At 39.9% G+C, this 144179-nt stretch overlaps 1 protein-coding gene and 1 pseudogene across 1 annotated transcript; one reads left to right on the forward strand and one right to left on the reverse strand.

Moving 5' to 3' along the window:
* Positions 1-9733: 9733 nt before the first annotated feature.
* RRP15 (ribosomal RNA processing 15 homolog) lies at positions 9734-64819 on the reverse strand. The gene is made up of 5 exons (XM_005898566.3): positions 64598-64819; positions 51931-52205; positions 49380-49477; positions 46841-47042; positions 9734-11958 (listed from the first exon to the last, which is right to left on the reverse strand). Exons 1-5 carry the CDS (start codon positions 64800-64802, stop codon positions 11815-11817), a joined length of 924 nt encoding a protein of 307 aa, XP_005898628.2. The 5' UTR covers positions 64803-64819; the 3' UTR covers positions 9734-11814.
* A 26633-nt stretch (positions 64820-91452) lies between these two features.
* On the forward strand, positions 91453-99312 carry LOC102282744 (heat shock cognate 71 kDa protein pseudogene; annotated as a pseudogene).
* The last annotated feature ends 44867 nt before the right edge of the window (positions 99313-144179 follow it).

The following is a 144179-nucleotide window of genomic DNA, read 5'->3' on the forward strand; positions in this document are numbered from 1 at the left end:
ACTTGGTGACGGATATCAATGAATAGCATTGAGTGACAGATACAAATATATGGACGTTATGGGGACAGTGCTCATATAGTAAAATATGGATATGTGCTTGATGAAACACTAATGCTGATCAAATGAAGCCAGCAGCAGAGTTTTCCTTCATTTTTAGGGCAGGGTTCGACACTTGCCTTTACTGAATCTCCGCTCCTACTTCACTAACTGCACTAGGTCAGCAGTCCCCAGACTCTTCACAAAGCAAGAGACTGGAATTAGGCTGCTGTGGGAAAAGTGTGACAGAGTCGTATGAACAAAGTAAAAATGTAAGAATGAGGAAGGAAGAGAAAAGGCAAAGGGTAAGAGAAAAACAGAATGATATTCTCATAATTAAAATGAGTAGGACAACATAAAGTAGAATTTTTATCATTTAACATATACAGTCTTTAAATGAATGTGTCATCCTTTCAGGGGGCTTCATAGATTGTGGAAAAGTTTGAACGGGCAAATTTCCATGAGCAAAGGTACCAACCATGTTTCCAAAGCCTTCCCTTTCTGCTGCTTCAATTATCCTGCAATTAAAAAAATGAAAATAAAACAAGAACCAACAGGCAGTAGCAACTGCACATCAACAGAAAACCTGGATGTGGTTTTTTTTAAACATTAGAAGGAAGAACTAGCAAAGGACTATCAAACCAGTCCTTTAAAAAGCAGTGTAAATATATTTTAATAAATATTGTAAAAAGCAAAGCCACATGGTAGTAATGGTTTGTAAAAATGGAGACTAAGAGCCACAAACTTTTCCTGATGTTTGTTTCAAGTCTCAGAAAAGGTTAGTCCTTACATCGAAGGCAACAGTATAATTCATCACACAAACCCAAAAACCTTCAAGAGTGAAGAGGATGCTTTTCATCAACACATTGGGCAACAGGAGGAAACCAGGACTGTCCCAGGCTGTCACCCTAAAATGAAGCTACCTTCAAATCTGAACCTGTAACAATGCATCAGTTAAATTTTCACCTTTTCTCAAGAGTGATATATCAGTATTATGCATATTTTCAAGCCTTTTTTTTCTTTGCTTATGCTACTGATGCTAATAATCACTATGAGAGCTATAATTTGAAAATGCTGAATTGTATGATTGTAGCGTTTATATAAACGTGCATCACCCCCAAGATGAAGCCCCTGAAAGGTACCTGGTCAAGATTCTTCTGAGCTCAATGAAAGCCCATTTGCCACATGGACAGGAAGAAGAGGATGAGGATGAAAATGACTGGGGATTAGCAAGTGTTTCTTGTATTCTGGGTACAGCCAAACTAATTTTTAAACTTTGGAAAGTGAACAACAGAGAAACAATCTGCAAGGTAAAAATAAAGTGTCCTCTCCCCATTTTAGTGTACAGAAAAAAAGAACAGAATGTTTGTGTCATTTGCCGCTTCCAGGTCATGTCATACTGACTTTTTACATGTTGATCTTTCCAGTTTAGTAAACAGTAAAGGCTGCAACAAAACCAGGGACACCTGGGAGCTGCACCTACATTTCTGGTTTCTTTTTGGATTGTTTCAGCTATATCTATGTGTCTTTCCAAGAACAAAGGCAGATCTTTACAGTTCCTATCAAATGGCAAACTGTTTATCAAAGACCAAAGAAATAAATCCAGAAAAGAGTGCATGCTAGGAGGCAGAGAGACTTCAGCAATACATAAAAATGATTTAGTTACTAGTTATTAGAGATAACAAGTTTTTGTTTTTTAAGAAGTCTTTGTTAATTAAGTTTCTTACAGTCACTAAACTACATATTGTTATAAGATCAATCTAGTTATGTGACCAGTTATAACAATTAAATGGAATCAACACTCCTGTTATTGGGGGGAAAAAAAAAAAAAAAAAATCAGTTAATTCAATGAGAGCCTAACTCATGCCACCTAGAGGAGAAAAGCGGTATGTCTCACAACTTTCTATTTGTGGAGAAAACTGACATGCTCGATTTCCCTGGATATTTTCATCACGGCCTATTAAACAATCATACAGTGTCATTGGGCTATAATTTAAAAAGAAAACTGCAATTAAGCTTCACCTCAATAATATTTTCCATTGACTTCTTTTCTAGAGGAAAAATTATAAAGTTTTAGTTACCTGTTATCTCCTAGCCAATAATATCCTAAAATCTACTCTGAAAGCAGTTTGAATATCTAAATTCTTAATAGCAAAAATGTCAGCCCTTACACTTTCATAAGCCATCTAATATTATGAAGTATAACAACCAGAGTTATGGGCAACATATCATATTTTAATATAAAAGGAGCTACAGACCAGGGAACTAATCCACTCCAATAGTTAAGGTGGTTCCATTTCTGCAGCATCCAGATAATCAGATAGTAAAGTTTCAGTTGTCAGACATACTCAAACAAGATATATAATAAATTCTCCAATCAGATCAGATCAGATCAGTCGCTCAGTCATATCCAACTCTTTGCGACCCCATGAATCGAAGCACGCCAGGCCTCCCTGTCCATCACCAACTCCCGGAGTTCACTCAGACTCACGTCCATCGAGTCAGTGATGCCATCCAGCCATCTCATCCTCTGTCGTCCCCTTCTCCTCTTGCCCCCAATCCCTCCCAGCATCAGAGTCTTTTCCAATGAGTCAACTCTTCAAATGAGGTGGCCAAAGGACTGGAGTTTCAGCTTTAGCATCATTCCTTCCAAAGAAATCCCAGGGCTGATCTCCTTCAGAATGGACTGGTTGGATCTCCTTGCAGTCCAAGGGACTCTCAAGAGTCTTCTCCAACACCACAGTTCAAAAGCATCAATTCTTCGGCACTCAGCCTTCTTCACAGTCCAACTCTTGCATCCATACATGACCACAGGAAAAACCATAGCCTTGACTAGACGGACCTTTGTTGGCAAAGTAATGTCTCTGCTTTTGAATATGCTATCTAGGTCGGTCATAACTTTCCTCCCAAGGAGTAAGCGTCTTTTAATTTCATGGCTGCAGTCACCATCTGTAGTGATTTTGGAGCCCAGAAAAATAAAGTCTGACACTGTTTCCACTCTTTCCCCATCTATTTCCCATGAAGTGATGGGACCGGATGCCATGATCTTCGTTTTCTGAATGTTGAGCTTTAAGCCAATCTTGATTCCAGCTTGTGTTTCTTCCAGTCCAGCGTTTCATGTTGCGTAAATAAACTGACTGTAGCAACCAAAATAAAGCCTATCTTTAAACTGCTTAACGCCCAGGAAAATGCCTTTTGAAATGTGCTGTCCACCCCTATTTTCCACTAGCCATAGGTTCATGTCATGAGTATATGAGACTAAAAAATGTACTACGCTTTTTTCCCCAGGAACAAAGTACAAATTTCTAGAATCTCATTTTCTCTAAGACATTAATATCATCTAAAATGTGAGTAAACCATTGTTGTGTTTAACGGCGTCTATGACTGGAACTTGGACCGGATTGTATTAGTTGGCTCTGTATCCTGGGGCAAGTTATTTAAGCTACTGCCTGTTTCCTTAACTGTATGTTGGGGATAACAACAGCACCTCCTTCACAAGGTTATAGGAAGACAGACCGGATGAGTTAAGGGTATTAGAAAATGTTACATAGTATCTGGAACATGGTAATTACTGTATAAAGATTTGCTATTATCACTTTTTCTGATCCAACTCATATTTGAAAGGTTGCATCTCTCCAGTGGTAAAGAATCTGCCTGCCAAGCAGGAGACGCAGGTTTGATCCCTGGATCGGGAAGATCCCCCAGAGGAAGAAATGGCAACCCGCTCAGTATTCTTGCCTGGGAAATCCCATGGACAGAGGAGCCTGGAGCAGGTTAGTCCATGGGGAGGCAAAGAGTCAGACATGACTTAGCAACAAAAACAACTGTCAACCCTTAGAATGTTGTATTAAGACAGTATTTAGTTTGGGTTCTGGAACAGCTGAAGTGGGTGGGCAGTAAATATGTCTTAAGCTCTCATTTAAACATCAGAATCTTGGTACTCAGTATGAGACGTCTTTTCAGACAGTCAAAAGTTATTTTCTTAAAAAGAGAATGCATTATGTTCTTATATTCATCTAATGAATTTCTGGCATTTGAAAAATGTACTTAAGCTAGCCATAATGCTTGTAATCTTACATTTTTGGTCTACATGCATTCTTGACATGTGATTTCACCAGTCTTCACAGCCTTCATGTTAAATGGTAGCACACACGTGGAAGTTACCATAGTTGATAGACATTTTTATGTGTCCTCCTTTCACTGAACTTGTCTATAATCTGTTGCTGTTAAAAATAATGCTATTATATTGTTCACACAGCATTTTCTGTAATTGAGATCTTTTCCTGTGGAGGGTTTTTAGAAGTAGAATTACTGGGTGTTCACAAGTATCTACTTCATAAGTATCTACTATCTGCAAGGCTTTAAGCTTTTATGGGGGAAACTCGTTATCGAGAAGAACACTTACGATTACATAGATTAAAAATGAATACCATATCTACATGTACTGCACCTAGTTCTCCAACCACGTAATACTGTTTTTTCAGACTCTCCCTACTAGAGCAGGCACTGTGCTAGGCAGCCGCTGTGCGTGCATTATTCCAATCCCTCCAATGTAAACAAACGGATCCCTGTGCCTGAGCCACATGTGTGCTGTGCTTATTCGCTCAGTTGTGTCTGACTCTTTGTGACCCCGTGGACTGTAGCCCACCCGGATCCTCTGTCCATGGGGATTCTCCAGGAAAGACTACTAGAGTGGGTTGCCATCCCCTCCTCCAGGGGATCTTCTCAATCCAGGGACTGAACCCAGGTCTCCAGCATTGTAGGTGGATTCTTTACCGTCTGAGCCACCAGGGAAGCCTGAGCTACAAAATAGCCTCAAAAAGTTTTGACATCTTTGCAAGGTCACATAGCTTAATAAGAGTCCAAACTGAACTCTGAACTTAGTTTTGATTTCTTTTGTCATTTTTAACAATGAATACTGGCATTTCTAAAAATATTCCAGGTAAATATAGCTTCATTCATCATTAAAAAGTATACTTGGAGTCCTCATGAAGGCCAAAATACGGCAGTTCTGTCATGCAACAGATATTCCTACCACTTCTACCATTTGTAAAGAAGGATAATGTCACCTTGAACCTTCTGGACTCTTGAGCTTATTTACAATACACTTAAGAGAGCCCGGTGTTATAATACAAAGACAAATATTATGCACAAACAGCCCTGATGTTATGCTTGGTACTACTCAGTATTTCAGGGTAACTGCTGTGTCTGGCTGCCTGGCTGATGTTTTGAGAGCTGATGTCAACCCATTGTTTATGTCCATCCCAGGGGAGGGGATCCATTTTTACCTAAGACTGAAGCTGGTTCTGTGAGTGCGCAGAGGCAACTGTCTAGTAGCTCCGGGGTGAATCAACAGCTGCGAGGCCACCCACGCAAAGGACACACTCTCAGCTGTCTCTCCATTCAGAGCCCCAGTTGGTCCTGACCCCATACAAATTTGGTGTTCCTGCTTTGTTGTTTATGAACCGATTGCATTAAAGATGCAGGATAATGATTCAGGGGTTAGAGAAACTGTTATTTATACAAATGTGGTTAACACCTCATCATTTTAAACTGGCTGTGCTAATAATGCTCATGGTGTACTTTGTTTTCTGTTGGGTTTTTTTGGTTTTTTTTGCCCCAATCTGCAAGCTACATTTGCTCGGGCAGGATGTCAAGTGTGTGCTGGCGCAGATCAGAGCTGCCGGACACCGCGGGAGCCCTGCCACGGAAGGCACTTCCTCCGGAGACCCCCAAACTAAGAAGGCTCCTGACCAAAGTCCCCAGCACTGGAACACTGGCTTAGATGGTACCCGCTACCCACTGCTCCTGCAGTTCTCAGTATGTCCTTTTTTGCGTATCACACACCTAACACCTCTTCTTTCAGCACACAGCCACGAGACTTCAAGTTCAGTGTGTTCATTCTGAAAGCCACAGGTGATAATACTAAAAGCTCAAATACTGTTTGTTACGCACAGTGGCCTAACATGTAAGGATAATAGTTACACCTCAGGAAGTAATTACAAAGCAACTTAACACATCTCTTTAAAAAATACAAGTAGTGAAAAAGACATCAACCATAATTTAGTCAATAAAATCACACCAGTATTTGTATGTACATAGATTGTATCTATCAAAGTTTATGGGAGAATTCAAAGTAGACTGATGATTCCAAAATTGGCTGATGTTTTATTAGACTAAATATATGCTCTGGAACTTTAATCTGTTCACAGATAGACATATTACCACTAGCCACATGCAGCTTTTAAATAAAGAGATGCTCAACAGCCACTTGGACTCCCACATTGGGCAATGGAGATACACTCCCATCACCACACAAAGTGCTACTGGGCAGTACTGATGGAGGGACTACGACTGTAAGAAATTAAACCTACTTCTCTAGCATATACTCTTGTTCAACGACTCAATGAAAACCAAACAGCATTAACAGAAATACATACTCCTGCTATAGTGGGGTGGGGGTAGTGAGTGAGGTGAGCAATGTTGGGCCAGATATTGTTAACAAAACATACTTTGTAACTCTGTCTCTGAGTACAACTCATCTGAGTACAGAAGGTTCTTCACACAACTCCATAAAAAGCCTGAAGTCAAAACTCCCTCGAAGGATGCTCACTAGACCAGATGGAAGAATAGTGTGTGGCTCTAAGCTAGAAAACATCCTTTAGAGGACCTAAAATTGTTTAAGAATTGCTGGAAGATATCTTTTCAATCTACAGAGTTCGGATTAGTTCATTACAACTCTTAGGACTTGCCACCAGTCATTATTCTAAACATCTTGTCACCTATCTCAGACACAGTTTTACTTCCCAATGTGTTCAAGGATTCTTATGACTTATTTTTGAAGCATCAGTTTTTATAGATGATGGGTGTGTGCGCTGTCATGTCTAACTCTTTGTGACCCCCACAGACTGTAGCCCACCAGGCTCCTCTCATCCATGGAATTCTTCAGCTAAGAATACTGGAGTTGCCATTTCCTCCACCAGGGGACCCTACCAACCCAGGGAATCAAACCCACATTTCTTGCGTCTCCTGCATCGGCAGGTGGATTCTTCACCACTAGCACCACCTGGGAAGCCCCTCATGATTGACATTTTTAGTCAAGTTTCAGAAAAGCACACCCAAAGGAAAAATTCACTAGGGGCCTAACGTCACTGAAGTAGTTAAGATTCATCTATCCAGCTGGCCCAAAATCACAGATTCCTTTCTGTAGGCAAGGATGCGTCCTCTCTATTTCCAAAATTTGTTCTAACTGCCAATTCACCTCAAACAGTCTTCATACTGTTTCTGCAGAGCTTAACAGACTCTCTACCTATCACTGATGCACGGAGTGGAGATAAACACTAGTCCCATTGATCTTAACAGATGAATTTAAGGAAAGAGCAGTTATGAACTCTGCTTCCCTCAACTGAAAATTGTTTCCAAGTAAAAATGAACTTAACATCAATAGTGTACTGACAAATTAATCTATTTACAGACCTAATCTATTTAGTACAGACATGCTTCGTTATTCCAGGACTCTCTGTTTCTGTACAGTTATTGTACAATTCTACTGTAATAGACTTTTAATGTGCAATTTAATCTGAATCTTTAATCTGTGAAACATCCACTATAATCTTTAAAAGGTTATTTTTTTAACAAGTATTTTTTAAGTCATGGTAGGTAACTGATTTATTTCAAGTTATCACTGGTAATCCAAACTGCGGCAAGATTCAAATCACACAGTGGGCGCTTACTACAGGAAGTCAACTTTAGAAAGGAAGAGGAGGTTTGTTTTTTTTTACAGGAGTAAAATTATTCCTTATTTTGCATAAACAATATCATCACTCAAATAATTCTAGCACAGTTCTTGGAACAGGTACTCAATTAATGCCAGATAAACAACTTTCTAATTCTATTGAAATTTAAATATTAGGAAATTTAAGTTAAGAAGAACAAGGGCAGCTAAAGTTCTTTCATGTCTATGTACAAATGTACCGTTTGCTATTTTATACATTGCTATGGACTGGAATTTTGTATCTTCCCCCACAATGCATTTTCCAATTCCTATGTTGAAGCTCTCTATTCCTGATATGATAATATTGGAGGTGGAGTCCTTTAGAAGGTAACTAACTGGGTCATGAGGGAGGTGCCCTTGTAAGAGACACTGAGAAAGACAATCTCTCTCCCTCAAGTAAAGACACAGCAAGAGGTCAGCTGTTGACAAACCAGGAGGAGGGTGCTCATCAGACATCAGATCTGCCAGCACCTTGATCCTGGACTTTCCAACCTCCAGAACCACGAAATAACTGTTTGTTGTTTTTGCCACCCAGTCTACGGTATCTGATGTAGCAGCCTGGATTAAGACACACACTCCATCCCCCCCAACACACACACACACTTCCTTAAGAAATTACAAATGTCAAAAAATACTTACTGATTTCTTCAAATGTTTGTTTTAAAAGTGAGATTCATGTGGCATGAATGTATTAATAATAATATACTAAGCATACTAATGGTCCTCTGTGGGCATTTAAAAAGACTGAAAAAATAAAACTCCCATCCCATTTCACTTATGACTCCTTCAACACATATATTCATAAAAATCTGTAACAAAAATAAGTATATAGAGAGATAGAGGAAAATATAGAAAGAGGAAAAAAATTATGCAGAAGACGCCAAAGTGTCAACTTATTTGAGCTCCTCTTATCTCTTTTAAAGAGATATTTAAGTCCTATGAAGTCTCCTGCAGGCCTTTCCTTATTACTCCTTTCACCCCTCGGCAACACCGTTTGTCTTCAGTTTGTCCATGCTCCCGCTCACACGTCAACCTCAGGACTTCTCTGCTGTTGTATGTTTGACAGGGGCATCTTTGGGTGTCTATAAACTGTAATTAGATGGCCTCATGGTTCAGTTCTTCATGGCCCTCAAGACCAGCATGGGCGGCTACAGACTAGGTTAGTTGGTAGCCGCTGAATAGTAAGTACGTTCACATGTGCAAAAACACAGTGACTGAAAAGTCCTAAGCGGTTTTCCACAATTTAAACATTCCCTCCACCCACTTATTATAGAAGGACTGGACTTTCCCGTCAACCAATATACTGCAACTTCCTGCAGAGCCATTTCAGGTTATAAGTACTGACAGTGAGCCTTCAGACTAGTCCATCCAACGTATTTCCCAGATATATTTTTGTAATGAGTAGAATAATACCTGATCTAGTCGAAGTCTAAGTAACTTAAAAAATTCAGTATTTTAAAGTACTAAACTACTGTAATGATTCTAAGTTACTGTCAGTCTATAACTTCATGAGATTGCAAAGCCTAAAAACAAAAAAACAAGTAATTCTAAACTATGCTAATACTGAGAATATTCTCCCTAGCTATCTGAACATCCAGATAAGGGAATATGATAATACCTAGTAATTGGTTTCTTGCTTACTATTTTCCATTGTGCTTTCTAAACAAAAATAAAATCTATTTATTACTATTACCCTAAACAGTTAACCAAAACATATACCCAAATATTGTTATATTTTAGGTGTCAGAAGAATTTAAATGTGGTAGGGTAAAATATTTAGGGTAGAGATGAGAGATTACTTAAAACATTCACCTAAAGATACACACTTAGTTTCTAAAATAATATGCTAATCCTTAGATTCATGTATGGTGGTATTTTGCTCAATTATTCGATAGTCAATATGCAGAAATACTAATACACAAAAAACATTCCATCTTTTATGATAAAAATTATTTCACATAATTTAAATATGCTTTATAGCCTTTTAGCATTAAGTGATACATTTTTTTCCTTATAACAGCACTTCAATTTTATTTTGGAGTAAAATAGCTTCTGAGAGAAGAAAATCTACAAATATTCTCTTACTATCAGTTTGAAGTTAAACCAAGGACTATACAAAAACAACTTTTTTTTTTTTTAACTAAATGAGAAGTTATTTACCCATTTCTATCACCTGATGTTAGTACAGGAGAATTTTTGCAAAGCTTTAATGATTCAGAAACAAATAGCAAAAAAAAAAAATTAAAATCTTTGATTCTGAAAAGGTAAATTTTTAGGTGCTGCAAATTTCTCAAAATTATCTACGTATATTTATGTGTGTTAAGTTATACTGAGATATTTAGATGCTCGTGTTACTACTGAGGAATATCTGTTCACATTTATTTATATTACATTGACAAAATAGCAGTCCTATAATTCAAGAAAACACTAAATTTCAAAAGTTTGAATAAATATAAAAATGCATTTTGAGCTCTGCTAGTTTAAGCATTTGATATCTGAGATGTATACCTTCCTTTTAGGATAACAAATACCAGGCCATGGACTAATTTGACTCTGGTTACATAATACTTGTAACACTCAAATGGGTTTGCAAATATAAACATCTCTGCTCTAGCATAGTTCTGAGGGGAGGATTATCCTTCCATATATAACACACGCAAACAAGTGCAACTGGGTAGTGGGAGGCAACTATTTTTATTATGGAAAGATGGCGAAAGAGATGAACTCTTTTATAAAAAAGAACAGATCACTTTTATTAAATAATTCCCCTACAAACTTTGCAGCTTAGGCCCAGTGTCACAGAAATTTTAGAATGGTATTTAAATAGTCCTGCTTTCTTATCTCTTTCTGTTTAACATCTAGACTTTAAAAGTCACCCAATTTAGTAATCTTTAAGGCAACTATAAGGAATCAAGCGTCAACTCAGATGCAGCTTTCTGATGCAGACTATCTGTTGTCTGGGCTTCCCTGCTAGCTCAGTGGTAAAGAACCTGCCTGCAAGTCAGGAGCCGCAGAAGATGCTGGTTCGATCCCTGGGCGGGAAAGATCCCCTGGAGGAGGGCATGGCAACCCACTCCAGTATTCTTGCCTGGAGAATGCCATGCACAGAGGAACATGGTGGGCTACAGTCCATAGGGCCGCAAAGAGTCAGACACGGCTGAAGTGACTAAGCACACACCTACGCATCTATTGTCTACCATTTCACTGGTCAGTCCGTCCATAAAAGAGTATTTAAGCTAACTCAAATATAGGGGGGAAAACTCAAAAATAGGGAAAATAAGAGAAACTAGAACATGTCAAATATGCTTCCTAAGAAATTATGCCTCACTGTGTAAGTTAAATATGAGAATTTCCACCTCAGTAAATCTCTCATACAAAAATAAACATTTAAAATAAATCTAAGTCATTATTTATATACATTACTTAGCATATAAAAGGCAACATATAAGTAGAAATTTTATACTTCTTAAATCATTATTTGCCAGAGTATCTATAAATAAAATCATTACCCCAAATCAGAAATGCTATGATTTAAAAATTTTGTTATTAATACATAGGTTTTCTCAATACCTCACCAAAACCACCACCCACCCTTTCCCACAAAAAATATACATATTCAGGTCTGTAAGTTAGAGGCTTAAAAACACTAACATCAAGGAGTTCATTTTAATTATAAATTGATGTTGCATTTCCACAAACACCGGTGATAGCTGAAATACCAATATCCAAGAGCAATATGTAAACCTATAGTGAACCTAGCAAAATGCACCTCTCAAGTAGAAATATTTCTTTTTACAAATGTTCTAAGGAACAATGCTTAAAATCATATAAGGTTTGAAATGTAATTTTAACAAAGTTTACATGAAAAAAGGAAACACCAAAGTTGGTAATAATGAAAGTCTTTTGGCTTTCTTACAAATGCAACCTTTATAATTTCCCAACCTTCAGAGTATGAACTATTTTTCCAGGAAAAACAAAATGTAAACTGTGTTTCTTATACAGCATTATGTGTCAGAGTCACTTCCACACCCCAGTCTGCTGCCGTCTGGTCCATCGCTTTCTTTGTCCCAGTCTTTCATGGACGCTCCCATCATGAAATCATCACGCAAGATCGTCCATCCTGGGCCCTCTTCTGATTTCGCTTCAGTCTAAGGGAAAGTACATGATCAAAATATTCAAAAGTCAATTTCACCATAAGGAAATTTTAAAATTCTAGGCTACAAAACAAACCTGTCAACACTTTGTTTTATAATAGGAGTAAAACCAAGACAAACGATAGATTAACTGTATGCATTACGATCATATACACACAAATATGTAGTACTGTGTTAAAAAATGTGAGCCTCATACAAGATGTTCAAGCTGGTTTTAGAAAAAGCAGAGGAACCAGAGATCAAATTGCCAACAGCCGCTGGATCATCGAAAAAGCAAGAGAGCTCCAGAAAAACATCTTTCTTGACTATGCCAAAGCCTTTGACTGTGTGGATCACAAGAAACTGTGGAAAATTCTGAAAGAGATGGGAATACCAGACCACCTGATCTGCCTCTTGAGAAATTTGTATGCAGGTCAGGAAGCAACAGTTAGAACTGGACATGGAACAACACACTGGTTCCAAATAGGAAAAGGAGTACGTCAAGGCTGTATATTGTCACCCTGCTTATTTAACTTATATGCAGAGTACATCATGAGAAAAGCTGGACTGGAAGATACACAAGCTGGAATCAAGACTGCCGGGAGAAATATCGATAACCTCAGATATGCAGATGACACCACCCTTATGGCAGAAAGTGAAGAGGAACTCAAAAGCCTCTTGATGAAGGTGAAAGTGGAGAGTGAAAAAGTTGGCTTAAAGCTCAACATTCAGAAAACGAAGATCATGGCATCCGGTCCTATCACTTCATGGGAAATAGATGGGGAAAGAGTGGAAACAGTGTCAGACTTTTTTCTGGGCTCCAAAATCACTACAGATGGTGACTGCAGCCATGAAATTAAAAGACGCTTACTCCTTGGAAGGAAAGTTATGACCAACCTAGACAGCATATTCAAAAGCAGAGACATTACTTTGCCAACAAAGGTCCGTCTAGTCAAGGCTATGGTTTTTCCTGTGGTCATGTATGGATGCAAGAGTTGGACTGTGAAGAAAGCTGAGCACCGAAGAATTGATGCTTTTGAACTGTGGTGTTGGAGAAGACTCTTGAGAGTCCCTTGGACTGCAAGGAGATCCAACCAGTCCATTCTAAGGGAGATCAGCCCTGGGATTTCTTTGGAAGGAACGATGCTAAAGCTGAAACTCCAGTACTTTGGCCACCTCATGCGAAGAGTTGACTCATTGGAAAAGACTCTGATGCTGGGAGGGACTGGGGGCAAAAGGAGAAGGGGACGACAGAGGATGAGATGGCTGGATGGCATTACTGACTCGATGGACGTGAGTTTGAATGAACTCCGGGAGTTGGTGATGGACAGGGAGGCCTGGCGTGCTGCGATTCATGGGGTCGCAAAGAGTTGGACACGACTGAGCGACTGATCTGATCTGATCATGCAAGAACCATGGAGGCAGAATTATATATTTTATCTGCAGTGTAGGGGGGGTGGGTGGGGGGGGTGCATTGTTTGTGGTGATATAGTAAAATCTAGGTTTGGGATCACTTTTTTAAATCTTCTGACAATCAAAACAGACTTACAAAATATTTCACATTCAGTGATAACCTATTAGAAAACATTTGGCAAATTATTTTAACACACAGAGAAATTTTTAACATGGTATTTTAATCCAAAATTAATTGAAAGAGTGAAAAATGAAACTAACCTGATACTGTGCTAGGTGTTTATAGATGCTCTCACATTTAAAATTTGATAAAAATCTGGACCAAATGTTATATAAGTTATGATCTCACTGCCTCCCCAAATCATGGACTCAAAAGACTAGTCACACGCTAAAACCGTAAATAACCGAACCAGGCAATAAACATAATGGTAGTCAATTCATTTTGTTTATTCATAGGATTTATATAAAACCATGCAAGAGAGTCTGAGAATTACAGCCTTTTATTTCATGGTACAACAGTACCACCTTGTGGCATTAATTAAGTAGTGCAGGAGGCTGAACTAGTTTCTTCATTCCACAAATATTCACTGAGAACTGCCTATCAAACACTGTCCCGAGTGTGAGAAAGAGAGATGAACAAAACAAAGTCCCTGTCTTCATGGAGCTAACAGTCTGTGCTTTTCTACTTACTCCATGCACAGAAATACACAATGTGGGGGAAATATCTAAATATATAAGAACCCATTTGGTTAGAGAAAACAGTTACTTTATGGGAGCCTATTAACCTATAAAAAGCAATTATTAGGAGAAAAGATGTTAAAAACACTTACAGGGTTAAGAGATTACTTATCTAATTCTGAAGCCATTTTTTTTTTAATTTAAAAAAATATAGCCCTGAAACAATAATACCATTTTTTTTTTTTAAAAAAGGATGCTATCACAAACAGGAAAAAATGTCCTTTTGGCTTATTCGTCAAAGCTTTTTCCTAAATAGACCCCGAAGACTGGAGAGCATATAAATGTGAAAAAGTTTTCAGAACTGACTTAGTGAATCAAACAGTACACTTTGTACTATAATTTAACCAGCATGAAGAAACAAGAGACATCTGTGTTGGTTAAAAACCCAACAGTTCCAATGCTTTCTGTGCCGCCACTGACAGAGGGCGACAAAGCAGAAAGGCAGTTTATAACGCTGCTCCTGGAGGACGCCAACAGGCCTCCATTCCTCATCTCTACAGGACCACACCCACATTCCTAAACTTCTGCTTCTGTGAGATTCAGTTACCTAACTGAATAAAAGGCCATTTTCCCTGAGTCAGCTAAAGTTTTCTCTGCCAATCTCACCTTACTTAAATAAGCCAGAGCTGTTCGCAATGAACAGAGATCCACTTTGAACCATTAACTGTAACACCTCTGCCAAGTTAATTACTCAAGTTTAGTCACTAGCAAAGTGAAAGTCACGCAGTCATATCTGACCCTTTGTGACTCCATGGACTATATATAGTCCATGGAATTCTCCGGCCCGTTGGACACTCTGCGATCCCATGGAGCGTAACCCGCCAGGCTCCTCTGTCCATGGGATTTCCCAGAGGCAAGAGTACTGGAGTGGGTTGCCATTTCCTTCTCCAGGGGATCTTCCTGACCCAGGGATCAAACCTGCGTCTCCTGCATTAGCAGGTGGATTTTGTACCACTGTGCCACCTGGGAAGCTCAATCCATGAGGACAAGATCCAAAGAGAAAACAGCAACACGATTTTAGAAGGTAGAAGCAGATGGATCATGTCTTGGCAAAGCCAAGGAAGGTGAATCCTGCAACTCCAACTGTCAGTCTGACAACTAATCCAACTCACCCTGCAGACTTTTCAGGGGAAAAAAAACAAAACCTAGGAATGGGCAGTTCTGGTACTTTTGCAAGTAAGGATAGAACGGAGGAATCAAGATAAAGAGAACTGGGTGAAAGTTAGATTGAGAAACAAGGAATCAAGATAAAGAGAACTGGGTGAAAGTTAGATTGAGAAACAATCAGATTGTTTCCCCTGGATTCCCCTCCCCACTCCCCTGGCGGAAGACTAGAGGTTTAACCTCTGGAGGGGTAATGGGCTAGCCCAGATGAAAGCATGGGGCGGTACCAAAACCAGGGGATTCAGTTCCACACAAGCACATACACGTCACCTCCAATAAGGAGTCCCGCCAGTCCCATGGTGGACTCCCAAAATGCTGGCAGCCAGAGCTTTTTACTCCAGGGAGGAGATCAGGAACACTCCATAGAAAATCTAACCAGTGACTACTAAATAACACACTAAGAGAAGGCTACATTAAAGCTCACATGTCATGTGAACAAACTCCACATATTCAGAGCATCCAATCAACTTTTCTAGGAGTATTTGTTCTAATCATGAACAAATAAGATTTATCAAAAAGAAGAGGAAGAATAATATAAACAAACATTTAAAAAGCAACTTCTAAGAAAAAGAAAGTATTCAAATAAAAAAAACAACTTAAGGGAAAATACCATTAATATCCCTGAAGAGTTAGGAGATTATATTGTAACTACAAAATAAGAACAGTTGCTATTTTAAAAAAGAAACATTAAGACACTAACAAAAAGCTTAGAAATAGAAGCATGATGGCTGAAAAAAAAAAGTGTAAAGGTGAGAAGACAAAGCTAAGGAAATCATGCAGAAAATAGAGCAGAAAGAAAAAAGTCATGGAAAATATTAGAAAAAGATAACTGGACAAACAGTCTGGGAGACTCCAGCACAGTGCCTACAGTCAGGCAGCGAGGAAAGCCTGGAACAGTGACCTCAAGGAAGCCAAAACCCCCGGGGGTGCTGCTGTTGTTCAGTCACTAAGTCGTGTCCAACTCTTTGTGACCCCATGGCCTGAAGCCCACCCCATCCCCTGATCATGGAGTTTCGTATGCTTTACCAAAATAGTGGGAGTATCAATTTACATTCCCACCAGCTATGCAAGAAGGTTCCCTTTTCTCCACACCCTCTCCAGCATTTGACTTTTACCAGCAACACAAGAGGGTTCCCTTTTCCCCCGCACCCTCTCCAGAATTTATTGTTTGTAGACTTTTTGATGGTGGTCATTCTGACTGATGTGTGGTGCTATCTCATTGTAGTTTTAATTTGCATTTCTCTCATAAGTGATGTTGAGCATCTTTTCATGTGTTTGTTAGCCACTTGTATGTCTTCTTTGGAGAAATGTCTGTTCAGGTCTTTTTTCCCACTTTTTGATGGGGCAGTTTGTTTTTCCAGTATTGAGTTGTATGAGCTGCTTGTATATTTTGTAAATTACTTCTCTGTCAGTTGGTTCCCTTGCTATTACTTCCTCCCATTCTGAGGGTTTCCTTTTCACCTTGTTTGTAATTTCTTTGGCTGTGCAAAAGCCTTCAAGTTTAATTACATCCCACTTGTTTATTTTTGTTTTTATTTCCATTATTCTAGGAGAAGGGTCACAGAAGATCTTGCTTTGATTTATGTCATCGAGGATGCTGCCTATGTTTTCCTCTGTTTTATAGTTTCCGGTCTTACACTTAGGTCTTTAATCCATTTTGAGTTTATCTTTGTGTATGGCATTAGGAAGTGTTTTAATTTCATTCTTTTCAACCGAGCTGTCCAGTTTTCCCAGCACCACTTACACGGGGCACTATGGAAGATGATGAAAGTTGCTCAGTCATGTCCAACTCTTTGTGACCCCATGTACTATACAGTCCATGGAATTCTCCAGGCCAGAATACTGGAGTGGGTAGCTGTTTCCTTCACCAGAGGATCTTCGCAATGCAGGGATCAAACCCAGGTCTCCAGCATTGCAGGTGGATTCTCAACCAGCTGAGCAGCACATGGGTGCCATCTCAAAAACAACAGAATGATTTCTGTTCATTTCCAAGGCAAACCATTCAGTATCACAGTAATCCAAGTCTATGCCCCAACCACTAATGCTGAAGAAGCTGAAGTTGAACATATACCCCAACCACTAATGCCAAAGAAGCTGAAGTTGAACAGTTCTATGATGACTTACAAGACCTTCTAGAACTAACATCAAAAAAAGATGTCCTTTTCATCATAGGGGACTGGAATGCAAAAGTAGGACATCAAGAGATACCTGGAGTAACAGGCAAATTTGGCTTTGGAATACAGAATGAAGCAGGGCAAAGGTTAATAGAATTTTGCCAAGAGAGCACACCGGTCATAGCAAACACCCTCTTCCAAAAACACAGTGTCTACACATGGACATTACCAGGTGGTCAATACCAAAATCAGACTGATTACATTCCTTGCAACTGAAGATGGAGAAGCTCTATACAGTCAGCAAATATAAGACGAAGAGCTGATTGTGGCTCAGATCATGAATTCCTTATTGCAAAATTCAGACTTCAATTGAAAAGTAGGGAAAACCACTCGACCATTCAGGTATGACCTAAATCAAATCCCTTACGATTATACAGTGGAAGTGACAAAAAGATTCAAGGGATTAGATCTGACAGAGTGCCTGAAGAACTATGGGAGGTTCGTGACACTGTACAGGAGGCAGTGATCAACACCACAGCCAAGAAAAAGAAATGCAAAAAGGCAAAACGGTTGTCTGAGGAGGTCTTACAAATAGCTGTGAAAAGAAGAGAAGCGAAAGACAAAGGAGAAAAGGAACCAACCATCTCATCCTCTGTCATCCCCTTCTCCTCCTGCCTTCAGTCTTTCCCAGCATCAGGGTCTTTTGAAATGAGTCAGCTCTTCGCATCAGGTGGCCAAAGTACTGGAGTTTCAGCTTCAACATCAGTCCTTCCAATGAACATTCAGGACTGATTTCCTTTAGGATGGACTGGTTGGATCTCTTTGCATAAGGGACTCTCAAGAGTCTTCTCCAACACCACACATGAACACAATATACTACTAAATCATCTGTTATAACCTAAAAATTACACAGTAGAATGAGTACTAAAATACACTGAGAACTGAAGCACACTTTAAGTTAATTTCTATCAAAGTCAGAAGTTGGGCAAATTATCTCACACAACAGATATACATAATTGCAACTTACTGAATCTTTTCCATAAAGATGGCTTTCCATTAAGTATAAAACTTCCTTTAAAAAATGGAGCACCCACAAAGAAAAGATGGATCAGAGATTAAGAGAAAGAGAAAAAGTGTGAGGCAAATTCCAAATGTGTCATTCATTGGTAAAATTTGCCTAAGGTGATCGCTAGATACTGTTGTTGTTCAATCACTGAGTCGTGTCTGACTCTGTGTGACCCCCATGGACTATAGCTCATCAGGCTCCTCTGTCCATGGGATTTCCCAGAGACAAGAGTACTGGAGTGGGTTGCCATTTCCTTCTCCAAAGGATCTTCCTGATCCAGGGATCGAACTTTCATCTCCTGCATCAGCAGGCAGATTCTTTACCACTGAGCCACCAGGGAAGTCCAATCCCTAGAGAGATTTCATTAACTTTTGAGACATCATGAGAATTAAAAGTTTTTGTTTTGTTTCTAAAACAGAAGCAATGGCAAACTGATGTATTACAATTACAATAGGAATAAAAAACCCAGAGAGTTCTGGATTTGAATTACTAGTTTACTGCTGACTACAACAACACTACAAATGAGAAAGTTTAGATAGAGGTCTAAGATTGGAAAGAAACTAAATATACTTCCCATTCTTCACCTTGATATAAATATAATGTTAAGAGACAAGGCTCCAAACTGTATACAGAAGTTGTGTTGACTGATCAAAATTTACCAGCTTATGAAGTCTGTCAGATTTACTGCAAGGCAACAATGACTCAATGACCTAAAGCAACCTACAGGACAACTCTCTGTGCCTACATCAACTGAAAAATAAAACTGACTTAAATGCAAAAACTTAATGAAAACCATATGACACATGGAAACAAAATAGGCCCCACCCTCACTGGCCTGGCTCTGTGCAAACATTTAATCAAGATCACACAGAAACAGTCAGTGTTGATTTTGAAGATGAAGACAACCCTTCAAAATGTTAATCAGCTTCCATTTCAAGGATCAAACACAGACACTGGCAGCTACTGAAAAGGAAAACGGAAAACAGAACTTTGGAATGATTCTTTAGTCTAATACCAAATAATTAAGAACCTGAACTCATTTCAGTTTTGAAGGGGGAAAAATTAAGTCAAATCCTAAAAAAATAAACATGATAATCATATCTATATTTAAAAGCAACAGCTGATTTCATTGCTTCCCCTAAGAAGACCGTTATGTTTTCATTTTAATTTATTTTCACCTAAACTAAAACAGGTTCACACCACTGGCTAAATTCATCTTAATACCTTTGCTGCTGCAATTTTTTTTATGCGATTTACAACTGTAGTTAGTAAATCTCCCCTACATGTGTGAAAGACAATCAAAATGGAATCAGTAGTGTGCTAAGAGAGCCCTCTAAAACGGAGCCAAGAAGCCATTAGAGAAGTATGACTCATGTATACCTCTGCCTGGATGGAATCTGACCTTCTGATCGGAAGAAGCCATTCAGGACACTTGCCAGAAACTCATGACAGCAGTCTTATCTACTTGTTGGACCTCCTACCCTGAAACAACTCATGATTCCTGAAGGACAAATCCCTGACTTGAGTCAGTCGATCACAATTCTCGGCGGGTGACTTTTGTTAAGTCCCTGTCTCTTTCTCTTCCAGGATTATCCAAATCTGCCTCCCTCAAATTGTAGTTCTTAAAATCCAACAAATAAACTCTTATTTGCAGCCTCCTGCATTGAGATGTGGTAGTGGTGATGACAGATCCTATCTTAAAGTTCTGCCTGTGAAATTAAGAGCATACGAAAAACCCCTTCATATTAAAAAAATGTATTCTGGTAGAAATCAACAGAAGTAAAATATAGCCCCAAATCTTTAGAATTTGAGTAAGAACATCAATGATTTTCTAACTGTGTAAGACACTGTGACATCCCACCAAAGAACTGAAAGTTGAATCATAAGAATTGAATATTTTCAATCTTGAATATAAGAGAATTTCAATGAAGAACCTACTGATTCAAGATTATATGGAAGATCCCATGTCTAAGCAAACTTTTCTTTAATTCTCAAAGAATTCTTAATAAGCAATTCCCAAGTGAAGAGCAACTAAAGAGCCTCCTGATGAAAGTGAAAGAGAGAGTGAAAAAGCTGGCTTAAAACTAACATTCAAAAACCAAGAAAATGGCATCTGGTCCCATCACTTCATGGCAAATAGATAGGGAAAAAGTATAAACAGTGGCAGATTTTATTTTCTTGGGCTCCAAAATCACTGCAGATGGTGACTGCAGCCATGAAATTAAAAGAAGCTTGCTCCCTGGAAGAAAAGCTATGACAAACCTAGACAGTGCATTAAAAAGCAGAGACATCACTTTGCCAACAAAATAACATCTAGTGAAAGCTATGTTTTTCCAGTAGTCATGTACGGATGTGAGAGCTGGACCATAAACAAGGCTGAGCACCATAGAATTGATGTTTTCAAACTGTGGCGCTGGAAGACTCTTCAGAGTCCCTTGGACAGCAAGAACAAACCAGTGAATCCTAAAGGAAATCAATCCTGAATATTCACTGGAAGCACTGATGCTGAAGCTGAAGCTCCAAGCCTTTGGCCACCTGATGTGAAGAACCAACTCACTGGAAAAGACCCTGATGCTGGGAAAGATTGAGGGCAGGAGAAGGGGACAACAGAGGATGAGATGGTTGTATGGCATCACCGACTCAATAGACATGAGTTTGAGCAAATTCCGAGAGATAGGGAAGGACAGGGAAGCCTGGTGTGCTGCAGTCCACAGGTTCACAGTTGGACACAACTAATCAACTGAACAACTGTCTTGATCAATTTCTGCCTTCTCCTTCCTTCACAGGTCTTTTTTTTTTTTTTTTTTAGTTCTTTTAACTGTCTTACTATGATGGTATTCTGGGAACAAGTCCACTTGAGCTTCATTTTTGTTAACTTTTTGTTTAATTTCCAGATTGTCTGCTGCTGCTACTGCTAAGTCACTTCAGTCGTGTCCGACTCTGTGTGACCCCATAGACGGCAGCCCACCAGGCTCTGCCATCCCTGGGATTCTCCAGGCAAGAACACTAGAGTGGGTTGCCATTTCCTTCTCCAATGCATGAAAGTGAAAAGTGAAAGTGAAGTCGCTCAGTCGTGCCCGACTCTTAGCGACCCCACAGACTGCAGCCTACCAGGCTCCTCTGTCCATGGGATTTTCCAGGCTAGAGTACTGGAGTGGGGTGCCATTGCCTTCTCCATCCAGATTCTCTTATAGATTACAAATTCAGATGGATAATTTCTAAGATCCTAGTAAACTAGAAAAAAGCATTTAGTAGTATATCCTAGGTGAAAAAAGATCAAGATGCTGAAACCACATCACCTTTAATTATAGCCTAAGCATATATTAAATGTACAGAGCTCTCTAAGAAAAACAAATTCTGCCTGGCTTTCCAAGAATTCAGGCCTCATACTCCTGGAAAACACGCTTCTTCGATGCATTTTTTCATCCACATACTGTCTTTTGTTTATTTTTTAATTCCATTTTCTGCCCTTGACTTAACTATGGACTTAATTAACACTTGCTGCTAAGTCACTTCAGTCGTGTCCGACTCTGTCTGACCCCATAGACGGCAGCCCACCAGGCTCCCCCATCCCTGGGATTCTTCAGGCAAGAACACTGGAGTGGGTTGCCATTTCCTTCTCCAGTGCATGAAAGTGAAAAGTGTAAGTGAAGTCGTTCAGTCGTGTCCGACTCTTAGCGACCTCATGGACTGCAGCCTACCAGGCTCCTCCGTCCATGGGATTTTCCAGGCAAGAGTACTGGAGTGGGGTGCCATTGCCTTATGTCCTTGCTCAATGAAGACTCTGGTTTCTTCTATTCTAACTTGCATCCATTCAGCTCCACAGAATTAAATTTTAGGAAACATTCCTGAAACTCCAATTTTCTTCATTGTTTATAATCTCTGAAGGACTGCTAATAAGTAGACAAAACTGCCTAAAAGGACAAAAGTAACATCTCAAGGAGTCTTTGACACAAGTCCTCTATTCATTTTCATACTTAATTAGGAATGTGAGATATTCAGAATACACTCCACCAGTCTCTTAAAGTACATCATTATTTTTTTATCTGCTACATTACACAGTACACATCAATGAGAATTCAGATTTATAACAAATGAGCAGACCTGTGAATTTATCTAGAAAATAGATACCAATGTTTTAGTATCACAAACTGTTAAAATCTTCAATGACACAAACATACATAAGCCTCTCACACGCAAGCCTCTCTTCCGTGTGAGAACAGAGCAAGAAGGCACCTCTAATGATAAAGGAACCATGTCCTCTCCAGACACCAAATCTCCCGGTGCCGATCTTGGACTCCCAGCCCCCAGCACAGTGAGAAATGAATGTCTGTTGTTTTTAAGCCACCCAGTCTGTGATAACCTGGTGTAGCAGTCTGAATGGGCTAAAACAGTACGTGACCTGACAGTTCTCTCTTCTGAAATGTGAAGGATGATAATAAATACCCCCTCTCTCACATATTACATGCACAGCCAGCCATATGGGTCACTGATTATAAAAACATGGCTGCTTTTACCACCAAATAGACTCCTTGTCAGTCTTTTAAATGTAATACATGATGATTCTCCCTCCATTCTTCTCTTTAACTTGTTGAAGAAGAGCAACCATCAAGGCCCTTGCAGCAACTGAATGCAGAGAATTCTTGCTAGTCCAGCACTGCAGTTAATGAGACAAGGTATCAACAAACAAAAAATTTAAAAAAAAAATTTTTTAAGTTCTTTGTAAGACCATGAAAAGCTATACAAATGAAATGAAGTTTTATCTGGTAGATAATATGCGTAATATCAATCTACTGAAGTCAAGAAAAGATTTAAAAATAAATGTATTGTCTCACTAGAGTTCCCTGTACAAATAGGTGATTCCAAATCTGGGATACAGGAAGTTCAAGGTTCAGTCTGGGACATCTTGCTGTCCCAGAAAGCAAGAAAGCACTCAAAGAAAAATGAGGTCATGTCATAAGGCCATGAGGGTTAGTATGCACTGGTTCCCATTACCTCATTTGTGAATTTAAGTGTCAAAAAGCACAATGATTGTAAAGGACTGAACAATAATAACTCCTGTGTCCATGATATTAAAAAAAAAAAAAAAAAACGCAAAAGGGGAGGGAAAGAAGGTTCACTCGCCACAACTGGAGATGACTGTTAAACCAACTTCTCACTCCAAAAAGCAATAATTAAAGGGAAAGGAATCTTAGCCCCCACCTTCAGGAACTTAAATTCAGTCCTAGAAAAACAAACAAAAACTAAAGGAGAAAGTCATCATTCTATAAATGACACTAACTGTTTTAGGCAAGAATAATCAACTGACGCTAAAAGGCAAAGATATACAGGCAAAGGTAAACTAGATACTAGCTCCTTTCAAAGTACACACCCCAGAAATGACTTTATAACTGTAGGAGGGACATGCACCCTTAATAAGGGACTATTCATTACCACTGTAACCAAATGAAAAACCACCATCACTAATATGAGATGTGATGCAACATGAAGTACAGAGCATTTAAGTCTCACACCTATGAAACAGGCTGAGCTGCTGCTGCTACTGCTAAGTCACTTCAGTCGTGTCTGACTCTGTGCGACCCCATAGACTGCAACCCACCAGGCTCCCCCATCCCTGGGATTCTCCAGGCAAGAACAGCGGAGTGGGTTGCCACTTCCTTCTCCCAATGCATGAAAGTGAAAAGTGAAAGTGAAGTCACTCAGTCGTGTCTGACTCTAAGCAACCCCACAGACTGCAGCCTACCAGGCTCCTCCACCCATGGGATTTTCCAGGCAAGAGTACTGGCGTTGGGTGCCATTGCCTTCTCCAGAAATAGGCCAAGAGTCCACCCTAAACCCTAACCTTTAGCCCTAACTTCAGGGTTACATAAAAAGGACACAGAGGAACAAGTTAGTAGAAGACATTATGACAAAATCACCAGACGAATTCAGAATCTGGATTCACCTTCAAGACAACTGGTTTCTCTCTGTATAGGGTCTCCTTAAAGGGGGAGGGGGCACGCGTGGGATGAGGAGGACTGGTCAGGAAGAAGAGGGAGGAAACAAGATTAACACAACCAAATGTAAGGCATGAACCCTGACTAGATTTTGGGTCTCAAAGTTTCAAAAGCATTCTTTGAATTTTGCAGTATGTGAATCATATCTCAATAAAGCTCTTTCTTAAAAAAAGAGTCTCTGAGACAGTATAGACAGTACCTTCAAGTAGTCACCCCAAACAAACAAAAACCAGATGGAGAGAGAATAGGCAGACAGCTATATAAAATAAACACATGGACAACTGCTAACAATTTTAGCAACTAGGTGAGAGAAATAGTGGTCCTTCATACTTTTTTCCATTTAAAAATCTTCTATAAAATAACTGAGGAAAAAAAAGGATTCTAAAATTTCTATTAGGCAAACAATTAAATGATATCCAATAACTTTACAAAATTCCCTGATAAATGAATGGAAGTCAATTCCAACAGTAAACTCAAAGAATTTTCTCTTCTTTGGCCACAGTGCATGGCTAGCTAGATCTCAGTTTCCTCAGTGAACCCAGGCCCACTGCAGTAAAAGCGCAGCGTCTTAAGCCCTGGATGATGAGGGAATTCCCTAAAGAATTTGCCAAATGAGTTTAATGGATTTCATTATTCTGAAGTGTTTCACTATGATAATATTTTATCTTGCTTCCTTCTTAGCAGTTTTGAGGAATAAGATTTTAAAATGAGTTATTTCCAAGTGCTACCATGCAACCAGCGAAGGGGAGCTGAGACTCGGGAGAACTGAGCAGGCTGCTTGGCTCACCGCCTGGCCCAGTCTGGGCAGGTGACACTGTGGCTCGCCAGTCTGGGCAGGTGACACTGTGGCTCGCCAGGCAGCCCCCTTCTTTCCAGCTTATCTAGGTGAGAGGACGGAGACAGTCTTCTGCTCTGCTTCTAAAAAAGTACCTCACTACTCTAAGCACACAGGCACTGACGGCTAAAAGATGGTTCTGAAGCAACATAGCCTGGGTTTTGATCCAGAGTCTGTCCATTATTATCAGTGGGACCTGGGGCAGGTCATTTAACCTCATTTTGGGTTTCTCTAAAATGGAAGTTCTGGTATTTCTTAAAGTGATAATTACAGAGAAACACCTTCCATAGTACCTGGCACAAACAATAAGACGACCCCTCCCAGCCCCGCTACCACAATTCCTACCTAGAAATGCCTTGAGTCGTCATGTACACACACAACTCCCAAATCAGGACATCTGTGATATTCTAATGATGCTCTGTGCTTTGCTCACAATGATGAGAATGCTCAAATAGTAGGAAAGCACACACTTAGAAATCAAAGTCTCCCTGGTAAAAAAAATCTTTTAAGTAACACATTTCAACCACAGCTTGAAGTGAGGAGTAAGAAAAAGTGGACACATTTCTAGGTCCTCAAATCTAGCTTTATTATTTTGTTAAGAATTACGCGTTAGTAAACCAGATACACCTAAAACGAGAGGTGTCGTTGCTTTGTTGTTTAAGTCGTGTCTGACTCTTTGCAACCCCGAGGACTGCAGCCCACCAGGCTCCTCTGTCCATGGGATCTCTCAGTCAGTACTGGAGTGGGTTGCCATTGCCTTCTCCAGGTGATCTTCCAGACCCAGGGAACGAACCCGTGTCCCCTGCACTGCCAGGTGGGTTCTTTACCACTGAGCCTCCAGGGAAGTGCAAAATGAGAGACAATTTTGCAAACACAATTTTTATTCAATTATTGGATAATTTTTGGACTACCTTGTAATTCAGCAGAAGTAACAACAGTTTCCCTTCAAAATAGCTTTCAACTTTAGATTCATCTTTGACTATTCGTTAGGAAAAAAATAAGAACTGAATATAAGAAACTCATTCTAATAATGACATGCAGTTGCAAACGTTTATATAGCGCTAACCAGATACTAAGCATTGTTCTAATTCTAAGCACTTTACAAATACTAATTCACTTGACCCTCACAGTTATCTCTGTGAGGTGATGATAACCCCTAGAATGACTGTCTCAAACAGAGGAAAAAACCCGAGGTTTGGTGAGGCTAAGCAACCTCTCTTCACTAAGTGGAAGACCAAGTATTTGGAAGCCGTTGGTCTGGCTCTGGAGTCTGGCGTCTCTGCCACTATGTATAATACACCATCCGTCTCCATACACATACTCAACTGCCGACAACACAGAAACGATGAGTTTTAGCGAGATACAATAAAATATTCTTTTGATTTTTAAAAATGCACCATAAGTGCAAACACATGCTACAAGACATACCTTATGCAGGACATTTAAATAAAAAAAAAAGCCTCAATCTCCTTGATGAAAATTTTATGTAGGCAGCCACTTCAGCAACTTCAAATAAAACATTTTTTCAAAGAGGGCCAGAATATGTATGGCACCATTATTAATTTTTATTTTAACAGTAACTAAAGATTTCCACAGCAGCTCCATAATTATATTCTTCACTTATACCCGTATTTTCCCCACGTCAATGCTCCACGTTACCACACTGCCAAACCTAAGTTCACTGTGATTACAACTGCTGTTCACATTAGAAACCGGCCTACATCAAATTTTCTTTTTCCTACATCAAAATTAAACAGCATATTTTAAAAGAAGTGAGTACAAAGAGAAACTGGCTTTCAAGTGTTCCCATCAACAGCAGTGTGCACAATCACGTGCATTCTCATTTCAAACTCCAAGTCCCTCTTTTGTCTAAGCTCCAATCTATTTAGGCATTTTCAGTAAACAAACATTAAGCTGAATTATTTACAAAGTTAGCATTCCACACATTCCTGTTAGAGCAGCTTTTATGTGAGAGTAAAATACTGTTGCCTTGCAATGTAGGGGCAACTTAAGGACAGCATCTTTCTCTACTTCCCCACCCCCAACTCCTTTTCAAACCTGAGGCCTGAAAACTGCTGGGGGACCACTGGGGGACGTGTGTGAGGAGTCCTTCCGTTCCACTCCCAAGGCGTTCTCCTTTGGGAGTAGGCATTCAAGAGGTCTAGGAACCAGCATGAATGCACGATTAAAAGTACACAGCAATTAAGAGTCTAGGTCTAAGTTACCAAGACACCAAAGAAGCAGGTATTGCAAAAGTACTCCCACCACTAAATATCTAGCTGTGAAGAAGTTACATGGCTGCCATTTACGAGAAACAGAGTTCCCTAACTTATCTCTGTGTTTGACACATATCTGTGTTTGTGCTCCTATCACAAAATCAGAAAAAAAGTAAATACCTTATCTCTTCTAGTAACTTCTGCCCTTGATTTTGATGGAAATTTGCCGCCCTGCAATCACTAGGGAAGCTACTTTCTAACAGAAACTAGCTGGCACTTACTACAAGATTATCATTGTAGTTTCATTATCACAAAAGCCAAAATGGACATACTGGCAATTTCAAATAGATGAAAACCTTGCAGAAAGTCTGTAACTCAAGAGTGCTAAGTAACAGTTAGTCAATGATCTCCTAACAGCAGCCAATATATTCTCCTCAAGAGACTTACAGATTTAAATTGCATCACGCTTGCTTCAATGCCACCTTTAAGGAAACAGGCACTTAAATGCCAAGAAATCTGACTGAATTTCAGTCAACTTTTCAAGAAAGGAGCAAAAGGAAAAATCACAACTTTAAAGGTATGGAAAAACATGAGCAACTCTAATTACCAAAATCTTGGGTTACTCAACATACTGGGAAAACAGATCACTCTAGACGGGTACGTGTTCTGAAATGAGGATAAGAAGGTACTATTTCCTTAAGGCGTAAAACAAATCTTTCTTACACAAAATGTAAGTTTTTGTTGCTTCCTTAAACAGACTGTCCTAAATACAATTTAATCTTTGTTTAAAAAAAAATTCACTCAAAGTTAACATCAAGGAAGCAGCCAGTGTGCCCTGCCGTATGTTGGTATGTGGCTGGTACAGGGCTTCATTTATTTGGTCCAATAGAGGGATTTATAGATTCTAGATTAAAGAATTCCCTCCAAATAGGTGACAACTACTTATTTGAACCTAAAAGTGTTAACATTTCTAAAATATACTACTGACATTCCCCGACTGTGTAAACTGGCTAATTGTTCTCCGGGTGCCTGGGACCCTACAGAGACAGAAAAATTGGCCCACACACACACATGCACACATACCACCCACACACACACACACACACACACACACACACACTTGGCTATCAGGTCCGGGTGCCTGGGACCCTACAGAGACAGAAAAATTGGCCCACACACACACATGCACACATATACACACACACACACACACACACACACACACACACACACACTTGGCTATCAGGTCCGGGTGCCTGGGACCCTACAGAGACAGAAAAATTGGCCCCACACACACATGCACACATACCACACACACACACACACACACACACACACACTTGGCTATCCAGGTCCGGGTGCCTGGGACCCTACAGAGACAGAAAAATTGGCCCACACACACACATGCACACATACCACACACACACACACACACACACACACACACACACACACACGGCTATCCAGGCTGCCTGCTTCTTTGTGTCATGTTTCCTGCACTAACCCAGGGCCTCTCCCCACAGTTGATGTTTTTAACCTGATCATTGCTTCTTGTCATCCATGTCATTTCTAATTACAACCTGGAGCAGGCACTGCCTCCATAAGTCTTGACCTCTCAGACACATTCCACTTTTTACAGTCTCCATTTGGTGAAAGCTCTCACCATCTGAATCTCCCAAGCTGTCACCCTCACAGTCCCTCCCCCTCCTTCATCCTTCTAAATCCTGTCAGTCCCAGACTCACTCAACCTCCGAACTGCCTTTCAAGCCTGCTTCCTCTTTTCTATTCACCCCCGACCCACCCCATCTTATACAACCTTAGTTCTCCCCTCTTCTCTGATTACTGCAAGAGCCTCCCACTTATTGGTCTTCTAATACAGGTTTTACATCCTACAGCCTTCCTTTCCTTAAAAATAATCAACAATGATCACATCACTTACTTGATGAAAAATTACAACTGGCACCCAAATGCCAAAAGGATAAAGTCCAGATTCCTTAACTAAAGGCACAAGACTAAAAAATCTGGTCCCAACTTCCCCAGAATCCCCTTTTCCAGCTCCCCATTGCAAAGAATCGGACACAACTGAGCGACTTTCACTTTCAACTATCAGTAAACACCCTATATCCCAACCTCTATGGAGGAAGAAAAGAGGAAAAAAAAATTATAAAGAATGTGAAAAACTGGAAAACTGTTAGGCTTTTCCGCCTTCGAGTAGTACAGTGATTGGCGATTCATTTTTCCCTAACCAATGAAGTAAAAACTAGATGCACTAGCTCCTTTTCCTTGAATTAATAGTAGGGAAAACGTCTACTGATTATGGCATCATTCTCTGATGCTTACTTCTAAGTGTTTTCAAAGACTGTCTCAATATAGGCTGGTTTCAGCAACACTGAAAACTTGGTCTTTGTGACCGTAACTTTTCCAACATTTAAGACTCTAATCTCATAAGCAAGTATCTGTACTACCTAGAACACATACTACATCAATTTTCCAAATGGTTTCTCTTCTTGTTTCTATATGAACTATTTGGTGGACTGATTCATTCAAAGAAGCAAACCTCCATCTACTGAATTTGATATTCAATACTTTATCCAAAATTTCTATTTTTTCAGGTAAGAATCACTCCTTTCTTAGGCTTTCTCACTTTCACTAATGATGCTCCTTTTCATAGCCCCATCTCACAAAAAATTAATAAAGAATAAAAATAAAGTAAGTCTGCCGTATTTAATAAGATTTGCTGTATCACAATGTGATAGGGAATAGAGAAAACAAGGGGCATTACTGAGAAGTGAATACTGTGTAGCAAACTCACCAGTAAGTGATATATTTCTGCACATAAGCTTTACAATATTAGGAACTTTTAATACATCCTCTGTACAAAGGACCTGGCTTAACATGATGAAAGAGATACAAAATTATTAAGAAAACAAAAATAAGCCATACATATTTAACTGAAGAAACAGCTCATTTTTAAGAGATGAAAAATACTCAGAATAATAACTGCCCCAAGCACAAATGAAGGCTTTTTTGATTTATAAACATTAACTGTTATCTCTTCTGAAATGAGCCCATCAAGTACCTTTTTGCTTTACTTCGCAGTACCCCAGCTTACCTCCAAGGAGTATAGTAATTAATTACTCACATGTAATTTAATATATCTGTGTGACATGTTTTAAAATACTTAAAAACCATTTCAAAATCTCTTTCCCTAAAAATGATCTTGGAAGAGCAGTTATACCTCTTCTGCCCTAAGGAAGGCTTTCTAACACGAGTTCCCAAGTACTCTTCTGCAGAATAATGACTACACGTGAAATAATTGGGGCGGGGGCAGGGGTGACTCTAAGAGCAATAATATTATCCAACTCAGCAGGATCAGAGGATGAAAAATGTCCTGATGAACAGCTAATGATATCAATGGCAGTCTTTAGAATGTATCAAAAAGTACTCCAATCTATGTACCAAAAGCCTTAAAGAAGATCATGGTTTTAAATGAAATAAGCAGAGTTTAAATAGCTAGGCTGTAGCTCACAAAAACAGTAAATATGAAAACATGAGATAAGTCAACTGTAGATGTATATAGTGCATAAACAGACTTATAAATCAGTATGTGACTTATAAAGAAATGAATTAGTAATTCTATTTTTCAGACTAGATAACAAAAATGATCGGACTAGTCAAAATTTTTAAAACACATACACTCTTTCCTTCTTTATTTTCTAAGAAATAATGCTAAACACACATGTGCCAGAGCATGAATCTAAATATCTAAAGATTTTCAAAACAACAGAGATAATCACAAAGATTGTTTCCAAAGAAGAAAAAAACCCAGAGAAAGGAGGTATATACACCTGCTTTCTGTGGGCATCCCTTCTTTATATGGCTAAAATTTTAGGAAGTATTTTTTTTAATTAATTCACTTCACTTAAAATGTCCATTATCAAAATTTCAAGGTTTACTATTTGTGAAATACCTTATAATCAACTTAAGACTACCAACAATTCTATTAATATGGTAAGATCAACCTTTTTGCTGTCAAGATAAAAAGGAAGTCTTCCAATTAAACATCAGCCATGCATTTTATCTCCAATTTTTATGGAGAACTTTAATTAAAATAAAGGTATAAAGTTATAAACATACAAGGAAACAACACAGAAGAGAAAATAAGAGTAAACACAATAAGCCAATTAATTTGGAGGGGGAATGAAAACTAGATAGAGTAGCAGCAACCAATTAACAGAAAAATAAATTGACATTTAAGTGAAAACCAGTGGATCCATGCTCAGAAACTGGAAGAAACGGGCAGAGGTGGGGAGCAAAGCATGTGATAAAAACAGAAGACTGGCTGACAGTCCGTGTAAGAAGCAGCTATTAAACCTCTAGGTCCCCTCTCCAGCCTATGGAGGCAGTGACTGACTCTAACATAGACAGTAGGTTACTCCCTGAAGATAGTTAAATCAGAGAGGTCTTGGACTCCAGAACATTGGTTAACACAAACAGCTTATACTGAATAAAGTCTTCATACTGAATGCTGGAGCCCCAAAGACTATTCCTATATCCTGTTCCAAGAATACTGGCAGTAGTAAGTTCTTAACCCATACATAGGCAGCAGATTGCTAAGAGTCTTCTCTAGAAAAGATAAGTTCCCAGAAGAAAGTCTTACAGAAAACTGATATTTGGACATTCCCCAATGAAAGAACCAACGCTCTTAACTCTTCCACAGCTGAGCTCACCAACCAGTAAACTCTGGGCTCATCCGGGAATGTGCAATCCATCCTCTTTACTCTTAAATACGAATGGACAGTGAGGATCACCATGTACTAAGGAAGGCCTCCAACTGCTGAATGAGGCCAAGACAAACAGCATGAATGAACTCAAAAGAGATTAAAACAAGGCAGAGAAAAAGAAAAATTTAAGATGGCTATAATTAATTCCTCACAGAGAACAGACAGTGCATTTGTGAAATAACAGGGTCCCAAGAACAAAAACAAAACAACAAAAAAAGAGTTCTTCAAAAATAAAAAATATGAAGTCATATATTTTTAAAATTCAACGTAAGGGCTAGAAATCAAAGAACTTCCCCAGAAGGTGTCAGAGAGAGAATTAGAGGGGAAAACGTGAGAATAAGAGGATCAATCCAGAAGACCTAACAACCAATTAGCAGAAGCTCCAGAAAGGGAACACAGAAAAAAAGGGACAAAAATAATCAAAGATATTAATTCAAACAAACCAAACAATGTGTAGAGAAGGGAGGAACGTGAATTTCTCACTGGGTAGACAAAGTCGCCACGGTGCAGCACAAGGAGTGAGCAAGCTGCACAGGGCACTTCACTGCCAAGCTGTGGACCAGCAGAGATAAAGAGACGACTCGAAAGGTTTCAAGGAGTACAGAACCAGAAACCAGAGCAGCACCAGACCGCTAACCAGCAAAAAAAAAAAAAAAAACAAGAAAATGAAACAGTAACTTCAAAGTTCTGAGGGAAAATTTTTTCTAACACACACATCTATATGGTATTAGTTTCCCATGGCTGCTATATGATTACCACCAACTGGGTGGCTTCAAACAACAGCAATATATCCTCCCACAGTTCAGAATCTGGCCAGGCCTCCCTTCCTGGGGACTGTGGGCACCCTTTGGCTCACGGCTATCATTCCAGCCTCTGCCTTGGCTGTCACCTTACCAGCCTCCTGAGAAACCTGTATGCAAGTCAAGAAGCAACAGTTAGAACCAAACATGGAAAAACGGACTGGTTCAAAACTGGGAAAGGAGTACGGCAAGGCTGTATATAGGCGCCCTGTTTATTTAACTTATATGCAGAGTACATCACGTGAAATGCTGGGCTGAATGAATCACAAGCTGGAATCAAGATTGCTGGGAGAAATATCAACAACCTCAGATATGCAGATGATACCACTCTAATGACAGAAAATAAAGAGGAACTAAACAGCCTCTGGATGAAGGTGAAAGAAGAGAGTGAAAAAGATGGCTTAAAACTCAACATTCAAAAAACAAAGATCGGAGGAGAACAAGATGGTGGAGGAATAGGTGGTCGTGGAGTACACCTCTCTCCACAGAACATCAGAAATACACCTTCAAACACAGAAGTACATGCAGAACACCAGCTGAGAGTAGACAGGAGTACCTGACCAGCGGAAAAGAGTGTATAGAACCACCCAAAACTCGGTAGGATGAAGGAACTAGGGGGCAAAACAGGAGTGTTAGGAGGACTGGACCTGCCCTCAGTTGGGGGAAGAACTGAAGCAGGGGTCCAATCCCCACATCAGGGCAACTGTCTGAGTCAGAGGAGGAACATTTAAGGCTGAGAGTGAAACAGCTGACCTGTGGCAGCCTAAATGGAATGAGAATCAGACAGTCCTTGCCGCAGCCATACGTTACCCAGACAGGGACGCAGGTCCGCTGGAAGGTGCAGCGGCTGGGAGCTGGAGTTTAGGGATTGTGGAGCAACCCCAGGCGAGGGCTGCTGTTGACTGTGGAGAGACTGGATCTGGGGGATGTGAGGGAGGAGATTGTGGTGGGAAAGGCCTGTGGAGAAAGCCAGACAGGCAGCCATGGAAGCCAGGCAATACTGCTGAGTCACGCAAGGGGGTGGAGCCATCACCATAGCCTCTCACCCCACACATGACAGCATCAGCAGCTGAACAACAGAGGCCGGCCCATCAAATGCCTGAGGCACCGAACTACAAAGCAGGACCGCACCCAGGGCGCTCCTTTATGTGACTGACATGCAGATCTACAGAGCAGGACCCTGACCTGCCGAACAACAGGGAAGGACCACTAAGTGCCTGAACGGGTGGAGCTACGGAGAAAGACTGGCCAAAGGGGCCTTCTGATCATTAGCCACAAGAAGCTTGAAAAAAGACCCTGACAGGGCCATAACTCCTGCACCGGAAGCAGTCCATGTGCCTGCACACTTGGCGCCGCCAGGGTCCTCACAAGCCAAGAAACCATGCCACCTTCACACTCAACTCTCACTGGGAGAGAGCTGCTACAGGTGCAAAGTCTTCGTCTATGCGTGCAGTGTCATTTTGGTCATGAACAACTCTTTGCGACCCTGTAGACCCTGGGCTGCCAGGCTTCTCCGTCAGGGAGGGGGTTCTCCAGGCAAGAATACTGGAACTTACTGGCCAATACTGGTCGCCATACCCTTCTAAAGCACTATACTTCCTGCTGCCCTAGTTGCCAACTCCCCTGAGCACCTGGTGCTGCCAGAACTCCTGGGACCCAAGCAGCTGCACCACCTCCACACCTGGCCCTCACAGGGGCAAACCCAAGTCTTCCAGGGCAGCCTCAGGAGCAAACCCCAGTGAACGACCCACATGCAGAGGTGGAAATAAAACCACAGTTGAAACCCAGGGGCAGTGTGACTAAGGAAGAAGACCCAAAACCTTCCCACCAGCTCTACAAGCTGCAGATTAAATCCACACTATCAATTAGGCAGACTCTGTGTCTATGGAATATTCAAAATGACACTGAGAGCTCCCACAAAAGAAAACGCACTGGTTCTGATAGTTGTGGACACTGGAGGAAAGAACACACAGTAGGACCAGATGAGGATCTGAGATGCCCCCACAGCAGGTCCAGAGACCAGCACAGTGTTGGAGGGCATCCCAGGGAGGTAAGGTGGACTGTGACGCCCAGCAAGGGAAAGGACTCTGACAGCAGTGACTCAAGATAAACATTTGTTTTTCTTATGTTTTGACTTATTCTGTATACTCTTTTGGATTTTATCTTTTTTTCCCTCCCTTTCCCCACCCTGCTCTGTTGTAGTTATTGATTTTATTGGCACTATGAAATCTAATTAAGATTTTGAGCTTTTTTTTTTCTCAGTCACATTTTTTGTTGTTGTTATATACCTCTGCCTCTACATTGGGCTCTGGCAGTTCTGTGGAGTTTTTCTTCCTTTTTTTCATTTTTTAATTTTAACTTAAACCTATTATTATTTCTTCTACATCTGTTTCTTTGTTTGCTTTTCCTACTGCTCTTTTCCCCTTGCAATTAATCTTTAATGTATACAAATCTTTTTTATCTACCTCTATTTAACTTTGCATATCTTTCTTTTCTTTCTTTCCTTTCCTCTCAACAGATTTGTTAGTTTTATTTTCCTTGCTTTATTTCCCAGTTGGCACCATGCTTTAGTTTTGTTTTCCAGTCTGTGCGTTAGTTTTGCTCTTAACTAGTAGATATAATTTTTGGTTTCCTTTGTTCATCAGATCAATCTTTTACAGTTTATTTTTTGTTCTTTTTTTTTTTCTTCTTTCTCTTAAACCTATTACTTTTTTCTGCATTTATTCCTTTGTTTGCTTTTCCTACTGTTCTTTTCCCCCAGCAGTTAATCTTTAATGGATATAAAACTTCTTCATCTACCTCTATTTAACTTTGAATATCTATTCTTTCTTTTCTTTCCTTTCCTCTCAACATATTTGTTAGTTTTGTTTTCATTGCTTTATTCCCTACTTGGCACCTTGCTTTAGGTTTTCCAGTTGTGCTTTAATTAGTTTTATTCTTAACTGGTAAATATAATTTTTTATTTACTTTGTTTGCCAGGTCAATCTGTACTTTATTTTTGTTGGACTACTTTGACTTTATGGGTGTGTGTATATTTATATACATGTGTGTATGTGTGTATACTCCATTATTTTAATTATTATTTTCCTGATTTTGTAACTGCCATTTGTCTGGGGTTCATCATGGTTTCTCGTTTCTGGGTATTTGTTTTAATCTCACTTAATGTCATAACAAACCACTTGTGGAATCTTTGTTCCTGATCAGAGATCAAGCGCTGAGCCTTTGGAATGGGAGCACTGATTCCTACACCCTAGTCCCTAGACTACCAGAGAACTAAACGTAGGGAGTATTAAATAGTGAGAACTCACAAAGGAAACCATCTGAATACAAGACTCAGCATCACCCAACCACCAGTAGCACCTTGTGCAGGACGCCTCATCTAAACAACAAACAAAGCAAAAACACAAACCCAATAGTCAGCAGACAGGATTACCACCTCACTCAGCCTTGCCCTCAGAGGAAAAACAAAGAAACAAACAAAAAAGTCAGTGGAAATTTCACCCTATATGAACCTTACACAAACCACTGGTCCAACCTCAGGAGGGCAGAAACCAAAAGGAACAAAGAATTCAACTCTGAAGCCTGTGAAAAGACCTCAAACATAGTAAGCTAAAAAAAAAAATAATAATGAAAAGGCAGAGAAATACTACACAAATGAAGGAACAAACTAGAAACACAGAAGTCCAAATATATGAAGAGGAAATAGGCAAACTACCTAAAAATAATTCAGAATAATGACGGTAAAGATGATCAAAAACCTTGAAAACAAAATGGAGAAAATGCAAGAATCAATTAACAAAGACCTAGAAGAATTAAAGAATAAACAGACAAACAACACAATTACTGGAATTAAAAATACTCTAGAAGGAATCAGTAGCAGAATATCTGAAGCAGAACAAAAAATCAGTGAGATGGAAGATTAAATGGTAGAAATAACTTCTGAAGAGCAGAATAAAGCAAAAAGAATGAAAAGGACTGAAGACAGTCTCAGAGACCTCTGGGATAATATCAAACACACCAACATTCGAATTACAGGGGTCCCAGAAGAAGAGATAAAGAGTATGAGAAAATTTTTGAAAAAATTATAGTTGAAAATTTCCCCAACATGGTAAAGGAAATAGTCAATCAAGTTCAAGAGGTGCAAAGAGTCCCATAGAGGATAAACCCAAGGAGAAACACGCCAAGACACATACTAACCAAACTAACAAAGACTAAACACAAAGAATATTAAAAGCAGCGAGGAAGAAGCAACAAGTAATATACAAGGGAAACCCATATGCTTAACAGCTGATCTTTCAGCAGAAACTCTGCAGGCCAGAAGGGAATGGCAGGATATATTTAAAGTATTGAAAGGGAAAAATTTACAACCAAGATTACGGTATCCAGCAAGGATCTCATTCAAAATGGATCAAAAATAAAAAGCTTTTCAGATGGGCAAAAGTTAAGAGAATTCAGTACCACCAAACCAGCTTTACAACAAATATTAAAGGAACTTACATAGACAAGAAATACAAGAGAAGGAAAAAGATCTGCAAAATCAACCCCAAACAATTAAGAAAATGGCAATAGAAACATATATATCAGTAATTACTTTAAATGTAAATGGATTAAATGCTCCAACCAAAAGACAGACTGGCTAAATGGATACAAAAACAAAACCCATATATATGCTGTCTACAAGAAACCCACTTCAGACCTAAAGACACATACAGACTGAAAGTGAGCGGATGGAAAAATATATTCCATGCAAATGGGAAGCAAAAGAAAGCTGGAGTAGCAATCCTCATATCGGACAAAACAGACCTTAAAGTAAAGAAGATTACAAGAGATAAAGATGGACTCTACTAATGATCAACAGATCAATCCAAGAGGAAGACACAACAATTGTAAATATCTACACACCCAACATAGCACCTCAATACGTAAGACAAACACTAACAGGCATAAAAAGAGAAACGGACAGTAACACAATCATAGTAGGAGACTTTAACACCCCACTTACACCAATGGACAGATCAAAACAGAAAATTAATAAGGAAACACAAGTCTTAAATGATACACTAGATGAAATGGATCTCACTGATATCTTCAGAACATTCCATCCAAATGCAGAAGAATATATGTTTTTCTCAAGTGCACATGGAACATTCTCCAGAATAGACCACATCTTGGGTCACAAATCAAACCTCAGTAATTTTAAGAAAACTGAAATCATATCAAGCATCTTCTCCAACCACAACGCTATGAGACTGGATATCAATTACAAGAAAAAAAACCATAAGAAATATAAACACATAGAGATTAAATAATAAATTTCTAAATAACCAATCGGTTATTGGAGAAATCAAAAAGGAAATCAAAATATTTCTAGAAACAAATGACAATGAAAACACGACAACTCAAAACCTATGGGATGCAACAAAAGCAGCTCTAAGAGGGAATTAAATAGCAATACAAACCAACCTCAAGAAACAAGAAAAACATCAAACAAAGTAACTTTACACATAAAACTGGAAAAAAGAACAACAATGACAAAAAAAAAATTAGAAGGAAAGAAATCATAAAGATTCAAGCAGAAATAAATGAAAAAGAAATGAAAGAAACAATAGTAAAGATTAATAAAACTAAAAGCTGGTTCTTTGAGATAAAAACTGACAAATCTTTAGCCAGACTCATCAAGAAAAAAAGAAGAATCAAATCAACAAAATCAGAAATGAAAAAGGAGGTTACAACAAACAATGCAGGAATACAAAGGATTCTAAGAGACCATTATGTACAACTATACGGCAATAAAATGGATAACCTGGAAGAAATGAATAGATTCTTAGAAAAGTTCATTTTTCCAAGACTGAACCAGGAAGAAATAGAAATTATGAACAACCCAATTACAAGCACTGAAATTAAAGTTGTGATCAAAAACCTGCCAAAAAACAAAAGCCCAGGATTAGACGGCTTCACATGAGATATTCTATCAAACATTTAGAAATGAGCTAATGCCTATCCTCCTAAAACTCTTTCAAAAAGTTGCAGAAGAAGGAACATAGCCAAACTCATTCTATGAGGCCACGGTCACACTGATCCCAAAACCAGACAAAGACAATACAAAAAAACTACGGGCCAATATCACTGATGAACACAGATGCAAAAATCCTCAACAAAATTTTAGCAAACAGAAATCAACGACACATGAAAAAGCTCATACACCATGATCAAGTTGGGTTTATTCCAGGGATGCAAGGATTCTTCAATATATACTAATCAATCAATGCGATATACCATATTAACAAATTAAAGATAAAAATCATATGACAATCAAAGGAGATACAGAAAAAGCCTTTGATGAAATTCAGCATCCATTTATGATTACAACTCTTCAAAAGTGGGCACAGAATGAACCTACCTCAACATAGTAAAGGCCATATATGATAAGCCTACAGCAAACATTACTGTCAACAGTGAAAAACTGAAAACATTCCCCCTAAGATCAGGAACAAGAAAGGGTTCACTACCTTCACCACTATTATTCAACATAGTTCTGGAAGTCCTAGCTACAGCAATCAGAGAAGAAAAAGAAATAAAAGGAATCTAGATTGGAAAAGAAGTAAAGCTTTCACTGTGCACAGTGATGTGCAGTGAGTATGACATGATACTGTACATAGAAAACCCTAAAGATAGTATTAGAAAATTACTAGAGCTAATCAGTGAATTTAGCAAAGTTGCAGGATACAAAATTCACAGAAATCACTTGCATTTGTGTATACTAACTATGAAAAATCAGAAAGAGAAAATAAGGAATCAATCTCATTCACCACTGCAACAAAAAGAATTAATTATCTAGGAATAAACTTATCTAAGGAGACAAAAGAACTGTACACTGAAAATTATAAGACACTGATAAAAGAAATCAAAGATGACATAAACAGATGGAGAGATTATCCATGTTCCTGGGTAGGAAGAATAAATACTGTGAAAATGACTATACTACCAAATGCAATCTACAGATTCAACGTGATCCCTAGCAAATTACCAATGACATTTTTCACAGAACTAGAATAAAAAATTTCACAATTCATATGGAAACACAAAAGACCCTGAATAGCCAAAGCAGTCCTGAGAAAGAAGAATGGAGCTGGAGGAACCAACCTTCCTGACTTCAGATTACACTACAAAGTTACAGTCATCAAGACAGTATGGTACTGGCACAAAAACAGAAATAGAGACCAATGGAACAAGATAGAAAGCCCAGAAATAAACCCATGCACCTATGGGTGCCTTATTTTTGACAAAGGAGACAAGAATGTACAATGGGGCAAAGACAGCCTCTTCAATAAATGGTGCTGGGAAGACTGGACGGCTACATGTAAAAAAATGAAATTAGAACACTTCCTAACACCATACACAAAGATAAACTCAAAATGGATTAAAGACCTAAATGTAAGATCAGAAACTATAAAACTCTTAGAGGAAAACATAGGCAGAACACTCGATGACATAAATCAAAGCAAGATCCTCTATGACCCACCTCCTAGAGTAATGGAAATAAAAACACAAGTAAACAAACAGGACCCGATTAAATTTAAAAGCTTTTGTACAGCAAAGGAAACTATAAGCAAGGTGAAAAGACAACCCTTAGAATGGGAGAAAATAATAGAAAATGAAACAACTGACAAAGGATTAATTTCTAAAATATACAAGCAGCTCATACAACTCAATAGCAGAAAAACAAACACCCAATCAAAAAGTGGGAAAAAGGCTTGAACAGACATTTCTCCAAAGAAGACATACAGATGGCTAACAAACACTTGAAAAGATGCTCAATACCGCTCATTATTAGAGAAATGCAAATCAAAACCACAACAAGATATCACCTCACCCCAGTCAGAATGGCCATCATCAAAAAGCCTACAAACAATAAATGCTGAAGAGGGTGTGGAGAAAAGGGACAGCTCTTGCACTGTTGGTGGGAATGTAAATTGATACAGCCACTATGGAAGACAGTATGGAGATTCCTTTAAAAACTAGGACTAAAATCACCATATGACCCAGCAATCCCATACACCCTGAGGAACCATGGTTGAAAAAGACACATGTATCCCATTGTTCATCGCAGCACTATTTACAATAGCTAGAACATGGAAGCAACCTAGATGCCCAATGACAGATGAATAGATAAAGAAGTTTTGATACATATACACAATGGAATATTACTCAGCCATAAAAAGGAACACATTTGCGTCCATTCTGATGAGGTGGATGAACCCAGAACCTATTATATAGAGTGAAGTGAGTCAGAAAGAGAAAGATAAACATCGTATTCTAACATACATATACAGAATCTAGAAAAATGGTACTGAAGGATTTATTTACAGGGCAGCAATGGAGAAACAGATATAGAGGATAGAGTTACAGACATGGGGAGAGGGGAGGAGAGGATGAGATGTATGGGAAGAGTAATAAGGAAACTTACATTACTATGTGTAAAATAGATAGCCAAAGGGAATTTGCTGTATGGCTCAAGAAACTCAAACAGGGGCTCTGTATCAACCTAGAGGGGTAGGATGAGGAGGGAGACAGGAGGGAGGTTCAAAAGGGAGGGGATATATGTATACTTATGGCTGATTCATGTCAAGGTTTGACAGAAAACAACAAAACTCTGTAAAGCAATTATCCTTCAATAAAAAAATAAATTAATTTTAAAAAATAGGAATAAAAAGAAAAAAGAGACAGATGTCTCCTGGCAGAACAGACTGTACATGGAGTGAGGGCCCTCTAGAATTGCCAGAGGGCTGGAGAAGGGGACTCTGGAGTGGTCAATTAAGGGCAAGTCGGGGCACTGGTCCTCTAGGGGAGCCACTACCTGGGCCTGGAGGGGACTAGGAGGCCACCAGTGGAGCTGCTAAATTAAAACATGCACTGTCAGTGCATCAGAAAAATAAGGAATAGTTGCATCTATGTATGGTGGACATGTGATAAACCAAAAATAACACGTCAGCAGTGGGAGGATCTGGGTGGTGTCTTTATGGATATTCACTCTACAATACTTTCAACTCTTACGTATCCTTGAAAAGGCTCATAATTAACCAAACAAAATAACATACTTGTAGCATCTGTCTATAGCTGCTATTACTCTAACTGGCCCTTTAGATGGCTGCAGGGTGACTGGACACTGGAAGGGTGAGTCTGGCCCCTGCACGGGCACATCTGCTGTGGCCATGAAGCTGGAGCTGTGGGAGATCAACTTTCTTACCTATCATCACCACATCTGCCGTCAGCAATGTCCCAAGTAGCAGGAAGATGGCCCCCACCTTGCCCCTCCTTGCTATCTTTCCTGCAATTCTTGCAAGAGTGCTTTAATTTGAAGAAAATTAGTCTGACTCCTTAATTCAAGGAAATCTGAGAATCACGGTTCTTAGCTTCGTAGTGTCTGCAGTTTAGGGATATACAGAAGGAAATTATATGGAGTGAAGTTAAGTGGGACAGAGAAAGACAGTTGTATGATTTCACTTACATGTATAATGTAAAAAAAAAGTCACAAATGAACTTATATACAAAACAGAAATAGAGTCACAGATGTAGAAAACAAAGGTTTTACCTGAGGGGAAAGGGGAAGGAAGGATACACTGGGAGATTAGCACTGACATATACACACTGCTATATATAAAATGGATAACTGATAAGGACCTGCTGTATAGCACAGAAACGTCTACTTGATACTCTGTAATGACCTATAGGGGAAAAGAATCTGACTATACTTCAATAAAAATTTTAAAATATATATACTTTAAAAAAAAAGATTGTGGCATCTGGTCTTATCACTTCATGGCAAACAGATGGGGAAAATATGGAAACAATGTCAGATTTCATTTTCGTGGGCTCCAAAACTACTGTGGACAATGACTGCAGCCATGAAATTAAAAAATGCTTGCTCTTTGCAAGAAATGCAACGACAAACCTAGACAGCATATTAAAAAGCAGAAACATCACTTTGCCAACAAAGGTCCATCCAGTCAAAAGCTATGGTTTTTCCAGTAGTCATGCACGGATGTGAGAGTTGGACCATAAAAGAAGGCTGAGCACTGAAGAACTGATGCTTTCGAACCGTGGTGCTGAAGACTCTTGAGAGCCCCCTGGACAGCAAGGTGGTCAAACCAGTCAATCCTAAAGGAAATCAACCCTGAATAGTCATGAGAAGGACTGATGCTCAAGTATACTCCAATACTTTGGCCACCTGATGTGAAGAGCCAACTCATTGGGAAAGACCCTGATGCTGGGAAAGACTGAAAGCAGGAGGAGAAGGAGGTGACAGAGGATGAGATGGTTGGATAGCATCACCAACTCAATGGACATGAGTTTGAGCAAACTCCGGGAGATAGTGAAGGACAGGGAAGCCTGGTGTGCTGCAGTCCATGGCGATGCAGAGTCGGACACAACTGAATGAGTGAACAACCACCATTCAACCCACTGCATGTACCCAATCAATACATCAATTTAAAAAATGAGGATACCTAAACCCTTTCCCAGAAAGCTGCTGGTAAATGTAACTGTCAAAATGAGAGAGAAAGCCAAGAGAAAAGAAGACATTTAGTCCCAGAAACAGAGGTTACTGCACAGGAAAGAGACAAAGGGAATTCCCAGGACAGTGATAAAGCAGAGCTGAAAACAGACAGTGCATACCAGGTAAAAAACAACCAGTCTGGATTGTAGCAGGATGACCATGAAGAAAGTAGTACTGAGAAGGGTTTAAGAATTTTTTTTGCAGAGTGTAGGAAGGCTTTGGTGCATAAACTAAGCAAATGAGAAGAGGCGGCCATTAATTCCAGGAAAACAAAAACTATAAGGAAATAAGTTAAAGAAAGAAAATAATATTACTGAGCATTACTTTGCACAGCAAAGAACAATGTTTACATTGAATATTGATTTAGCCAAAATATGAATATATCATACTAGAAAGACCAAGTATTAGATATATGGGGGTGAAGGAATGTTAAGAGTGCCAATTCTTTATCTTCCATTAAATATAATAATATTGAGAGTGAGATAGTATAAATATTATTTAATATACAGAGGTAAATACTAGTAGAAAGATCTATTACTTTGGGGTGAGGGAATGAAACAAGGAGTAGAGGCAGATGTGGAAGGATACTGGCTATTTTATTTTGTAACTGTGTTCCTATTGCTTTGAAAACAAAATTAAACAAAACTACATGATGCAGGAAAAAAGAAAAGGCTCTGAGAAAAGGATTTGTTCAGGGCCATGACACAGTTAAGAAATATGTCACAATGTCTCAAAGTTTCTAATAGCTTGCAGGAGTATGGAAATTCTTGAAACAGGGTTCTTCAAAAAAAATAATAAGTTTCCAAAGGCATAAGTCTGCCTAAGGAGTCAAAAACAATCAAACCACACACACCACCACCAGCACTCCTGAAGTATGCTGACTAACAGATCCACCCTCTGTTACATTATTATAACTCTACCCAGCTTTGCTTAATGTAACACTGCTGGCTCCTTTTCATTTTTGAACTTTATAACTCACAACCATAAATAACTGGTGTAACCAGGTAAAGGAGTTGAAGATATAATCCAGACTGGGATTATCTGGGAAGATACCTGCCAGTGAATCCAGTCTGTATGTGAATGGACTCTAAAGACTGCACAGTATTAGAAGGATGAGATTAAAAGCCTGTGTTCTGAATACACCCAGAGAGGGACAATGAGCAGCTTCCATAAAAGCTCTTCTGTCAAGCTTGTATGAGGAGAGGAGGAGAGGCTATTAGGGAAATGTGTGGCAGCAAGGGTGCTAGGACAAGGTGAAACAGGAAAGGGAAATCTTACTCTCTACTTAATCAATGTCCTCCTTTATCCAGTTCATTAATGTCTGACTCACTGGCACACCAAATCTATTTCCACTTTGGCCTTCCCTCCTCTTCAGTTGCCTTGAAAGTCCACCTACTTCCACTAGACACAGACTAAACTGCTCTTATGTCCTAAATGAATATTGGCTACTCTGAAATTCTCCCCACAAATACGGACAGCCACTTAATTACAGCTGTTATACTCAGTGTAACTGACAATAACAAACAGTCTAAATGGACCAGTTTAGAATCTCTATGTTGTCATGCTAATCTTATTTACTTATTTTCTTGAGGTCATGTGTCTACCTGAATTGTAAACCTTTAAAAGATACAAGGATAGCACCAGGTACAAATAGGTATTTAATGTTTTCCTATAAATGTATGAGAACAAATATTTTTAAAAGAAAATGTGTCAGGGTAATTAATCACTGGTGTGAGGTAGGTAGCTCTAGAAATAAGTTTTTAAAGCCAAGCCATTTTGGTTAACATCTCAAGCAGTTTTTTGACCTTGTCACAGATTACTACCACACCTGTGATCACTGTAGTAGGAAAAGTCGAAGGTCAAGAGCAAAAAAGCAAATGGTAACAAAGAAAATACAATGATGCCACTGAAAAGAACCCTTCATATATTTTCATAACTCATGAAAAAATTAATCCCAAAGCAAAAACAAATGCTTCTATTAAAAGTTATTTTGAAACCAACAAGGAAAAGGGGAAAAAAAAAACCTTTTTTGATGGAAAACATCAGCTCTTTCTCACCCAATGCTGCTTGATCTTTCTCCAATTCTTACAATAAAACTCTTATCATAAGTGAGGACAGTCTGTTAAGACTTTTTAACTTACAAGTGTAAATGCCCAATCATAGCATTCATGTCTTCATAATTACTTCTGACAAACTTTAAAACGCAGCACTAGTGAGCACACTTACATAAATATGCAAAATGTGAGTCCTTTTGATATTCAGAAGGAATATATATCAAAATACTGATATTTTGATATTCAGATCAAATTCAAACAGCTTAGAAAACTTTTGTCAAAATTAGATAAAATGACAACTTAATCAAGAAACTTGAAGAATACTTCAACTCTAGAAGAGCATGAAACTCCTAAATGCTCTTCTTGCCAGAGTTTCTTTTGTTTTCCCAAAATACAAACAAAAACTTATGACAGAAACTCTAGTTTCCTGATTGAAGTTCTCTTTGTTGGCAACAGAAAGCAAGCCTTAAAATACAACTATGTACTCTGCTTTAATTTAAAAAGTAAATAAGCCCTTTTGAGAGTAAAGCACATTTCAGAACCTTTCACCTGGTATAGTAAAAAGAAAGCTATTGGGATTCATAGGTCAGAGGGCTGGAGAAGAGGAGTTGCATGCCAAAGATCATGAAAAGCATTTACGTTCTTTATCTCCCAACCAGTCGAGTATCATCAAAGCTGCCTCAGCACAAGGATGAGTTTTCATCATACTTCCTAAAGCTCCAATTCTTCATTTTAGAAATTATGCACCATGTCAATTATCACTGTGGGTTAACAGTCTCAATTGAAGATGTATCCCTCACTTGGCCTTCTATTCTACAAAATGCAGGATTTCAAATAGGAGACCTTCCTATCTCTAAAAAATTTACCTAAATCTACCAGTTCCTGAGTTTTAACAGCAAGGCCCTGGCATATGCAACTGGCAACTTCCATATTGAATAAGTCACCATGAAACATAAGAATACAGAGTTAAAGTAGGCTGTGGGCATGTGGAAATCTTAATAACATCTGAAAAGAAAAAATATTAATTCTATAGTATGCTTTTTTTTTTAATTTGGCTGCTTCAGGTCTTGGTTGTGGCACACACGTATAGTATGCTGTTCAACCTCCAAACTCTAAGAGCTGACATATATCTGATGTGCTGAATCCTGTGTAAAAGTCTTACCTGTTTGGCTTTCGAGTTCTTCCCAGCAGAATTTTTCTCACTTGCACTTCCGTCCATCCCTCTCAGAACACTGATGAAGTCCTTCTTGGAAACCGAGGATATCAACTTAGCTCGTTTTCTAATAGAGCCTCCAGCTTCTTTAACCTTTTCATCTACATTCTTTTGATGCTTTTGAACAGCATTAAATAACTGCACCACACCCCTATGGAACACAAATGACCAGAATAATTTCACTAAATAACAATTACACTAGAACACAAGCTCTTGAGGACGGGTGCAATCTATTTTCACTGCTCAGAAACGAGGCAATCATCTAATACGCGCTCAAGTGAAAAGCACAGAATAAATCTGAAAAGTGAACATACATTTCAATGAAACTGAATAGAAGTATCTGAATAGAGAATAAACACATGTGAGTTGATTTGTAGTTTTTCTCAGCTTCACTCTTTCTAAATCAACTTCTGAACAGATACTTCTCAAAATCTAATCATATAATGGCTGAAGACTTTAAGTGTCAATGGGATGAGCACAGGCTTTACAGTTAGCTATCTGATTATCTGACGCTAGAAAGATCTCCTGGATCTTGATTTCACCTGTAAATGGCAAAAATAATACTCAAGAAGCTTAGAAAGTATTCAGCTACCTTTATCTGCAAGTCTTATGATATAAAACTATTTTTTTAAGTCTATTTGAAGTACTTTATTCTGAAGTTAAACTCATTGAAATTCTGAAGATTAAGACTTGTAGTGTCCATTACAGTAGTCACAGGTTACATATAACGAGTGAACACAGGACATACAGCCAGAACAATGTTGCAGTGTGCTCCAAGTTTAAAATACACACTAGACTTTAAAGACAGTATGAGAAAAAGATTTTAAATTTCATTAATACTTGTTTTTTATTACATGTTGAAATAATTTGAATATATTGAGTTAAACAAAATTTATCATTGACTTTAATTTCACTTCTTTGTTTTTACTTTTTTCAAGGAGGCGCTCAGAAAATTTTAAGTTGCATGTGTGGCTCACACTGGATTTCTAGTCGATTTCTACTGGCCAGCACTGCTTTACACCATCGACACCCCTTCCAGCTCTAAGCTTCTATCATCTATTCATGTTCCTGCTATAACCATCATCAGTGCAGACGATCCGCCACAGGTGCTGAGCATCCCTGCACGTTCCTGCTGGGTTCTGAAGAGCACAACGCCTGCTCTTTACCAGGCCGTTTCTCAGGGTTGTGTCTGCAGTACGCAACCTTGAGAGATGAGGTAATGTCTCCCCCCAGACAAAGAGCAGGCTTGTTACCGTTCCCCATAAAAGCAATGGATCCCCAGATGCAGAGTTCCTCTCCTGTAACACAACCCACTGCACGCACAGGCATCTGTCGAGGGCACCTGCGCCACCCCCGGGGACACGGGGAACCGGTGGGAACGTGAAGCTCTGGCTACGGCTTCAGCTGTGAGTAACAGTCCTTTGTCTCTGACCTACAAGCGTCTTGTCTTCTGCCAGAATCCAAGAAACCTTACCAACCTAGCTTATTTGTTTATAAGTTGGGTAAAATTCCATACACTCCACAGCAGGGCTGGGACCAAGGTGCCGAGACGGAGGTGCCCAGGGTATAAAATGTAAGGGGCACTTACTCTCTGGCACCAATCCTGTACTCTTCTCAGCTCTGCGTGGGTATTAATTCATTTAATTCTCAGAGAAATCCTATAGCACAGGTATAACGTTCTCGCTTGTTTCCACAGATAAATAAACTGAGACAGAAGGAAATTAAGTAACTGCCCAGGGACACCCAGCAGCCTGGCCCTGCTCTCACTCCCTCAGCCATCCAGCCTCACTGGCTCACCATCCAACACCCAGATGGATTGCTGTAGGCAGCTAGGAAGTTAAAAGGGATTTCACTGAATGTAACTGTTGTATTCTTTAAATGGTAATCCAACTGCTACCTCCTTCATGGAGCTGTCCTCAACTCCATACACAATCTCCCATTAGATGTTCCCAACATGCAGGACACACCTTTACTCCCAAAGAGACTAGAACCCCCACAGATAAGTGGGCAAGGACCATGCAGTAGCCACCAGATTCTATTCATCTCTGGGCACAGATGGCATCAGCTAAATGTTGGTGCCAATATTAAAAAAAAAATGCTGAGTGGAAGGACAGCACGAAGCTGCTATAATGTGTAATTTGTTAGGTCATAAGTATAGTGCAAGATAACAAAAATGATCACCTCGTGCCATAAATTTAGATAAGCATCCTAAGAGAAACACAGGCAGAGGTCTGATTATAATGTTCTCGTGACCATAAAACACAAGATGATCCGAAACAGGTTCATACCACATACACACTTAGCCCATTAGACTCTTGCCTCACGAGACCTCCAAAATCTGTGGCTGAATCCAGTATCAGGTAGGCAGGCTGAGATATAAATCACTTGGCTCTGACCAGGCAGAGCTTAAGAACCAAACCTCGTCAGAAATGGATCACTACAAAGCTTTAGTGCACTTAGTTTTTAAAGGGCAACAACACTGTCTTACCTCGTAGCAATTCTCTGAAGATTTCTCTCCGTTTCTTTGTCTTTGACAACATCTGGCTTTACTCTGCACATCATTTCCCATTCCCGCTTCTTATCAAGCTGTGTTATAAATAGTGTTATGTGAAAGAATATTAGGCATTTTTGAAAGTGCAGCACACTTTGATATGATACTCTGTGAAAGGACAAAGGTAATAAATCATTCGAGCTTTAGTTTGTCGTAGGGCCTTTCAGAAACCCACCCTTTCGGGGGTCCGGCTCCGGGAGCCTGCGGTTAGTGCTCAGCGTGTCATGCGAGAGGCACCAAGTAAGCAGCCGGCAGGCTCTCCGACAGCAGGGGCCTGGAGCACTGCCAGCGTGCGGAGCCAGGAGGGCCAGGCTGGGGGTGAGGGAGCCCCGTGCCCAACCTGCCATCGCCAGAAGCCTCAGAGGGCAGCATCAGCAAGACGCCAAACCACCCTCTTCCGTAACCATGAGTTTAAGCACCGCTTCTCTTTATTTTTAGAACCTGACTTCCCCAGCGGCCGGAATTATTAAGAACTTGTATCAGCTTTTAAAAGAACAGCATGGTGTCCTACTAGCACTGTAACAGATAGAGACTATTTAAACAGTGACTGTTCTTCTTTCCTCTTATGGCACATCTGACCACTGTCCTTGCCGTATATGGCTTATCAGTCACAAACTACAGCAAGCTGACTCTCTGCGATAATGCAGACATAGAAACGGATTAGGAAATAAGAATATCCCACAGACAACATCGTCTCATTCAAAACTGTTCTCAGGGGACTTCGTGACCTCAGGTCCTTGATTCGATACACTTGCTTCTCCAGGTCCCCTGCTCAGGTCAACATATCACCAAACATCAAATATACTGAATATGATAAACTAATTATCAAGAAGCTGGTAGTAAGCATCAAAATCAGGAAGAACCAGTGGGGAAAAGTCTCCTTTTATCTTTTCCTTTTCTTCATTCATCTGATCTCTCACTTTGTATTAATGAAAACATCTGTTCACGGTAAAACCAAATCTTTGCTCTTGCTATACTCTGGAGCCTTTTTAAAGAAACAGATTCTTCCCCAAATCAGGTATTTTAACTATAATGAAATTCATTGTCAGATTATACCTGAAATAAAAAACCTTACTTTTAAGTGTAAAACAGTCAATCCTTAATTATCTCTTGTACGGAGGGGATAACAGGCATGCATGATCCCCAGGTATTTTTTAACTCTGAAATGTATTTCTTACCTATAATTAGAAACAGGTAGCCAATATTCTGGAAACCAATAATACTTAACGTTAAGAAACAAACACATTTACGCAGACTCTACCCGGAAGTATATACTGAAGAGCATCTGTGGCTGCTGTGTCGTGTTCCCGGGATCAACACACGTGCTCTCATGCATTATGTGGACAGCATCAGCTCTAGCACTCAAAGCTCTGGTCTAGAGCAGAGTCAGGAATTTCTTTATGTTGGCTTTAAAACATTGTTCTCTTACTGGAACACTGGGACTAGGGGTAATTAAGGATTCTGATATTTTTAAAGCCTCCTCTAGTTTTTGCCAGATTAAAAAAAAAAAAAAGGTTCGAATTTTAAGTTGAAAAGCTATCAGTAAGACTCAGAGACAAAGTTGATCTTAAATAAAGTACAATGAGAATACTGAATTAGTAATAGAGTACGTTCTGTTTTGAAGGGCAGCACTTGAAAAGTTCCATCTTTATACAGCCTCCAACAGAGGGCACCCAGTATTAGGAACAAAGGAAACATTCATCTTGAAACAAGATAAGGGGATGGTGAACTTAAAAGGAAACAAATGCCAATTGAAACTTAAGTTTTCTCTCCTTTTTACATATAAAGTATCTCTTGGAAATGAGCACTTCTATATTGTCAGTATGACCGTAGAAAGTTATTTTTCTTTCATTAAAAAATAATATCTATTTCAGCAGCCAAATAGTTTAGACATATTCTTGTTCTACTGTTCATTTATCTTTGCGATACACAACAGCAAACTTAAAGTCCAACTTCTGGCCTTTCATTAGCAGACAGCACCAGTCTAGCTTCTTCCATCAGCGGTTTAACAAAAGATAGAATGAACTCAAGTTTACCCATCAGTAAAATAGTTTGTTTTCAGAACTGCAACCAACCCTGTCAATGACATCATCACAGGTTTATATCATAAAATAGCCTTTAAGCTAAAAGTAACTAACATGATTCTATTAGTTCAGAGTTAACTTTATTAATAAAGTTAGCATCTGAACAGGTAAGTTGAATAAGATATTCAAACCCAGGAGTCACTGGCACAGGTATAAGTACTTGACTTTTAAAAGGATACATTTCCTTGGAGTTCACATTTTTATTATTTTGCTTAGATGAATAAAAAACATGCTCAAGAGAATGATTCAGACTAGGTTTCTGAACACAACCTTGCTTATCCACTCACAGATAAAACACAAGTTACGCACTGGAATGCTAACTGGACAAACACTGAACGAAGCAATGTGGTGCCAACGAGAACTAGCCTTGACACCCAAGGTCCAGAACAAGTGGCAGGACACACCTGTTTTCTTTTCTCTAGTCTCTCTTGCTTTAGCTTCTCCTTTTCCTTCTCCAGCTCTTTGTTTCTGACCAGGATGGTGGGTTTGCTTTCAGGAATCTTCTTGCTCAGGATCCTAGCCATGGCATCTGCCCAGCCCGCGTTAGCCCCCGCAGTAGCTTCTGCAGCACTGTCGTTGTCATCCTCGCGGGGCTCAGCTTCATCTTCGTTGTCAGCTTCTACTGCTTCATCACCAGAGGAAAAGTGATCTTTTTCCAATCCACAGCTTCCTAGAGAACCTAAAGTAGAAACAAACTAAACTTTAATATTGGAGGCAGAGTTTGGCAAGGCCATGGTGAGACCCCCCAGGGGCCTTCCTAAGGCTAATGGCTCTCCATCTGTCTCCATTCTCATTTCCGAGTCCCACAGCTGCCCTAATAGTGGAGAATGGCAGGACCCTCCATCCTACCATCGCCCACCCGCAAAGACCTGGCCCGGCCATGTGGACAGGGGAGGCCGCCACAGCGTCAGCGCCCAGGGCCCAGCGAGTGGAAGTCAGCCCACCAGCCTCAGGGCATCCTGTGGTCAGTGGTGACAGATGCTGCCATGGGGCTGCTGCAGGGTGTGCTCAAACCCACAGGCTTTTAATTGTGTTATTAAACTACTTGAAGAGACTAACAAATATTATTTTAAAAACAAGTAACAACAAAAAACTAATCTGTCAAGAAAATGGAATAGTGTTTCCACGGCACAGAGAAGTCAGAGTAAGTTCTCTGAGGGCTTTGGCCCAGATGTTTAAAATCCTGAATCCTGGTACGGGAAAATCTAAAGATTTGTTTCCTTTTATAGAATCTGCCTATAACATTAATAAACTGGGTGTTGCAACATTTTTGAAAAAATAATCTAATGAAGTGATATGTGCCCAAAATTTGACTGCACTGCTGGATGGCCGCATGAAAATATCAAGTTTTGAATGAAGGATACAGATTTGTACACTATAGAGTTGTATCATGCAGAACCACTGAGAACCACCCCAAGCATACACATGGAACTATGTCATCTGTAAGATTCAAACGGCTGAGATCAGAGGAGTGGCCAAAACATGATCCAGTTGGTGGCCTCGCTTGAAAACCAACTTGCCGAGAACCCCTAGGTACTTTAAGTTTTGCAGTCTGTCTCAAATTCTGAAACTCATTGTAGTTTAACAACAAGAGCACAAAGTGCCAGCGAAATCTGTGTGCAACTATATGATCCAGAGCCTTCTGAAGAGCTTCTGCTTTGCTCTTCAAAAACCTGTGGAGCTAAATTAGGAAATACTTCAAAAGTAGTTTTATATTAGCTCATGGCTACAATCAAAGGGAATGGAACTGACTGTACAGTCAGCTCTTCCACTCTGAGTGATCCTCCCTAACCTCTTGACTTGAAGTCATGAATTAAGACAGAACTGCTGAAAAGACTTGACTTAGCTAGTCATCACTACACTTGCTTTTTGGTATTACGTTTGCCGAACATCTTGTTTTTTTGCTTGCTGAGAACTCATGAAACAAAAGGATGGAAAACTAAGTATTTAATACATTTCAAACAAAAATTTGCAGGATATTAGAAAATGGCAAATAAAAATATACTAAAAAAATCAGTTTATATATATATAAAATGAGTCTCAAGCATAGGAGTAAAAATGAAGTATCTTCAAAAAGTAACAGAACAATACATTTAAACACAGACAGCAAAATAATACTTTACAAAAGCATGATCTTACATAAAGTATGTTAATGGTATCAAAAAAATTAAAGGACATGATAAAGAAGCAAGAATCATTAATAATTCTACTGCCCTAATGTGTTGTGTATTTCTTAATAAAGGAAAAAAAATTTGAAAGAGAACTTAATTTGACACATAATTTGAAGCCTCTACTGTATCCTGTATGCCTGGCAAATTTACGAAATCTGAGAACGTGACAAGGATGTGACATGCAGATTTGGGTGACATAAAAATGCTCACTGCCTGCAATGGAAGAAAAAGTATACAAATTTCGCCAAAAGCTGAAAGCACTACCATTCAATGAAAATCTGCGTGTCTACTATACACCAGATTCCAGAGCCCAGAAGTATCTCCTAGGACCAGTGTTCCCTGGAAAGTACATTGAGAAACAGAGTTTGGAGAACGTAGTTAAGTGAAAAACATGTATGTTAATACAGAATATGTTTATTTCTCAGAGTCAGCAGCACTGGACAGGTACTAACAACAAAACAAACAATTCTTTGAAAAGTACTTCTAGGTACGCATTCATCTAAATGTAAGGAGGCACAATGGTTTACGTCAATGAAGAATCTCAGAGTGATCAGAAGCAGAGGTCTTTACTAGTTTCTGGTAAAAAATGTCAAACTCCAACACTGACACCTAGTGTTTTGTCCTAAGGAAGTCACACACAAACTGCAGTGTTTTGTCCTAAGGAAGTCACACACAAACTGCAGTGAATTTCACATTCACCTACACTGTGAAGGCAGCCAAAGACTCTCTGTCTAAGCCACTTCTCCATTTCTAAACCTGGGCTACTTTTCTTTAGTGTGTTTCTTACCCAGCTTGACTACCACAACGTGCATGCTACGGACACAATGAATCCATGACGTTTTATAACACCATTTCATACAACCTGCACTTACTCCACCAATTCAAAAACAAAAATCCAGAAGAATTTGCTGCAGTCATGGCTTTTTATTTTATTATATTTTTAAGAGGCCCTAACTCAGAAGTTTTCAGTCATGCATTCATAGCCAATGGAAATGATGGTATGTTCTAGAAATAAATTTAAATATGTCAATGTTATGAGGTCAGCTAGCATATTACAAAACAAAGTTTTCTTCTGGAATACCAAAGCGAATCACTACACAAGTCAGAAAATAGAACTGGCCCTTAAACATTTACTGTGGCCAATGAAGACGAGATTTTTTTGAATTTACCACAAACTGATACTCAACAGAAGTGGATGTAACCCAGGGATCTAAGGGCCCCAGATAAGTAAAAAATTCCTTTGAAGTCCTGTGTGTTATTTTAAATATTAACTCTAATTTTGCATTCTATTTCAAAAACCTGGAAATTAAGGAAGGGTAATAAAGAATGCTTACTGGAAGTAATAACCAATGGTTCCAACAGAAGCTTCTGTGCTTATGGAAATGTTCTCTTATCAGAGCTGCCCACCAACCACAAGAGCCCAGTGGGTCCTTCACATGAGGCTAGTACAATGAAGTCACTGAGTTTTTTTTTTAACTTGACGAAGTTTTAATTCCTTCAGCATGACTAGTGGCCACCACACTGCGCAGGGCAAGGTTAGACTTCTGAGGTAACCACATAGGCAGAGGCGTCTCTCCGTCTCTTGCTGCACTTTCCCCAAACTTCCACCAGTCTTTCAAACTTGCCATCTGTCTCTCATCCCAGATATGGTGAGCTGCTGGCAGAAAAGTGAGTTATTTTCCTTAGCTTTTGGAACTGGGATAAAGTTTTTCAAAAAACTCACAGTCCTTCAATATTTACCAAGTACTCATGAATGAAGATGAAGGAAGGAGAAAATGAAAAATCTAGATTTTCCCCTTGAAGAAGTAAAATATTTAGTAGGATACATAAATCAGTTAACACCAATAGAAAATTTTGGTTTAAAATTTATAAGCATTCTTCTAATAGAAAAATAACGAAGAAAAAGGTTTAGGGGTATCTTTTACAAAGACGATTTCAAGTTATTTCTTAAAGGTAAAGTAAGAGCTGGAATGACAAGAAAAGGAAAAAGCCAAAGAAGTAAGATTCTACAATAAGGCCAACCAAAAGAGGCATGGGCAAGACCACTGAATTGAGAACCGAAACTTTATATAGATTTGAGTCAATGCTCTGTATTAAAGTTAAAATTACTATTGTAATCATCACTACAACACTCCAGGCAGAAGAAACCAGCATGTCCAAAATGCTTGGGGATGTTGAAGAAGGTAAGTGAAGTGAAGTCGCTCAGTCGTGTCCAACTCTTTGCAACCCCATGGACTGTAGCCTACCAAGCTCCTCTGTCCATGGGATTTTCCAGGCAATAGTACTAGAGTGCATTGCCATTTCCGTCTCCAGGGGATCTTCCCAACCCAGGGATTGAACCCGGGTCTCCCACATTGTAGACAGACGCTTTACCGTCTGAGCCACCAGACACATCTATAAAATATAAAGAAGTTCACATAGGCTGAAACTGGAGATGTGGGGATTGAACAATAAGAACGGGGTGTGAAAAGCTGGTTAGTTTATATAAATAAGCCAATCTGATTTATCATCCAAGAAAAAATACATACATCAAGCCCCAGGTTCTGCACTATACGTGTGTACTTCCAGTAAGTGGCCAAACTGCTACTGCTATTTTCACCTCCCACTTACCTCAGATCCCTCCTTTTAAGAAAGTTTCTCTACTGGATTAAGAAGGTTGTTCTTTTAAAATACAATTATCATCTGGGAGCACTAAGGATATTGCTTAACCTTGATCTTCAGTTCAGTTTAGTTCAGTTCAGTCGCTCAGTCGTGTGCGACTCTTTGCGACCCATGAATTGCAGCATGCCAGGCCTCCCTGTCCATCACCAACTCCCGGAGTTCATTCAAACTCACGTCCATCAAGTCGGTGATGCCATCCAGCCATCTCATCCTCTGCTGTCCCCTTCTCCTCCTGCCCCCAATCCCTCCCAGCATCAGGGTCTTTTCCAGTGACTCAACTCTTCGCATGAGGTGGCCAAAGTACTGGAGTTTCAGCTTTAGCATCACTCCTTCCAAAGAAATCCCAGGGTTGATCTCCTTCAGAATGGACTGATTGGATCTCCTTGTAGTCCAAGGGACTCTCAAAAGTCTTCTCCAACACCACAGTTCAAAAGCATCAATTCTTCAGTGCTCGGCTTTCTTCACCGTCCAACTCTCACATCCATACATGACCACAGGAAAAACCATAGCCTTGACTAGACGGACCTTTGTTGGCAAAGAAATGTCTCTGCTTTTGAATATGCTACCTAGGTTGGTCACTTTCCTTCCAAGGAGTAAGCGTCTTTTAATTTCATGGCTGCAATCACCATCTGCAGTGATTTTGGAGCTCCAAAAAATAAAGTCTGACATTGTTTCCCCATCTATTTCACACCTTTGGAGTTTACTGTAAATCAAACAGAACTTATAAAAACTTGAGATCAGTTAGTAGTGGTTAAAGAGTAAAGACACAGAATTCAGGCTGCTTGATTCAATCTTAACTCCAGACACAAACCTACGTGACTTTTCTGAAGGTTTTTACCTTCTCAATCTTAGTTTCCTTGTCTGTAGAAATGGCAATAAAACAGTACCTTCTTCATGAGGTTTTATGATAATTAACTCAGTTTCTTAAAAGAGTGTCTAGCCCATAAGAAACATTTACATGTCAATTACACCCCTCCCCGGCCCCCACCCCCATACCCCTCAAGACACACATAATGTGGCTGCAGAGAAGACAGGAACAAAGAACAAACAGCGCTGGTGGCTGGAATCTGGAGGACATGTGCGGTGCTGAATGGGAAGCTTTAGATGACCTGTTACAGCACAGGGGTTAAGCACTAAGAATATAAAATGAGCAGATGTGGAGCTACGCCCCACTTCCATTACTTCCTACAAGCATAATCTTGGGCAAGTTACCTAACCCCTCTGTGTCTCAGTAAACTGGGAACAAAAACAGTACCTACCACAGGAAAAGCACTTAGCACAGCTCTGGCACACAGTAGGCATTAAATAGATGACAATAATCAGAAGACAAACAAGGAGACTAAGAACCTGGGAGCCAGAGCAGGGAGGCATCCCAAAAGTCCTAAAAAGGACTGACAAAAGACAGGGGGAGGGGGAATAAATTCTCCTTCCACTATAATTCCACCCAGTCTTGGCTCTCCTCTAACCCATACGCAAGGGGTTCATGGTGAGCAAGACACCTTTGATTCTGTTTCAGAAGCGGTCGATATCTCTGTCCTATAGCTTCCTAAGCACTCTAAAACAATGATGAATATTAACTAACCAACAAGTGTTTAGGGCTAGGTACTATTTAAAGTGCTTTTTATGCATTATCACTTAATCCTCACAACACTCGTTGAGATGCTATTATTATTCTATTTACAAGGAGAATGCTTCTGAAGCTTAGAAAGGTTTTAAAAATGTCCAGAGTCACAAAGTGAACAGGTGGGGTGACAGGGTGCTGATTTTTAAGGCACTACAAAGCTCTGAATCCACCATTCAACTCAGACTAAGGTAAGTGAACTACTGCAGAGAGTAGCCACAATACATTGGGTTGGCCAAAAAGTTCATTTGGGTTTATCCTACCAAAAACCTGAACAAACTTTCTGGCCAACTCAATAGCTTAATAAAGCTTGAATTAAAGAGGAATTTCTCTCTAAGCCATAGCTAACCAGAATGGCCAGCGCTCACATCCCATTCTCATTTCGCCCCTAGTCATTCAGAGCTCTAGGAAACCACTGCTCCCCAGTCCAGGTATTAAAACATCTGTTCTATCTCGCCATGTGCTCTTTCCTGCCCTTCACTACTTAATTTAGAATATTCAAAATTGATACTTGAGAACTTTTTAAAAAAGCATTTACCTCTAAAAAAAAAAAAAAATGAAGTTACTCAGGTTTCCATAAAAATAACCAAAACTAAAATGAAAGTTTCACCATGGGACAAACTGTCGGATGTGATTACTATGTGCTATCTGGGCAAGCCAGACAGAGCCCGGAAGTAGTCTGTTTCCTGAGCCTGTTCTATAAATTGCTACTCAAGTAGGACTATGACATACTTCATTTCTTAGGCATGTTCCTTTGCTATTTTAAGTAACTTAAATGATGCAGAAGCTTATAAGTTACAGTTTGATAAAAAGTTTATTTATCTGCTAGGTTATTACATCTTAAATACTACTTTGTAGTTTATCAAAAAAGGAAGGGATTCCTCCTAGGACCTTCTAAACTGGATTGTTATCAAGTCTTGTTTTAGAAGTATATGGCCATTATTCAAATATGTGACCAGAATAATTCAGAAAAAATGAAATTAGCATTCCTCCTTCTAGTTTATAGACATATGGGCACATGCTATGAGGGAGCAGTCAATCACTTGATGGCATGCGACCAAGGCTTTTTTTACATGGGTTGATTTACCGACTACAGAGCTTTTTTTTTAAAAATAAAGATTACAATCTTAAGCAAGTAGGCAGTGCATATAAACCTCCAACAGTGCATAAATTCTGTAGGTCTGAGTAATTCAGTAACTCAGAGGTAGAGGTCATCATTATTGTTGTTTAGTCACTAAGTCACGTTTTGCAAGCTTGTGAACTGTAGCCCACTAGGCTCCTATGTCCATAGGATTTCCCAAGCAAGAATACTGAAACGGGTTGCCATTACTGCTCTTTATAATACTTGATATCATCACCACTGTTTTCATTTTTTTCACCTGAAGTGATCTACTGAATGGGAAGGCTGTGTTTTTTATTTAGACTACAAACATAAGAGCCAAGCATACACGGTATCTAAACCACCAACAAGGTATTAATTCAATAAATCTGAGTAGCTCCAGGTTAACTCATGTAGGGGTGTCATCCTCTCCTTTATAATGCTTGGCATTTATGTATTACTCTAATGCTGACTAAGGCATCTTACCTTACACATATCTCTGATTTGGGATCATTCGTAATTTTACTGTGACCAAAGTTCAAACCCTACTGAAGAGTAAGTATTACAATTTATCAAAACTTACAGTCTGAATCATTTTGCTATCATTCCAGTTTATATCACATATAACTTCTGCTAATCTGTAACCTCAGTGATATCTGGTACATGAGAAGAGAGTGTAAAAATCACATTAAGAGAAGTTTCCAATTTTATAATAAATGGATATCGAGTACTACATCACGTATCAGGATTCATGCCAAGTTCTGAAACACAGCTTTTACCAAAGCTTTAAGGTAAGGGAACTAGGAAACTTCTGCAACGTCTGACAAACAATATCCAAGAGTTTTACACTCATGAAAGCACCATTTTCTACCTTTCTTACACAACATGTCAAAAGAAATTAAAGCCAAAAGATAAAAAATAAAAGTGCAAACAACACATGAGCTATACTTGTGTGTTTTTCTAGGAAACGTAAGTAGCATCTCGCTGAAGGAAGCTGCTTTCAAATGTTGATATAAGGCACATCCTTATCAATTTTTATGAACCAATTAAAATTCAAACATAAGTGTCTAACTCAACTCCCTGATAAAATGAGCTGTACACTTCAGTAACAAGCCTGTAATGTGCACGCTGATTCCTCATGTGTCTGAAGGCCACTTCAATTGCCTGCCTTTATAGTCTTTCAGAATCCAGTCTCTGTGAACTTTTTATAACAATATAGTTCTGCCAAGGCCACACGTACACAAATATCTGAACAAAAAAGCTATTTCTGGGGACTTTCCTGGTGGTCCAGTGGTTAAGAAATCTGCTTTCCAATGCAGGGGACACAGGTTCAATCCCTGGCAGGGAGCTAAGATCCTGCATATTGTGGGGCAGCTAAACCCGCTTGCTGCAATTAATACTCGAAGCAGCCAAATAAATAAATTAAAATTTAAAAAAAGAGAAAGCTGTTTTTATGTATCATCTTTCCAGAAATACCTGATTTCACAGGAGGAAAAAAAAAATCCATTTCTTATATTAAATAGAAAATTCTGAGTTAAATCAAAGGAAAACATCTCCATCCAAAGGGCCTGATGCTGCTGCTAAGCAGCTTCAGTTGTGTCCGACTCTGTGCGACCCCATAGACAGCAGCCCACCAGGCTCCCCCGTCCCTGGGATTCTCCAGGCAAGAACACTGGAGTGGGTTGCCATTACCTTTTCCAATGCATGAAAGTGAAAAGTGAAAGTGAAGTAGCTCAGTCATGTCTGACTCTTCGAGACCCCATGGACTGCAGCCTACCAGGCTCCTCGGTCCATGGGAGTTTCCAGGCAAAAGAGTACTGGAGTGGGGTGCCATTGCCTTCTCCGAAAGGACCTACATTACTGAATTTATTACATAAAAGGTCTTTTATTATTTGTCTTTATTGAAGAGACACATTCTAAATCCTGAAAGAAAAGGCAGAGGGAGACAACTAAATAGAAATCTAGACAAGCTGGTCAAGAGAAAGTGAAGGGAAAAAGAGAGCACCTAGTGGGCCAGCACAAGCATGGCGAGGAGGGCGGAGAGGAACTGTGTTCAAGAGATGAGGAGTTCAGATACCGTGTCACCAGCAAGCCAAGGGGCAGCAAGATGTGTGCCCGGAGGAGTAAACAGCCGTCAGGTCACATGCAGATCACCAGTGCACAGTGACACAGGCCATCCTCCTCATTCACTGGGTTCTGTTTTGAAGATGAAATCATGAATTCAGCCTGGCAAATATTAAGTGCACGCTATCCACAGAACAACTACGCAGAGACAATCCATGGTTGTCAAAATCACTATCCCTAAAAAATAAATAGAACCACTATTCATGCCTAATTTTACCACGAAAACATGACTGAATGGTTAATTACAGAGTAAGAAGGACAGAATTAAGAGAGAACACCTGGCATCTATGGACGGACAGTTTTCCACTGAGAGGCTTTCTACTATAATGGAAAACAGTATCTCCAAGCCTGTTTCCTCATCTGTAAAACAGAAAGGCCATCAGCTCCCTTGTAGGGTTACCTGAGGAAATTTTAACCTCTTTTCTGGAGAAAGCTCCACCGCTGTTATCAAAGGCTGGAAGGCTTATTGGGTGGCTGAGAGATGGGACTAGAAGTTTTGTTAGATCAGAAAAGATGTCACGATCATGACTCCAAATATTTATGAGTAGGCTGTTGTTGTTTAGTCGCTAAATAGTGCCTGACTCTTTGCGAAACTATGGACTGTTGCTCACCAGGGTCCTCTGTCCATAGGATTTCCCAAGCAAGAATACTGGAGTAGGTTGTCATTTTCTTCTCCAGGGGATCTTCCCAACCCAGGGATCGAACCCTCATCTCCTGCACTGGCAGGCAGATTCTTTACCATTGAGCCGCAATGGTATGGTATTTATTTTATGGTTGCCATGTGCCAACCATTAAATTAAATGCTTTACATACATGAGCCCATTGAATCTTCACAACAATCCTGAGGAGACACTATTACCACATCCATTTTATGGATGAGGGAACTGAGGCAAGTTCCCTACTAAGAAGCCCAAAATCCCTCTGAAAGGCAGTACAAACACAGATGCCTCTTATACAACTGAGAAAAGAGTGATCATTTATTTCTGGAAATAATACACAGATTTTAGGAGAAAAGAAAGGATGGAAGAAGAGAGGAAGGAAGGAAGACTACAGTTATAAACGGCAGAAAGACTGCTATAAAATCTGACCACAAAAACACCCCTTAGTGATCAAACCTTAGAGAGTGGAACAAAAACCTGTCTCAATACCATGGTCTGCTCATAACCAATTCTTGCTTTAGATTCTGTGGCCCTGGTCTTTTACTTTCCAGAAAGTTTTGTTTTGTTTGATCATTTCTGTACTCCTGGTTCCTCAACCTTATCAGGGAACTGTAGTGTTGGAGAAGACTCTTGAGAGTCCCTTGGACTGCAAGGAAATCCAACCAGTCCATTCTGAAGGAGATCAGTCCTGGGATTTCTTTGGAAGGAATGACGCTAAAGCTGAAACTCCAGTACTTTGGCCACCTCATGCGAAGAGTTGACTCATTGGAGAAGACTCTGATGCTGGGAGGGATTGGGGGCAGGAGGAGAAGGGGACGACAGAGGATGAGATGGCTGGATGGCATCACTGACTCGATGGACGTGAGTCTGAGTGAACTCCGGGAGTTGGTGATGGACAGAGAGGCCTGGCGTGCTGTGATTCATGGGGTCGCAAAGAGTCGGCACGACTGAGCGACTGATCTGATCGGATCTGATCTGAGGGGTCAGAGAAAAAGCTCCAGAGCAAGCTCCAGTGCTGGTTGTGTCCTCTATCAACTTATCAGCTTGTGCACTGCGGGAGCAAGATATAAACTCTCTACATCTCAGTTTCTTACAAGTAAAATGAGGATAATATTAACAATAACCCTGTCTTACAGGATTGTTATGATAATTAAAGTGACACAGTACCTAAACTATTATTATTACTACCTAATTCGTCTAACAGAAATATACCCAAAATCTATGGTGCTACAAATTTATTTGGAAGTTGGTTGTCTAGAAAATTGAATGCTTTCCTTCTGAAAAACATTTCAAGTGGGGACCCTCTCTCTGTCTTCACTGTACTTTCCTAGTGAAATCCCTAGTGGAGCTTTGCAACTCTGCCTAACTGTTCTGGCACTCTATGGCAGTCACCATACAGTTAGCAGTGATACTTATAAAGAAGTGGCATTCTCTTGCTTAAAATGTCTCAAGAGCTCCATATTGCCTACTAATAGAGAATCCAATCTTCTTCATATGGCACACAGGGCCCTCTACAATCTGGCTTTATCCTGTTCCTAGTCTCAATAACACCTCTGAATAGCTAGAGCCACAGCCAATAATTCATTTCAACCTAGCTAGCCATGTGTTTCAGGAGACTACATGCCGCTGTGTGTGCTTTCCCTGTGTCTGAGAAAACTGCGCTGTCTACCCCCAGACTTAGAAAATTAAGGCCCTGATGAAATGATTCCTTATTTATATTCAGCAAGAAAACTTACTTACTACCAAAATGTATAAGGGAGGCCCCATGAGAATAAAGATAAAGAAGACATGTTCCAGCACTTGAACGACTTGTATCCATAAGGAGAAAGACACGTTAAAATAAAAATAATCATACAGTATGAAGTTTATGTATAAGACAGAAGGAAGCAATGCCTCGACTGGGTTCTACAGGATATGGATTTCTCGGTCTCCATCCTTATTGTTAACTGGACCAGGATCATGAGAACTACCTTTGTAACCACCTCTCAATATATTAAGGAGCAATCTCTGAGCAGAAGATCAGGGGTCGTCTGCGATCCCATGTAACCTGAGAAGCCAGTGCCAAGAACGATGGGAAAGAGTGGCAGCATGGGCATATCATAGTCGAAAGCCTCAAAATACATTTCCTTCCTTTCAGTATAAACGTCTCTGAAAAACATCTTTATCAACCGCTACTTTTATTTATTCTACTTTAACCACCTACGGTTTCCTCACTAGTATCCCATCCCTAATTCCCCAACACACGCACGCACCTACTGCACAAGAAAATTCAAGTATACCGGCCGTCTTCGTCTCTCCGCCTTTCCATCCTTGCTCCTTAGACGCCTCTCTCGGACTTTCCCTCCTTGCTCCCTAGGAGACCCAACTCATTCTTGTAATTTTAAATATCGCCCTTCCTTTCGCCCCTTGCTACCGTAAGCCTCCTTTTTTTTTTTCTTTTTTTTCCGCTGCTGCTATAAAAAAAGCAACAGACTCATCTTGCTTACAAGAAGTTAATTACAGTGACAATGAAAATGTCTAATAAACTAAGTTGGAGGCTTTAACACGCGACAGCGACCTTCCTTCCCCTGAACACCACTTTCTCAAACCTTCTCACACGGAGCCAAACTCGCCCCTTTGCCGTCCTGGGGAGATGAAATTCGGGCTGCCAGAGGGAAATTCACTCGCACCCCCTGCTCCCGCAAACTCAGCCCGGCCTTTTCTCTGAGTAGCCAAAGCTCAGCCCAAGTAGGTTACCTTCATTATCGGAAGCGTCTTTGTCCTTATCTTCCAGCTCCGATGCTACAGACGCGACTACCATTTTCATCCTCTTCTTCCTTAGTGAAATTTTCAGCTTTTTCCCCGCACTCACACGTGAGTCTCCAACGGCCGCTGCCATGATTCCTAACCGGAAGCGTTCAGTTACATTTGCGTCCGGCAGTAACACAGGGAACTTCGGCATCTAGTTCTGACGAAACAAGGTTCCAGTAAAGCAAAGTTCCGGTGAAACAAGGTTCCGGGGCGGGGCCATCTAACGGGAGTTCTCTGGCTGGAGCTTCAGAATTCGGGGGAAGAGGACTTGTTGGTTGTCTTCCCGAGCTACCGGCTCCAGTAAAAAATAATAATAAAAAAAAAAAAAATCAGTGAGTGTAAGTTCTCCTCCGAGTCTGCCAGCTCGCCCTGGTCCTGGCCCGCCGCCCCACTCTGACCCCAACCCGACCCTGCTGCTGCTGCTGCTGCTAAGTCGCGTCAGTCGTGTCCGACTCTGTGCGACCCCATAGACGGCAGGCCAGCAGGCTCCGCCGTCCATGAGATTTTCCAGGCAATAGTACTGGCGTGGGCTGCCATTGCCTTCTCCGGATTAACCCCTGAGTGGCTTCCAATTGCACACCGACAAGAATCTGGATTTCTTCCCCGGGGTCCTGGGTGTGAAGCACTCCAGCCCCATCCTCCTGCCTCGGACCTAGCTCCGCCCGGTAGGCTTGCGGCGCCCTCCCGCGCGGTGTAGACCGAGGCTGGAACAGCTCTGCCCTTGGCAAGATGCCGCTGCCTCCCTCCCGAGGCCGGCTTCTCCCTGAGGTCAGCCTTTGTCACCTGTTTTCCCAGCCCCGCTTTCCCCAAAGCTGCTACCACAATCCGCCGCTATTCCTTTTCCCTGACTTGTCGGCTCCTTCTCAGTAAGGACCACATTTCATTCACCATCCTGCCCCCAAGCCAGCAATGGGACCTGGCCCAAGGTAGGAACTCAGACATACATTATTAGAAGCGATAAATGAATGAACGACAAATACCATTCACAAAGTTAATAAGTCGAAAGGATAATGTAGCATATTCTTACATTGTGTTCTGTAGGCCGGGCATAGTCTAAAGGCTTTCTGTAAGCTTAGCATTTTCTTGGAAGAGCATTCTTGGTTTTTTTAATACCCAAAATTTCTAAAGGGGGAGGGAGCACACTTTTTCTTTGGGTGCTGTATCTCTCTACTTCTTTTAACTGCTATTACTATATTCTTTAGAGTTCTCTTCACTTATTAGCGCAGTCCCTTGCTATTACGATCCTCTGTGGAATCACGGGATCTTCCCAACTCAGGGACTGAACCCAGGTCTCCTACATTGCAGGCGGATTCTTTACTGTCTGAGCCGCGGGGCTCAAACTTATATTAAAATGTATAATCAAATTCCTAAGTGGTATCCATCTCCTGATTGGCCTTGACTGATACAAAGTTAGAATGGGTGTTGTGATGGAAATATTATCAGTACCCAACTACTGTCCCTGCCAGCCTACAGCACTGTTAAATGTTCCACTAAAGGTTATTCATTTTTGGAATAGTGGGAGGTATTAAGGGGGCTTCCCAGGTGGCAGTGATTGCCTGCCAATGCAGGAGATGCAAGAGACTCCAGTTGGATCCTTGGATCAGGAAGATTCCCTGGAGTAGGAAATGGGAACCCACTCCCGTATTCTTGCCAGGGGAAATCCCATAAACAGAGGATCCTGGTGGAGATACAGTCCTTGGGGTTGCAAAAGAGTCCTCTCACAGGACTGACTAACACTTTCACACCATGTTCATGGATCAGAAGATGCAACATTATTATCACTTCTTCCCAAAGTGGTCAATACATTCACTGAAATCTCAGTCAAAATTCCAACAGACTTTTTGTGGAAATTGACAAACTGATTATAAAATCCTTATGAAAATTCAAAAAATCTAAAACAAAAAAAAAAAATGAAAAAGAAGAACAAAGTTCAAGAGTTAGCACTATATAATTTCAAAGCATTATAAAACTACAGCTACCAATACAGTGTAGTATTACCATCAAGTAGACAAACAGATCAACAGAACAAAATAGAAAGTCAGAAAATAAATAAATACATATATATATATATGGAAAATTGATTTTTGACAAAAGTGCAAAGTCACATCAACAGAGAAAGGACAGTATCTCCCACCAGTGTTGTCGGAACAATTGGATATCCAGATGAGAAAAGATGCACTTCAATTCATACCTTGTACAACACATAAAAAAGTTGATTCAAAATGGAGTAGGCCTACCTAAACATACAATTATAAATTTTTAAAAAGAAACCAGAGGAGAAATCCGTTGTGCCCTTGAGTTAGGCAAAATTTTCTATAAGAAACCATAGGAGAAAACCATTGTGTCCTTGAGTTAGGCCAAGTCTTTGGTACAGCACCAAAAACATGATCCACAAGGGAACAAATTGAAAAATTAGACCTTATCAAAGTTAAAAACCTGCTCTTTGAAAGACACTAGAGAATGAAAAGAAAAGTCACATCAAAAGAAAGCAGGAGTAGCTGTATTAATTTCACACCAGCAGAATTCAAAGCAAGAAAAGTTATCAAGGATAAAGAAGGGCATTATATAATCCCCAAAGGATAATTCTCTAAGAAGACATAACAACTGTTAAGTGTGTTTACCTAACACCAGTTGTCAAACTATGTAAGACAAAAGCTGTTAGAATTGCAAAGAGAAGTGGATGAATTCACCAATCATAGCTGGAGATGTCAACACACCTCCATCAGAAACGGAGAGATTCAGGAGGCAGATAATCAGGAAGAACACAGTTGAATTCAGAACACCATCAACCAAAAGGATATAATTGCTATATATAGACTCCATCCAACAATAGCAGAATTCTTCTCAAGATCACATGGAACATTCACCATGATAGACCACATTCTCAGACATAATACACAACTTAATAAATTAGCACTGTAGCCTGCCAGGCTCCTCTGTCCATAGGGATTCTCCAGGCAAGAATATGGAATGGATTGCTGTACCCTCCTCCAGGGGATCTTTCCAATCCAAGGATCGAACCCAGGTCTCCCACATTGCAGGCGGATTTTTTACTGTCTGAGCCACCAGGGAAGCCCTAATAGACTTAAAGAAATAGAAATAATGCCATGTCTGTTCCTGGATCACAAAGGAATTAAACTAGAAATCAATGGCAGAAAGATAAATGAAAAATCCAAAAACATGTAAAGATTAAACAGCAAGCTTCTAAATAACATATGAACTAAAGAAAAAATCTTGAGAGAAAAATTAAAATATTTTGAACTAAATGAAAAACAACTTATCAAAATTTGTGGGATACAGAAAAAAGTAGTTCTTAGAAGAAAATTTATAGCATCAAATGCATACATTTATAAGCATATAAAAGAAGAAAGCTCTAAAATCAATCATCTAAGTTTCCACCTTGGGAAACTAGAAAGAGAAAAGCAAATTAAATCAAAATAGAAGAAAAGAAATAATAAGCATTACAGCAGGAATCAATAAAATTGAAACAAGCATCTCAAACAAGAAAATTGATGAAACCAAAAGCTGCTTCTTTGGATAAGTCTCTAGCCAAGCTAAGAAAAAAATAAGTTCAACAATTACTAATATTAGAAACAAAAGAGAGGACATCACTAGATACTATGAATGTAAAAAAGATGATGAAAGAATACAGTGAACAACTATATGCCCACAAATTTGATGACCTAGATTAAATGGACCAATTTCTTAAAAAGTGTTTTCTCCAGATTCACACAAGACTAGACAGTCCAAATAGGCCTCTCTCTATTAAATAAATGGAGTGAGAAACCTGTATGCAAGTCAGGAAGCAACAGTTAGAACTGGACATGGAACAGCACACTGATTCCAAATAGGAAAAGGAGTACATCAAGGCTATACATTGTCATCCTGCTTATTTAACTTATATGCAAAGTACATCATGCAAAATGCCAGACTGGATGAAGCACAAGCCAGAATCAAGATTCCTGGGAGAAATATCAATAACCTTAGATACATAGATGACACCACCCTTAAGGCAGAAAGTGAACTAAAGAACCTCTTGATGAAAGTAAAAGAGGAGAGTGAAAAAGTTGACTTAAAACTCAACACTCAGAAAACTATTACAGCATCTGGTCCCATCACTTCACGGCAAATAGATGGGGAAACAATGGAAACAGTGACAGACTATTTTCTTGGGCTCCAAAATCACCGCAGATGGTGACTGCCGCCATGAAATTAAAAGATGCTTGCTCCTTGGAAGAAAAGCTATCACAAACCTAGACAGTGTATTAAAAAGCAGAAACATTACTTTGCCAACAAAGGCCCATCTAGTCAAAGCTATGCTTTTTCCAGTGGTCATGTATGGATGTGAGAGTTGGACTATAAAGAAAGCTAAGCACCGAAGAATTGATGCTTTTGAACTGTGATGTTGGAGAAGACTCTTGAGAGTCCCTTGGACTGCAAGGAGATCCAACCAGTCCATCCTAAAGGAGACCAGTCCTGGGTGTTCATTGGAGGGACTGATGTTGAAGCTGAAGCTCCAGTACTTTGGCCACCTGATGTGAAGGGCTGACTCACTGGAAAAGACTCTGATGCTGGGAAGGATTGGGGGCAGGAGGAGAAGGGGACCGCAGAGGATGAGATGGTTGGATGGCATCACCGACTTGACGGACATGGGTTTGGGTAGACTCCGGGAGTTGGTGATGGACAGGGAGGCCTGGCGTGCTGTGTTTCATGGGGTCACAAAGAGTCGGACACAACTGAGCAACTGAACTGAACTGAACTAAATAGAAAACACCAGGCCCAGTTGTATTCACTGTTATGGATTGAATTGGGTTCCCAAAGTTCATAAGTTGAAACTGTAACTGCCAATGTGACTATATTTAGAGATAGAGCCTTCAAAGAAATTATTAAATTTAAATCAGGGCCTATGAGTGGGCCTCTTTGAGCAAACTCCAGGAGATAGGAAAGAACAGACGAGCCTGGCATGCTGCAGCCAATGTTTGGTAGCAAAAGAGTCAGACATGACATAATAGCTGAACAACAATGAATGATTGGGCCTCGACCCAACAGGACTGGTGTCCTTAAAAGAAGAGGAGAAAATAGCAGTGATGTGTATACAGAGAAGGTGGCTACTTAGAAGCCAAAGAGACTGGCTTCAGTAGAAACCACCCCTGCTGGCACCTCAAAACCTCTTCAGTTCAGTTCAGTTCAGTTCTTCAGTCATGTCCAACTCTTCTTGACCCCATGGGCTGCAGTACGCCAGGCTTCCCTGTCCATCACCAACTCCCATCGCTTACTCAAGCTCATGTCCATTGAGTCAGTGATGCCATCCAACCATCTAACTGTGAGAATATAAACGTGTGTTATTTAAACCACTGAGTCTATGGTATTTTGTTACGACAGCCCAAGAGAACTAATTTTGCTGTTGCTGTTGTTTAGTCACTAAGTCGTATCCGATTCTTTGTGGCCCCGTGGATAGTAGCCCACCAGGGTCCTCTCTCCATGGGTTTTCCAGGCAACAATGGGAAGTGGGTTGCTATTTCCTTCTCCAGGGGGTCTTCCCTACCTAGGGATCAGACCCACATCTCCTGCATTGGCAGGTGGATTCTTTACTACTGAGCCACTTCCTCTCACCCTGTATCTATCCTTCCTTTTAGTGAGATAAATTCAATCATTATTTAGGTGAGTTTGTAATAAGTCAAGTTTTCTGTTCTTTGCATCCAAAAAGCATTGCACTGGATACACTACATGATCTGGTCAAGCTGCTTTACTTTCAAAGAGGTAAATGTGTTTCAGTTTCCTCTTGTTAAAAATAAGGGAGCTGGACTAAATAAACTCTGAAAAGTTTTTCAACTTATATTTCTGTGCTATTGTAGAATTTACTTCCAGGAAGTCTTTGTTTTCCCAAACCATCCCCCCTTCATCCAAAATCTATGATTCAATACTGATATGCAAAGTTACTTGATAACTTTTCCAAAGTTATTTGATGGCAGTAATCTAAAATTAATAGTAATAATAATAGTTTGGGGTTCTGAACTCTGGGTGTTTATTAGAGTATAGCAGAGTAGAAAGAGTATAAAGATGAACATAAAATTCTTCTGTGTAGAAAGACTCTGAACACAGCAAAGGAGTCTTCCTTTGTGGGAAAAGAGGACTCGTGGAATTTAGATGCCTCTGGAGATTGGCGCTAAGGACAGAAGAAATTACTTGTAATGATCTTTCATGTGCGTCACCTTAAGGCTTTTGAAATCCACTAAGGAGCAGCTAACTAGAACACCATTTCCTCTCAAACCAGGTAACTTTGATTTGTAAAGAAAAAACGTAACTCCTCACAAAGCCCACGTATTCCAAACTCCTGTTCTTATGGCTGTTTCTGAATCTTAACATCTTTATTTCAAGGGTGTCCCTGGTGGCTCAGTGGTAAAGAATCCACTGGCCAATGCGTTCAATTCAATGAATGAACGAAATTATTTTTAAATGGACACATGCCTCTGAATCCTTCGGAGCATCTTAAGAGGAGGATCGCTTCCCTCTGTCTTTCTTCTCCTCTAGCACTGCACTTCTGCCAGTGATAGAATTAAGACCCAAGCAGTGGCTTCATTATTCGTAATCAGACTGAGGCATTGTTAGATTGCCTCTTTAGAAACACCCCTGAAAACAAGAAAAGGACAGATTATATCATCCGGTTGGTGTTAAACAACGAAGCAGGGGAGTACTGGCAAGACTAACAGGCATTATTTCATTTGAACAAATTACTCTTGGACTCCTGGTCTCAGAGCCCGCATTAGTAAGATGGCTACTATCATGCATCAAGAAGACGTATTCCACCTTGCATAAAGCCTTTCCATTAAACACTCACCTCCCTGTGGGAGCTAACAGTCTCTTAGGCAGTATTCATCAGCCATGACAAGATTTGCCCTGGATTTCTGAATGATCAAGCAACCGTAAGATAAAAGTGGGCTTCCTCGATCCTTCTAGACTTTCAGATTCTCACTGGTGCTAGTATAAAGTGCATCCTGAATTATACAAGGAACTGCTGCTTCCTTTCCACGGTGACAGTGGAACTCAATCTGTGCATCCTTAATAGACCAGAGATACAGATGAAAGAGGCCTTAAGAGCTTGGCCTTCTTATTTCATCCTTCTGAAGTTGAATGGTTTCATCATCCAAGACAAGTGATTGTTTGTCCAGTGGTAAGGTCCCAGGCTCTAGCTTTCCCAGACATGACATCCGTTCATTCATTTATTCATCAAATATTTAATGAATGCTTACTATGTACCAGGTTCTGTTTGAGGCACCAGGGATTCCTTAAAAAAAAAAAAAAAAATAGCCAAAGTCCTTGTTCTTATTGACGCTTACATTCTATGTGAGAGAAACACCAACAAATAAGTAAATAAAAAAATAAATAGCTACAGATAATAGTGTCAGGAAGATAGTAAAACAGGGTCATGTAATACAGACTGATTTGGTGATAGGGTGATGGCTGGAGTGGAGTACCTTAGATAGAGGTCAGAGCACTCCCAGGGATGACATTTGAGCTGGGATGTGAATGGTGTGACTGAGACAGTCATGTGGCAATCTGGGGAAAAATTTTCAGGAGAAAGCAAGTTCTTTTGAGGAACAGAAGCATAGTGAGAAAGGGAGATGCAGGACATGCTGAGATAAGAGGGTTAAGAAGAGGCTAGATGAAATTTGTCCTTATAGGTCATGGCAAAGACATTCAACTTTATGTCAAGAGAAGTGGGGAGCCATGGTACTGTTTTAAACAGGGCAATAACAGGATCAGAATTCACTTCTCAAAGCAGCTTTAAGTTCCTTTGGAAAATATGGGGATCAGAGTGCCAATGCATAGACCAGTTAGGAGGCAACTCTAAAATTCTTTATGAGAAATAATGGTCATTTAGACTGGGGTGGAGATAAATGACAATTGACATAGTAAGGGTATATTTCAGGTATGGAAACAGCTGTTGATGGTTTGGATATAGGAAGTGAGGGACAATAAATTAGAAATTAGGCCTAGATTTTTCTGTTTAATAGCTAAGTGGATGATGGTGTCATTTGCTAATAAGAGGAAGGCTGGGAGGAACAGCTTTATGGGAAAAGTCAATTGTTTCTACTTGGACTTTTCAGGTTTAAGATCTTGACAGCTAAGTCTAAATGTTGAATAAGTAGTTGAATCTCAAGAGAGGCAAGGGTTAGACATATGGGGTCTAAAATTTGATAACAAAAGGCCTCCTGTTGGTGGGTTTTAACATCCTGGGATGGTGGAGCTTTTCCAGGCGGAAGAGAGAAATGGAGGCTACAGCCCAGGTGGCAGGAACTCCAGTACCAGGAGATCTGGAGTCAATGCATGAAAATGTATAGCCAGAAAGTAGGAAGAATTTGCAAATTAAGAAAGCAAAGGAGGAAAGTGTTTCAAAAAGGAAGCAAGCATCATCTTTGTTAAATGTGAAGTCAGGATAGATGGGAACAAGACTATGTTCATAAGGTATTTTCAAAGTAGAAATCTCTACTCATCTCATCCATCTCAAAGAGATGGTGGGAATGCCACACAGGGGAATATTTTCATCATCTCATTCAGGCTGAGAGGAAGGGACCGTGTCCCTTCCACAGAGAAGAACCAATGCCGAGGTGCAGGGAAACTCAGCCACATAGAGACCACGGTCCTCACCCCATCCCCACTGCCTTTTCCCTGGGGTTCCCAGCACTTGCTGAGACCCGCCTACTCCCTAAGGGCACTGGGTAGGGAAGGCTGTACCAGGAGCCTGCCCTGAGTCTGGCCAGCACTAGTCGTCTGTCATCCTTCCTGTTTGCAGACTGAGGCTCTCCTGCTGGCCTATTGGGCAGACATGGTGATCTTTGAAGTCTACACCAACATAACCAGAGGCTTTTCTACCAAGACCAACAGCCAGCTGGGCACCTGTATCTCCTTTGGGATGTGAAGAGTGCTCTGTTTTCTCGGCCATGCCAGGAACTTGAAACTCAACTTTGCAGAGCCCATGCAGCCCTTGGCTGTAACAGCCCTGAGTTCTCTGAGCTGAAGCCTGAATCCTGACGTGCTTTATGGCGTGAGGAGAGACTTCCTTTGAGTAAAACAGGCCAGGTGATCTGAACCATTTTGTAAGGCTTCTCACATGGCCATGGGAAGCTAAGATTTCCAGTGCTCTATTTACTAAGCCCTTGTACCAGCCAGGTACAAGGTGTTTAATAACCCCATTTTACAGATAAGGATTGTTGCTGTTGTTCAGTTGCTCAGTAGTGTCCAACTCTTTGCAACCCATGAACTGCAGCACGCCAGGCCTCCCTGTCCCTCACCATCTCCAGCAGCTTGTCCAAGTTCATGTCCATTGCATCAGTGATGCCATCCAGCCATCTCATCCTCTGACAAATAAGGATATAGTGGCTCAAACATAATCTGTGAGGTACCCAGAATCAAGATTTTAGCTCTAGCAATTATTGCTTCAGGTATTTTGAGTCTCTGTTACTTGATAAACACAAATTTAGGATTGTTAATGTCTTCCTGGTGGATTAATCCTTTATCATTATGTAATGTCTGTCTCTAGTGATTTCTTTGCTCTGAAGTCCACTTTACCTGATATTAATATAGTCTCTCTTCTTCTGTCTTCCATTGTATCCATTCTACTATTGAACAAATCCAGCCGGCTTTTTATTTTCACTATTGTATTGGATTGGTCAAAAAGTTCATTTGAGTTTTTCTGTAACAGTTTTTAAAAACCCAAATGACCTTTCTGGCCAACCCAATGTTTTTCAGTTTTATAATTTCCATTTTTCCTTTTAAAAAGTAACTTACAGTTATTTCTCAAGATTTTCTATTTTTTTATTTGTTTAAAAAAATCATAGTTATTGTTGAGGCATTTTATGATGGCTGTTTTTATTTATTTTTAAAATTTATTTTTTTTATTTACTTTTGGCCATGCTGTGCAACCTGTGGGACTTTAGTTTCCCAACCAGGGATTGAACCTGCGCCCCCTGCCTTGCAAGTGCAGAATCTTAAATGCCGGACTGCAAGGGAAGTCCCGATGACTATTCCTAAAATCTTTGTCATACTTCTAAGATCTGAGTAATCACCATCTCGGAGTCTATTGATTGCTTTTCTCACTCAAGGTGTAAATGTTCCTGGTTGTTATTATAATGAATAATTTTTAAAAATTGTATTTTGGACAGTTAAGGTATAATATTATAAGACTCCAGACCCGATTGAATATTTGGAATATTATAAGACTGGATCCTGTTTAATCTTCTTTATTTAGCTGACTGTGCCCCTGTTGAGGTGTGACATAGGGCCACCTAGGCATGTGTGTTGCTTTCTGCTGAATCTTCTGATCTCATCCCAGCAAGAGTAGAACTCATTCATGTTGCTTAGTTGTTTCTAAATGGAGGTGTCAGCCCAGCTCCCTGTTGGGCGCTGCTGACATCAGCCACAAGCTCTGTGGCTGCTGGGCCCTCCGGACACTAGGCCTGCCCTCCTCCCAGCTCCCTGTACCTTGTCCCACCTCCTTGCTGCCAGATGGGAGTGGAGGTGCTGCTGTCTCCCGGGCTCTGCTGCACTATCCTGATGAGGCAACCAGAGCACCGCCTGGCAGAGTGGGGGACAGAAGGCAGCTCCTCACGTAGCCTTTGACACCATTGGCAGGCCTCGAAGTACTGCCTACTTCCATCAGGTACTGGAAGGAAAATCAGCTCCCTGTTCCTTACACACCACCTAGACAGCGTATTAAAAAGCAGAGACATTACTTTGCCAACAATAGTCAAGGCTACAGTTTTTCCAGTACTCACGTATGGATGTGAGAGTTGGACTATAAAAAAGCTGAGCGCCAAAGAATTGATGCTTTTGAACTGTGGTGTTGGAGAAGACTCGAGAATCCCTTGGACTGCATGGAGATCCAACCAGTCCATCCTAAAGGAGATCAGTCCTGGGTGTTCACTGGAAGGACTGATATTGAAGCTGAAACTCCAATACTTTGGCCACCTGATGCGAAGGGCTGACTCATTGGAAAAGACCCTGATGCTGGGAAAGATTGAGGGCAGGAGGAGAAGGGGACAACAGAAGATGAGATGGTTGGATGGCATCACCGACTCAATGGACATGAGTTTGGGTAAACTCCAGGAGTTGGTGATGGACAGGGAGGCCTAGCGTGCTGTAGTCCATGGGGTCACAAAGAGTTGGACACGACTGAGCGCCTGAACTGAACTGAACTGGACGGGAAGACTGGTGCACTACAGCCTTCAAAGGGACAGATAGGAGTGGACTGAAGTGGGAGATCCTCTTCCTCCTGAGAGATAAGTCCTATTCCAGGATCACTAAACCCACACCTCTGGGGAGAGGGCACCAGCCCTGGTGTTTTCAGGAAGCATTTCGGTTCATTCTGATGTTCAGTGAGGGTGAGAGCCATGAGTCTATGCAGCTGCTGAAGTCACCAATGATGATAAGAGGTGCTAAAATCCATGATGAATGAGGTGCTGAGACTGAAGGATGACAAAGCAAGGTGAATGGGAGCAAATGTTTCGGGAAGGTGTGGTTCTAAATGTTTATCGTTTATTTCTGGTTGCTCTGGGTCTTCGTTGCTTTCTCTAGCTGTGGTGAGAGGGCTTCTCACTGCGGTGGCTTCCCTCGTGGTGGAAGCCGGGCTCTAGGTGTGCAGGCTTTGGTATTTGCAGCACATGGGCTTTGATTGCTCCCTGGCATGTGGAATCTTCCCAGACCAGGAACTGAACTTGTGTCCCCTACCTTTGCAGGCAGATCCTTATCCACTGTACCACCAGGGAAGTCCCAGGAAGACGTGTTTTTTAAAAAGGAGAAGCGGGTTTGGCAAAGAGGAGCAGGAAAAATACTTTGGCCACGTCAGGCATGACAGGGAAAATAAAAAACAAAAGCAGCCTCCCTATGAGAGATTTCTAAGGTCAGTCAAATTTCAGATGAAGAGGATGTAAAAGGAATCCTGAGGGAAGAAGTTGAGACATAGAAAATTTGCTGATGGCAGGATTTGGCTGATGTACGGCACAGGAGGAGGGTTTGAGATGGTAGCAGAAGAGAGAGTGCATCAGATCAGAGATTTTCCGAGCAGCACGGGACAAGTGTCTGGGTGAAAATGGATGATCTAGAGGTCTCAGGGGGTAGGTAACTGGGGGAAAGAGGGAGATGAAGTCATGATGGAGCTCATCCGATCACCAGCTAGTGAAAGGAGCAAAATTCAGACACAGCTCAAGAGTCTGTTTTTGGTAGACATGGCCTCACTGAGCAACTATGAAATCCTGTAGCAATCTAGACGAGGGGCCATCTCACCTGGGAAAAGTGGTCTGCTGGCTTGAAGGTGATACTTTCTCATACAGTCACAGCATTCCCTTGTTGCTACCTTAGGGTAACTCCCTGTTTCCAGTCCACAGGATATTTCTCTTCTCTCCTTTGTCACTGAAAGGTATTCCCCTCTCTTCCCAACAACTTGCTTATCGTGCTGTAAGTCTCAGGATCAGTAAAATACAAAGGCCTAGTTACCTGCTTGCAACTAAAAAGAGGGGAGGCTAGGACTTCCTGGCAGTCCAATGTTTACAACTCTGAGCTTAAACTGCAGGGGGTTGGAGTTCCATCCCTGACTGGGGACTAAGATCCAGCATGCCACACGATGCCTCTAAAGTAAATTAATAAATAATTTTCAAACATAAAAAGAAGGGAAGAGTCTAGAAAGAAGAACACAAATTAATGACTCAAAATTATCTGGACTCACCATACAGAAAATACTTTGTTCAGCCAAATTTAATTGAAAATTTAAGTCAAAGTGTTAGTTGCTCAGTCACGTCCCACTCTTTGCTACCCCATGGACTGCAGTGCGCCGGCTCCTCTGGCCATGGGATTCTCCAGGTAAGAATACTGGAGTGGGTTGCCATTTCCTTCTCCAGGGGATCTTTCTGACCCAGGGATCGATCCAGGCTCTCCTGCAGTACAAGCAGATTCTTTACCATTTGAGCCACCAGGGAAGCCCAAATAAATAATTCTTAAAAAATAAAGAGAAGAAGGAGTCTAGAGAGAGAAACATAAATTAATATCTCAAAATTATTATCTGGATTCACCATACAGAAAATACTTTGTTCAGGCAAATTTAATTGAAAATCTTCCTTATAAAGAACCTTATAGTGCTTACTCAGAGAAGGCAATGGCAACCCACTCCAGTCCTCTTGCCTGGAAAATCCCATGGGTGGAGGAGCCTGGTAGGCTGCAGTCCATGGGGTCGGGAAGAGTCGAACACGACTGAGCGACTTCCCTTTCCCTTTTCACTTCCATGCATTGGAGAAGGCCATGGCAACCCACTCCAGTGTTCTTGCCTGGAGAATCCCAGGGACGGGGGAGCCTGTTGGGCTGCCGTCTATGGGGTCACACAGAGTCGGACACGACTGAAGCGACTTATCAGTAGCAGTAGTGCTTACTGGAATCTAAAATTATCTTATGTATTTATTGATTTGATTCAATCAAAAATATTTGGGGGATACTTTTTATATGCCAGATGCTCTCCCAAGTGCTTAAGATATGGCTAAGGCTAAGAATGGGGCTTCCCTGATAGCTCAATTGGTAAAAAATCTGCCTGCAACGTAGGAGACCCCAGTTTGATTCCTGGACCGGGAAGATCCTCTGGAGAAGGGACAAGCTACCCACTCCACTATTCTTGGGCTTCCCTTGTGGCTCAACTGGTAAAGAATCTGCCTGTAATAAGGGAGACCTGGCTTCAATCACTGGGTTGGGAAGATCCCCTGGAGAACGCAAAGGCTACTCATTCCAGTATTCTGGCCTGGAGAAGTCCATGGAATGCATAGTCCATGGGGTCGCAAAGAGTCAGACACGACTGAGCGCCTTTCACTTCAAGGCTAAGAACAAGACAAGCTAGGACATTCTTCTTATGGAGATTATATTCTTATGGGACTGAGTGAACAAAATCCCATCAACCATCAAGAATATAAACAAGGAAGATGCCAGTTAATGAACCTCTTCACGTTGACTTTTCACTTTCATGCATTGGAGAAGGAAATGGCAACCACTCCAGTATTCTTGCCTGGAAAACCCCAGGGACAGGGGAGCCTGGTGGGTCGCACAGAGTCGGATACAACTGAAGTGACTTAGCAGCAGCAGATGGTTCATGAAATCTTCACCATGTACGGTAAGTGCTGCCACTTGTCCCCTCCCCAGAACTTAGGGTCTTGCCTCAAAAGCCTAAATAGGTTTAGGCGAGTCTTGTCCATTTCCTCCTCAATTATGTTTATTAAGGTATTATTTACATGCACTAAAACTAACCAATTTAAAAAGTACAGTAATGAGTGCTTGAATAGAATCATGTCAGCACAATAATTAAGATACTACCCTAATTCTCGTGTTCCTTTGAATTAGATCCCCTCAATCTGCCACCAGGCCCTAAAAGCAGCCGAACTCCATTTAGACACCCTAGTTTTGCCTTTTCTACAATTTCATATAAATAGAAGTGTGTAGCACATGGGCTTCCCAGATGGCACAGTGGTAACGAATCTGCCTGCAAAGCACTCGACAGGGGTTCGATCCCTAGATTGGAAAGATCTCCTGGAGGAGGAAACGGCAATGTACTTCTAGTATTCTTGCCTGGAAAATCCCACGGAGAGAGGATCCTGGAAGGCTACAGTTCATGGGATCACAAAGAGTTGGACACAGCTGAGCAACCGAGCACACAGTACATAGTCTTTTGTATTTAAGTTCTATTTTTATTGAATCTGTAATTATAATTTCCTTAACACCATCCCATTGATTCAGTAAAGATGACCACAGTCAGCTTTATCTGCAAAGATATAATGTTTTTAAACTAGTTATTTTAAAGCCACCTGCCTCACTTTTGTAAATTGCACAATAAAGTATGGTAGGCAAATATTCATATAAGGCCAAGTGCCATGACACTAAAGACAGGGATTTTGTGGTTCTTATTCCTAATCTTCTCATTTGCCCCATAATGTCACACACATACACACACACACATGTAAGAGAACATTTGAGTGCTGTAATATAATATCCACCTTTCCTATGCTTAGCAACAAACATGTAAATTTTTGGCATAACAAGTCAAAGTCATTAATATATGCATAACATTTGAAAAAATAAAAATTAAAACTGGAGTGACTTCTCGGCTTGCATAGATTTGCTTACTATTTCTATGTTTTCAAAATGGAATTTGTTGTATTTTTACAACAAAATAAAATTTCCCTATAATAATTTTGGAGAGGATGCATATAAAGAAAAAGTTATGTTTATAATTAAATATAATTTGGAGCATAGTTGTATTTATTACTTCTCTACAAAATGTCATATTATAAGGATTTTGTCTTCAGATTCTCTGCCGTTGCACTGCATCATTTCAACACTGAATGTGTTTTCCTCTTTGTACCTGGAAGGGGTGCTCAGCACAGAGGACTGATGCTATTACCCTACAGAGTTTTTCAGTGTTTATTTCTTATTGAATTTATGGGGATTGGTAGCACTTGCTGGGTTCAAAATATGGACTCAGCATGTAGCATAATTCACCACTCAGTCCTCAGACTTCTTTGTCATAGAAAACCAGGATTCTGTTTTCTGAATCTCTGATTCACAGATGGGTCATAACAACAATCTTGACGTTTAGACAATGGAGAAATTTGTCTAGCCTTTCAGTCTTGTTCTGAATACTTGCTGCCTGGTGGTGTGAGAGAAACATGCCTATTTTCAGAATGATCCCAGGCCTGTTCAGAAAAGGACACTAATAAGCATTGTCTGGAGACTGAGTTCTCTAGTTGAGAGAGAAATTAGGGGACAAATCACCAAAAGCCAACCTCTCGTTTCTCAGCAAGGGGATTTGTTTCTCTTTTCCCTCTTATGGTCATATGCAGCCATGGAGGATTAAAAGCAGCATGTAGTCTTGTGAATTCTTTTTCTGTTAATTTTTAAATTTTTTCTGGCCACATGGCTCTGTGTGATCTTAGTTCCCCAACTAGGGATCAAACCTGTGCCCCTGACAGTGGAAACATGGAGTCCTAACCACTGGACCACCAAGGAAGTCCCCAATCATAGAATTTTAATGCCTGACAAAGCCTTAGATGTATGAGACTTGAGTGGGCTGATACTATGACCAAGACCACGAAGGCAGAGGAACTGTCCTGCACTCGTAGGCCTGACTCCCAGCTCTGTATACTTTCTTCAGCACAAGTTGCCTATCCATGGCTAAGAAGGTCATCCTTTTCAGGCTCTACTGAAATATTAACTTCCCAGTTTTTTGGACTCCACTGCTTTGAGTGGGCTTCCCATGTGGCACTAGTGGTTAAAAAAACAAAAAACAAAAACCCTCCTGCAATGTAGGAGACACAAGTGAAATTGGAAGTCACTCAGTCGTGTCCAGCTCTTTGCAACCCCTTGGACTCTACAGTCCACGGAATTCTCCAGGCCAGAATACTGGAGTGAGTAGCCATTCCCTTCTTCAGGGGATCTTCCCACCCCAGGGATTGAACCCAGGTCTCCCACATCGCGGGTGGATTCTTTACCAGCTGAGCCACAAGGGAAACCCAAGAGATGCAGATTCTGTCCCTGGGTCGGGAAGATCTCCTGGAGAAGAGTATGGCAACCCACTCCAGTACTTTTGCCTGGAGAATTCCAAGGACAGAAGAGCCTGGTGGACTACAGTCCATAGGGTTGTAAAAAGTAGGACACGACTGAAGCAACTTAGCACATACGCAGCTTGAGAAGTAGTGACAGATTTTATTTTATTTTTTTGAGCTCCAAAATCACTGTAGCCATGAAAGGAAGAGACACTTGCTTCTTGGAAGGAAAGCTATGACAAACTTAGACAGTGTGTTAAAAAACAAATACATCACTTTGCTGACAAAGGCCCATATAGTCAAAGCTATGGATTTTCCAGTAGTCATGTATGGATGTGAGAGTTGGACCATAAAGAAGGCTGAGCACCAAAGAATTGATGCTTTCAAACTATAGTGCTGGAGAAGACTCTTAAGAGTCTCTTGGACTGCAGAGAGATCAAACCAGTCAATCCTAAAGGAAATTAACCCTGAATATTCATTGGAAGGACTGATGCTAAAGCTGAAGCTCCAGTCCTTTGGCCAGCTGATTGAAAGAGCCGAATCACTGGAAAATATCTTGATGCTGGGAAAGATTGAAGGCCAAAGGAGAAGAGGGTGGCAGAGGATGAGATAGTTAGATAGCATCACTGACTCAGTGGCGAGAATTTGAGCAAACTCCAGGAGATAGTGAAGGACAGGGAAGCCTGGTATGCTGCAGTTCATGGGGTTGAAAAGAGTTGGAGATGACTTGGCAACTGAACAACAGTCTTGAGAAGCTGTTGTGGTATTGAATAGACATAACTTTCCTTAAAAAAAAAAATAGGGATAGTCCTTTTTTTGATCAAGTCTAATTTTAGTCATTGTCACAAACAAATAAAAAATGACCATTATCGCCACAAACATTTCTTGAGGTAAGATAGAGCACATCGCCTACTTGCTTTTCTAATTTTATTTCAAACTTGGTTCATTTTGTGATTTCCAATAGACTCATTCATATGAAAATAGAAAACTTGAAATTTAAGTTTTTTAAGATGGAAACTGGGCAACATTTGGCAACAACAACAGTATTGAACTCAGTGCCCTTAGGTCTTGATTTTGCACAGAAGATGAGGAATGGGTGGAGAATGTGGGAGCTTGCAAAAGAATTCATAGCTAGCTTCACCGCCAAAGAAGAAGGTGTCTCCACGAAGCTAGTGGTTCTCTAGTGACTTAAGATCAGGTTTCCAGGTCCTAATCTAGTCGTGTTCATACAGCTGTAGGTTGAAGTAAGTACCATGGCTTTGTCTCTGTGTATATTTACGCATGGATCTTCCCAACCCAGAGACTGAACCCTGGATCGGAAAGATCCCCTGGAGGAGGGCATGGCAGCCCACTCCAGTATTCTTGCCTGGAGAATCCCAAGGACAGAGGAGCCTGGTGGGCTACAGTCCATGGGGTCGCAAAGAGTCAGACACAACTGAGCGACTAAGCACAGCACAGCACATATTTACCCACAGATTATTTTGGAAGGAGTGCTATTAAATTGCTCCTGGAATATGGTTGGCTTTAAGGAAATCTTGGTGCCTTTACTGAAGAGTTTTCCTCTCAGTGTTAGTATTTTTTCCTGAACTTGCCATTGAATAGGGTTCACCATGGTAAGACTAGATATTTACAATGGCTTTGGATCAGAAGTAGGTCCCAAATGGTGACTTGTCCATTCAGTTTCTTTAATGTGAGGCATAGTAATAGCATCCTGGAGCTGGAATCTCACATTTAGAAAACCCATCATTAATAGTCTTGCTGTGCCTTGAATATGCATTGATGATCTGTGTCTCACTGATAGAAAAACCAACAAAAATGGAATTGTGTATTTTTTATTTTGTAATGGGATTAGGTAATGGCCCAATTATGTTCAGCCTCACCGAGTAAAGGGTCTCTCTCTCTAATTAGTGGGTGGACATTGCAGGATAGCTCTGACCTTTTGTTCCTCCTTATGCTAATGGAAAGGACCTTATACTGTGTGAGGGGGGTCATAATGAGATTGTTGCTGAAATCCACTAAATAGGGTAATAAATATAGTCTGACTACTGTTGATTTTTCTGTGACATAACCAGAAGGCAATTCTGTTGACTTCAGCAAGTGCTCAGACTGTGGTAGACTCACCAATGGTAATTATTTTTTCCCTTTAAGAAGTTGGGATTTCTCCCTGAGTTTCCTTGTAAAATGGGGATCAATGGAAAGATGGGAACTGCTTCGACAAGCTTCTGCTAATTCTGCCTCCAAGAAAGACAGGTAGATAATCAAAAGGGGCATGTATGTCCTCGGCTTCACTTCAAAAAAATGCACACAGTCTTTCACAGTTAGGAATTATAGCAATAAGTAATAAGCAAGGAGGGCTCCTGAGTCAGAAAAAGGACCTAACCAATTGAAATCAGACAGGTATTAACAAGAAGACTTCCTCTGCTGATTCTTCCTCAAGCATGAGTAGAGTCCAATAGAACAGTGAAAATGATCAGAAAAAAAGATGCAGGCAAGATTATTAATACTACTTGCATTCTACTCCCTAACATCCCTTGAATCTACCAGTTTTAGTCCATCTGACTGCTACCACCTTAGTCAAAACCTCCATTGCCCTCAAGTGGACTCCTTACCGTGGCCTCCCAGTTGGTCTCTCTGCATGGATCCAGCAGATAGTAATTTCTTCAAAATGCAAGTCAGGTCACAGTGATCTCCTACACTTCCTTGTGTGACCTGCAAGACCCTGCCACGACCTAGGGCCCAGTGCTTCTCAGCCTCAGAAGTTTGTCTCTTAAGGGGCCTTTTGGTGGTATCTGGAGATGGCTGTGGTCATCCCACTGGGGCAGACCGTTGGCATCTAGTGCTTGTGCTGCTAACCATCTGTTCATGCAAATTCATATGCCTAACACGCAGTGAGGCCAAGCAAGCTGAAACATTGGAGTTTGGAGCAGAAAAAGGTTTATTGCAGGGCTTTGCAAGGAGATAAGGTGGCTCGCACCCTAAAAAGCCATCAGGGTATGTGTGTGTGCTCAGTCAGGTCCCACTCTTTGCAACCCCATGGACTGTAACCTGCCAGGCTCCTCTGTCCATGGGATTCTCTAGGCAAGAATACTGGAGTGGGTTGACATTTCATACTCCATGGGATCTTCCAGATCCAGAGACCGAACCCACGTCTCTTACATCTCCTGCATTAGCAGGTGGATTCTTTAGCCCTGTGCCACCTGGGATGCTCCATCCTACCCCCCAGGCAAAAACATCCTTGAGTTCCACACATACTCCCCTTCCCCCACCAAGAGTTTCAACAAAGCACTTTTAAAAGCCAGATAAGACAGGAATGTCACCGGGTCACAGATCAGATCCTACACAATTGTCTGACTGGCTGATGGTGAGAAAGTAGTGTGGAGTCACAGGACTATCAGTCCTTAGGCTCCAGGAGGCCTGGGGCCATGTGCTCAGGTCATCAAGTAGTTAACATCTTTAGTTTGGTTCCAGGGTTTTCACATTTGCAAAACAACTCAGGAAATGAATATCAAATACTGTTATCTAGGTACCACAGAGAGGAGCAAAAGCAGAGGATCAGAGGGGAGAGGTGTCCTGGGGAGACCCAGAGGGTCCTGCTCAATTACACATCCACAGGGCACAGGACCCTGAATATTTATTGGAAGGACTGATGCTGAAACTGAAGCTCTGATATTTTGGCCATCTCATGCAAACAGCCTACCCACTGGAAAAGACCCTGATGCTGGCAAAGAATAACGGCAGGAGAAGGGGGCAACGATGGATAATGATGGTTGGATGGCATTATCTACTCAATGGACGTGAGTTTGAATGAACCCTGAGAGACAGTGAAGGAGAGAGAAACCTGGTATGCCACAGTCCATGGGGTCGCAAAGAGTCAGACATGACTTGGTGACTGAACAGAAAGCAAAGGCGCAGGATGGAACTCCACATCAGAGAGTTTTCTGGCCTCAAATGTCAAGCACAGAAATTGCCAACCCAGCCTAGCCCTGCCCACCTCTTACCCTCATCTTGAACTACTCTCCTCCTGACTTACTCTTCAAGCATGCTGGATTTGTTCCACAAATTTTCCATCTTTCCCATTTTCAGTCCTGTGTGTCTGTTATTTTCTCTGAAGGCTATACTCTCTCCCCTAAAATTCCCCTCACACATCATCTGAATGTCTCTTTAGGAGTTCTTTTCACAGGGAAACCTTGACCAATGTCCACCCAATCTCTTATATGCTAACTGACGTGGTTAGGGTCATTTTATGGAGAATGCAATGGCACCCCACTCCAGTACTCTTGCCTGGAAAATCCTGTTGACGGAGGAGCCTGGTAGGCTGCAGTCCATGGGGTCACTAAGAGTCGGGCACGACTGAGCGACTTCACTTACACTTTTCACTTTCATGCATTGGAGAAGGAAATGGCAACCGACTCCAGTGTTCTTGCCTGGAGAATCCCAGGGACAGGGGAGCCTGGTGAGCTGCCGTCTATGTGGTTGCACAGAGTCGGACACGACTGAAGTGACTTAGCAGCAGTAGCAGGGTCATTTTCAAATCTAACTAGGGCTGACTGTAAACTCTTTACATAATGGGAGAACTAAGATCCCATATGCTAAGTGGTGCGGCCAAAAAAAAAAAGAAAGTGGAAGCTAAAATCTACAGTATTGGTAGCTGGCCAATGGAGAGGGCTGTGGTGGATGCAGGTTGTAGGGGGCTTGAAGCAGACATGGCTGAGTGCTGATCCTCCCCCCTCCCCGCTTAAGTTTTTTATTTGAAATGATTATTAACTGACAGACATTTTTCTCAAATAAATTCCAAGCCCCCGCTATGCTCCAGTGACTATGCCAGGTAAGGAAGGGTGAGGGGAATACTAAGATGAACATAACACGCTCTCACCTGGTGTATTTTTCAAAGTGCTGTCTCATTTGTGCAGAGCAGAAGAGGAAGTGAGTAATTTGATCTCTATTGGTGTTCATAATCATACAATCATTTTTTTCATAAATGCCAAGCATTATGCAAGGTGCAGGGGATACCAAAGTAAATAGCAAATACTTTTTACTCTTAAAGAACTTCCTATTCAGAGGAAATAATAGCTAACTTTACTGGGCTTCATAATTCCTTCACACAGATTGTATCTCATCCATTCCCTCCTACTTTCTCCATGAATTAGGTGTTATTATGGTGTTATTATTACACTGAATTAACAGAGGAGGAAGCTGAGCTTTGGAGAAGACAGTTCAGTTCAGTTGAGTTCAGTCACTCAGTCATGTCCAACGCTTTGTGACCCCATGGACTGCAGCATACCAGGCTTCCCTGTCCATCACCAACTCCCAGAGCTTGCTCAAACTCATGTCCATCCAGTCGGTGATGCCCTCCAACCATCTCATCCTCTGTTATCCCCTTCTCCTCCTGCCTTCAATCTTTCCCAGCATCAGGGTCTTTTCCAATGAAGATAGCTAAATAGAGTGAAATCTTTTGAGTGAAGGGCCCATACCTGACTTTTTTATTGTCATAACTCCAGTGGTCAGCTGAGAGTGGGTGGTCATTGTATATTTGTTGAATGAATGAATAAACTTCTTTGCCAAAGGTCACAGCTTACAAAGTGATGTGCTAGGATTTCCAGCCTTCCAAGTTCACACTCATTCTTTCATATCACAGCCTTCAGTGGTTTCATGCTTGCCTTCACTTAATGTCTGTTTGTCTACCAGGTGGCTAATCTATGAGGTATAAGAAGGAGGTTTATAAGAGGAAAGGAGAGGCACTTCCTTGGTGGTCCAGCCTATAAGAATCTGCCCTCCAATGCAGGGGATGTAGGTTTGATCCCCGGTCAGAGAACTAAGGTCCCACACGCCCTGGGGCAACTAAACCCCTAAGCCACAACTAGAGAAGCCTGAACGCCACAAGGAAAACCCAACACAGACTATAAAGAAAAAGTAGAGGGAAAGAGCCACGTAGGCGAAGCAAAAGGAATGCTCATGATTCTGTTTCTCTCTCTCCCTTCAGCTAGTTAGAAGCCCTGTAATAACAGGCTGTTCTTTAATGAATCGCTGTGCACCCCCTGTTAATGGCAAAGAGTATTCAATTTTACACAAAAGTTATCTAACAGAGGAAAACTTACACAGCAGAAGGAGACCTTTAAATCTATGTTTCATTTTCACAACCATAGACCTAAATTTAAGTAAATGAGACCTCCCTTGTTAGTTGTGAAGGGTTTGATGATTTTATAAGTTCCACGAAATGCTTTGGCTGTTAACTATAGTTGACTTTCAGAAGCAGAGTCAGGAAAGTTAGCAAAGTGGAAATTATACAACAAAGTATTTTGTTCCCCTTAAATGGTTGAAAAGAGTTCTTTAAGAAGCAAAAACACTAATTCAAACATATACACATATCCCAATGTTCATAGCAGTAAGATTTACACTTGCCAAGATATGGGAGCAACCTAAGTGTTCATCATGAGATGAATGGATAAAGAAGAAGCACACACATCTTCAATGGAATACTATTCGGCCATGAAAAAGAACAACATTTTGCCATTTTTAGCAACATGGTTGGACTTGGAGGGCGTTATACTAAGTGAAGTAAGTCAGAGAGAGAAAGACAACTACTGTATGATATAACTTATGTGTGAACCCTTAAAAATACAACAAACTAGTGAATAAAACAAAAAAAGAAGCAGATTCACAGATATAGGGAACAAACTAGAGGTGACCAGTGTCGGGGTAGAGGGGAAGGCATAAATTATTGGGTGTACGATAGGATCAAGGATGTATTATACAACGTGGGGAATATAGCCAATATTTTGTAATAACTGTAAATGAAAGTAACTTTTAAAATCATGTAAAAAATAAACAACAATTTTAAAGAATTCTTTGGGTAAAAAGATATTATAAGACTTATGTATACAGTATATGACGTGAGTTTGAGTGAACTCCGGGAGTTGGTGATGGACAGGGAGGCCTGGGTGCTGCGATTCGTGGGGTCACAGAGAGTCGGACACGACTGAGCGACTGAACTGAACTGAACTGATACAGTATATGAGTAATTATACTGGTGCCAAGTAGATATAAACATGTATATATGCTGTGTCATTAGTGACTTAGTTTGAATAATTATATACTGGGGATAACAATTAGTCCCACTATTCATGTCATGTCAATCCAACCCTGGACTAATCATGAGCATTAGAAACCTAATATGAAGTGGTCTGCCACTCATAATTCCAAACCCTGTTCTTCTGGAGTCATTAATTGTAATTTGTGGATGTTACAGATAGTGGCAATTGCACATGTTGCCAAAACTGACATGCTTATGATTATCTAAGCTTAAACTGAGTGCTACTGCCAGGGAGTCTTGTCTGAAAAGCTCTTAGGCATCAGCCCTGCAGGAGACAATGACGCAGTGTCTGGGGTTAGGCTAACAGAAACTGCCAGATTCATTTTCCCTTCAACTCCATCAAAAGTGTCTAAGCTCCAAACCTAAGCTCTAAATGTAATCAAACAGTTACATTTGCCTTTTCCTACCAACCATAAAGAGTATGATATTTGGTAAACTTTTAGAAGATGAGTGGGAAGTGGGCCTAAGCCAGCCAAGGACTGTTTTTAGAGAAAGAAATGGGAGAAGCAGGAGAAGAGCTAAGAACTTCTTTTTAATTTGGGGATAGAAAGAAAAATTAATAGAAGTTCAAAATCAATTCTAAGACACTAGAACAAAATCAAATCTCAGTGGCCTCACTGACTGAAAGGCAGGTCCGGTTTGAGAAAGGACCTCGAGACTTCTGAGTGGTGATTCTTGCATTTAGTGTCATCAGTGCCAGACCTCCTGAGAGGTCTGTTCAGGAAGGTACAAAAGATACCAGAACAAATTCTGGCCCAGTGGACTGCTGGGAAGAACTGGGAGAAAAGAAAGAGGTCAAGTCCCTACCTGTAATAGTTTGATGCTTTCGAACTGTTGTGCTGGAGAAGACTCCTGAGAGTCCGTTGGACAGCAAGGAGATCCAACCAGTTCATCCTAAAGGAAATCAGTCCTGAATATTCATTGAAAGGACTGATGCTGAAGCTGAAGCTCCCGTCTCTCAGCCACCTGATGTGAAGAACTGACTCATTGGAAAAGACCCTGATGCTGGGAAAGATTGAGGGCAGGAGGAGAAGGGGGAGACAGAAGATGTGATGGTTGGATGGCATCACAGACTCAATGGATATGAGTTTGAGCAAACTCTGGGAGACAGTGAAGGACAGGCAAGCCTGGTGTGCTGCAGTCCATGGAGTTGTAAAGAGTCAGACATGACTGAGCTACTGAACAACAACAATTCATTTCCTAGGGCTGACACAAAGTACCACATACTAGATGGCTTAAAATAACAGACATGTATTCTCTCCTCATACTGGAGACTAGACGTTTGAAATCGAGGAGTCAGCAGGGTTGGTTTCTTCATATGCTCTGAGGGAGGCAGCTGTTCTACGTCCCTCTCCTAACTTCTGGTGGGTGGTTGTCATCCTTGGAGTTCCCTGGCTTGAACACATGTCACCAAATTCCCTGCCTCCATCATCACGTGACATTCTCTCTGTCTCTCTGAATCTCTCTCTCTTGATAAGAACTCTAGTTATTGGATTCAGGGCACACTCGAATCCAGTGCAACCTCACCATTTTATTATTATTATCTTTCATTTTATTAAAGCTTCTTATTTTGTATTGGAGTGTAACCGATTGACAGTGCTATGATGGTTCCAGGTGCACAGCAAAGGGACTCAGCCATACTCACACATGTATCCATTCCCCCCATTCCGCTCCCATCCAGGCTGCCACATGACGTCGGGCAGAGTTCCCCGCACTGTACAGTAGGACCTTGATGAGTCCTTCTTCTTAACTTGACTTCATCTGCCTAGACCCTATCTCTGAATAAGCTCACGCCACTGAGACCAAAGATGAGGACTTGAACGGACCTTTCTGGGAGAGACACTTCAACTCACGACAACCTCTTTCCTTCTCTTAGGCTAGCATGCCTTCCACCATTCTTCACCTAGCCGCCATTCATTCCTGATGTTTCACCACCCTAGCTGTCCCATGACCTGAGTATCCCCTTGAGCTGAGTATCCCCTTGAGTATCCCCTTGAGCTGAGTATCCCCTTGAGCTGAGTATCTCCTTGAGTATCCCTTTGTCTCTCCCATTATGGACACTGTTCGGATTAGTGCTGGCCTGTAGCAGGTTGTATTTGTGATTTGGACTGCTGACTCTTCTTTGCTCAACAGGTGGAAGTGGGTGGGGTGAGGGAGTGGGGAGAGCAGGGTCACACTTCTCTCATCATTCCCAGCCCCACACCCCCCTGCTCCCAGGTAGCATCAGTTGCATCTGGCATCTGGGTGGTGTCTGTCATCAGCAGTGAGGCCTCAGCTTGCCTCTGAGCAATGACTATGCCATTTATGAACAGTGTGCAGTCATGCCACATCCTCCTTTTCACATCGTTCTTCACTCTCTGTTATTCTCAAATTCAGACAAAATAGAGGACCATAATAGGGACTCACGACTAAGTCCCAATACCTGGGCTTGAAATCTTTGCAATTTCCTGTATAAAACAGTTTTTCTCTGTCACTAATCTCTTTCAGGACCGTGTGATTCTGAAGGGAGGAAGAGAGGTTTTGCTGTTGATTGCTATATAGCTTGAAACCATCCTTATTCTTTATAGTACAGAAGTGATAATCTCTCATATTTTAACACACAATGCCAGGAGGGGAGGGGATCCAAGGGGACCATATATTGGGATTCTACTGTTTTCAGATTTCCAATATAATTGAAGAGGATTCTCCCATAATAGAAGCTGTAGACCTGAGTTACTATACCAGTCCCACAAATTCAATCCTCTTTTGAATTAATTTAATTAAGCCATGATTTACAGTTCTCTTTGTAATCTTGAGGCAGGAGGTAGATACTCCCCTCCCCGCCGCGGCCCCTCCCCCCCCCAAGAGTAAAGCAATTGGAGTTTCATTCCCTATGGACTGAAATTCCAAGACAGAATAGCAGGACAATTGAGAGAGGAGGCTGGACCCTGCTGAGACCACATATTTCTCAATCTCAAGTCAGGAGACCTCCCCACCCACACATGCGCAGAAAGGCTCTGTGGAGGTCGAAAGGGAAGGGATGTTAAGAGATGCTTGGCCCATATGCCCCTTCTGTAGAACCCATCTTGGCTAAGAGATGCACGTGCACGCATGGGAGGATCCTGAGATATACTAAACATGGACTCAGAACCAAGCAAATCAAAATGATCGGCAAAGGAAACCCAGAAGAAATGCCCCATGTAGGTGTCGTGAGAGCACAACTCAGCAACTCTCTCTCTCTGAGTCTGTCCATGTGTCCACATCTCCTGTACTTTTTTTCCTCCTAATAAATACTATACTTGTTTCTCTACTTTCCATCTTTGAGGAAATTCATTTCTGCAGAGCTGAAGGGCCGGGGCCTTGACCTTTGATCTAGTGTCTGGAATTCGGTGCTCTCACCGCTATGACCCAGCCTCAATCTTTGACCTGGAGCCCAAGCCTTGCTCTGAGCCACTGAAGGCTGAAGCCACCTGAGGTCAATCTGAACTTAATGTTTTTATTTTAGAATAATAAAGTACAGAATTTGAAGGAAAAATTCTTTTCTGCTGAGATGGGAACAATAAGAACTAAAAGAGAAGAAAATTATGCCCCTCCTAAAGCCATCTCATCCTCTGTTGTCCCCTTCTCCTCCTGCCCCCAATCCCTCCCAGCATCAGGGTGATGCTGGATGGCATCACTGACTTGATGGACGTGAGTCTGAGTGAACTCCGGGAGTTGGTGATGGACAGTGAGGCCTGGCGTGCTGCGATTCATGGGGTCGCAAAGCGTCGGACACGACTGAGCGACTGAACTCAACTGAAATCACATCTAAATAGCAAGAAGCAGATAAAAAGCTTTCTGCTTTGCTAGTATCCTCTTATTGTTACTATAGATAAAATATTTTAAAAGATAGAGTTATTGATACAAAAATTTTTAAACACAAAATAAATTTCCAGTCATCGGAAAGGCTTTTCTTCCACTCTCTTTTCTAAAACAGAAATCCCTGGAGTAAAAAGAAAAACGACGACAACAGGAAAGTCACATGAAAATGGACATGGAAACCACCAGACTCCCTGAAAATACTCCCGTCTTGCCTGCTTCCTTATTTGCACTTTGCTACATTTACTGCAGGACAATCTTGTTATTGTTTCAATGTACAGACATGCAGATTTATTTATCTGGCCAAGTGCAAATACTAATGCCACTGAGAAGACAGCAGTGGTTGCTTCCAAATTCAGGACTTAACAATTTCCTGTCCCTGAAGACTTTTCCAGAGCACCATTAAATGCACAGCCATGTCTGAAATCTGAAAAAGAGTTCTGTGTCCCCCCTGGTCAGCTCTGCTTTGGAAAGAGGTCTTTCCCCCATCTCTTGGGAGGGGGAGTGGGTGCATTCTTGGCCTCACTCTAGCGTTCTTTATTTGCATGTGCTAGCTTTTTTATTGCAAATAGGGCTTTAAATCTTACTTTAGAAATGGATATTGCACTGAATGTGGGTGCCTGCGAGGGAGAAGCTATCAATAATGTTAGTTATGAAAACCTGATCATAAGTGTTTTTAGTCCATTAGCCATTTCGCTTTATTTATGTCCCCTTTCAGGCAGGATTTGAAGCCAATATTCAAAAGATGAAGTTTGGATGAAGAGCAACACAAGAGGATATAAAACACTGTCACGTATTTTCATGCTAGAAAATATTTCTTCCTTATATGATTTTTTTTTAAACAGCTCCTAAAAATCAGTAACCTCTGGGCAAATGAGGAATGCACAAAAGAGGAGCTGGGTCAAGCATAGATATTATTTAACATTTATCTATCTATCTATTCCTTTTCTACCGTTGCATCTAATTACTTTAACCAAAGGTAAATTACAAAATTTTTAAAATTACTTATCACACCCCTCATAAACATACCCACAGGCAATTTGGACACGTTTTTTTCCTCCATTTCAGCTCCTGACAGAAATTCAGCTCATGATTTATTAATAAAGTCCCGTTTGCTCTCATTTGCTGCTTTATCTTCCAAAGAGCCTGCAGTCTGAACAGTTAAACGTACAAGGAGAGAACACTTCTGGGCCTTTTCCTGGTGGACAGTGGCTGTCCAATATTGAGATTGTGTGGTTACCAATTTAATGCATCCCCGAAGCGACTGCCTGATCCTGATGCACAGAGAAGCACGTGGAAATGTCAGCCCAGGGACTTTGCTCCAAGCTTCACCCCAGCGTAGAGAGCAGAGCCATATTGAGCATGTCCAGTGATTCGCTCCCATTTCACAAAAATAATGCTCAAGGAGAGTAGGAGAAGAAACCAGACTGGTGAAGAAAAGGACATCTTGAAGGATCTAACTTTCTACTGTATTAAAACCCATCATAATATAAATGCAAAGATGAATGCGTTTTTTTTTCCAGGTTAATAGACATTTGGGGGTCTTTTAAGAAAATATCAAATGTTTCAGTTGAATGTCTCACACCAGTGAGCAATGTTGTTTCTCAGTGTTGGGCTCTGTGCTTCATCTGAGCTCTGCACCCTTAATGGTAAGGCCCTGACTTTCATGTTAATTTCCATGAATGACAAGGCAGAGATGAGGTTTTAAGTCCTCCTGCACACCCAAATGAAGGCGAACCCTAGCAACTTGAGTCACCTAGTCCTTTTCTGTGGACTTATTTCTAATTGAATGTTAAGATCAAAGTTTAAGTTTATAAGAAAGAAAAACAAGTGCCTATAAATAGTTATTATCTGACATCCTTATGAAAATTCATGACCTGCCGTTTTATCAGAGACCTTCGAAGAATTCTAATTGTGAAGTCTGCAGAGCTATTAAATGGCTAGTACACTTCAGTCTCTTGATAAGAAGTGAGTTAAATAATTGTCCTGTTTAACTTGTGCTTGTTAACCTTTAAGGTCAACTAGTTTGAACATACGTTTAATGAAATCCTGGAGCCAGAATTTATGATACTGCTGCTGAATGTTAAATTGGACAATTTACATAAGCAGGACATTAACCTTCTGAGCACTAAATAGCATTTTAGCACTTAGCCGCTGGGGACAATAAGGAACATGTTCTATATATTTGTGATTAGCTTGCCTGGAAACTCTCATGATGACCAATTGGCCTACCAAGTTTAGCAGCATAATTAAATGAATGGACTCGGCCTAAGTAAATTATCAGTGCTGTGTACAGTATATCATTATAGTCTGAAGGAAAAAAAGATATGAATAATTTAATAATACATTACTAATTTATCAATGCTAAGTGACTTCGAGGAGGCTCTTTGTAGTTCATTGTTTTCAATTTGATATTTGATTGACTGCTCATATGATTAAAATTGAACCTATTTCATTTGTTACCAGGAATATATAGAAGCAGAAGATTTTATTTTTTTTTTTTTTTTTTTTTTTGAGCTGAGCGGTATGGTGTTTTCTGCCTTGATGAGATTACAAGATAGCTACTACTGGGCGCTGATTAGCAGGTAAGGTAGGCATTTGTCACAATCAGATGTGTGCAGTCCCTACTTCTTGGTTGCTTTCCTGAGGGGAAGGTGCTAACCCTTGCTTTGTTCATAAGCCCAGCTTGCAACACAGCAGCAATTATCATTATGGCTTGGAAGGGTCAAGCTTGAGGGAAAGCAATTTGCACTTCACCTAGAAATGTTCCTGCTGATTGTGGACAATCAATCCACTGGGCGGGCTGTCCAGGAGTTGCATTCTATAACCTCAGTCCAACACTTGGGTGTATTGATAGCCAAGCACATATTTGGGGAAATAGTAGCTTACCCTGAAGTGTGCTGTCTTCAAAGACAATACCAGGATCTTGTAGCTCTTCCCTGTGATATTCTATTTTGTATGAATTTGTATGTCTATCTTTTGATATCGACTTGGTAACATACTGGTCATGCTAGTCAGATCTTTGATTTTTCACATAACTATATGTCTTGGTGTGGAGAAGGCAATGGCAACCCACTCCAGTACTCTTGCCTGGAAAATCCCATGGACGGAGGAGCTTGGTAGGCTGCAGTCCATGGGGTCGCTAAGAGTCAGACATGGCTGAGCGATTTCACTTTCACTTTTCACTTTTCACTTTCATGCATTGGAGAAGGAAATGGCAACCCACTTCTGTGTTCTTGCCTGGAGAATCCCAGGGACGGGGGAACCTGGTGGGCTGCAGTCTATGGGGTCGCACAGAGTCGGACACGACTGAAGCGACTTAGCAGCAGCAGTAGCATATGTCTTGGTGACTGATCTCTTAGCACACACTAATATGTTTAATTTCTTTTAAGGTTGCATAGTACTTTCTTGTATGTATTTGTCATAATTTATTTATTCTTCTGGCTCCATCAAATTTTTTGTCTTTTCCTATTACACACGATTTTAAAATCTTTGTAATACATTTTTATGTTTGAATTCAAGTATATCCAGAAGATTAATTTCTTATTTGAAAAGAATCACTCTGATACAATTCCTGGTCATGCACTGGTTACTCAGATTGGCACCAAACTTCCTCATTATAGAAAGCAGGCTTTCCTATTAGCATGTATTCCATTTTGCTCTCAGCTGATTTAACTTAATTCTATCTTTCCAAAGTAAGCTGTCTTTGGGTTTGATAACCAGCATTAGGAATATAGCAGAACATTAGGAAGTTAACTGAGACAGAGGATCTGGCTGAGTTTGAGTCAAGTGGGCATAGTAAAAGGTTTAGACTCTGGAACACTACAGCCCCGGATTCAAGTGGTAGCTCAGCTGATTAGTAGCTGTATAGTGTGGACAAGTTACCTAGGCACTCAGTCTGTTTTTTACATCTTTTTTGTGTAGCTAGTAACAGTATTGGCATTCATGTAATTGTACGGGAATGAAAGTATGTAAATGCACAGTTTCTGGCTCACACTAAGCAGTCAAAAAACTTAACTATCATTAGCTATTAATATTATTTAAATTTTATAGAATGACTAGATCACTGAGTCAATCACAGACAAAATTTGATTGCTCACTTTTAAGTAATTTAAATTTAAAACCGTTTCCATCAAGCTATTGCTTGACTATTTTTACCTGGTCAGAATAACAGCCAGACAATGCTTTTGACCTAACACTGTTTAGAACTGTCTTATAACTAGATACGGTTCAAGCTTTAGCAACTACTATATATACCTATGGCACCCCACTCCAGCACTCTTGCCTGGAAAATCCCATGGACAGAGGAGCCTGGTGGGCTGCAGTCCATGGGGTCGTCGAAGAGTCGGACATGACTGAGCGACTTCACTTTCACTTTTCACTTTCATGCATTGGAGAAGGAAATGGCAACCCACTCCAGTGTTCTTGCCTGGAGAATCCCAGGGACAGGAAGCCTGGTGGGCTGCCGTCTATGGGGTCACACAGAGTCGGACACGACTGAAGCGACTGAGCAGCAGCAGCAGCATATATACCTTGTTAGGTGAGAAAAGTATTACTAGTCAGATAAGCATTTTCAACTGAGACCTTATAGTAAAATATTTTGTAGGTGTGAAATCATTTTCTTTCACTGTTGCTGTTAACTTTATATTAATCTATAATGCGAAAGGACTCATGTATTGGATTAACTGACACATACTACCATATAGAAGAGATTAACAAAAAGGATTTTACTGTATAGCACAGGAAACTATATTCAATATCTTGTAATAAACTATAATGGAAAAGAATAGAAAAAAGAATATATATAAAACCAAATCACTTTGCTATACACCGGAAACTGACACAGTATTATAAATCAACCACACTTCAATTCAAAAAATTAAAGAAATTCCAAGGAAAGCATTTTAACTATATGTCAGAGATTAAATGTGCATATCTTTGAACCCAGTGATTCTACCTTAGAAATTTATATAACAGATATTTGGAAAAATCTATAAATACTCATGTTTTTGTTCTATTGCTTCTACCAATAAAAAAGTAATAGAGTGAGGGAAAAAAAAGAACTCAGAATATTTGGCCTTCACTACTTTGGAAGCCTCCAGGCCTATGGTTTTTACATAGTTAAGAGAAAAGTAAAGGAACGAATCAAGTTAGTTGTCTCCCTCTGCTTAATCTGACTGTGGAAGGCCGGAATCCTTCCTCTTGAATTCTCTAGGAGGACCACTCAGATCAAAGCCCTTTGGGATATTCAGTTTCCACTTGGAATGTACCAGCCCACCTCAAAACCTGCACCTTTGCTTCTAGATGTTCCATGACATTTCAACTCAGTGGGGGCGGGGGTTGGGGGGAGTACTAGGATCTGGAGTCCCAGGGCTTGAGTTTGTGGCTTATTCAGTTGCTTTGCACTCTGGGGAGCGGCCGAAGTCAGCTTCTTCATCTGTCGGGTTTTATAAAAGTACTGACCCTACCTACCTCACAGAAGCAAATGAACTGATAAGAGTCTTTGTAAATAACAGAACTTGGGGAAGAGTTTAGCAATTATTGTTATTATGATTTTCTTAGAGACTGGAAACAATGTTGAGTCGGAGGTAGTATCTGAGGCCAGCAAAAGAAGTCATCCCTGGAATTAACTGGCCCTTTTGTTAGACTTCCGATTCTGTCCAGTAAACCCTTTGTCAGTATGTGCAGACCAACTGAGAGCTTTTCTATGGGCAGAATTTAAGTCTTACTCCAGGGTTCAGCTTGAAATTATAGATGTATATGTGTGTGTTGACAATACCACTGAATGATTTTCTCACCTTTGCTAACACTCAGGTCAATACTTTGAGCTGACAGCTGATACTATGAAAATTCAGTGTCTTTTTAAATTTCTTTTTAGATGATCTCCTTTTTCTTTTTCCATGATCTTCCTCCTGGGCTTCCCAGGTGGTGCTAGTGATAAAGAAGCTGCCTGCCAATGCTGGAGACATAAGAGATGTGGGTTCTATCCCTGGGTCAGGAAGATCCCCTGGAAGAGGGCACACAACCCACTCCAGTATTCTTGCCTGGAGAATCTCCCATGGACAGAGGAGCCTGGAGGGCTACAGCCCAACAGATCAAAAAGAGTCAGAAACGATTGAAGCGACTAAGCACGCACACATGGTCTTCCTCCTAGCCTGTCTTTCAAGTCAGTCATTCAGTTCAGTTACTCAGTCATAGCCAGATCTTCGCCATTCCACGGACTGCAGCACACCAGTCTTCTCTGTCCATCACCATCTCCCAGGAACTTACTCAAAATCATGTCCATTGAGTCAGTGATGCCATCCAACCATCTCATCCTCTGTCATCCCCCTTCTCCTCCAACTTTCAATCTTTCCGAGCATCGGGGTCTTTTCCAGTGATTTGGCTCTTCGCGTCAGATGGCCAAAGTATTGGAGCTTCTTCAACATCAGTCCTTTAGTGAATATTCAGGGTTGATTTCCTTTAGGATTGACTGGTTTGATCTCCCTGCAGTCCAAGGGACTCTTAAGAGTCTTCTCCAACACCACAGTTCAAAAGCATCAATTCTTCAGCACTCAGATTTCTTTATAGTCCAACTCTCACATCCATACATGCCTACTAGAAAAACCATAGCTTTGACTAGATGGACCTTTGTCAGCAAAACAATGTCTCTGCTTTTTAATATGCTGTCTAGGTTGGTCATTAGTGATGTCATTAGTGATTAGACTATCACTAATGACAAAGGCCGCTTGAGCAAGGAAGACATTGAATGCATGGTTCAAGAAGCAGAGAAGTACAAAGCTGAAGATGAGCAGCAGCGGGATAAGGTGTCTTCAAAGAATTCACTTGAATCCTATGCCTTCAACATGAAAGCTACTGTTGAGGATGAGAAACTTCAGGGCAAGATTAATGATGAAGACCAACAGAAGATTATTGACAAGCGTAATGAAATTATCAACTGGCTGGAGAAGAACCAGACTGCAGAGAAGGAAGAATTTGAACATCAGCAGAAGGAGCTGGAAAATTCTGCAACCCCATCATTACCAAGCTGTACCAGAGCGCAGGAGGCATGCCTGGGGGACTGCCAGGAGGAAGGCCTGGGGGCTTCCCTGGTGGTGGAGCTCCTCCATCAGGTGGTGTCTCCTCTGGGTCCACCATTGAAGAGGTTGATTAAGCCAGCCTGGTATAGATTTTGGGGCTTCCCTTGTAGCTCACTTGGTAAAGAATCTGCCTGCAGTGCAGGAAACCTGGATTCGATCCCTGGGTTGGGAAGATCCCCTGGAGAAGGAAATGGCAACCCACTCCAGTATATTTGCCTGGAAAATCTCATGGACAGAGGAGCCTGGTGGGCTGCAGTCCACGGGGTCGCAAAAAGTCAGACACAACTGAGTGACTAACACAACAAGGTTGGTCATAGCTTTTCTTCCAAAAAGCTCTTCTTTTCATTTCATGGTGGCAGTCACCTCTGCAGTGATTTTGGAGTCCAAGAAAATAAAGTCTGTCATTGTTTCCATTGTTTCCCCATCTATTTGTCATGAAGTGATGGGACCAGATGCCATGATCTTAGTTTCTTGAATGTTGAGTTTTAAGCCAGCTTTTTCACTCTCCTCTTTTACTTTCATCGAGAGGGTCTTCAGTTCCTCTTTGCTTTCTACAATAAGAGTAGTGTCATCCGTAAATTTGAGGTTATTGATATTTCTCCCAGCAATCCCAGCTTGTACTTCATCCAGCCTGGTATTTCGCATGATGTACTCTGCACAGAGTGATGTACTCTGCACTTTGCAGCAGCGGCCACAGGACTGGAAAAGGTCAGTTTTCATTCCAATCCCAAAGAAAGGCAATGCCAAAGAATGCTCAAACTACCGCACAATTGCACTCATCTCACACGCTAGTAAAGTAATGCTCAAAGTTCTCCAAGCCAGGCTTCAGCAATATGTGAACCGTGAACTTCCACATGTTCAAGCTGGTTTTAGAAAAGGCAGAGGAACCAGAGATCAAATTGCCAACATCCGCTGGATCATGGAAAAAGCAAGAGAGTTCCAGAAAAACATCTATTCCTGCTTTCTTGACTATGCCAAAGCCTTTGACTGTGTGGATCACAATAAACTGTGGAAAATTCTGAAAGAGATGGGCATACCAGACCACCTGACCTGCCTCTTGAGAAACCTATATGCAGGTCAGGAAGCAACAGTTAGAACTGGACATGGAACAACAGACTGGTTCCAAATAGGAAAAGGAATACGTCAAGGCTGTATATTGTCACCCTACTTATTTAACTTATATGCAGAGTACATCATGAGACATGCTGGGCTGGAAGAAGCACAAGCTGGAATCAAGATTGCCAGGAGAAATATCAATAACCTCAGATATGCAGATGACACCACCCTTATGGCAGAAAGTGAAGAGGAAGTAAAAAGCCTCTTGATTAAAGTGAAAGAAGAGAGTGAAAAAGTTGGCTTAAAGCTCAACATTCAGAAAACGAAGATCACGGCATCTGGTCCCATCACTTCATGGGAAATAGATGGGGAAACAGTGGAAACAGTGTCAGACTTTATTTTTTTTGGCTCCAAAATCACTGCAGATGGTGACTGCAGCCATGAAATTAAAAGACTCCTTGGAAGGAAAGTTATGACCAACCTAGATGGCATATTGAAAAGCAGAGACATTACTTTGCCAATAAAGGTCCATCTAGTCAAGGCTATGGTTTTTCCAGTAGTCATGTATGGATGTGAGAATTGGACTGTGAAGAAGGCTGAGCGCTGAAGAATTGATGCTTTTGAACTGTGGTGTTGGAGAAGACTCTTGAGAGTCCCTTGGACTGCAAGGAGATCCAACCAGTCCATTCTAAAGGAGATCAGCCCTGGATGTTCTTTGGAAGAAATGATGCTAAAGCTGAAACTCCAGTACTTTGGCCACCTCATGCAAAGAGTGGACTCATTGGAAAAGACTCTGATGCTGGGAGGGATTGGGGGCAGGAGGAAAAGGGGACGACAGAGAATGAGATGGCTGGATGGCATCACTGACTCAATGGACATAAGTTTGAGTGAACTCCAGGAGTTGGTGATGGACAGGGAGGCCTGGCGTGCTGTGATTCATGGGGTTGCAAAGAGTTGGACAGGACTGAGCAAATGAACTGAACTGAGCTGAACTCTGCACATTAGTAAATAAGCAGGGTGACAATATACAGCCTTGACATACTTCTTTCCCAATTTGGAACCAGTCTGTTGTTCCATTTCTGGTTCCAGTTGTTGCTTCTTGACCTGCATACAGATTTCTCAGAAGGCAGGTAAGGTAGTCTGGTATTCCCATCTCTTGAAGAATTTTCCATGGTTTGTTGTGATCACACAGTCAAAGGCTTTGGCATAGTCAATGAAGCAGAAGTAGATGTTTTTCTGTAACTCTATTGGTTTTTCTATGATCCAACAGATGTTGGCTATTTGATCTCTGGTTTCTCTGCCTTTTCTAAATCCAGCTTGAACATCTGGAATTTCTCAATTCATGTACTGTTGGAGCCTGGCTTGAAGAATTGTGAGCATTAGTTTACTAGCTTTGAGATGAGTGCAATTATGCTGTAGTTTGAACATTCTCTGGCATTGCCTTTCTTTGGGATTGGAATGAAGCTGACATTTTCCAGTCCTATGGCCACGGCTGAGTTTTCCAAATTTGCTGGCATATTGACTGCAGCACTTTCACAGCATCATCTTTTAGGATTTGAAATAGCTCAGCTGGAATTCCATCACCTCCACTAGCTTTGTTCATAGTGATGCTTCCTAAGGTTCACTAGACTTCACATTCCAGGATGTCTGGCTCTAGATGTGGGATCACACCATCATGGTTACCTTGGTCATTAAGATCTTTTTTTTGTATAGTTCTTTATGTTCTTGCCACCTCTTCTTAATAGCTTCTGCTTCTGTTATGTCCATATCATTTCTGTCCTTTATTGTGCCCATCTTTGCATGAAATGTTCCCTTGGTGTCTCTCATTTTTTGAAGAGATCTCTAGTCCTTCCCATTCTATTGTTTTCTTCTATTTCTTCACGTTAATCACTGAGGAAGGCTTTCTTATTTCTCCTTGCTCTTCTTTGGAACTCTGCATTCAGATGGGTATATCTTTCCATTTCTCCTTTGCCTTTCACTTCTCTTCTTTTTTCAGCTGTTTGTAGGCCTCCTCACTTTGCCTTTTAACATTTATTTTTCTTGGGGATTGTCTTGCAAGGGCCTCTGACAAATGACTGTGTATGCTGAAATGCAAAATCACTAGAATATTTGTCATATCAAGATGAAATGAGAATCATAACTTGCTATGAAGAATCCCAATAAACTTCATTCTTCTCTCAAAGCTAAACAGATGTGGTTTATGGTTTAGCTGATAGTTTGGGTTAGCTAAACTGGCAATCCTCTCTAATGTGTTTGATACTCGAGTTAGAGACTTCCCTGGGGGTCCAGTGGTTAAGACTTCACCTTCCAGTGCAGGGGGTACAGGGTCAGTCTCTGGTGGGTGAGCTAAAAATCCCACATGCCTTGGGGTCAAAAGACCAAAACATAAAACAGAAGCAATATTGTAACAGATTCATAAAGACTTTTAAAATGGCCCACCTCCAGAAAAAAAAAAAAAGGTAAAGGTGTCGTGGCTTCTTTTTTCCTCCTAATTCTTATGATTTACTCAGTGGTTTCGAGTTTTCCGGCCAAGAGGTGTAGTAAGAAAATGTTTCCATCTTTGCTTCTGCATCTCCTTTTTGGCACAGCTTCCCTTGAGGCTATATCGCTACATTAATGTTACTAGGATGATTTAAGTATGGAGAAAACTATTTTTTATTTATTTTTAAAATTTTTATTGAAATATAGCTGATTTACAAGTTGTGTTAGCATTAGGCCTACAGCAAAGTGATTGAGTTATACATACACCTACATATTGATTGTTTTTTAGATTCTTTTCTATTATAGGTTATTATAAGATGCTAATATGGTTCCCTGTACTAGATAGTAGGCCCTTGCCAATTATCAATTTTATATATAGTACTGTGTATATTTTAATCCCAAATTCCTAATTTATCCTGCCTGACTTTTCCCTTTTGGTCACCATAAGTGCCTGTTCTTTGTCTCTGAGGCTACTGAAGTTGGTAGACTCGGTACATAAGTACCTATTTTGGAATCTGTAGCGCCCCCTAATGGTTGCTATGTTTACCCATTTAGACAGTTTACTTTTTCTCTTTAAACATATTGCTTGTCAGACACCTCAAGAACATTAGTTTCAGGACAATTTTCAAAGAATGCAAATGATTTCATGGCCTTCTAATCTTAACTAGAGCTTGGTTTCAATAAACATTGGATGCCTTGTAAGCATATTTTCTTGTCTCCTGTTTACTGCTCTTCCATGTTTCCTATGTTTTCTTTCTTTTCTGGAATAAATTACTTAGTTGCACAAGGATAACCTTACATTATTCCCAATCAACACCAGGCTAGAAATACATACAAATTTTTTTCATCTATGAGGACAAACTCAAAGCATTTGATGGAGAGGGAAATGGCACCCCACTCCAGTACTCTTGCCTGGAAAATCCCATGGACGGAGGAGCCTGGTAGGCTGCAGTCAATGGGGTCGCTAGGAGTCAGACAGGACTGAGCGACTTCACTTTCACTTTTCACTGTCCTGCATTGGAGAAGGAAATGGCAACTCACTCCAGTGTTCTTGCCTGGAGAATCCCAGGGATGGGGGAGCCTGCTGGGCTGCCGTCTATGGGGTTGCACAGAGTCGGACACAACTGAAGCGACTTAGCAGCAGCAACAGCAGCAAAGCATCTGAAAAATGAAAAGTGTTCTTGTAGCCATCTGAAAAGATTTGAAACATTCTTTTCAACTTTAGGGCAACCATTCTCCTGCTTTGCAAAGAACATGCTTCCTGTTAACTGGAAGGAAAAGAAATTTCCCTGACATTTTTCCCACTCAGCCCTCTTCAAGGTAATTCCTTTCATTACTTTGGGAAGTCAATCACACTAACAGGTACCAGCAATTCTATGCCTGCCTTGGGCTAAATAGAGCAGGTGACAAAAACGCTTTCAGGTTGTCAGGTATTAATGTAAAATATCCCTAGACCTCACTGCTTATTCATCTTCATCTAGTTGACTAATGGTTTTCCCATGTTCTTACATGTTGGTAAATTAAAGAAACCTTCCAGACAGTTCTGTCAACAGTTTACTGAAACTTACCTCATTAGTGAAGTTGAGCTGTCACATGAGTGTAATTTAATTCCATTGAATTATCACTCAAAAATGCCGAGATGCTTGGTTTTTATACACCAGATAGAACATAAGGTGCTAACACTGTCATGTTTCCAGTTGATGAGAGAGGAAACAAGCAAAAAATATGCAGGCCCCTGTCTCCACCTGCCCCTCTTCCCCAGTATAATGATGCTAATGTCAACTCCTGAGCACAATATTATGTTTCACTGTAGATCAAAAACATCCCCACGGATCATTTTCTTTTCAAATCTACAAAGGAAAGCATGAATGCTGACTGCTATCTTTATTTCCTTGTCCACCAACAGAAGAACTCATTGATACACAGACCAATCTGAAGGAGGAGGTTGGTTTGCAGAGTCTAGGTAGCATTTATTACATGTTAGTGAAATTTCTTATTGTGAAATATTATTTCTGACCTGCTGTAAGTAATATCATGTTTCATCAAACAGTACATGACATTAATTATTTTGCTTTAGTTCTACCTTTATTGTGATTTTTACATTATTCCGAGGTGAGCTGTGTCAAGAGAAGGACAAGAACTGATTACAAGGAAACGATGCATACTTCGCATTTTGTTAAGCTCTCCTTTGCAGAACACATTTGCAATTGTTTCCTTGGTTATTCCAGTAATAGTCACGATAAGATCAAGGTGTGAATTTTTTCAGTGTTGTGATCTGCCAAGTTAATCAGCCTAACCTATAGAAATTGAGGATAGTCTCTTTAATAAGTAAAGTATGTTGTGTGTTAGTCGCTCAATTGTGTCCAACTTTTTGTGACCCCGTGGACTGCAGTCCACCAGGCTCCTCTGTCCAGGGAATTCTCCAGGCAAGAATACTGGAGCAGGTAGCCATTCCCTTCTCCAAGGGATCTTTCTAACCCAGAGATCGAACCCAGATCTGCATTGCTTCAGATTCTTTACCATCTGAGGCACCAGGGAAGCCCACAACAGGTAAAGACAAAGCCAAATAACTGTATGTGCTGCTGTGCTTAGTCACTTATTCACGTCTGACTCTTTGGGACCCCATGGACTGTAGACCGTCAAGCTCCTCTCTCCATGAGATTCTCCAAGCAAGAATACTAGAGTGGGTTGCCACGCCCTCTTCCAGGGGATCTTTCCAATCCAGGGATTGAACCCAGGTCTCCCACATTGCAGGCAGATTCTTTACCATCTGAGCCACCAGGAAAGCCCATAATAGGTAAAGACAACCAAAAAACTATATAAGCAGGTCTAAGTAAATCAGCCTGATGTATCACAGACTGGTGAGCTACCTGTCATAATCATAAAAGCTTCCTATGGAACGTATTCTGTATCGTACATGGATTAGTGTTTTCTTTTAACAGCCCTGAGTGCTTGTCTTTATTCTGGTCACCATCCTGTAGTTAAGGAAAATGCAACTTATTGAAGCAGAAGTCAAAGTTATCCAGCTCACAAATGGGAGAATCAACATGTGAACCCCAAACCCATGCCCTGAACATCTAGGCAGGACTAAGGTCACAATCACACAGTCACAGAGTCAGAGCCCAATCATAAGTTCCGGATGCCCTCATCGGTCACGAAGGTTCTCCAAAGCGATGTAGTTCAGTTGCTTGCAATTGGCCTCCTGGTTATCGGGCAGGGAAGCGGCAGAGTTCTGCAGTTGTTGTCCTGTTCTGTCAGAGTAGATTAGCTCTGGCCCTAGAGCGGGCCTTTTGTGCGCTGCGATGCAGGTCACAGGATAATGAGATAAAACTCTGTGGTTTGTGGAGGCCTGGCTAGCCCCCGTAACAGCGCCCTCGACCTTACCTGCTTGCTGTGCTCTTATGGTCCTGAAGACTGTAAATTAGACGGCTGCTTTCTTAGCCCTCTTACCTTCCTCCAACCTCTCTCTACCGACCCTCCGTGTACCTGTCAGGCTTCACCAAAGATGCACTAAATCCTAACTGGTGGAAAACTGACTCTGCATAACGGCAGGTGAAAAAGGCCAGGGGGCCTTATATTCCTATTCAGATGGCAGCCCACTTTACCTGAGAAATAAAGAGGGAAACACCTGGGAGAAAAATCTCAGAAAGAACACTTTTTCATACTCATTTTTTTTTCTTCTAAAAGTGGAGCAAAGAGATCAAAATCAAACTAATGCATGTGTATTTTTTTCTGTAATTTCTACTGATGGAATAAAATCCATAAGCAACCTCTGAGATCGCTATAGACACAGAACTTAATGATTTCCACTATTCCTTAATTATTTCCGCTGTAGCTATTTTACATGGGTGACTCAAAGGCAGGGTGCCAGTGAGGGATTGTACCAGATATGCGAAACCTTATCTGAGAAGCAGAGAAGACGGTGGACAGAAGTTGGTTTTGGAGTATCAAGCTCAAGTTCTACCACTATTGACTTGTGTTACATAATATTTGGGAGATTAAATAAGAAGATCTCAGAATTCCCTTTCAATTCTAAAATTTTAAGTCAGCCCTGCCATCATATGATTCTTGAGGAGTAAATATAAGCTCACCTGCCACCACTGACACTGTATTTTAGTCTTCTCAAAGTGTGGTTCCCAGACCGGGAGAATCAGCGTCACTCGTTAAAAATGCAAAGGCTTGGTAGCATCACCCTGTTACCAAGTCCAAACATGGTATGACAGGTTAGTAAATCGAGAGAAGGGTTATTGGGGCAACGCACGGTGACTTTATTTGGAAAGGCAGCAGACTGAGAAGGTGGTAGACTAGTGTCCTGAAGAATCATCTTCCCCTTGTTGGAATTCAGGCTTCTTTCATACTAAAAGAGAAGGAGAGTGAAGTCCTGGTTCCAGCCACACTCTTTAGAGGATGTGTTAATTTTTTTCTTCCTGTAGCCATTCACAGGTCAGGATGTTTCCTGTGAGCTATACAAGGTATTTTTCCTTAACCCTCATTACTTGGGAGGCAGGATTTCTGGAGGTAGACCATTATGTAGAATTTAAGCTTATATGAAGTGATTAACTTGTAATAGAATATAGAAGTTTTTCCCTATTACAACCTAACACCTACTGTATTAGCGATTCTGGTGGTGGGGCCCCAGTAATATGTGAATTAACACAGCATCCAGGTGATTCTCATGCATGGCCAAATTTGAGACCCTGCTGCGATTCATGGGGTCGCAAAGAGTCGGACATGACTAAGCGACTGAACTGAACTGAACTGACTAATACTTGCATGATGGTCTGTTTACACATATGATTCTCCATGTATTCTATGATAAACTTCTTGGAGTGGAAACTGCATTGGTTTTGCACTAACTTTAGCTCATAGATTATGAGTGAGGCATGGCCTTTGCTTTCCCAGAGATTATGATCAAGTAAGGAACATAAAACTAACAACTCTCAAGGTATGAAAGAGACAGGCTCTTCTTATCATTCTGAGAATTACAAGTGTGGGAGTGACACTTGAAATCATATGTGGTAATTTTTGATAATAAAGTATAAAATGCAACTTAAAATTCATATCTACTGATAAACTGGCAGAGAAACATATTTGATTCTCTACAAAATGATCAGCGTGCCGATATCGCTTTCTTGGACATGTCAGCAAATGGTTTGATACAGGGAAAAAGAACTGAATACGATACACCAAGCCTTTTGAAAAAGTCATCACAAAACTTGCCAAGTGAGGACAAAATTCCGAACCTTCCTCAGAAAGAAGAGTCTCCAGTAAATGAAAGGATGTTTCATTGTTGTTCCTTGCTTCAAACCACATTCAGCCAAGCCATGATTAGTTTGGAAATGGTTGCAATTTTCAGATTTTACCTTCTCCTCACCATGGAAAATCCCATGGATGGAAGAGCCTGGTGGGTTACAGTCCATGGGGTTGCGAAGAGTCAGACATGACTGAGCAACTTCACTTTCACTTTTCACTTTCATGCATTGGAGAAGGAAATGGCAACCCACTCCAGTGTCCTTGCCTGGAGAATCCCAGGGAAGGAGGAGCCTGGTGAGCTGCTATCTATGGGGTCGCACAGAGTCGGACACAACTGAAGCAACTTAGCATCATCAGCAGCACCCTTTTAATAAAAGTGAGCCTACCCTTTCTATGAACTTGTTAAAAAAAGAACTAATGACAACATGTGGTTTAGGTGACTTAAGAGTTAGTGCATCAATGTGCTTCCCTTCAGCATTTCTTCTTTGTCTTATTTTTCTTAATAAACTACACACACATAAATTACATGCACACAGCTCTTCATTCATTCATTCATTCATTTATGAAGTGGTCATGCCTATTTCCCATTCCAAACCTTTTTACCCTATCATGCCTGGTCAAACTCTTTTGCCTGTCTTCCCACCTGTCTCTCCATCTTCCAGTCTCTACTGCTGCTTTTCTAATTCCATTTTTCTTATCCTCAGGATCCTTCACGTTTATTGCATTAGAAGGTGGAGGGTGTAATAGCCCTATTTACATGGGTGAGAAATGTTGGGAGAGACTAGAAGGTGGGTAGAAAGGCTAATGTGGACTTGGTGTATTTGAGGTGCCCATGGAACAAACATGTGGACATTCTTTCCAATATGTGCAGATCCAGGGCTCAGAGGGACGATGTGTGATGAATTAATGATGCACATGGTAGTTTCAAGTCCACATGTAGATGAGATCATTGCAGAAATTAAGTAAAAGGAAATGAGCTCTGAACTTAGAGTAGCTTCCCAGTAAATGTTTGTTGTTTGTGGCATCTTTACTTGGATATTTACTACCAGTATGTATGTCATTGGGTCTTCCCCAATGGCTCAGCAGTAAAGAATCTGCTTGCAATGCACGAATGGAATTTTGATCCCTGGGTTAAGAAGATCCCCTGGAAGAGGAAATAGCAACTTATTCCAGTATTCTTGCCTGGAAAATTCCAAGGACAGAGGAGCCTGGTGGGCTACAGTCCATGGGGTCGCTAAGAATTGGATGCAACTGAGCAGTCAGGCATGTGCGTCATGATCCTTTTAGGCAGTCATGACCTGTGCCTTGGCAGTTGTTAAACTTGCTCATCCCCTATGTTCATTATGGATTCTAACTTTCAAAAGTCACAATCCTAGAAAGTTTTGGATAATCAAATGGCAGCTCAGTGGATGGAACACTTCCAAGATAAATACCGAAAATAGGTTTTTTTTTTTTCGGTATTTATCTCTCACCCATTTTGAGGATAAGAAAAGAAATATTTTGTAGAAGAAAAATCCAACAGAAGCTATAATCAGAGAAGAAATACTGGCAGGGACCTTGGAGACTGAAGCTGAAGCACTTAGTTCCTATGAGAAGACACTGAGGCAAAGAAAAGTTAAGAAGCTAAAGCAAGGGCTCCTGCTTAAAATTAGCAGAAATCTCAAGCCATGTCAACTGAGTAACAGATTTAAAGATAGAATATTTACTATAAGTTCTGACAATGCTGAGAGTGCTCCCTTGAACTTAAAGGGTCAAAATAATGGCCTGTTACCTAATTTCAAATTAAAGCTTTAAAATTTCAATTATATTTTTACTTAATTAAAAAAGGAAGGCAAGTTCTGTTATTAGTGAACTTTTAAGTGTTTTTTTTTAATATAATAACAATAGTTATTATATATATATATATAATAGTTATTAATATAATAATAATAATATAAAACAATTTCTGTAGCCAGAAATTCGTTTAATAAACTTTCTGAGGACCTACCAGGTGCCAGACTGTCTTCCAGAGGTTGAGTTATATCTGAACACAGGGACAAATCATTGCACTTACTGTGACAAACGCTCAGCTTTGAGAGCATGCAATTTTCTCTTGTTTTATTAACAGAAGTAATTAAAAAAGCAATTCAACTCTGAAATACTTGTGTGTATATATAAAGAATAACTAGAATTCTAGTGACTTCTGTCCTGTTTCTCAACCCAAATAGCAAATATCAACAGTTCACATTTGGAAAGTTTCTGTAGGCACTGGGCTAAAACTATGTACGTGATCCTCATGGCAATCCTTGGGAGCTAGTACCATTATTTCTTCCCAAGTAAGAACACAGGTTTTTGACTAGCTAACTTGTTCAAGGACACAGGAAGTTGTGGAGTTGGAATGAGAACCTACAACTCGTTGAGCCCACTCACAACTGATCATTCTACAACTCTGGCATGTCTCAGCTTATATGAAGATCCTGAGTTAAATTTCGTAAATGTAATATTGAGACTTTTATGAAACCACCTCTATACATTGAAATGTTAACTTGTAAGAATCTTAATTACTGAACGTTAGTAGTCAATGAAAGAGTTGGATTCATTGATTTGTAGCCCTGTATTGTAGCCTTAACGTGGCTGCTGAAGGTAAGTAAAATACACATAAAATTTAAAGAACTTGATACCAAAAAATGAAAATGCCTCTGATTTTTATATTGATTATATATGGAAATAACATTTTTGGATATAGTTGGTTACTTAAATATTGTATATTAATAAAATTAATTTTACCTGTAAAAAATAACAATAATTATAAGTATTATAATAAATAATAAATGTAACATAATTATTATAATAAATCTAATACTAATTTTTATAATTGTTTTTATCCTGGCAGCACTGTGCTGCATGCAGGATCTTAGTTCCCCAACCAGGGATTGACGTCATGCACCCTGCAGTACAAGGGTGGAGTCTTAACCACAGGACCAAGAGGGAAGTCCCTAAGCTGACTTCTTGATTTAAGTTTCATTGTTTTTTTTTTCTTCAACATTTGTTTTTAAGAGGGGAATGTGGATTGGAATAGGTAGTATCAGGTAACTTTTAGCTCCAAAGGGATGTACCTTGAAACAGATAACATTAGGACACTTTTAGCTTCAAAAATGTGACATCCTATGATTTTTAAAAATCACAATATACTTGTGTGAGGAAGGATGAGAATGCCAGTAAATCAAATACTAACATTCATGCTGACATTTTATAATTATAAAAAGATTCAAAATTCTTGACCAACACAATCAGTTGTAAAGTGAAGATTTTGCTTGCTTTATTCTATTTTTACAATCTGTATATATAGCTCTTCAAAACACTTTTTGAATCATCATAGATATGGATGACTTCTACAGTTTATAGAGCCATACTATAACATTCAAAGGAAAACTTCAGACTACTTTTATTTTAGAACAAGCAAAAGTAACAGTTCCATCTTTCTTTATACCCTATGCTTTTTTCCTCCAAGTTAATGAATTTTTTAAGTGTGAAAGCCCAAACTTCCCAAGTACCTAATGTTCCTTTAAAAAGAACAGACACTACCTTTTCTCTGACTTCCCACAACATAAATTGGTAGTGGTGGGGGGATGGGAGGAGTGAGTTTTAGTTATAAAAGAAATGATCATCTCTAATATTCTCTTCCAGTTCTACAAGTGAGTCACTATAGCTAATACCTATAAAACATCTTTTATGTGCAGCCAGAATTCAAGAACATGCCAATTATTTATTCATCTGATGTTAATTTTTTATTTATTATTCATTCAACAGACACTATTCAGCCTTGACTTGTGAGCTAGGTGATCAGGTTAAAAAAAAATCTGATGTAACACTCAGCAGTTGCTTTCACTGAACTGTGGGAGGAAACTCTTCTATTAGGCAGAACTTTTCAAAGACAACTTAGAGCATGATATGGAGTAATTATGGAGGTGATCACTAAAAGAAAAAGAGATAACACAATTCCTTCATCATTGCCCTTGTCAAATCAACTTGTAAAATCATTAGGAATCGCTAAATCTTTTGACAGATTCACAAATAGGCAAACAGAATCACGATGATAAGATTAGAGAAAGTTTACTGTTCAATATGAACATCGAACAATAGTTTTATGAATTGCAGAGATTTATTTCAGAGTTTCTTCTCTTTCCCCCATACCTGTGTGCTCAGTCAGTCGTTCAGTCCTGTCCAACTCTTTATGACCCTACGGACTGTAGCCCACCAGACTCCACAGTCTGTGGGATTCTCCAGACTAGAATACTGAAGTGGGTTGCCATTTCCTATTCCAGGGGATCTTCCTGACCTAGGAATCAAACCTTAAGTCTCCTGCATTGGCAGGCAGATCCTCTACCACTGAGCTACCTGGGAAACCCTTTTCCCCCTAAAACACATACAAAATACTTCTGAAAATCAGCAAACAACCAAAGTCACTCAAAGGTTTTGATTTCTTGGCTAGCCATCTAAAAATGATCAGCAGGTTGTAACAAAATAAAACCATAGGATTAGGGTATATTTTTGGATTAGACGTAATCATGAAAAAATTTCCATCTTCATTTTGTCATATAATCATTCTGGACATTGTTTTCTTTTTTGACTGTGTTCCCAGCTTGCCTCCACCATCCATGGAACAGTTCATCCTTTCTGTCTCACTCTAGTCATTGTACTTTGACCACATTTCTTATTTTGCTCATGTACATTTTTGATTACTCTTTCATATTCAGGGTTGATTATTTATTTACACAGGAGTAAGGCATTGTTTTATTACTCTTTGTATTTCTACAAAGTGTCTAGTGCAGTGCAAACACATCATAAGCCTCCCAATAAATGAGGATTCAATGAATAATGATTGACTCACATTCAACCAAATTATGATATAAGCACTGTTAATTCCCAAAGAGTGATTTGTTTACACATTCATATCAGTGCTGCCTTGGTTCTTTCTGTTTAATGTTTAAAACATAATGAACATATCACAGCTGAAATTTATCTGTAAATAGTACCAGATGTTATAGTAGATCTAAGCTTTATAGCTACAAGAAGGATTCTAAGAAATATTGTTGAGTTTGTATCTATTTTGAACCCTTAAAGTCTCTGCATAGGATACAACCTTGTATCTTTGATAAGTATGAAATGAAATGAAGTTAAGCAAAATCTTAATTATAAATAAAGGAAGCCCCCACATCCATGCAGTTCACTTATTCAATAGTTGCCTATCAAATGGCACTGGACTAAAAATTCCTTGCCAAATATTGAATTTACAGCATTCTATGAAAATAAGGGATCATGCTATATCAATATGACTTTTAAATAAATGTCATTAATTAAAACTGAGAAAATATTTCAGGCTTGCCTTCAATCCAACAAATGTTTACAGAATACCTATTAGGTGTTAGATGCTATTCTGGGTACTCAGCACATAGCAGTGACCACACTTTTTGTCCTTAAAACTCACACACAGTCTGAATTCATTTGCAACTGGAGTCAGGTGGAGAAGATAGTAGCTTACTTCTTAAGCAAGTTAATAAATATGTTGTTTGCATTTTCTGACATTTAATTACTTGATGATTCAGATTTCATATGAAAGAATTAACATAGTAAGGAAAGAAGGCATTAATTCTTTCTGTATCCTTTCCAAACATTTGAGACTATTTAAAAACTGTTACTTAGAATGCTTCAATAAAGATTTGGTGGATTCCCAATTAGGATGATTTTCTAGTTTACTTTCTAATTTACTGTTTTACTTATGTGTAGTTATTATTCCTTGCCTTGTAGAAATATAGTTACAAGTAGCTATCTGGCTACATATTTAGGCAATAGGTTCAAATTTAATGTTTTATTTTAAAAGAAACAGAATTTGTCTGAGGATAGGGAAAAATAAGCAGGAAAAAAAAACCCTACCTCTGGTCATTAGTATTAATCCAGTTGCCTGTACTTTATAGGGAATTAGTCGCTTTTTAGAAAGAGCTTTTAATTGCTTAATCTAAGTAATGTGGGCAATGGCATACGTGTTTTATTTTAGAGTCTATCTAGCCCACTCAGAAAATGTAATGGACCTAATTTTCATTTAGTATAGGTCTGTGCAGTTCCTAAAACATCCAAATGGCTATTAATTTAATCAGGTAATTTAACTATAGCTCGAGAAAAGGCCACCCGCTAGTTGTCACGCAATGATTACGAGGATGACATTTCTATCCCATGATGCCAGAGGCAGACTTTGATACATCATTTTCTTTTTGAAGGTTAAACTCAGATAACCTGCCTTTGGCATTTAATTAGCTACATATTAAACACTCTTTTAATAATAAAATGATTAAAAATTTTATTGCTTCTCAAATGAGGCCCTTTTAGATAGATTTAATGACTTGGTTAGAGCTCTATAGTTTGTGAACCAAACCTTACTTAGGCCAGTATGTAGTAATGATATGCTTTACAGCTTACGAAATCTGTATTTTATTCAAATGATGGCCATAATCATTTTGGATAAAACTTATAATGCTTTCTTCTGTATTTTTAAGTTTAACGGTTAAATGTCATTGGAAAGTAACCAAAACCCCCTCAATTCAAAATTTCCAGAGATTATCAAATTCAAGATGAATAAAGAGACCATGAAATGTGTGTAATGTGCTGAATCTTATATACTAATTGTTTACCCTTTGAAAAATCACTCGTCCCCATTGAATACCTGCCAAAAATTCATAAAATGATTGCAGAAATGACGGAGAAGTGTGAGTGGACTGCAAATCCTCATCTATATTTTCACTTAATACCAGCTCTTCAGTGAAAATGGTCATCAGGAGACTCTTCATTGTTCATCCTGAGCATGAACAGGGAGTTAAAATACCTGTACCTGTAAAATAGGTTGAAGAGACCAGAAGCCATCACATAAGCACAGGTAGTAACTACAGTCTGAATAAAAGTGATCACTGCCCTCTTACTCTTTCTTAAAATTTTAATTTCAAACTTATTTTATCATTTATATATGCACATGTTATAAGTGCTCAGTCCAATAACATTTGATGAAAATTTCCAATAATATAACCACCGCCTCAGCTGATCTATGGAACAATTCAGATATCACTCACCCTTCCTCATGCCTCCTTCTAGACAGCTGCCCATGGCTATCCAGCTGTTTTGAATCCACCCTGTCATTATCACTTGGTATGCTTGTGGTAGAATATTACATAGACGTTAGCATGTAGGATGCACACTTCTTCTGCTCAACACATTATTTTTGAGCTATACTTGATTTTGCTCCTATCACTGGCTTGTTCCTTTTTTTAAAAAAAATATTTATTTATTTATTTGGCTGCCTGAGCTCTTACTTGTGGCATGGATTCCTGACATCCATGAATCTATAAGGGTATTTTTTCTCCAAACAACTGATTTATTAGTATTTTAGTTATTCCAGCTAAATTTTGTGCTGGTTTCCTCCTTGATAAGATGTACATTTGGGTTCCTTGGGTCAAAGAAGGAACCCAAGTATACAATCAGTTTCTTTGTTAATTCTTTTTCTACAAAGATAATAGAGAATATATCTATATATTTTTTAAATTATTGATTTTGTTTTATCAAATAACAGATATTGCAGAAAAATTTAAATGCAAATATGCAAATAGGAAAAGGAGTACGTCAAGGATGTATATTGTCACCCTGCTTATTTAATTGATATGCAGAGTACATCATGAGAAATGCTGGGCTGGAAGAAGCACAAGCTGGAATCAAGATTGCCGGGAGAAATATCAATAACCTCAGATATGCAGATGACACCACCCTTATGGCAGAAAGGGAAGAGGAACTCAAAAGCCTCTTGATGAAAGTGAAAGAGGAGAGTGAAAAAGTTGGCTTAAAGCTCAACATTCAGAAAACGAACATCATGGCATCCGGTCCCATCACTTCATGGGAAATAGATGGGGAAACAGTGGAAACAGTGTCAGACTTTGTTTTTGGGGGTTCCAAAATCACTACAGATGGTGACTGCAGCCATGAAATTAAAAGACGCTTACTCCTTGGGAAGGAAAGTTATGACCAACCTAGATGGACTATTCAAAAGAAGAGACATTTCTTTGCCAACAAAGGTCCGTCTAGTCAAGGCTATGGTTTTTCCTGTGGTCATGTATGGATGTGAGAGTTGGACGGTGAAGAAAGCTGAGCACTGAAGAATTGATGCTTTTGAACTGTGGTGTTGGAGAAGACTCTTGAGAGTCCCTTGGACTGCAAGGAGATCCAACCAGTCCATTCTGAAGGAGATCAGCCCTGGGATTTCTTTGGAAAGGATGATGCTAAAGCTGAAACTCCAGTACTTTGGCCACCTCATGCGAAGAGTTGACTCATTGGAAAAGACTCTGATGCTGGGAGGGATTGGGGGCAGGAGGAGAAGGGGACGACAGAGGATGAGATGGCTGGATGGCATCACCGACTCGATGGACGTGAGTCTGAATGAACTCTGGGAGTTGGTGATGGACAGGGAGACCTGGTGTGCTGCGATTCATGGGGTCGCAAAGAGTCGGACATGTCTGAGCGACTGAACTGAACTGAACTGAACTGAATGCAAAAAGGAAAAACTAGTGGTAATTCTATGACACAGAGTCCCTAACATCACAGCACATATTCTGTCAGTTTTTTATGTTTTTATATATATACTGTTGTTGTTATTCAGTCACCCAGTTGTGTCCAGCTCTTTGCAACATGATGAACTACAGCATGCCATCGCCTTCACAGATCACTGCCTTGTTGTGGTGAAGGGGCTTACATAACTCAATGAAGCTGTGAGCCATGCCGTGTAGGGCCACCCAAGATGGACAGGTCATAGTGGTTGAGTTCTGACAAAACGTGATCCACTGGAGGAGGGAATGGCAAACCACCCCGGTATGTTTGCCATGAGAACATCATAAACTGTATATATGTGTATACTTAAAAAAAAAAAGTAACCAATTTCATTCATCAAACAAAATACAGAAATACCTTGTCAATACATATTATCCACAAAATAATTTTGAATATTTGAATCATAGTCTATTGTATCACAGTTTATGTAATCATTCTCATATTGTTGGACATTTACATTGTCTACAATTTTATTTTCTTGTACACAGTGGTGAAGTAAATATTTTTGTAGACAAAGAATTTAATACATACATTTAAATTTCTTTCCTTAGGATAAATTTCTATAAGTAGAATTGCACAATTACTAGATATCCATAATAAAGATTCTTATTTGGCAAATTATTTTTGCCTGAAGACCAATCAAACATAGCTCAGTTCAGTTCAGTCGCTCAGTTGTGTTCGACTCTTTGCGACCCCATGAATCACAGCACACCAGGCCTCCCTGTCCATCACCAACTCCCGGAGTTCACTCAGACTCATGTCCACTGAGTCAGTGATGCCATCCAGCCATTTCATCCTCTGTCGTCCCCTTCTCCTCCTGCCCCCAATCCCTCCCAGCATCAGAGTCTTTTCCAATGAGTCAACTCTTCGCATGAGGTGGCCAAAGTAATGGAGTTTCAGCTTTAGCATCAGTCCCTCCAAAGAAATCCCAGGGCTGATCTCCTTCAGAATGGACTGGTTGGATCTCCTTGCAGTCCAAGGGACTCTCAAGAGTCTTCTCCAACACCACAGTTCAAAAGCATCAATTCTTCAGTGCTCAGCTTTCTTCACCGTCCAACTCTCACATCCATACATGACCACAGGAAAAACCATAGCCTTGACTAGACGGACCTTTGTTGGCAAAGAAATGTCTCTGCTTTTGAATAGTCCATCTAGGTTGGTCATAACTTTCCTTCCAAGGAGTAAGCGTCTTTTAATTTCATGGCTGCAGTCACCATCTGCAGTGATTTTGGAGCCCAGAAAAATAAAGTCTGACACTGTTTCCACTGTTTTCCCATCTATTTCCCATAAAGTGATGGGACCGGATGCCATGATTTTCGTTTTCTGAATGTTGAGCTCTAAGCCAACTTTTTCACTCTCCTCTTTCACTTTCATCAAGAGGCTTTTGAGTTCCTCTTCACTTTCTGCCATAAGGGTGGTGTCATCTGCATATCTGAGGTTATTGATATTTCTCCCGGCAATCTTGATTCCAGCTTGTGCTTCTTCCAGCACAGTGTTTCTCACTTTACTACTAATCCATGTTACTCACTTTTAACTTTTTATGGAACATTTTGTTAACTATAATACAAAATCTTGAGAACACTTGTGAACCATAGAAATATCCTTGAACTTTGATCTTACAAAAAGAAATTCATTATAGCTTGACTTTATCAGCTGAGAATAGATTCCTGTTTACATAGAACCTTAATTTTTAGGGTAATAGTATATACAATTAAGGTAGAAACTAAACAATAATGAGTCAAATAAAACTGGACTAGAGGTAACTTTACTTAATGATTTTTAGCCTCCTTTTGATGATCGAGAGCAGAGAGGTCCCTGACCTCTAGGATCTAATGCCTGATGATCTGGGTTGGAGGTGATATAATAACAATAATAGAAATAAAGTGCACAGTAAGTGTTATGTGCTTGAATCATCCCCAAATCATCCCTCCTCCACCGGGTCCATGGAAAAATTGTCTTCCATATAGCCAGTCCTGGTGCCAAAAAGGTTGGGGACAGCTGATCTAAAGCTTCATTTCCCAGTAAGGTAGCCACTGGCCACATGTGGCTCTTGAGCACTTGAAATACAGCTAGTCAGAATAGAGACTTAGCACCAAAGATATAAAATACCTCATTAATGATTTGTATATTGATCGCATATTGGAATGAGAATACTTGGGATATATGGGTTCAATAAAATATGATATTAAAATGAATTTCACATGTTTCATTTTACTCTTTTCGAATGGCTATTGGAAAACTTTAATTTACACATGTGGCTCTTATTTTATTTCCACTGGACAGAATTCATCTAGATGTATATTCTACTGCTATAGAATATGTACAAGGATTGCTACATACTAACTATATTTTTTAGGCTTATGAACTGAGAGTGGTTTCAATGCTGCTGCTGCTGCTGCTGCTGCTGCTGCTAAGTCGCTTCAGTCATGTCTGACTCTGTGCGACCCCATAGACGGCAGCCCACCAGGCTCCACCATCCCTGGGATTCTCCAGGCAAGAACACTGGAGTGGGTTGCCATTTCCTTCTCCAATGCATGAAAGTGAAAAGTGAAAGTGAAGTCGCTCAGTCTTGTCCTACCCTCAGCGACCCCATGGACCGCAGCCTTCCAGGCTCCTCCGTCCATGGGATTTTCCAGGCAAGAGTACTGGAGTGGGGTGCCATTGCCTTCTCCAGTGGTTTCAATAGTGGTTTCAATAACTGATCCACAAAATTTCCCTAAATTGTACTCTGATGAGTGAGTAAGTGACTGACAAGAGAAATCTTAGTTTGCTCAGAGTACCTAAGCTCTATAGACGGCAGAAGAAGAATTCTCCCTGGAAGCTTAATAGACTTTCTCCCTACTGAAGTTCCAAATTGTTGAAAAGCATTTTCACCAGTTTTCATGAGGATGAATTGAGGGTGAATGGATAAAGTGAATGGCATTCTGTTCTAGATCCACTTTTCTCATGTCAAGCTTCTTAAAGTATGTATATATATATTTTATCTTTGGCTGCGTTGGGTCGTCATTGTGCACAGGCTTTCTCTCGTTGCAGCAGGTGAGGGCTACTCTCTAGCTGCAGTGTGCAGGCTTCTCCTTGCAGTGGCCTCTCTTGCTGTGGAGCACAGGCTTTAGGGTGTTCGGGCTTCAGTAGCTGCGGCACGTGGCCTCTGCAGTTGCGGCTCCCAGGGTCTAGAGCACAGGCTCAGTAGCTGTGGCATGTGGGCTTAGTTGCTCCGTGGCATGTGTAATCTTTTTGGATCAGGGATCAAACCCGTTCTCCTGCATTGGCAGGCAGATTCTTTACTACTGAGCCACAGGGGAAGCCCCTCAAACTTTGCTGATCACCATTTGGCCTATGTATTGTTTGCATTTATCCTCATGCAGTTTCAACACAGGCAAAAAGGATGAACTCAAGTGAAGAACTAACTTACCCTGAAGCAACTCGAGACTTAAAGTTTGAAAGTAAAACTCCATGTGAAATTTTGTTCATGTCCTGTACATATATTTAGAATGCAGTAGAGAATTGAAGCATAGATCCTTCCCACATAAACAATAAACAACAAAAAATTGTAGACAAATGATTTAATGATCCAAACTATGCATTTGATTTGGGGCGTTCATAGAACTTCCTTTTGTGTGTATAGATGCTGCTGAAAAAACCAGACTATATGGGACAATGGAAATATGAGTGTTTGGTGAGAGAGCAAGGAAGGTTCTCTGACTTCTAGGAAACTTCTTATCTGCCTTGGGAGTACTGTGTTTGGGGCATGCTCTGATAACTTCTAAAAGTGAGCCTATAGCGGGTATAATTGCAAGAGTTATGAAAAAGGAAAGAAAACAATTTCACACTATTGATAAAAGCACTAGAGCCTTAATTTGCTCACCTGTGTATAGGATATTGTATAAAAGTTGGAAATTTACCTGCCACCTCTCTAAGTTTATTTAGAGAAATTTCTGCTTGCTTAGACTTTCTTTGGGAAATGTAATACTTGCTGAAAAGGTCAAATTGAGATTTAGACTACCTATACATATTTCCCCCACCAAACAGAAGGTATCTGCGCCTCTCCAAACAAGCTCTATCAATGCCTTCGAATCATGTTATGGCTTCATACACCAAACGATTCACTGATGTGTGAAAAGACCAGTAAATCAGCAAGTTGCTTGCTCTGTGTAAACCCAGCCAGCTGATGTGCTTGAGTTATTGGACTGGGCAGTGCAATGGTTTGGTGCCATGAATTTCTAGTCCTTGGTGAGACAGAGGTTCAGCAACTGTTATTTCTCACTGAGGAAATGCTCATGAATGTGACAACCAAATTTCTAGACAGTGCCATCCAGAACTCATTGAATATCCTCATCAGTTATAGTTTTATACGAACAGCCATTGAACTGTCAGAGACTTAGGCTGTCTCTTTAATTATAAAAGGGCACTATGGTGTGGCATTTAAGAGCAAAGATGCTGGAGTCAAACTGGGCTCTGCTCCCTGCAAGTTGGTGACCCTAGGTACTCACCATTGTGAAGAAGAGAAAAGAGCCCTCTCTTTATCATGCAAGGATAGAGCAATAAGTCTGCAAGCCAAGAAGAAAATACTGACCTAACACTGAACCTGCCTTCGCTCTGACCTTGAACTTGCCAGCCTCCAAAACTGTGAGAAATATATGTTGGTTGTTTAAGCCACTGTCTATGGTATTTTGTTATAGCAACCCAAAGTAGGTGGCGCTAGTGGTAAAGAATCCGCCTGCCAACGCAGGAGAGACAAGAGACATGGGTTCGATCCCTGGGTCAGGAAGATCCCCTGGAGAAGGAAATGGAAACGTATTCCAGTATCCTTGCCTGGGAAATCCCGTGGACAGAGGAGCCTGGTGGGCTACAGTCCATGGGGTCGCAAAGAGTTAGACATGGCTGAGCACAGCACAGCACTTGTCTATGGTATTTTGTTATAGCAACCCAAAGTGACTATGACAACAGCTAACATTTGTTGAGCATTTATTCTGTGCCAGACGCTGTTCTTAACATTCTTATATTAATTAATCTTCATAACGTCATGAAATATGTATTATTATTATGTCATTACCCTATGTTGAAGATGGATACCAAGGCACAGAGAAGTTATATGCCCAAGATCACCCAGCTAGACAATGGTCACACTAATATTAAAACACAAGCAGTGTGTTTTGGGCTCCATAAGCATTTTACTAGATTGAGAGAATTCTTTTTCTCAAAAGATGGTCTCTTGGGGAAGACTCAAATTCCTTTCTCCTCTGAATTTCTAAAATGCTGCAATTCTTAAGAAGAAAACTAGACATCCTATACTGTGTACAAGCGTAAAACTTTGTCATCAGAAGGATGTGGTTTCATACCTTGGTTTATTCACCTACTGGGTATGTAAATTTGGACAAGATAATGCATTCTTTACAGGCAACTCCCCATAGCATCTCTGTTCTTCATCTTAAAAATAGGGATAAAATACCAGTTCCATAGGGGGTTTTGTAAAGGATGAAAGGAAGCAATTTATATCAATTCCTTAGCATGGACCTTATATATAGTAAGAGCTCAATAAATGATAACAAGTATTATTGTTCCTGACAATTTGTCTTTAATGTTCCTGTTGGTGACAGACTACCTGAATAGTTTCAGCTAAGTTTAACACTTCTTGTTCCAATGATTTTGCAGTTTTGAAACTGATAAGAAAACCATGATGATTTATTATGGATGTAATATAACCTCTTCCCTTGTGCTTGAAAACTTCATTAAAGTTGAATTCTGTACACAGTTGGAAGGTAGCTAATAGTACACTACAAAATAATTAAATTAATAATAATGAAATTTTATTTTCATTAAATAAATAATTAAAATAACTTTTTATTTATTAAGCTCCCATTGTGAACCAAGGACTATTCCAGGTATTTCATGTACAACACTCTTAGAAATAAAACTACCATATAAGCCAGCAATCCCTCTATGGGACATACACCCAGAAAAAACTATAATTCAAAAAGACACATGTACCCAAGTGTTCATTGCAGCACTATTTAAATATCCAGGACATGGAAGCAACCTAGATGTCCATTGACAGGTGAATGGATAAAGAAATTGTGTTATATGTATGCAATGGAATATTATTCAGCCATGTAAAGAAACAAAATTGGGTCACTGGTAGAGACATAAGTAGCCCTAGAGACTGTCATAAAGAGTAAAGTAAGTCAGAAAGAAAAAAAACACAAATACTGTATAATAACACATGTGGAATCTGAAAATGGTATAGATGATCTTATTTCCAAAACAGAAATAGAGACACTGCTACTGCTACTGCTAAGTCACTTCAGTCGTGTCCGACTCTGTGCAACCCCATGGACGGCAGCCCACCGTCCCTGGGATTCTCCAGGCAAGAACACTGGAGTGGGTTGCCATTTCCTTCTCCAATGCATGAAAGTGAAAAGTGAAAGGGAAGTCGCTCAGTCGTGTCCGACTCTTCGAGACCCCATGGACTTCAGCCCACCAGGCTCCTCCACCCATGGGATTTTCCAGGCAAGAGGACTGGAGTGGGGTGCCATTGCCTTCTCCGGCACAGATGTAGACAACAAACATATGGACACCAAGGGGGGAAGGAGGGGTGGGATGAATTGGGAGATTGGGATTGACATAAATACACTATTGATACTATGTGTAAAATAGATAACTTATGAGAACCTACTGTGTAGCTCAGGGAGCCCTACTCAGTGCTCTCAGCTTAGTTCAGTTCAGTGACTCAGTCATGTCTGACTCTTTGTGACCCCATGAACTGCAGCATGCCAGGCTTCTCTGTCCATCAACTGCCAGAGTTTACCCAGACTCATGTGCATCAAGTCAGTGATACCATCCAACCTTCTCATCCTCTGTCATCCCCTTATCCTCCTGCCCTCAGTCTTTCCCAGCATCAGGGTCTTTTCAAATAAGTCAGCTCTTTGCATTAGGTGGCCAAAGTATTAGAATTTCAGCTTCAACATCAGTCCCTCTAATGAACACCCAGGACTGATATCCTTCAGAATGGACTGGTTGGATCTCCTTGCAGTCCAAGGGACTCTCAAGAGTCTTCTCCAACACCACAGTTCAAAAGCATCAATTCTGCACTCAGCTTTCTTCACAGTCCAACTCTCACATCCATACATGACGACTAGAAAAACTATTGCCTTGACTAGACGGACCTTTTTTGACAAAATAATGTCTCTGCTTTTGAATATGCTGTCTAGGTTGGTTATAACTTTCCTTCCAAGGAGTAAGAATCTTTTAATTTCATGGCTGCAATTACTATCTGCAGTGATTTTGGAACCCCTCAAAATAAAGTCTGTCACTGTTTCCATTGTTTCTCCACCTATTTGTCATGAAGTGATGGGACCAGATGCCATGATCTTTGTTTTTGAATGTTGAGCTTTAAGCCAGCTTTTTCACTCTCCTCTTTCACTTTCATCAAGAGGCTTTTTAGTTCTTCTTTGCTTTCTCCCATAAAATGGTGTCATCTACATATCTGAGGTTATTGATATTTCTCCTGGCAATCTTGATTCCAGCTTGTGCTTCATCCAGCCTGGTATTTCTCATGATGTACTCTGCATAGAAGTTAAATAAGCAGGGTGACAATATATAGCCTTGACATACTCCTTTCCCAATTTGGAACCAGTCTGTTGTTTCATTGTCTGGTTCTAATTGTTGCTTCCTGACCTCCATACAGATTTCTCAGGAGGCAGATAAGGTGGTCTGGTATTCCCACCTCTTTAAGACTTTTCCACAGTTTGCTGTGATCCACACAAAGGCTTTGGCATAGTCAATAAAGCAGAAATAGATGCTTTTCTGGAACTCTCTTGCTTTTTCTATGATCCAACAGATATTGACAATTTGATCTCTAGTTCCTTTGCCTTTCCTAAATCCAGCTTGAACATCTGGAAGTTCACATTTCATGTACTGATGAAGCCTGGCTTGGAGAATTTTGAGCACTACTTTGCTAACATGTGAGATGAGTGCAATCGTGCAGTACTTTGAACATTCTGAGACCTGGGTTCGATCCCTGGGTTGGGAAGATCCCCTGGAAAAGGAAAAGGTTACCCACTCCAATATTCTGGCCTGGAGAATTCCACTTAATGCTCTATGGTGACCTAAATGGAAAGGAAATCCAAAAAAGAGGAGACATATGTATAGTTGATACACTTTGCTGTACAGTAGAAACTAATACAACACTGTAAAGCAACTACACTCTTTTAAAAATTAATGAAAAAACACTATTAGAAATTTGCTCTTATTTTTATTTTAAAGAAACTGAAGCTTGAAGCTTTTATTTTTGAAGAAAGTTAAGCTTGAAGAGTATGCTTGCCCACAGCTGGCTTATAAAAAGAGCTAGTATTCTAACCTTCTGCTGTCTGAGTGAGATATAGACTTGATAAACCTAGTAAAGGATAGGAATCCTACATTAATTATTATTTTTGTCTCCTCAAGTTTCATTGTGAGAATGAGAGAATAAGAGAATGAATGAATGAATAATAACAAAGATAACAGGGTAAAAAATGTTCAGGACATGAGCAAGGAGATTCCTAACCTGTTATTAAATTAAAAACAAAAACACACACAAAAACGTTTCCAAACAAGTTGGTGATCTTCAAAAGGAACAGGAGGGATCATTTGGAATTGTTCAATTTTGAAACTGATATCACTAAGAGATTTTCTTTTATCCTTTCTCTCAAATAGGCATGCTTTTCTAAGGCCTTGCTTATTCTTGCAGCTAATTGGTCAGCATTATTAATGACTGAACAACCAATATCCAATCATATCATTAATGTCTTAATGGGGAAGCTTTGGGTGTTTAGGAAGGACACAATCTTTATCATGTCATGGTGGTGAGGAGATTGTCACTTCCGGTAATTTTCTACTTGGACTCTTTTATCTCTAGGCTTTTGGGTGAGTCATTATATTTGTCTGAGGAGGCAACTGTTATTTGTAACCCTACTTTGCCAGTGAACTTTATCCTCAACTTCTTGAATTCAGCTCTAGCGTCTTCCTGTTTTGCTTGCCTCTGGCTGTTTCATTTATTCTCTCTTCATCTAATAAGATTTATTTGGGTTGAATATTCACATTACTGTTGCTTAAACCAACTTTCTTCCCTCCTTTTTTGCTTTTCTGCTGTGGAGGCATTCGATTCATGCCAGTTTTATGACTTGGAAGAGAAGTTTTACTTCTTTTTACTCTCTGTACACTCTGAGAGTCTCTGGAGGGTAGAGCAAAAAACTCGTGAGGCTGGCTGTTTATCTCAGTTGGAGCTAGGAGCCAGGCATGGGGTCAGAGGGGAGATTTTCTACTTGCCTGATTTCACAGGACCCATTTCTGTGATTTGCCAAATGGGAAGGAAGCCTCTATCAGATTGGACAGATACACATTCTTTTTTTTTTTATAAGACCAAAATCATCACTAGAGAGGAGTGACCTGCTAGCAAAAGACATCCCCAAACACGAAGCTGTCGTGCTGGCATCGTCCTGCCAGCGGTTGCTTTCCTTCCCAGCGTCTCCCAGGGCCCCCAGCCCTGAAGCAAAGGGCCCCTCTGCACAAAGGTGGAGATTGCTTCCCAGCTGCGGCTGTAACAGGGGCATCTATCCTCATCTGTTCCCCATCGCTGAGTTCTCCACTGCGCTTTAGAAACAAGCAGTGCAACCTCCACCACCAGCGACGCCGGCGGGATCTGGCTTTTAGAAGTAAGATTGAACGGCTCTTAGCAGGGGTGAAGGCTATAACCCAACACTGTACAGAGAGACCGCGGTAATGAAGTGACACAGGGCTGTGGAATGGCGAGACCTGGAAGGCTCTTTAGACATCTCACTGGCCAGCTTCTTCCCCTTACAGGTGAAGAAACCCAGGTCCAAAGAGGTTAATTGACTTACCCAAGGTCATATTGTGAATTCTTGTCCTTTGGTTGTTCAGGTCTCCCTTAAACAAAAAAAATTTTTTTCCCTCAAGACCTCTAAGAATTCTGAATTCATAGCCCATTGGCTTTAATAGTTTAAATGCTTCTCTTTAGAACTCGTTTATTGGTGGTGTATCACGGGAACTTATCACAAGCATACCCCATATGTTGTAGGTGATTAAAAATGGGGAAAGAGGTTTCTGAACCTAATATCTTAACAGTTTAATTGGAGACTTCAGAAATAGGAATAGCAAGAGGAAAAATGAAATGCTTGATGTATGCCTCCATGTAAATGCTGTATATAAAGACAGTTCTGTGGAGCAGGTGTTATGCTTTATCTTAAAGAAACTGAAGAATATATATTTGTGTTAACATATAAAGGGCAATTAAATTATTATTGGGACTATCAAACAAAAATGATAAATAACAATTTATACTTTGTGTTCTATAGTATGAACTCTCCATGTATGGAGTTTCCTGGGTATTTCAGCAGTCACCCACATCACTGAAAATATGCCTTCAGCCCACAAAAAAAAAATTCCATCTAAATCTTGGCTCCTTGAAACACAGCTTCCTCTTTTTAAAAAATATTATTATTATTATATTATTCCCATTTCACAAACATGGAAGCTGACCACTATGTAATGAATGCTAAGTGCTAGGTCATTTTTATTTATTTATTTATTTGGCCATGCCACAGGGCTAGTGGGAACTTAATCCCTGACCGATGATCGAACCCGTGCCCCCTGTGGTGGTGTCATGGAGCTCTACCCACTGGACCACCAAGGAGCTCCCCATAGCTTCCTCTCTTGATTCTTATTTCCTCATTTTTTTTTTTTTAACACAAAGTGGTCACAATAGATGATCTTTAAGGTTCTTGCAAATTCCCACTTTCCCTTGATTAGTGAGTGGCCAAAAACAAAAAGCAAATTCCTCCAGATCTTCTAGTAGGTTTACATTTGGATCTGAGAAAAAATCCTAAAGCACCTCAGTACTTTTAAATTATATTTTGAGTGGTGAAATACTCCTGAGGATTTTCTGTGACGTTCTCCAAGTAGCAGAGCTAGTTTTAGAGTTGTACCCTGTCGATCTTGTAGTTCCTGGACAGATTTGGGATAATTATCATGATTTCCATGGGGTAGAACAATATTTTAGGATCTTAATAATGAAACTCAAATTGTACAGGCATGACAGTTTAACAAATGTAACACATATTGGACAATTCTTATTGAGTTGATGAGTCCCTTTTGTCTATCCATCAAAACAATTGTGAGAGGTAAATAAGCATTCATTTCCATGTGAACGTTTCTATATTGCTGTTGGAAAACTGTTTCTAAGGGTACAGTAGCAATAGATGCCACTGAAAGGCTCAAGCCCAGAATGATCACTTGAATAGTTCTTGTGAATGGTACAACTCATATTTATAGGTTCCAGGTACCACTGTCTCAGATACATTGAAACAACTTTGCCAATGCAGCATTAGCCAGTAAGAAGAGGCAATACTTCCTGCTGCTGCTGCTGCTAAGTCGCTTCAGTCGTGTCCAACTCTGTGCGACCCCATAGACGGCAGCCCACCAGGCTCCCCCGCCCCTGGGATTCTCCAGGCAAGAACACTGGAGTCGGTTGCCATTTCCTTCTCCAATGCATGAAAGTGAAAAGTGACAGTGAAGTCGCTCAGTCGTGTCCGACCCTCAGCGACCCCATGGACTGCAGCCTACCAGGCTCTTCCGTCCATGGGATTTTCCAGGCAAGAGTACTGGAGTGGGGTGCCATTGCCTTCTAGTACTGTCCAACTCTTTGTGACCCCAATGGACTGCTGCCCGCCAGGCTCCTCTGTCCATGGGTTTTCCAGGGAAGAATCCTGGAGTGGGTTGCCAAGCCCTTCTCCAGGGGATCTTCCCAACCCAGGGGTCAAACCCACATCTCTTACACCTGCATTGGCAGGCGGGTTCTTTACCACTAGTGCCATCTGGGAAGGCCAACTATGACCAGGAACTATACTAAATGTTTTGCATATATTATCTTATTTAATACTCCCAATGATCTGGAGAAGCAGGTACTGTTATTATCTGCATTATAATATTAGAATAATAATAGTAATAATAGAATAATAATCACTGAATATTAGAAGGTTAAAAAGTTTGCCTAAAACACATGTAAAAAACAACAAAGCTGAGGCTTGAAACCAATTATGTTGACCTCACTGGGCATAGGCTATTCACTATACAGTATTAGCTCCTGGCTTGCAATATTCTAGAAGACAGATGACTTCTAAGTTGCTTTGATAAATATCCTTTATCTAGGAAAATGATGACCGTGAGGACTGAGTAGCTTTGTGACGGTGGTGGGGGTTGAGGGTATGGGGCAGCGTTGATTTTTATTGATTTTAGTTAGTTGTATTAAATTCTGATCTTTCCATGATTTTGGCTAGCTGCACTTTGTACCCACATGGATCTGCAGTATCACTGGGTACCAGGCTTGGCAGGCTTCCTTCCTACTAAGAACCTTCACCTGTAGACACGAGCATGCATCATCCAGCCCGGGTCAGAACATCGGGGTCAGAGGCCATTTCATTATTTAAATTTCTTATCTGCAGTGTTATATGAAATACTGTTAAGAACCCCATGCTTTCGGATCTGTGGAATATCAACATATTTTGCAGCCTAAATCTAAAGCAATGGTGCTTAATAATTTATATGACTGCATTTCCCCCTTCTGCATGTGGTTAAAAATAATGAAATAGAGAACCGTGCTCTCTGAGAATGTTACAGGCCAATTTATGATTCTAATTCTCTGTTTGGTCATCTGAAATATACGATTTTAGCAGCTTTCTAGCTTTAACAGGTATTTCTTGAAAGCAATTCCTACTTGCATTACTGTTCTGTAAATGTTTCGGCTTGAAAGGAAAAAAAAAAATGTGTCCTTCAAACAAGTGTGTTTCTTTCAGGACTACTTCTGTTATGTGAATTTCTCTGTGGTGACTTCCCAGTGTTTTCTGTTATCATCTTCTCAGTGTTCAATTCATTACCCCTGTTCATTATTCAATTTGTTGGGCTTTGAGCACCTGAATAATTGAAAGCTATGCAAGTATTATAAATTATAGTGTCCACGTTCATAATTCCCATTTTAGAGTTTATAGCTTCACTGTAAAAATTCACTGTGTTGGAACCTCACATACAAGGTCTTATATTGAAAACAAATTAATTTATAAATATATTTTTTTTCTTCCCTAAACTCAATATTCATCAAATCTTACATTTTTTTTTCTAGTAATGACTTTTAGGACTTTTACTGCGGCAGAAAGACCAATGAAAAAGAATGTTTTACGTGTTCAATATTCATTCTTTTTTGCAACAAATATTTATGGAGTGACTATTCCTTTGACAGTGGAAGGATGGGGTAGGTCAATCTGTTCTCTTTGAGAAGACTGAGAGGCTTTGCAACCCTCTAAATTATGGCCTCCACCTCCCTCTGACATTCTGAAACCAAAAGGAACAAAAACACCCACAAACCAAATCCTCAGCAGTCCTGCCTCTGTAGTCTCTGCTCTTCAGTACTTTCCGGTCCACCTAGAGCCCTGAGCACTGAAAGACCCTGCAGCTTCCTGGAGACAGGTAGCCTAGCTCTTTGCTCTGCAAATACATGCGGAAACAATTCTTTTTCCCAATGAGAGTAAGAATGAAAAGAGCCTGGGTGAGGTTTAAGAGACTGATACCTAGTCAGTAAGTGCCTGAGCTAGAAGACAGGCTGCAGACTCAAGTCTTGTGAATGCAAGATCAGCAGCATTTTAAATTTCATCTGCACTGCCTCTGCATTGCTAGACTGATCAATTGATTGATTGGCCTTATCATAATAAAAATAGCTTTACTGGGTTTTTTTTCCTATAATTATACCAGCAATACCCACCCTTCTCCTTGTGAAAGCTGAAACAGTGGATGAAAGTAGAAAGCAGAAAGTGAAAACTCATCTGGAAACAAATTTGTGTGGCCCTAGCTCAACAAGCATTTCACACATATTCTGTACCATTTGGTCCTGAGTAACTAATGCAAATGTGATTCCTGCCCTTAGCGTCAAATTGGTGAAAGACACAACAACTAGGCAAGAAAGTAAATGAATATATATTATATTTTTATGAAAGCTAAGAACAGAGAATCATGATGGCAGATCAACAGAGGAGGTACTCCTTACATCAAGCTATTAGAAATAATCTCTTCTGGGAAGTAACATTGTAGGGGAGAGCCTCCCAAACTGTATTCTATGGCCCTGTTTATACATTTTTACTTTTTACAAAAACAAGATCATATGCACATATTGTTTTGCAGCTTGCCTTTTCAATGTAACTGTGTTAATCTTCCATGTAAATAAGTATAGATTGAGTGCATTATATTGCAAGAATATATCATAATTTAAGAAAATCAATCCTTTATTGATGAATATTGATTTTTTTTTTTTTTTTTGCTTTCATATGCATTGCAAGGATGAACTTCCTTTGAAATATCCCTTGAGAGCGTATTTACCATTATTTCTTAGCACAAATATATATAGGAATAGAATTTCTGAGACTAAGAGTATATACATTAAAGTTTTGATACTATATTACTTGGATAATGACTTAGGTATTCACCCACTTTATAGAAAGAATTTGAGCAACTTTTTGAGGTAGCTGACAGGAAGTGTTTGATGGCTTCCTGGCCATTATGTTTATATATTTTGATGTTGTTTAGTTGCTAAGTCATGTCCAACTCTTGCAACCACATGGCTCCTCTATGCATGAAATTCTCCAGGCAAGAATCCTGGAGTGGGTTGCCATTCCCTTTTCCAGGGAATCTTCTCAACCAAGGTATTGAACCCATGTCTCCTGCATTGGCAGGTGGATTCTTTACTGCTGAGCCACTGGGGAAGCCTAGTGAGTGGTTGAAGAGAGTATGTTTTCTTTGCTTCTTAAGGTTTCATATCTTTTCTTGTTGGCTCTGGGGTTCATATCCCTTTGTCATGCTTGATTTAAATGGTGCCTCATGTCAACCTATCATTTCTATTCAGAACAGTATTTTCCTTAAAAATTCTGAGATGGCAAAAAGAAAAAGAATCTAATTAGGATATTTGTCCCATGGTAGATTATTGCCTTATAATGTTATTTTCCTATTCTTTTAAAAACTATTTCAGATTTATGGAAAGGTGAAGAGAATGACAATAATAAAAAATCTCATGTTATCAACATCCAGTTTAAAAAGTAAAACACTACCTTATACATTTGGATTCCCCAGTGTTCTGCATTCCTGTGTACTCTTCTTGACTGTAATATTTTTTCTTACCCCAAGGCAAGTACTCTACTGAATGTAACTCTTCTCATTTCCATGCATTTAAAAAATAATTGCAGTGTGTGGTGTATAATAAAATAGATAGTATTGCTTTCATGCTTTAAAACTTTTAAATAAATGATTTTTTTTTTATACTCCCAACATCCTATTTGAGAGAGTCTGGGTGGTAACCTGTAGAGGGCTAGTTGATACTTTTTCACTGGTCTACAACATTGCCTTCTATGAATATACCACTATGTATCCATTCTAATCTTTTTTTTTGTTTGTTTTAACAAACTATGTGCTGTCATTGAATATTTTTGACCATAAGTGTAAAAAACAGATTGCTATCCAAATGGATTGTAACCATTCATATTCCCACAGCAGTGAGGAAAAGATTTAAGATCTCTGTAAAAGTATTTAACTCAGGAAATCAGGCAATCACCTAAACATTTTACATCTATTGTAAATAAGGTAACTGTCCTAGGCACTTAAGATAGATACAAAAAAATATAAGAGAATCTGAGTAGAATATGCACAGTGAAATTCTTTGTAGACAAATACCTCTTACATGCTATTAACATATACTATCCTAACTTCCCAGGAGGTAAAGAATCCGCCTGCCAATGCAGGAGACACAGATTTGCTCCTTGGGTTGAGAAGATCCCCTGGAGAAGGAAATGGCAACCCACTCCAGCATTCTTGCCTGGAAAATCCCATGAACCAAGGAGACTGGTGAGCTACAGTCCATTGGGTTGCAGAGTTGGACACAAATGAGCACTCATGCAAGCAGTGGAAATACCAAAGTGATCAAGAAGGTAAGATCTGGCCAGAACTTAATAATGGAGGTACAGAAGACATCCCAGGAAGAAACGCTGTGAGTGACCTGAATATTCCCTTTGTCCTTCCTCCTGTTAGACCTTCTGTTCAGTGGTGATTATATACCACATTGAAGAATTTTCCAATGTGCTAAGGAGCACAACTCAGAAATGAAAATATTTCATAAATGTTAACAGATGGCTTGATGATGCAAAAATTTTATTACCATTGTTGGTAAATTCCAGTATCTGAGAAAAAATATATATTTAAGCAAATAGGCTTTTCATAATTCTAAGTGCACTTGAGAAAATCACAGCTTTCCGTGTATAGACTTTGGTTTGCTCGAGAACAAGAATTGTTATAAGAAGATACAAAAGCTACTTATTTTTTATGGGACTTCTGCATAAATCTTCTATCTATAAGATGATCTAGTGACATAAATTTTAGCAGCTTGTTTCTGTTTCACCTGCTGTGGAACCAGTGCTGTCCTACAGCAATATCCAGGGTGGAATTGAGCTATTTGCTGGTGTCATAAATAAGAAAGAATGTCATGGCTGTTTTCATTTGACTGAGCAGTAATGGAGTTAATTATACTTTCCGTCTCTTTGTTTTTGATCTGTGTTTCCAAAGTCATCTAAGCTTTGGAGAGTTCTCATATTTTAACTCTTCCCTTGTCTGATTGGATTTCATTGCCTCTGGGATTTCACAGCTATAGGTTACTACTCTCTTTAAATTTCCATCTTTCATTCGCAACTGTGAAGATTGAGTTTCATATGAATTCTTCTTCAAACAAAAAAGAGAACTGGCATTATTTTGTGCTGATATGTAATTTTTAACTGGAGAATTTTATACAAGTTATTGCTGGAGAAGGAAGGATTTTAGCCTAATTTTCTAGTTGAGACAGACACAGGAGAAATAACTAACTCCTGAAGTGTGGACTGGCAAGCCTGGGAAATACTCAGAAGTGTATTTAGAATTTTCTTGAGCATTTTTGCTGAGAGTAGAAACCATTGTTGAAATGAAAGAGGATTTCCATGATTTTTCTGTCAAATTATTACTTATCAAGTTGAGAGATACAAAGTAGATAAATACACATGTACATACAATAGATAAATAGTTGGAGACCTCAGATTAAGTTTTCATTATATTAATATTATTTGTCTGTGTCTACATATTCTGAAATACTTGGATTACTAAATCACTATGGATACTTTAGTTTTAATTAATTATCCTTTTAACTTTTTGTTTATTTACGTATTTGCTCATTTAATTGGCAGTTAAGCTCCCAAACAAGAAAATTGAGGGAGAAATTATTTGCACATTTTGATCAATACATATAATAGTACACATTAAAGCATTTTAACATAAGATTTTTAATATTTTGATTTTATAAATTGCTGGACAATTAATATTGGATACATAGGATACACAGTTGGGATATTGGATACATAGGAAAGCAACACTTGTTATTCTTAAATATATACATACATATATGTATATACATAACATTCATTGAAATAATGAAATAAGTTTCCAACTTTATGGCTTAATTTTATTTAAACAGTGATTTTGCTTTTTAGTAGATATAACTCCTCTTTGGTAATGTTCCCATCGTAATGAATGACTTCATATCATAGCTTTTGATCCATCTTACAAGATTAGATTTGTTTTCCAAATGAGTTACACAATCTCTAGCTGCTTATTTTTACTGAAATTAAAAGTAAAGAAATCCATAAGTAAAATCATTTTATCTCATTTTTTATCTCCTGCACAAATGACTATTACCTTTAATCATGGTATTTCTATGATTGCTATCATTTTTTTTTTTTTTTTGGCCAAGCAGCATGCTGGATCTTAGTTCCCTGACCAGGGATTGAACTCATGTCCTTTATGATGGAAGCACTGAGTCTTAACCACTGGACTGCCAGCGAAGTCCCTCACTATCATTTTTATGATGAACTTATGAGTGAAGTTATTTTTCATTATGAAAAGAAATAGGTAATTGCCAAAGAAATACACTAAAAATGGGGTAAAAAAAAAATTGCACTGACCCTGGCATCTCCAAAAGAGTGGAATTGAAAAGAATAAACAAAGCAACATAGTCAGGCCCTTTAGTAGCTGCTAAGCTGCTAAGGCAGCGCAACGGTAAAGACTCTGCCTGTCAATGCAGGAGACGCAAGAGACGAGGGTTTGATGCCTGGGTTGGGAAGATCCCCTGGAGTAGGAAACGGCAACCCACTCCAGTGTGCCTGGGAAATCCCAAGGACAGAGGACCCTGGTGGCTATAGTAAGCCACACCTGAGTTCACACACACACACACACACACACACACACATGTTTCAGCCTCAGCGTTCTCTGTGTCTCTTGTCCTTAACAACTGTGGGATTCAACACAAGTCTCTGTGAAGTTTGACACATCTCTGGCATTTAAAGAAAAAACGTATAAACTAGCATCCCAGCTTGTTGGTTTTCTGAGTTGTTTACGAAGCAACTTACAGGGAAATAGACTTTCTCTGTGGGTTTTATGAACACTACCAAAATTCCATACGTAAGAGTGACTATAACTGAGCAACAGCCTTTTACTAAGGAAGGTCAAATGTTCTTCTCTTTGCAATCTTTCAGGCTTCCAAACCAGTTTGCATATTGAGTTTCCCAGAACTCTTTTCAACTACCTGGAGCAGTTGAGCATGAAGAACACCATTCTCAATGTCTTTAGCTACAAATTGGTAAGCAAATGCGCTCCAGAGGCCGGGTGAGGAGGGGCACTCCCCTTCCATTCAGTCTGTTTATTGCTGAGGAAGTTCTGATCAAGTTTATGGTGTTAAAGACTCCAACATATCAACTCCTTTGAAGAGCAGGACAAGCCATTGTAAATATGAACCATCAAAGCATTAGCCATTTCAATGAAATGAAGCAAATCAATTGTTTTTTAGAAAGGTGCCTTTCACATCTCCTCTCTCAGGTTTGGAGTTACTGTATCAAGTTCACATTAAAACAACTTGTGCTAATGGGATTTTAGCTCAGGATCTTGGAAGGTCAGTGACTTGGCCAATAAACCGTGATTCCCTGAATCCGTGGCAAAACAATCACCTCTCTGCTTTCAAACCATTTAAAACAATTCAGTTCACATATTAGCATTAGGATAAAAGCGAAATAGCTAAAATAATTGAGGTTACTCTGAGTTTGCTTCTAACAATCAGCTGCCTTTCACTGAATATGGCATTAATTGTTTTTCTCCCCTAAATGTGTTACAGTGTATTAAAATTGATATGTCAGATGCATGTAGATATAAGAGATAATATTTCTTGAAATCAAAACATTTTTAGTTTAATCTCTTGGAATTTTGTGTTCTGGAAAATAATTTCAAATACCAAGAGGATGCTGAATGTAATTTCTGTATAAGTCCATAAGGTAATCATTACTGTGTTATACTCTGATTATTTCTTATGACACACTGAATGCCTTGTATGCAGCGAACACTGAACTAAATATTCTCATGTGCTCTCTCATTGAATGTGAATATCACCAGCCTTTGTGCTCTGTGGGCTTCTAATGATCAGAGATCTCATTATATGTCTTTTCTTATCCTTAGGATCCAGCAACATGCCTGGTGCATAATATGTCCTCAAAATCTTTCTGTTAGATAGACATAAATACATGTAGTTTCTTAAAAAATTAACTTTTAGCCAAGAATTTGAATTCAAGATGTTTAACGCTTTGGAGAAGGCAAAACAAGGGTTGCCCTATGGAATATTTTTTCATGAAGTCACACCAAAATTCTGTAGTAATTTAGAAGTAAATGCTATGTTTAAACTGAGAAGGGACTGAATGAGAGAAACATATTTTGCCAAAATATTTCATTTGTACTTAAAAACTTATTCAGTATTTAAAATTAACCAGCCTTTGGGTAGAAGTTTGGGATATTTATTTGAATGACTGAAGCGGCTTACCATATATTAACTAAAACTAGATAATGAAAAACAGAACATTTTACCCATAGTCAAAGAATTAACTCTCTTTAAACTGATGAGATGTTAGTTTTGTGCACAATTTACTGATAAAGATGGGTAGGTGGGTAGATAGCTAGGCTGTTGTTGTTTAGTCGCCAAGCCGTGTCTGACTCGTTGTGACCCCATGGACTACAGCCCGCCAGGCTCCTCTATCATGGGATGTCCCAGGCAAGAACACTGGAGTGGGTAGCCATTTCCTTCTCCAGGGAATCTTCCCGAACTGGACCAGTGTTTCTTGCTTGGCAAGAGGATTCTTTACCATTGAGCCACCAGGGAAGCCCCAAATAGGTAAGTAGGTATACAGATAGACAGATGCCTACACAAATACACAGACAAATAGAATTATTTTTGGAAGGTAATATTTGATGAGAGACACCTCTTCTTTCTCACAGTTTCTTATCCAAACACTAGAAATAACACTACATTTGATAGCTTATGTAATTGATGAAACTATTTTAGAAAAATGATATGACCACTTTAAAAGAGCTAGACTTTTTAAAAACTCAGATTTAATGAGTACAAAATATTCTGAAAAATTATATAACTATCTTGATGGCCTGAATTCAAATTCCAAAACTATTTCTGGAATACTTCAGATACATGATTTTAGGGGGTTCCTTTATTTTCCTGTTCTTCAGTTTTCTTATTTCTAAAATAAGGTTGTTAGAAAAGTCAAGTATTAGGAAGAGACAGTGTAATAGCAAAACCATGGGTTCTGGAGTCAATCTGCTTGAGTTTGAGTCCTAAATCTACTGTATGCTAGCTGTGTGACTTTAAGCAGGTTACCTAACTTCTCTGTGCTTTGGTTCCCCCATTTGAAAATGAGGATAATGGTAACCTTTTTGAATTGTGCCAGTACAATTTAGTGAGTAGTTTGCTATTTCCTGATTCAAAATACTACCTTTACCATATATTAATTCTTACATAAAGTGTGTAGATTGGTGACTTTCTAATGTAGTCATTGTTCAGTCTCTATAACACTGCACTAGAATATTTGCTTCTGGAGAAGGAAATGGCAACCCATTCTAGTATTCTTGCTTGGAGTATCCCGTGGACAGAGGAGCCTGGCGGGCCACAGTCCATAGGGTGGCAAAGAGTTAGATGCAACTGAATTGGCTTAGCATAGTATATTTTGTTAGTTGCTTTAGCTTTATAAGACATACTTTAAATATAAAAATTCAATTCTCTATCTCTATACACACACACATGTGCACTCATGAGTGTACACAGAGGTTTTGCAAGCTCATTGTTCTTTGTGGTGAACTTAAAATTACTTTGTAAAGACATAAATAAAATTCCATTTTAAGTGTGATAAAAATTACGTCAATCCACATATTAAATCAGGAAATATTGACTATTAGATATCACCAGCCAGAAATAAGTCAGTTATTTTCTAGTCTTCTTTCATATTCCTTGGGGAAGTTTTCTGCTTTTCTTCATAAATGCCTGTATCTTGCTTGTTGTATTCATTTCTGACTCTTTTATATGTATTTGTTGTTAACATGAATGGAAGAATAATTTTTCCATTATTTTTTTGATTAGTACACTTCTATGGAAATATTACTGATTTTGATATTTATTTTGCAACAAGTCTCCTTTCTAAATTATCTTGTTACATCTAACAGTCTTTCAGTGGGTCTTATATGATGATCATCTGGATTTTGCACAACAATTTCCTAAGAAAGATCTGAACTTATGTTTATAATGATCATGGTTTGTTGCCTCAAGTGTTGTTAAATTTCTCCAATGTATATAGTTTTAAAAAATAAAGGCAAAGATACATCCTACCTAAAAGATTCAGGAATTTATATTAAATTACTGAATGAAAAATCTATTGTTAACATATTCAGCAGAAGATTTAATTCTACTTATAACTGAGTATTTCACACTTAATTATGTATTTTTCTAAATTCTGGAATACTATAATTCTTTGCCTTCCTTGTTTTAGTCCTTATAACTCCTTAAAATATAGGAAAATTAAAAGTCCATTAAATGGTATCCATTATTACCCAGTATTGTAAGGTCAGCTATGGACAGTGAGCAGCTGCAATCGTTGTCAAGTTTGATTGCTTTGAAGTCTGAACACAGGATTCATTTAATGGCACTCACTTATTTGTACCAAGAAATAAGGCTGATCTATGAAACTGGTTTGAAACGGTAAATGGCAGGATGTTAAACTTGTTCCCTAAACATTGAAAAAAAAAAAAAGGTAAGTAGAAAGGAAAATTCATTTAAGCTGAAAATATAACATTTTTATTAGCTAAGAGAAAAACCGGATCCTCATTTTTTCTATGTGATTGATACAGTCATTCTAAACATTACTTTGCCAACAAATTAAGTTGGAATTTCCGATGTAGCTCTCTTTGGAAAACTTCCTTATTTAGGGACTTATTAAGCCTAATTATGACTGAACATTAACAAACAATACAAATAATGTTTATTCTTATAAGCTTTGCCTATGTATTATCAATGAAGCATCCACTGGATATCTAAGTCCTAAAATTTTAAGATTTGGGATTGTGTACACAGGTGGTTGAGTCAGGCAACCTTTTATTTACACATAGAAAGAGAAGAGTTATTGTATTTCTGCTAGCAATTTCCAAAGAACTGAGTAAACTTTCATTAAGTGAAAAAGGAAGAAAGCAGGAAAGAATTTGAATGCCAAACACTTTATGAAGCAAAGAAAATCTTACTAAAAGAATAGATGGAAAAAGCCATAGGAGTTATAGGAAAGGACATCTGGTGGGGGTGAAAGAGGAGCTTGAAAAAGCTTATGTTGGCTTAAAATTCAGCATTCAAAAAACTAACATCATGGCATCCAGTCCCATCACTTCCTGGCAAATAGAAGAGGAAAAAGTAGAAGCAGTGAGATTTTATTTTCTTGGGCTCCAAAATCATTGTGTACGGTGACTGCAGCTGTGAAATTAAAAGACACTCGCTCCTTGGAAGAAAAGCTATGACAAACCTAAACCACATATTAAAAAGCAAAGACATTACTTTGCCAACAAAGATCCATCTAGTCAAAGCTGTGGTTTTCCCAGTAGTCATGTATGGATGTGAAAGTCGGACTATAAAGAAGGCTGAGAGCCGAAGAACTGATGCATTTGAATTGTGATGCTAAATAAGACTCTTCAAAGTCCCTTGGACTGCACGGAGATCAAATCAGTCCATCGTAAAAGAAATAAACCCTGAATATTCATTGGAGGGACTGAAGCTAAAGCTGAAACTAATACTTTGGCCACTGGGTGTGAACAACTGACTCATAGCATTTTATGTATAATAAGCATTGAATAAATATTTTTTGATTCAAAGAATGAAACTTCCAGTGGATACTTCCAAGATCTTAGACATTTCAAAATTAAAAATCCTGGGGACTTCTCTGGTGGTCCAGTGGTTCATCTGTGCTGTCAATGCAGGGGCTGTGGGTTTGATACCTGGCCAGGGAACGGGGATCCCACACGCTGGGAGAGAAAAATAAAATTAAACTAAAAATCTAGTCTGCAGCTTAAGTCACGTGAATTGAGGCTAATGTTGTCCGTTTACTTTCATCAAAAACACATTGTTACAGATGTTATCTCATTCTATGAATTTCTTTACTAAATGATACATATGCTGGCTACTATCATTTCAAAGGCATACGGTACTTAATATTATTTCTAAGACATGAGGTGTTTTAAAAATGTGTTTTTGAATAAGAATATAATACTTTGTACCTCATTATATTCTACATTATATTTAAAATAAAAGTATCTTTTATAATAAAATTTAAATGAACTAGTCTGTAAAAATAAAGAAAGCCCTAAGAAAAGGGTTTTTCAGCCCTAAGAGCCATTAAATATTCTGGCTTTAGACAAATCCTCCCAAACTATAGATGTCATAAAACGTATGTTTACTGAGTTTAAATGATCTCAGACTTTCACAGTCATTCTTTTTCATACAAAATTAAAGGTTCCTTAAATTCTATAGTGCTTTACAATTTCCAAAAGTTCCACATGTATGATTTCATATAATCCCATAGTATCCCACTCTTTCCTCCCCTACCCCTGTATGTCCCTCTCCTATCTTTCCCCCGCTGATAACTGCTAGTTTGTTCTCTACATATTTCACACTCATTCTTGGTCACTCACTCCTTATCAACCTTTTTATCTATTACAAACTGAAACTATATCATTTCAGTTGTACTGCACATCTGTCCATTTGTACTGCACATCTGTGTAACAAAGGCAGTGCTCCAGTGTTTGAGGCTGGTGAGACTGGAGGAAGTCAATGAAACCTCCAGAAATACTCATATGCTCAGATACACATGCAGCTATTGTCTACTAGGGATACAGGGGGATAACAGCACAGTATCTTGGTTGAGCTGTGAACACTAACTCCCAGTTCGGATCTTATTGCTATTATGCATTCAAGTCAATAACTCATCCCATCTTAAAATGTGTCCTTATCTAGATGATAGAGCTGGCAAATATAACAGAAGGAACACATGGGAAATGACTCTAAAAAATCATGTTACATCTGTGTTTCCAGCTGATACTTGGATCAATATAAATGAAGCTTTAGTGACCAGTATAAAAGTTTGAAGGTCTTTCAATTTTCATCTATTCTTTTAAAAAGTCTCTGACTTTAAAAAATCTATTCCCTCTTTCCTGAGAGAAATTTGAAAAGATGTGTCTAAGTAATTTCAGTTTACATGACTGTAAGAAAACCAAAAGAGACTTGGCTCTTTGCCAATAAATCATTCCTCTCCATTATTGGCTACTATCTATTTTATGAGCTTTGACTAAGCCACAAATACTCTAACAACATAAAAGCCTAATTTAGTAGACCATGCTAATGAGCGAAATGTCTCCTACATTCTACAGGTAATGAAATATCCTATCAGGTAATGTTATGATGTTTGCATTTTTTTATTTTCACAAATATCCAATCATCTTGAATGAATTAATTGAGATCCGAGAGTAGTAAATACACAGTTATCTGACGTACACACCTAGCTAACAAGTGTAAAATATTTGCATTAGGCACCATCCATCAGCTTTATGTTATTTTCCATGTTCATTATGACTGTAGGCTCAAATTGCAATGGTCATTAAACTGGTGAAGGTACTAGCATGCAAGCAGTTGTGTGGGAATGACAGCTTTTACATTCACCTGGTTGCAATACAGTATTAACAGAGAATTTAAAATATTGTTTGTCACTTTAAAAAACCACGTGAACAACTCTTATTATTTAGAATATAAGGACAAATTAATGTAACAGATGAATTACTTTTATCAGTGGAAGAGGGTTGAGTAAAAACAGGCTGCTTTCAGTTCTAGCTGAGTAGTCCTTTCTACCAGGAAGGAAGACCTTCCTGAATATCTTTGCCTGGCTGACGGTCCCTCTCATGTCTTTCATAACCTATTACCCTTTGTAAAGTTTTTCATATCTCTGATTAATTTCATTAAAATTATCTATTTTTCTAACCCACTGGCCTATATTTATTATCTTTGTCCAGTGCCTGAAAAAATACTTGATGCATAGGTACTCAACAAATATTTATTAAACTAAATAAATTTCCCAGAAGGGTAATTTTTATATATAATGTCTATTAAACTGAGTACTACTTGAAGATATGTGAATATAAATAAGCTTTTTGGAGTCTACAAAATATGACTTTATTATATATGAATTCATATAAAATATGGCTTCCCTGGTGGCTCAGAAAAGTGCTCGAGTGGTATCTAGATGAAATATCCTAGAAGGGGATTTGATCCAGACCCTGAAGAGAACTACCTCTAAAAGCATGAATTTGTTAGTCATTTACATACAATAATTGCTGAAACCGTTAGAAGTGACTGCTAAAATCTGATTGCTCAGGATAAAATATAACAAGTCAGTTAAGCCTTGATATAGATGTAGAAACACACACATTTAAATGTAGGAGAAAGACTAGGTAATCGTGAGTAAGAGGCACGAAATGGACAGAGATGGGAGGGCAGTCAGGAGAATGAAGAGTTTCAATGCTGAGAAGATGGAAGTAGGTATCAAGTGTCGTAGAGAAATACAGTAAGGTGCTTACTTGGCTTTGAGAATAAGATGATTGACATTTTAGCAATCTGGGGATAGAAGTCATGTATGCAGTGGGTTGATAGGCACTGAAAATATGAAATTAAAGCTACACTTTGGAGAAATTTTGATGTGAAAGGAGGGTTGGACTGAAGATAGAGAACTAAGAGGTGAAGGTCAGTTCTTTCTTGTCTGGGAGAGGTTTTTCTATGGTTAGGTGTTGAGGTCAATGAGCTAGAAAAGAGAGGGGAGAGGAAAGAAAGATGCAAGAAAGGAGGTGAGGGAGCAGAGTCACGGTGTTGGTAGAAGGAGGAATTAAGGACACATGGGGTTTAAATAGGGGGAGGTCAACTTTTCTCTAACACTGGAGGAAGGGAAGTTAGGAATGACCATGAATAGGAAGAAACTAGCAAACAGAGAATGGCAGTTGAGAGAGAAGGCCTGGATTTTATGTGTAAAAGGTAATTATCTTTTGAAGACTGGAAGGAGGCAGGAGCTGGAAAGAGAGAGGATGGTGTTGAAGGTTCGAAAATATGTTGAGGGAAATGGGAGTAGACTGTGGGCAAGAAGCAGACTAGACCCCAGTGTGCACAGCAGCACTGCTTACAATAGCCAAACATGGAAGCAACCTAAGTGTTCACTGACAGATGGATAGTAATGTGGGTTTTATGGATATTATGGAATATTACTCAACTATTAAAAAGAATGAAATACGTCATTTGCCAGCAACATGGGTGGATCTTGAGATTATCATACTAAGTGAAGTCAGACAGAGAAAGGCAATTATCCTATGCTACTGCTTATATGTGGAATCTAAAAAAATTATGCAAATGATCTTATTTACAAAACAGAAAGAGACTCACAGACATAGAAAACAAGCTTATGGCTACCAAAGGGAAAGGGTGAGGGATGGATAAATTGGGAGTTTGGGTTTAAAACACAGAGGCTGGTGGTTTTTGTGGCTTAATTGCTAAGTTGTGCCCAACTCTTGAAACGCTATGGACTGCAACGTGCCAAGCTCCTCTGTCCATGGGATTTCGCAGGCAAGAATACTGTAGTGGGTTGCCATTTTCTTCTCCAGGGGATCTTCCCGACTCAGGGATGGAAACTGAGTCTTCTGCTCTCCTGCAGGGCAGGCAGTCTTCTGCAGTGTAGGCGGATTCTTTACCAACTGAGCCACCAAGGAAGCCCAACACACATACTATTATACATAAAACAGATAACCAACAAGGATAACTAGGTTATTGCAAGATATTGAGTTGAGAGAATAGCATAGGAACTATACTCAATATCTTTTAATAACCTACAATGGAAAAGAATATATTTATAAATGTATATATATGTAACTGAATCACTTTGCTGTGTACCTGAAACTCATGCAACATTGTAAATCAGCAGGCATCTGAAATTACAAGTTTGCAAGAGTTGCATGACTGCTTGACTTTTTCTCCAAAGTTGTGCAGTTACCTGGAT

This window comes from Bos mutus, chromosome 16, assembly GCF_027580195.1.
Source record: "Bos mutus isolate GX-2022 chromosome 16, NWIPB_WYAK_1.1, whole genome shotgun sequence".
Lineage (NCBI taxonomy): Eukaryota > Metazoa > Chordata > Mammalia > Artiodactyla > Bovidae > Bos > Bos mutus.

Coding starts and splice junctions, on each gene's coding strand:
- RRP15 (XM_005898566.3), bottom strand. CDS start 64,802: ATGCCGAAGTTCCCTGTGTTACTGCCGGACGCAAATGTAACTGAACGC. Junction 52,206..64,597: donor AGACGCTTCCGATAATGAAG/GTAACCTACTTG, acceptor TTTCTACTTTAG/GTTCTCTAGGAAGCTGTGGA. Junction 47,043..49,379: donor CTTCAGAGAATTGCTACGAG/GTAAGACAGTGT, acceptor TGTGTTCCATAG/GGGTGTGGTGCAGTTATTTA.